Genomic DNA, 144,179 nt, shown 5'->3' on the forward strand with positions numbered 1-144,179 from the left:
CTTGACTTTCTGGTCATCGGACAGTGTGCAAAGACCTGGAGATAAAAACAAAACAAAAAAAAACTTGAATTAGACTATTTTACTGCTGCATCTCTCCTCATTTCTTTCATCACTGCATTTTATTATGGATCTGTAACTCCGTCTACCTCTAATTTTTGAAATGTTCATGATTAGAGAGATTTGCGCATCTAAAAACATTACTTTCCATGTCATGTGGAGTTGAAGGAAAGCAGGGTTTTTGGGGCAGGAGTGAAGCAAAGTCAGGTTTATACACTATCAGGAATAATGTCTTTGCCCAATGAGGCTCACCACTTATTCCATGCACTCCCTCCCTCCAGACTCCAGAGCATTTGTTCAAATCCCACACTCTTACATGCAGCTGCAACCTACTGCGTGTCACCCCGCCTCAATATACAAATCAATAATGCATTTGTCAATGTGTAACAGTTATTGATGACCTCTCAGGTCACCCTGTACAGTGGTTCTAAACCTGGGGGTCAGGGGTGGTTGTGGAGAAATGAAATAAAATAATACAAAAATAATACAACATAGACTGGGGTAATGTTTTTTTTTACATTAATGTGTGATTTTGGTACATTTCATCTGTTATATTCAATGCTTAATTGGGGGTGTCACAGATCGCATAAAAAAATCAACAGAGCCTGGAGCACACTGGACAATGGCTAGGCGCTAGCTGTCAAAACAAATAAACAAATCTGTCATCACAAACAAAGCATTATTTATTTACATTTATTAATGAGAGCATTCACAATAATCACTCAAAATCAGCAGGGGGAAGCGCTTTGAAACAGCTGTTTACACCGGTTTGCATCTCTCTCTCTCTCTCTCTCTCTCTCTCTCTCTCTCTCTCTCTCTCTCTCTCGTCATTGTCGAGGGTGTGTGTGTGTGTGTGTGTGTGTGTGTGGGGGGGGGGTTGCGAACACCAACCTGATCATTCTTGGGGGTTGCGACTTGAAAAGTTTGAGAACCACTGACCTAGTAAACCTGCTGTACCTAAGGATCAATTCATGAACATTCATGAACCTTCCCTGATGACTTCAGACATGCTTACTTCTCACTTCCTCTGTGCTTGTTGCGAATGGCTATTATTGTATTATTATTTTCTCTTTCTTTCCTTTCAGATGTTCATATAAAGCACATTGAGTATTCCCCTTGTGAATGAAATCTGCTATATAAATAAAGCTTGCAGTCAGTTGTGTCTGATAGATTTCGTGTCCTATGCTGTCAGGACCCCACAAAGGGATCCGAAGACAAATCTGCGAGGTAACAAGATGATAAGGTAGGAATACAAAAAGCTTTTCTATACTTTATAGAACTTTGACATATTTTCCTGTGAAATATTAAATACTTTCACTACTGTAGGCATTTAAAAATCCTTCAATTAAAAAACCTCTTTGGTTGGTCTCCTCACAAGTCATGTTCAGGAGTAGACATTGCTTAGTTTTAATGGATCACAAGATACAAAGGCTATGTGCCGTTTGCACAAGTGTGGTAACAGGTTGCAGTCAGTTATATATTTTCCTGCACCTTCATCAGACCTGTTAGTAGCTTAATGCGATAAGTCATTTTGAGTCTGTATATAGCTATATGTAAGAGGTTGTAGAAACATAGGACTAATTGTGCAAACAGATTAGAGCTTGTGCAAGTATAACTGCAATGCAAAGTTACAAAATGAAGACAAAATGTCTTTGTCCATGTTGTTTTCATATTTAATCTCATAGCTCCCTCTGGTGTTAATATGCTGTAACTACACCATGAAATTGAGAAAAGTTTTGTAATCTCACTGAAGCATCAGCTAGCAGTTTATACATAGATGTCGCACAGTGATGACACAATACATCTTCATGAAGCTTCCCAAGAGCATAAAGCATTCATTAAAATGTTAAATACCAGCCTAAATGATTCAACTTCTCTAAGAGCTGTGACAAAATTAATCACAGTGTGGCAAATCAAGCAGATGAGGCACTTATTAAAATGTATAGCATGATTTCTCACGAGGAATAGCTATAAAAAAAAACCTGCAGCTAAAACTGTAATAGCCAATAACGTTTGCAAATTGCCTGGCTTCAGATTGAATAAATAGAGTTCTTATTTTAATTATCCCAAATGAATGAGGGGTATTAACTATCTGAGCTCCTCAAAAACTACAGGGGGAGGCATTGAAATGCAAAGACAAACCTCCTCATTATTAAAAGTTTCACAATTCCTTTTTTCATCAAAGAGTTTGAAAAACTACTTATTTTTTCCCAAAGAATATAACTCCTCTTTCAAATTCATTTACCAGGCAACACATTGTAGTGTGGGCAGAGTTGCACATCTCCAGTGGCCAATTTCTGGATTTGAGACATAACTCTGGGGATTAGTCTGAACAGCAGTTAATTGCTTTAAACCAATGGCGCTGAATTATTCCTTTGATTTTTGGACTTCTTTTATGATAAGAGCCAAAACGCAGGGAGGGAGGGAATGAGGGAGGAGAGAAAAAAGTGTGAAAAAGAGAGAGTAATAGAGACGAAAAAGAAAAACAACAACATGACAATGACTGAGGCAGTGACAGCTAGCTGAACAGTCTTTCATCAGGAGGTAATGATATGAAACCTGTAATCTACATGAGGCGGGGGTGGTGGGGGAGATCAGATGACTAATTATACTCTGCTGTGAAGCCTGAAGCAGTGCACTATGGGAATCAACGCAGGGCATAGGAGGGCTGAACCCCGTCACAAAGGCTCTGATCATTGAACAGACGCAGCTCTTATTTTGGTTTTCATTTCAGACTCAGCAGGTGGTGGGTAAGTGTAAGTGTGTAAGTGTGTAAGTGTGTAAGTGTGTGTGTGTGTGTGTGTGTGTGTAGGTGTGTGTGTAGGTGTGTGTGTGTGTGTGTAGGTGTGTGTGTGTGTGTGTGTGTGTGTTCGTGTGTAGTTGTGTGTGTAGGTGTGTTCTTGTTTAACTATATTCGTGGGGTCCAAAAACCAGGAATACAGTATACTTGTGGGGTCCGGACAGCTTTGTGGGGCCAAAATGCTGGACCCCACAAGGGCTGTTTGAGGGTTAAGACTTGGTTTTAGGATTAGGGTTAGAACTAGGTTAAGGTTAGGCATTTAGTTGTGTTGGTTAAGGTTAGGTTAAGGGGCTAGGGAATGCATTATGTCAATGACAGGTCCCCACAAAGATAGTGCCACGCACTGGTGTGTGTGTGTGTGTGTGTGTGTGTGTGTGTAGTTGTGTGTGTAGGTGTATATTCATGAGGTTGGACAGGGAATTTGTGTGCCATAATTCAAGTTTTCCCGTAAAGCTGTCTCCATATCGATCCGCAGGAGTAAAGTGACTTTTTAAGGCTTTGTGATTATAACTCTGTGTCAAACTGCTGTTTCTATGGCAACAGAGTTGAGTTTTCCATTAGTATGTGTGTTCATGAAACGTCTTTCTTTCTGTGAACAAATTTTGAATCACCTATCTTCACAGTGAGGGTGTTTTTGTGAAGAGAGATTGTTTTGGCTGGTTCTTCTAGGTCCAGATTAGGATTTATATTGGGTTTAGGGTTGATTTAAGGTTAAAGATTTAAATTTTTATAAATGTTTTGTAAGTCACATTTTTCCACCGAATAGCATTGTGAGTAAATGGTTACTATGGCCGAACAAAAAGAGCGACTAACTGACCACAGTGAAAAGTAAAAAACAAGTGAAAGTGAGATCCAAAAACACCCCTGCAAAGACCGCTTATCGCCATAGGGGCCGCCAAAGAGAACGAAAGGAGATTTTCAAGATGGTAACTTGTGGTCTTGACATTGTATTTTTCACATGCGAAGATGTTTGTCATGTTTTCACAAAAAAAAAGTTAATTATTTGGTGTTTGTTGCATTTCAAAGCCATGCTAGGAACAAGAAAAGGGTACAAATTTATAGATTAAAAAAACATAATCATAACATTAAATTGGAGCATGGAGCATTCAGAAACTTTCCACTTACAGAGTGACTAACACCACAACAGGGGTTGATGAAGCACAGAAAGACAAACATGATCATGTGCCTTCCGCTCAAGTCTCAGCAAAGTGACGCTGTTGGTGGGAAATGGACAGGGTCTATTCTGTGCTGTGCGTTCCTAAAACAATAAGGAGATGAGTGAATGCGACTGCATGCGGACCTCACCCTTGCACGAAGTGACTCAAACACCTCCATTTCGCTTGGCATGGAAATGTGTCTGAATGTGGACATTAACATTTGTTGCCAGCATGCAAACTAAATTGTGATTCCTGTTGCCCTTGTCTTACATATCCTCTGACCATACATGTGCTTAGAGACTAATTTTCATAATCACGTTACTTTTTGAGATGGCGGTTTGATTTCATGAGTTTGCCTGTACTGTTTGTATAGCTAAAACTTATGAATGAATGAATGAATGAATGAATGAAGAAATGTATTTCAGACATCAACATAACATAAACTAAACAAATACAAAAAAAAATGATAAATTAGTTCGCAAAATGAAATAAAAAGTGTACATAACATATAATACAGTATCCAACCTAGACATGTCTGAAAAGGAGTAGGAAGAAGTATAAACTTATCTTATCCTAGCCCTTCTCCAGATATGAAAGAGTACAAAAATATTCTACTTGAGTAAAAGTACTATTACTTTGATGAACTTATACTTAAGTACAAGGGGGGAATTGTTGGGTCTTTGTAAATTATAGAGTGTGGTCTAGACCTACTCTATCTGTAAAGTGTCTTGAGATAACTCTTATGTTATGTTATGATTTGATACTATAAATAAAATTGAATTGAATTGAAGTAAAATTACTTGCATAACCACAGAGCGCCACAGGAGGTTGTTCCTGCCTCTGGCCATCAAACTATATAACTCCTCCCTCTGAGTGTTACACGCATAGTGTCAAAACTGGTATCACATCACGTATCTCCACATCACATCTCAATATTATTATTGTTATTTTATTATGTTCAATAATTACTTGGTGCAATCATTTATCAGCTACATGTACAAAGGTGTTATTTATTCACTGCTGCTACTTATATCCACGCTGTACTTATTTATGTTCAAACTGTATTTATGTTGACACTGCACTACAATACAATCTGTACAATTCATTTGAAACAATCTTTTTTTAACCTAATCTTACTTGTAACCTAATCTCACTTACTTCTACTTATCGTTTTTATTTATTTCTTATTGTAGCTATGCTACTTTATTTACTTTATACGCTTGCTCTTTTGTTACTCTTATTTTACCTTGAATTTGAATGTGAGCAACTGCAACTAAATAATTTCCCTGAGGGGATCCGAATCTGATCATGATAAAAGCAAAAAGTAGCTCATTTAAAATGTACTAAGAGTAAAAGTTACTTAGTTACTTTTTAAAGGTCCCATGGCATGAAAATTTCACTTTATGAGGTTTTTTAACATTAATATGAGTTCCCCCAGCCTGCCTATGGTCCCACAGTGGCTAGAAATGGTGATAGATGTAAACCGAGCCCTGGGTATCCTGCTCTGTCTTTGAGAAAATGAAAGCTCAGATGGGCCAATCTGGAATCTCCTCCTTATGAGGTCATAAGGAGCAAGGTTACCTCCCCTTTCTCTGCTTTGCCCACCCAGAGAATTTGGCCCACCCATGAGAGAGAGACATCATGGCTTGCAAACAAGCAAAGTGGCAGTTGGTCAAGGCCACACCCCCACCCTCCACCTTGACCCCCCCCTCTCTCCTCCTCAATAGCATTTAAAGCTACAGACACAGAAATGGCACGTCCTAAGTAAAGCTCATTGTGGGACTGGCTCTAGTGGCTGTAATTCTGCACCAAGGCTGAATTTCGGGAAAGAGACTTCAGATACAGTATTAGGGGACCACTAAGGCCTATATAAAAGCGTCCAAAAAGCAGCATGTCATAGGACCTTTAACAGTGCGGGGGGAGATATACTTTTTTTTATATTTATACTTATTTCATATCTTACTTATACTTATTTTATTAAATCACAGTCTTTGTGATTTGATAAGGGCACAAAGCTGCTTTCCATTTGAGTTTGTTGACAGATACAAAACAACGTTAGAAACCTTTTTTATTTACTTTTTTCTTACTCAGTAACAGATGTGATTTAAAACGTAGCAAAGCACAATACTTCAAACTAAACATACTTAAGTAAAAGTCAAATTACAGATTTAAAAAGTACATCAAAAAACTACTCAATTACAGTAACATGAGTAATTGCAATTTGTTACTTTCCACCTCCGCCCTTCTCCACAGCTTACTTACACTCTGAGGGAGGCCGGTCTGTCTCCCTAGGTGCTCCTGGAGACTCTGTGTCCTCCTCAGCACCGGGGACCAGAGAGGACACACTGCTGCCCACAGGGGTGGGGGTGAGGGCAGAGAGGGAGGCCCCAGTCATGAAGGAGGACTCCCTGTGGGTGTGGAGGCGAGCAGAGGAGCTGCGAGGGCGCCTGGGATGAGCTCTCAGAGGCTTTCGGAGGGGAAAAGAGAAGGAGACAAAAGGCAGTGCACATTCATAAAGGTGAGCATGTGTTTAGTTTGTTACCTAAAAAACAGAATGCAAGGACACAGGGACGACAAACCAATGTTTCTTGCGATCACAACAGACTTCAGACTTTCAACCCATAGAGGTCAGTACAACAAAGCTTTTCTGCCGTACACGATTACACGATTGTGCAGTAGCTCTTGTCTAGTTACCTCTTCAACCCTAAAATTACCATCTAATTATAATCTCTTGTCATCTATTGTGGCTGTTGTAATATGTTTTCTTTATTCTTTATTTTGTGCAAAGTAGAGTATGTTGTGTGTGGACATAGGACTGGAAGCTGTGGATGAAATTACTTTTGTATTGGTGTCATGTAATGCCGTGTGGGATGGGCCACTGCATGACACTTAAATAAAATATATAATCTTTAAAATGGGTTCTAATTGTAACTTAAAAGAGAAATCCACCCTTGAATAATATCGTGACGTCAGATAATTGTATGTTGTCATATATAATTTGTTGTGCACAAGCAGGATCGTAGCACAAAATTCTGGGCCCCGTAGAAAGTCATTTTCTATGGGTCCCTCCCTGCATCCACAGCTATTCATTCTAGCATCTTTTTGGGCCCTCCTCACATGAGGGCCCTGGGTACTTAGTCCCCTTTTTCCCCCCAGTCCGACGCCCCTGTGCACAAGCCTTTTGAAGCCACCTTTGAGAATGTTCATGAACATGCTGCTTTCAGCCATCAGACATTTGTCAACAAAACACATTATAGCTAGCTGCTACCATATCCCTTACTCAAAACATAACACCTCTAATGGCTGTCTGTCATTGTCATCTATTGAAGCTACTGTCAACAGAGAGTCTATAATTTCCTCTTTTCTCCATGTATAATTGTTGAATGTCAGCACAAAATGGAGTCTAGGTTTAGATATTTCACTGTTTTTGCACCAAGCTCCATTTTCCCCATGCTAGAAATATCTCGGTATGATGTCTAGCCAGCTGTGTTTGGGCAGTTATTAAGGAGAAAAAGTAAAACGGCCAACAAACAAACCACAAAAGCCCATAAATGGTGTAACATTCCTCTAATGATAGAAGCTTTTAAATCCATTTTCCTTAAAGCCTGAAGCAAAGTTGTCAATATATATTAGCTCCTTGTGGAAACATACACACACACACACAAGCTGACAGGCGGCAGCTTGGCACACACCCATAGGTAGACCCATCTCTCAACTGAGGACGACATATGAGCAACAGAAAGGAGCCAACACACGTCTCTCCCCACTCTCCCCCCTCTCTCCCCTATGCCCTTCCCTCTCTCCCGCCTGTCTGTCAGAGTGTGTGTGATGCTCCCATCAGCCTAATTATCAGGGTGGAAGGAAGCACAACACTTCAGCAACAGCTCTCCAAATGTCCTCTACTGCCACACTGTCATCCTACAGAGTAAATATGTGTGTGTTTTGTGTGTGTGTGTGTGTGTGTGTGTGTGTGTGTGAAGATGTTTTGTGCTTATTATTGAGCCAGTCTGTGGGTTTAAGCATGCATGTTTGACTGTTTAAGTCTGCCTGTGCATCAATATTTAAGGTTCAGAGCATTTCAGAGTCTTTTAGATGTAATGCTCCAGCATGAGTGAATAAATGCACCTGACTTTCCCTTTTTTCCGCTTGTGTGTGTGTGTGTGTGTGTGTGTGTGTGTGTGTGCACCTGTTAATGCAGTTGTCACAGTGCAGGATTTCTCTCTTTCTGCAGAGCATTGCAGGTAGAGGACTTTGAAAGATAAGTTCTGGTCAAACTCCAATCTTCTGATATCAGAGTTTGTTCAGTACTCTTTTTTCCATAGTTCAACAAATTAATAATAATAAATAATACATCTAAAATAGTTAATAAATTATGTTCTAATCTAACAAATTGGATATTATTTAAAATAAACAGAATCTGCGTTTTATTATTATTATTATTATTATTATTATTATTATTTGTGCACAAAGAGTGAACACTTCATACTTCTCTTTATGTGTGTGTGTGTGTGTGTGTATGTGTGTGTGTGTGTGTGTGTGTGTGTGTGTGTGTGTGTGTGTTACTTGCAGCTAATATAATTGATGTCAATTGCATTGTTTTGTTGTTCTTACACATAACTTAGACTATTGAAGTGTAAAAAATAGGTTACTTCAGAATATTCCAAAGGATATTGTATATTCTCTTACATATTGTAAGGGGTCCTTTGGATGAAAAAAGCACTTAAGAACCTCTGCTCTGGTGGGTATCTGGGGCAGCACGACGGTGTATGTGGGTTTGACTCAAAATAACCTACAATGTGTGAGTTCATGGTAATGAAGGAACATGCCTCCCAGTGTAACAGTGTGGCTCATTGATGTTGTTTTAATAGTTTTTGGACAATAATGGAGCTATATTACACAGAGGAATAAGATATATCAGGGTATGGCTAAACAGACAATAGTTGTTAGTAGAAGTTAGTCTAGGATTATGGTTAGGTTTGGTCTTTTCATGGGATTTATTGACAGTAAGAGAGAAGACACACCAGCCCGATAATCGGCCGTCGGACCGTCTGGCGAGGTCGGTGACTCAAGTCTGTTCGGTGTGTCCCGTGCCATCAGCCGTCCGAGGAGCCATCGGCATTCATTTGGGCCGACCCAACATGTTCAGTCGGAGGCAGGGCAGTCGGGACTCGCCCGGAAATGGGGAGCGGATGAGCCGCTCAAAATCTGACGAAAATCTTTAAACTGACCTTTGTCAATCTGAAATGAAGACAGATTCAGCAACTGCATGGCCTATTTCTCGCTTAAAATGTTTTCAGAAACACGTTTCGGTGAACTATTTTAGTAAAATATGAGATCGTATTCTGAACAAGCCGCCATGACAGTCTGGCTGTGAATTTCCGGAGAAAAAAGAACCATGTGACGCGTTCGTCCAATCAGCTGCCGGTTTTCATTTTCTGGTAAATAATCAGACTGTTAATGGAAACAATACAGAGCAGCGCCGCCTGCTGCTATGGAGACGTATTACGTTTCGCGCATGCGCAGAGCGTACGCTGAAGTCGGCGTCGCCTCAGTGTGTTCTGAGGCATTTTTTGGACCTCGGGGACCCGACTGATCAGTCCGACTGGCTTTTCTGCCGACGGTGGGCCCGTCTGGTTGGTGTGTCAGGACCTTAAGGAAAATAGAAAATAACCCAACGCATTCTCATGAACGGGTTCGTATGATATCGTACAAAAAGTTATGCACACTAAAACGTATGATATTATATGAAAACTAGGAGACCTCCGGCTGGTCACTTGACATCGGCTACAGAGCGCCGTGCTACAGAGCGGCAGTTGCTAGCTGTTTAAGCCGTTATAGAGCTTTGTGCCGCCGGCTATGGTGCTCTGCATGGTGGTCCGTCAGGTCAGCAGTAGTTGGTGGTCTAGTTACCCCAGAATAAGTGACTGCGCTGGGTACAGAGCATCGCGAGCTGCCCGTCATTTCGGAGGAGATTACGGTTAAGTTTAGGCAAGAAAAAGTGAGCATTAAGCGGCGACGATAGTTAAGTTTTGGCACCAAAAGGACTAGTTAAGTTTAGGAAAAGATCATGGTTTGTCTTTAAACGCTCCCAAGGAACACACTTTTCCTGGGTTAAAGTCTTTTGTTTTCCCCCGGAAAGCGAACTCCGCTCCCTGGCTTGAAAGTCCTGTATGTTAACGCCCACCCATCCTCCCCGACCAGCCGCATTCTTATACAGCAGCAGTCAATGTGGTGCACACAGCAAAAAAAAACCGTGTAAATCATAGGAATTACAGCGCTTAACTTTTCGTAGCTTTTCACTTTTTTTTTTTCATTTAACTTATGGTTCATGAGAACAGGCTGAATAACCAGACTCATCCTTTAATTGGAAGGGTAAGTATGCCGACGGGCGTGTCCACATACATTTGGCTATATGATTTTTTTTTTTTAAATAAATAATTAATATAATAATATTAATATGTAATAATCAAAATAAAAAGAGTAAATAAGAGTGGGGGGTACCTTGGTTGAAACAAACTGCTCCCATTTGTTCTCAATGGCTCTTTCTTTTTTCAGCGTCTTTATCGTGGTCCTGCCTCGGCCAGGGTCTCTGCGAATGGAAAAGAATTGTCGCTGTTGTGATAAATGCAACACTCCAGTGACCTTCTGCGACTCACCACTAGTCGAAACCGGCCTTTGAGGCAGAGACAGCTTGAAAGTCACTTTGGCCATTATCAAAATCATAATTCATCTTATCCTAAAAACTGTGCAGTGTTTTAGATTGATGTCCGACATCAGAGCTGCCCGCCTGGTGGAAAGCCCAGCAGTGTCGTAACCTTGTGATAATGTTTCATTTCATCCTCTCCTTGTCTTCCTGTACAGTAATACCTCGGCTGTATCATTTGGCCCATAAAGCTTAAGACTTTCTGGGAAATTGGATTTGAAGCTGAGTGAAGGCCCTGGAGGCTGGAACATGATGACGTTTGGGTACAAAAGAAATTCTCTTTGTAGCTCTTTTCCTCCCCTTCCTTCCGTTCTTTCCTTTTATTTTTCATTTTTCTATCAATTATTCAAGGCTTGGAGTGGTGTGCAATAATATTCCTTTACTACATTCAACAAGGAGCCACTGTAACTGAGCACCGTACAGTCTTTTTTAACCTTCATGAAATAATCTATTCTCATAGGTCTCCTCTGATACTTTGACAAAAAGATGATCATAGATCAATAGCAAGGCAAGAAAAAAAAATGTAAAGAGGGAACCTTGGAAACAACTGCCTTTGAGGAAATAAAGCACACTACAGGTTCAATGTAACAGCAATACTGTGGGTTAAACATACAAGTTTAAGCACCACACCGCTGCTGCTTCTGCACCTTCTCTCCATTTCCTCACTCTGGACGCCCTGTGGTGGGTCAATATCACGGTAGCTGAAACCTGGAGGGGGGACGAAGATGGAAGAATGCAATCTTCTCGCTAAGCCTGGGCCCCCTCCGGAGCTTTGGACTTTATATTTCATCCAGCACTGTCAGCTCACGCCTGCAGCTCCTGAGCACCACCACCCTTCAGCTCGCTACAGTACAGATGCAACGTCTCTTCAGGTGGCTCGCTTAAAAACAGTGTGGATTTGACAGGAGTTACTCATCAGTCAGCGTGCAGAGGTCAGCGCCATAATGAGCAGTGTTTTAGCCTCTGGATGGGGAGCTCCAGGCAGTGGAATCACTCTTTAATAGTAAATGACAGTTAATGTATTGAACTTTTTCATAGTATGAAGACAAGTCCCTGACTAACGCTATGTGCTTTTGTTTCTCATTGCTCACATTAAATGCACCATTATCTTTTCAAATGCGAACACTTTCGAGAAGAATTGAGGGATTATTATTATTAATAATATTATTATTCATCATGAATTAATTATTATTATTATTAATTCATGAGCAAGTCAATTATGCAAGTGATGTTTTAACAAATACTTAAAGCACATTCAAACACATATTCAGGAGATTCAGATGCACCATTGTGGCCTTAAGCTTCAGTACTAACAAATCATGAAACATTATGTCGATGAACCGTTTCACAGCAGGTGCATTAAGAATGTTTTCCACCAGAGTTGATGCAAAAAAGTTAAATTTTATTTGGACAATTAGAACAAATCAGTCTATGAGTTTTAAACCGGAGGGCGAGTTAACTAGGTGTATTTCTAGATAGAAATATTGTCGTAGGCAGCTTTAGAATGCAACTTCTTATTCATGTATGTGCTTTAACTGACCACTGGTAGGTTGTGTGTGGGTGGTAAAACCCTTTGACCCCAGAATAACTTACTTGGGGTCCCAGCAGGCGGTGAGCGGGCCGACTCTGCCGGAGCGATCCAGAGTCAAGGCCTCCAGCAGCCAATTCAGACAGCAGAGCTGGCGGTAGATGACCTTCCTGCAACAGCACACAAAGACATGAAATCCACATCTATCGTAAGTTTGTCTAAAAGAGTACATCAATATTATTAAGCAAGTCAAATTGTATTTATATAGCACCTTAAAAAAGCTAGACTACAAAGTGCTCTATTATGAAAATTCCATAAGACACAGCAAGCAAAAACAATGACAAATTATCCAACTGATCATAAAAAATATTTTTTTTAGCTTCAAATATGTATCTATTAAACCCTTTTTAAGAATTAACACAGCTATTTAAAAATAAAGAAACATTTCACTTGAACAGTTGCATTCCAAGACTTGTAATGGATTATAAACATGAAGAATTTAAGTTCAGCTGGAAAAAAATCAATTTGTTTTTGCCATTTTGCCACTATTTGACAGTGGAGAAAAACCGGAAACATGGAGAAAGAGAGAGAGAGAGAGAGAGAGAGAGAGAGAGAGAGAGAGAGAGAGAGAAAGAGAGAGAGAGACGCATATCATAACGATATGCATCAAAGGTCAGCCAGCAGAGCGCCCTCAGAGTAAATTTTACTACATTTTAACTCCACTCACTGAACTGTCTGACTTCAAGAGGTCAAAGGTCAACATGTATTATTAAACATCATAGCCAATAAATAATATAGGCAGGTATTTAGTGAATGTATTACAGCATATTCCTCCACTTTAGGAGAGTGGGACACATGATGCAAACATATTGCTTGGATCGCAATAACACACAGGGAGGAGTTACAACCAGAGATGTACAGTAACGAAGTAGAACTACTTCACTACTGTACTTAAGTACTAAAAGGCTGTATCTGTACTCTACTGGAGTATTATTTTTTTCTCCTACTTCCACTTTTACTTGAGTACATATTTTCAATGAGTTTAATACTTTTACTCCGATACATTTTTTATGTGCTGCATCGTTACTCGTTACTGTTGTGAATTCCTCACGCTACGGAGACTGTGTAGGTTACAGTGTGTGTAGTTACAGCTACGTTAGAACGCTAATTAAGTAAGTTACGTAAGAAATCCCCGAGATCACCTCGTTTTTCTTTTCATTACGGCAGTTACCTGTTCAGAAGTCAGAGACGATGTAAGTTTGTACTCTTTCTATTTAGCTATTGTTGCAGCAGATTAAGCTATTTCTGAGTAGTTTCAGTCTGCAATGAGTACTGAATGTTGTTTTACCCTGTGATGTGAAGCTGCTATATTATCTGTATATTGCTAGCTTGCTAACTTACTACTGTACATCACACATGTTAGCTAGTGTTTGATACGTTTTTGGGGGCTTTAATCGTTACTGTGCTGGAGAAGATGTTCATTTTACTTGCACAGTGTGATAATTGTACATTTTATTTCAGTATTTGTTAATAAGTGATTAATAACCCACTGTTATATCAGATAATATTAGTTATAACAGCTGTGACATTAATATACCTTTTTTGGGTTTATTTCAGAAAGTTCCTTTATATATCCAACAATGTACAGCTTGTGACTGCCTGTAATGCACCATGTTACTACCAAGTAAAAAGTTGAACTCCACCTGGTGACTCGTGTTCTCTGATAGGAGCCCTGGAGCAGCTAATACACATTATCCAGCATTTACAGGGTTAAAATCCCAACAGTTAAAATTATAAAAATGTTACGAATCAATCCAAACCCACATTATCACTGCCAGAGCGGTAGATGGCTCTGTCACCAGGTTTGATGAAGCTGGCTCATCATTGAGCGAATCAAGCGATCAAGCTGTCTTATAAGAAGACCGTGCGTGCTCCCGTTCTGCCTTTCGCTCTGCTGCCTGCCTGCATTGAGAACTTGAGCTTTGTTAGTTTGTTTCGAGAAGAAAGAACCAGAAACACCACCTTCAACACCTTCAACTTTGAGTGATCATGGCGGTGAGGGTGAGGAAGGAGACCACCCCTTGCCCTAGTTAGAGTCCATGTTTTCATTTGTCGGAGTGAAAGACAATTCATATAGAATGAAGTGCCTACTCTGCCTCCCGAAAGACCACGAAACAATGGCCTTCAAAAATTCCCCGTCGAATTTGAAGAAACATACAAATATAATACACAAATGGCACACCAGCTTGAGCTATCAGTAAACACTAGCTAACTAGCTACCCGCGGTTCATGACATGCGGTGTTGTACATTCCTGTCCTTGTACTGCTGCTACAGCCAAAGGAATTGTGAGTGTCCTTTAGGCTAAACATTTGAAATAATATAAACAATATGATATTCAAACTTTTGACTGCTTTCCTTAATAACTACATAACACAATACTTGTACTTTTACTTTCAGTACTTGAGTAGTACATTTTAAAATAAACTACTTGCAATACTTAAGTACAAAAAATGTTGAATACTTTAGTACTTCCATTTAAGTGTGGTGCTTAAAGAGCACTTCAACTTCTACTCAAGTCACTTTTTTGATAGAGCACTTGTACTTTTACTCAAGTATGGGTCTCTAGTGCTTTATACATGTCTGGTTACAACCAAGCATGATGGCTAAATTACTTGTAAGGAACTTCATGTTGTTGCAGTTGAAGCAACAGAAGAGAGAGGTGATAGTCTCTTATCTTTTTTTGTGGTCAAAGCAACTCACAAGCAAAACTATGCAAATGGTTTAAAAACTGTGACACTTTTCTGAATGAGGATTTGTCCCCACACAGTAAAACGAGTGACAGAGTTGTATAGAAACTGAAAAGAGCCTACCTGATTGTATATGCAGCAATGCACATTTACTCTTGGTTGTACTGGGTGTTGGGTAGTGTGCTGTGCAACCACAATCTCTTGGCCTAAGTGCCTTGCTCAAGAGCACCTTAGAAAAAAGCTTTAGGGAAGAGTATTTGATAGCATATTCATTTTATTACTTCTGTACACCCCTCTACCACAGTACTATATTTTATTTTATTCTATTTTATATACATTATATTGTATTCATATATTTTAACTTCTGCACTATTTTACAGTAAGTATGCCTTTTTACTTGCATGGTTTTCTTTCTGTACATATTGTATGAGCACTGTTGGAGGGAGCCTGACAATAAAGAATTTCATTTCCATTGCCAGCTTCAATGAAATTGACTGTAAAGGTTTTTTCTCTGTTTTCTTTGACTCTTGAGAAATAGATAGAACCAAACTACCTAATTAACTAATGTTACACAGACATTTTATATTGTATGATAAGTCATTTTAAGTGCTCTGTATCAATGCTACCAAGACAAAGTTATTGTGTTTGAGTTGTATCCCACATAAAAGGTTAATAGCATTATATTAAGCAATGGTGTAAATGGCAAAACCAATCATATTGAAAACCCTTCATTTCCAGTCAAGTCTTGTAGGTAAAATAAGTGGATGTAAACATTTACACAAGAGGCCCAACTCTTCAATACAAGAGCTGCTGTAGTGGGAACAAATGCAAAGCATGCCATCTCTCTAAAAGCATGGTTACAGTGTCACCTGCAGTCAAGCGGTGCCGTCCGTCTCCCCGACACTTTTACGCTTCGAGGCTTTATGACCACATCCATTCCCATGATCTCTCCAAACACATCAAACACAATGTGAATGCTGCCGCCTTTTCTGCCTCGCTCCCCCCTGCGCACAAATGCTGCTGTCCCGGGTCGCTCTAAGCTCTTTTCATTATCGACCAGGCCATTTGTCTGCCAGGCAGATAGCCTGCTAGATTAGGATCTGTCAGATGTCAGGTAACAGCCTTCGAACAGGGTTGTTATTTTTCCAGATGTCTCGCCAGAAAACAAGGCTGTATTCTGGCAGTGGCAATGATGCAGTGTCAGAGGAAATGCATGTTGACTTGGAGGTGATGCATCATAAACACAGGCTGTAGATTTGTCCCCGTGGAACAAAAAACAAAGGACACAGAGGATTCCTGTGTCAGTGAAGATGGGTAAAATAAGTGTTTGGGTTACAGAAGTGCAAACATATCTTGGCTTTTTAGGAAACTGCTGGTATCTGCAAGTTTGAAAGCTAAAATGTCCCTGCTTTGCCATTTAATCCTTTTCAAACACATTACACTTGTTACGACATAATGTGTTCAAAAGCCAGCCCTAGTGGATTATAGGCAGCATTGCCATCACATCCTCCATACAAGATCAAAGCAGTGTATTAAATGTTGCTTTTGTGAACCATAGTTCTGTGTGTGTTTATTGTCAGCCAGCACCTGAGTTTCTAACAAGGCAGATTTGTCAGAGAAAACTTTTTCTGACGCCTATTTCAGAAAGGTTAGCTCCGGATCACGCAGCATCAAAGGAGTTTGCAGTATGAAAGAAATACAAAATGAAAGCCTCACAAATATCTGTCAATGTCAGATGTTTTGCATTAAATATTCAGCAATCTATCCGTTTGTTTTTCTCTGTTTGATGTTTGCTGAGGTGTAGTAACACATCTGTTTGACATGAATCAAACGGATGAACACTGGCAGACAAAAGAGGGGGAAATGAGTGCAGCGATTCCTTAAAATTAAATGAAATTAAATCTCAGCGTTTTCTTTACTGCTGTACAGGGTGTGGTGATTCATAGAATATGCATCAACACACGTGCCCCTGATTTAAACAAGGAGTTTGATCATGATGATAGGTGCAAATATTCAGATGGTATACCTAACTACTCTAAATCTAAATAAAACGGAGGGAGTCTCTGTCTGTCTGTATGTCTCAACGAATCTGAGGACCCAAGGAAGTGCAGTGTTGAGTGCGAGCTCTTGAGATCTACGGGATTTACCGGTATTAGTAGTGCAGGTACACACTGTGTACAGTAGATGCTCGATATAGTATGTTCAATAACAATGGCTTGGTATCGGTCAACATTGCTACGGGTTCCTAAACGCTATTTTTTCCGATACCAATTTTATTTTAAAAAAGAAATTACAACATTACACGTTACGGCAAAAATCTTTTTATTTATTTTTCAGCTCCTACTGGGTGAGCCCCGTTTCTGTGTGTTAACGTAGATCTTTTCCTGCCTGCCTCTGCAACATGTAACGCTAAACAGCCAATCACAAGCATTATTAGATCTTGGTAGAAGAATGCTGCATGATTATTGGCTCACTGACGCTGATGAGATTTACTCCTTAGGTACTGAAATTGGGTATTCAGAGTTTTTGTGGTTTCCACCAAGTCAAATTTAAGACTTTTTAAGACCATTATGAATGAAATTTAAGACCTTTATTACAACATCAACCAAGCCCTAAATTAAGTTTTTTTCCAAGCCAAGTATCGCTAAACTTGCACTTCCCCATAGCTGAAGAATAAAATCTGTTTTATGTATGTGGTACAATCCCAGACAGACTCACTGGTCTCATTTGTAGTCGTAATACAGCAAAATTATATTTGGACTAGCGAAAGAAAGAACTACAACACCACGGAATTAAATAAGAGAGCATTAGAGGTAGTGTTGCATGGACGTAGGAAAATTAAGACCCATTTAAAAATAATTACTTCAGCAAATTTAAGACTTTTTAGGGCCTAAAATTTTGATTTAGAAATTGTAGACTTTTTAAGACCCCACGGAAACCCAGGGTATTGAATGACGAGGCATTTTTCGATACTCGAAGTTAAATTCGGTACCCAGCCCTATCAAGAACAGATGAACAAAGAGAGACCGGGGATGTTACATTGTGGCAAACCTAAACATTTCAAGCATCAGTGATGTAACTTGCGGAATGAACGCTTGGTCTCAAATAGCTAGCTGTTAGCAAATGCAACCTCTTGTTTAAAGGCAACCATCTTGAATATTGTTAAAGGGAAAGGCTGTACAGTATATAGTAACCTTACCTCGGTGCTTGGCTCAGCAGAGGGGAGGTCAGGGAGTGATGGACAGGGGTGAAAGGCCGTGCTGACTGGCTCTTCTTCCTGCGTGGCCGGGCTTCATTCACACCTGACCAGCTGTTTCCTGCAGGCAGAGGCCACCTGAACGCAGCAGAGATACAGTGCTGTTAGCTTTTAATAACATAGGAGCATAAGGATGATGCGATTGATGTGATGCAGTTATTTTTAGGTATTAACAATGACAAGAGAATTACCTCAATATGACAATTTCTCAATATATGGAAGTTTGGATGGAAGAATGAAGGGGTGCTGTCAATCCAGGAGTGGGCTTGTGAGTGGGGATGTGATCATTTTGCAAGTTGTATGTTGTTAAAAAAAATTGTTAATAACAAAAATATATGGAAGTTTGGAAAGCAGTTAATACTAATTGTTTAAATGTGAACTAGGCTGCAAATATTTTTACACGAGATGTTACAACAATGCATTCCGTGTCTGCAAAACAAATATTTGGGCCATCATGTGACTTTACAAATCTCCAGTCAAAATTCATACATAGGCCACTTTTTATATATCGCAGAACATTTACTACTTTGACTAAATGTTCTGCGATATACAAAAATAATAATAAACAAAAACACTATTGAACAAATAAACGCATTAATATAATGTTCTACTGGGTGTGTTAGATATTGATATTAATATTCAACATTCTAATAAATATTTCTTAACACCCTTGGTAGTGTGTGTGTGTGAAAATGTGGGAATCCTCAGTAAGAGGAAAGGGAATCACGGGGATCATTCTTCCGGGACAGCAACAGGTGCCATACAGAGCATGAAGTAGCAACACACAGAACTACAATACGTACAATTACGTTAAAATACTAATTAATTGATTTTTTTGGGCCACTTGAGGGCAGCAAAACCAGCTGTAAACATAACCCTGACATAGTATCACCTTTTAAATGTTGATATGTCAAACGTGTTTGCAAGCAGTTGCTTATTTACACATCCAGCAGATACAGAGCAACATTAGCATTCATTTGGAGTCATGTTTCTGCTCCTTCGATCTTGGTTTTGGTATCCACCAATTCCTGAGGGAAATATCTGGCTCTGTAGCTGCTCAATGCTCCACTATGTTCACCGCCGTTGGGCAGGTAGCATACATTGGGCTTATGAGAGCCTTTTTTCTACTACTGGAAACGCAGTTGATGGGAGCTGTGAGGGTTAACCAAGACAGTAAAATTTCGGGCCGTAAAACCCAAACGCTCTATAGAGCTGAGTGGAACAGCCCAGTAGGGTGATGATTTTCTGTGTTTGTCATTAGGAGCAGCCCTTTTTAGTCATTTGATACATTGTTAATATAAAAATATTGATTAATGCAGCTTTAAGTAGTCTAAAAAGTAATAAACTGATAAACTACGCCAGAGGGAGACACTGCAAGAAGAAATGAAACTGAGCTGATGTGAGTTGTTACATCACCCTTCTGAATCGCTGTCGGAGTCAGAGGAGAAACTGGGAGGTCGTGGCTCTGTTTTCCGCTGCTCCTCCCTGCTCATCCGCTGCCTCTCCACTTTCTCCTGCTCTTCCTGTTCCTCTTTCTGCAGGAGGTGGAAGTAGCTCTGGCCCCGCTTAATTGCTGATGACAAAAGCCTGCAAAGCAGAGAGACAAAAGCGAAAGTCTTGAATACAGGGAATCACTAGCATGCTTTAATAATGATGTATGTTCGGAATGAAGGGGTTTCGTCAATTCAAGAGTGGGCTTGTGAGATGGCTAGGGTTGCGGCGTTTGAAAAAATGTTATACAAACGGTTCGCCAGATTGAATGTCTACACGGGAACATGGGGAAGGTACCTGAGCTTTCTGGAGGGCTAAGAAGCTTTGTGCTGTGGAGAGACATGAATGATGGGCTTAGGGTGTTGTCATTATATGTACTTATTTGTTATTATTTTTGTTGTATGGTCTTGAAAATTGTAGTTACTGTGTCATCTTTTCTTGATCTTTGTCTTGGTGGGTGGTGTTGACGATGTTCATGTTGCAAATTGTATGTTTTGTGTGTAAAAAAATTGTTGATCACAAACATAATGACACATGTTCACTTTTCAACAACCCAAATGACAGAAAAAGAAAAGAAAAAAATGCAGAGAAACCACAAATGCCAAGCCTCCTGTCTTTGTCAGTCATACAAAAACCATCAAAGCCGATGAGTTACGATCAAAAGGATTATCCCTCACAGCCCTGCACGCACACGCACACGCACACAGTAAATCTTCCAAATCAAAACAACCCGAAGCAGCAGGCAGGCACAAATGACACCTAACTAGAGCATTATGGGAAAAACGTGTTACGTCTGGCCAGATTAATGACTTAATTATTGCGGTTTAGCTTTCAACCATAACCTTTTCTCAAATACAGTTTGCTTGTTTTTCTCATATACTGCACGCGTAATTACCTTTGCAATAAAGCTGTAGTGGAAAATTAAAAGACGCAGCTTAGAAGCAACGGTCAAGGTGACTTTGCCAGTAGACCGGCAGAGGTAACACACCCTAGTGTTTCTTAATAACATGAGCAGTTTGCCTTCTTTTGAGTGAAGGAGGCAGAGAAAAGCTGGTCAAAGTGCATGCTGCTACGAAGCTCTTTATGGTGAGCTGTCATGACGAGTCAAAGTTGTGTATGATCCTTTGATTTTGGAATATTACAGGGCTGTATATGTGCTTTAAAATATAATAAAATAAAGTAAGGCTTTGGTTTAGCTTATATTGGTGTTGCGGATGTTGGAAGAGGCTAGCAGTCAGGAATTCCAATATGACTGTGAATCTAGAGAATAATTTATTTAGGGTTGGTCACTAATTCTATATTATTGTTTATATACTTTAATAGAAATTGTATCAAGAAGATATGATCATAGTGTTTTCTTTTACAATATTCTGAGGTCCAACTGAATGTGCACTAGCACACGCATGAGGATGTGCACACAGGTGATGTAATGCAAATTACAAGTTTAATGCTATTCCACTGATTGACAGTTGGTGGCATTAATGACCCTTACTTAGTAATTATTCAAAAAGAAGATGGCAGAGAAGAAAAAGACAGCTAGCTAGCTAGCAAAAATGGATGTAAGCCATGGATGTACTAAGAGAGCTGGATAGGGTGCCTGGAACATGCTATCCAGTTCTCCTAAGACAACCATGATGTAAATGATGTAATTTTGCAAATGTTTAATAGGGGAGGGAAATGCATTCATTAGGTTTGTTTGACATGTAGCTAACCCAGTTGCCCAGAGCGACTCACGATGAATATAGAGAAGAAGCAAGACGAGCAGCAGCTTTAATTTCCTGACTATAAACATGGCAATAATCCAACAAGAAGAAGAGTGAGGGACAGAGCCACAGTGACCTTACAATATTCTCATGACTTTTCCTTTACAGGCAAACTAGATTTTTTGCAATGGTGAAACCAGACAAACGAAGGCACGAACGCCTGCATATGTTCCAAACCTCTGCTGCTCCAGTTCCTATTTGTTATCTAGCGAGCAGCTGGCTGGTAATATTTTGCCCACAAGTAGAGCCAAGCACTTCAGCCTAGGAGGGGGCCACAGAGCACTTGTGTTCCAGCATGCTAATTTGGCCCTGTTCGGTGATACACTGAGTGCACTAGTTTAGCTCGGAGGCATGTCTGCTTTATTTGCATACCACCACACCCCTGATATAACTTATTAATCTTCAGATGTGACATCTAAGAACAAAATGCAGCAGTCTTAATTAAAGTGTGTTTCTATCAGCATCGCTAATGACTCGTAGCTTTGAATGTGCAAAAAGTTTTTCCCTGCCAAGAGTGTGGGAGGTGGCTCAGTGACCTTGCCTTTAGATGTGACTAATTTTGTGAGCGCTTTGTGCTAAAGTGGCTCCTTCACTTTAGTTCAGCTAGTGTGTGTGTGCTTTTTAATTGATTAATATCTTCTAACTGGCAGGCAAGTGGGTGTTTTATTTTGCTTGTGTTTGATGCACCATATGCACAAGTGTTTGTGACAACAGCAGCAATGTAACATGAAAGCTGAACAATAATATGCTGAAGGGAAAGGAGGGGAAGAGAGAGAAAGAAGCAGACAGGAGAAAGCTGCCGAGTCAATGACAGGCTGCAGAATTAGGTGTGACTAGAAAATAAAAGGCATTGAGAAGAAGCAATGTATCATCAATACGTAAACAGACAATGGAACTTTTGTGTTTGAAAGCCAAGAAGAACCACCGTCTGTCTTTCCAGTCAATAACAAGTTATTCTTCTTTGTGAGAGTGAATCTTAACCACAAATCAGAGCCTGGCTTGAAAAGCTCATTAAAGATGACAATGCTTGGACAGGAGGCTTGATTGGTGGTTAAAAATTGATTGCAATGTAAAAAATGTAGACATTTGTACACTGGGGGAGGGTGGTGGTGACGGGCGATAGTTATTTACCAGATCAGATGATGGGAGCCCTTGGGTGGCAGCTTGTTGCCAGGCAACAAAAGAGATAGGGTTTGTGGTAGGTGAGGAATCTTTACAGTGATTAGACCAACTCAGATGGTGTGGCTCCATTCTCGATCTACTCTCACATTATCATCAATTTCAATACGTGAATTTTTCATGCGCAAGCTATGATTAAAGCCTTTAGCATGGTGAATTTTGTAGGGTATGCTACACAAGCAACTGCAACATTGACATTTACAAGTTCAAACAGATTTCATAATTAAATCCTAATTATAATGTATTATCTGTCAGCTGCAACGTGATGAGAAACAGGACTCGCAGTAGTGTTGACAAGACAGCGTGGGATGTTTCATGTCAACATCGCCAGAGACAAATGGCAGACCACGACAACACAGGCTGGTGCACTCATAAATGACCGAGTGCCACGGGCAAGGGTAAGAGCCAAAACGCTGATTAGGCTTTGCAGTGTCTACTCAGACAAGCAAAAATACAAAACCAAAGTGGACTCACATGGTGTCTGCACACCAGATCACTTCATGGAGCATCCCACTTTACCTCCATATTGTGACAGTAATTAGTGACTGCATGCATGCTATATAAGGATTAGTAAAACCCATTAAGCAGTGCCAAGATGCAAAAAAACATCTTATGTAGATATGATGTAAATAACATGACTGTTGTGATGCAGGAATCCATCAAATTCAAGTGAATATCTTTAAATGTGTGTCCTAATTTCCACCTCATCTTTAAATGGAGACAATTCATTACATCTGTGTCTGTGTTTTTTGGGATTACCTAAATTATGTAACAAGCCAGACCCACATCAAGATGTTGGCTGCAAATTAAATTTGCTGCCGCTAGGGTGCGTCTAGATTTCTAGGCTAACAAATCCCCATTCTATAGAGGAGGACAAAGGCCATTTGAAAAAACATTTGACTTGGTTTTCCTTACCAATATAAGGCTTAGGCCCAAGCCGTTTTGGGTGCCACCTAGGCCAAATGAATGTAACTAACTTTTCTCAGATCTAATTATTGTAGTTGGCCCTCAGTGGGCTCAGTTTTGCCTTTAGGCTTTTTGAGTGTTATTTATTTATTATCTGCTCTAGCTTTTCCAACGTTTTAGACACACATATGGTAATAACCATGGTCCAAAATTATGTGAAATTACATTTTTTTGTATTGAAGAAATGTAATATTTTCTTAAGGGAGGACCCATAAACCCCCCGCCAAATAACATGCACCTAAGTCTCCCACAAACCTAAGGAAAACACTGTTTGACACTATGCAATATTGTCATTCCATTTCTCTGATATTTTTATGCTTTAGACTTGTGATATTTTTTCTGAAGGTATATTTAACTCCTGGAAACTATGATGTTAAACTGATTGCAAACAAAGCTTTGCAAACGGAATGATTTAAACTAAACTTATCCTTTGATCTTGTTTCTCAGAGGTAGTGTACGTACAGTACGTGCAACAACATGTTGGGACATCCAGATAAAGAAAATAATGTATCCTGACAAGTGAAAAGAATTTCACTTGTCAGGATCTTCATTAATTTAATTCATGTCAAGAGGATTATGGAAGAGTAGTTAAACTGTCGACCTTAATATATTTGAGCTGTCCTGAAATCTAACTTTATCAGACACCTGCCAGCCAATAAACAATAAATATTTTCAGTCAAACACCTATGTCAAAAACAAAACGCATATTAGACCTGACAGCACGCCTTTGATTATTTTAATCAAACAAAGTGATGCATTTCAGTTAATCATTTTGATTCTTTGCATATAGTTTATGAACTGTATAGCTGCAAGAGGCCGTTCATCCAAATGGAAGTGAATGGAATTTGATAAATAATTAAGTAGTATGTACATGATAATGCCATTAAGTGTGACTGTGCTGCTCAAAATATGTAACAAAAATAAAATTAAAATAAATAAAATCATATTTGTCATTATAACCATGACAAAGATAATGTCTTCATTAGAAAGCACTTATACTTGTATTTGAGCAATTATTGTAGCTTAGCATAAAAATTGGAAGGGGGAAACAGCTTGTCTTGCTCTCTCTAAAGCAAAAAAACACACCTACCAGCACCTCTAAAGCTCACTAAGTAACATGTTTTATCCTCCACTAGAGGAAAGTGACACAATGTGCTTTTTTGTGATTTGGATGAACAGACCCTTCAGTGTCTAGTGGTGATATTCAGATTGTTCATATTTCCATTAAGACAGCCGTTATGAAATATGGAATAGCTGAAAAACTGATCAATAAGTGTCAAATGTTTCCACCTAACTTCCCGAACTGAAAAACAAAACCAGGCTGATAAAGTTTAAGAGGTCTGCTCTGGCCAGAGAAGCAGCGAAATGTATGAGCTTTCAGCATGTGAGCTGACAGAGAATGGGCTGCCATTTGGCCTAAACGGCATCACAGCCCGAAATCATTACTACTGTGTTCACTTACAGCTACAATTCATCTGGGGGTTAGTATCTCCTGTGAAAATGGCAACCTTTCCCCATAACACCTGTATGAATAATTCAACACTCCGGGCTCTATCAGAGGCTGTCAGAAATGTCAGCCGGTTGGAAGTACCCTTGGCTGCCCCCAGAGGATGTTGTCTCCACACCCTGTGGTGGGGTTAGGGGGTTGCACACACACTCACAACACACACACACCAATCCAAATGCCACAGCTTTGTCAGTGCCAGGACTCCACTGCCTGCAGGACACAGAAGCGCTGAAAGCTGAGCATACCTGCAGTGAGCAAACTGTTGCAGATTTCCCGTTTTTCATGTTATTGTTAAATGTGATGTTTTTTTTCTTTACAAATTGCTGCAGTCTACATCAGTTTCAGGGGGGAAAGCAGCGAGACGCCACATATTTATATCAACAGAAGGGATTCATTGTTCCACACCCACAGATGTAACCCTCACCTGGCGTGGCCCAGATGCTTCCTCAGGGAAACGATATCTGCTCGTTTTCCAGCCTGCGTACGACAAACTGGCCAACTCTGAAAAGAAAGCACATAAAAACAAAGACATAAAAAACAAAAAAGGACAAGCAGCTATTATCTTTTTGTCTTCCGAGTAGCTCTGGAGCTTGGAGCACTTTTTCACAGATGAAAGGCTCTGACGCATCCCCATGTGACCTCTGCTGAGGAAAATTGGGCACTAGGCCAAGAGTAAAGATTGTGTCTCTAATATGACATCGCTTATGGAAACGACAGATAGTCAGGCAATTAATCTCCAATTATTAACTGCAGTAGAAAAATCTCCGTATGCAAGATAAACTGATGTTTTCTACTAAATAAATTAGATAGCAGGGTGTGAGAGGAGAAGAAATGTGGGCTCAATGAGTAACAGTCACACCTTACAACCTCCTGTGGAATCTGGAGGGTTGCGGTTAATGGATTGGTCGACTTTCTTTGGTGGGTCATCTGTAGTCGCCTATGAATAGATCATCAGAGAGGAGGCAAAGTGTCTTAGCTTGGACTTGATATTAATGGATTTTTCTTTTCTTCAGATTTTTCATTTTACTTGTTTAGCCATCTACAAAACACATTAGATCCAAGGGATGACGAACGTTAAAGTGAGAACACTTATTTCCAACATGTTAAAAACATAGATCCCAAAGTTTCCAAAGATAACACATATTGTATATCAGGCTCTATTTTGGGGGAAATGTGTCTAAAATGATGCACAAGCAATTTAGAATATTTCCATATAATGATTGTCAGGCCAAAAAAAAAACATGAAGTCTTAGATTTAAATATTTTACTCACTGTAAATATGATACATCTTCAATTAGGAGTTGAAACAAACTGATACCAAATGTACTGTAATGATACTGTCAGAAAGGATGATTTCCAACCTAACAACTGGCGAAAAAGAGGAAAACTGCAGAGAGTAAATGCTGAATCCTTGGTGGTTAATACACTTAAAAATGCTACCCCTGTAAATGTCACGATATTTTTTAGATTTATGGCAAAGCTACTGATGAATTGGACAAGACCAAGCTGAGCTCAGGTCTTCGAGCTGCAACATCCAAAGGACAAAAGAAGGTGCTGGAGACCACAGAAATGCCACAGCCGTCATATTTTAATGTGAGGCTGCTTTCTGAGCGGTCCTGCCTCTGCTGGGCCCCTGCTCCGCCCCACCGCTTCTCTTCATCTTCCTCCTCACCCTCCTTCTCATCTTCCTCCTCACCCTCCTTCTCCTCATCATCCCCTTGTCTCCACACACTTCTGCTGATGGATGAGCTCATTTGTTGCAAATCTCTTTCGAGTCAAACCAGGACACTGTTGTTGCCTCTCTGCTACTTCAGTGGACACAAAGAATAGAGACGTCAGCATATGAATACTGTATGTGCGCATATGAATGCACACAGGAAATGCATGTTCTAATACTATACATGTAACAGAAAAAAATACTTCTTTTAGAAGTGGTCTGTAAAGTGGCCTTGTCCTGTGTATTTCCATCTCCACCCAGGAGTAACACACATACACCAAACAATTTAGTTAGTATTGCATTTGTCTTAACAGCCCCACAGAGAGCTAAATCAAAAGCATTGTGAATGCAATAACAGAGCAGGAAACTGCAGAAGATGAGATTGCCTTGTTTTCCCTCCTTGGTGATTTACAGTGTATACAGGGTGATTCCTGTTCACTGTAGTCATAGAGACAATGGATTGGCAACAGGCATGGCTAAACCAATTCTGCGAAAACATTTCTTCGACCAATACCATCGTTTTATGTTAGATCGAGGTTCAAGCATCACTCCGAATTATTTCGGACTCATTGCTGGCTGCAATAACTTGTAAAACAGCTTTTCCAAAAATATATTTCCATATATAAGCCACTCCATTTGGATGTGTCAGTTTTGATATGGACCACGTCTCTCTATTTTCCAGCCAGCCTCAGTGACTGAGCCAGCCTCACAATAACTATGATGAATGCAGTGTCCACAGGAACAAACCAGCCATTTGACACTTCATCCCCCTTGATGCATTAGCAGCTAATACCTCCTGGTTCCGTGGCGGGCTGTTTGAAGCCTCATGAGTCGCTGTGACTGGCCTCTGCTGAGCCCTCCCATGAGCATATGTGACTGTTATCATCGTACAATTGGCAATGTCTTACTTCAAATGCATTTGTTAGTGGTAACAGGCTTTGGGGGATCAGACACAACATCTGTGTTACTGATTATGAAAGCTGACTCTGAAGAGCCCACCGAGCCTTCAAAACTACCTCTGAGATCCTCTTCACCTTAAATCGCACACTGAGGACGATTAAAGTAAACTGGGCCATAGGTGTGTTTCCCATACTTTGACTGCATATTTGAAATTTATTTTCATCTGGGCTAGAGCATTTGATTTGCGACACACTTGGTGTGCTTGAGGGCGGTATGTGTCCATTAAAGAGCAAGTGGTCTTTAATGGACTGCTCTGTGTAGCCCGGGGAGGGGAGGGGAGGGGGGGCAGCTTGGGTTACTGATGATGAATGAGAGATATAAGCACTGCCATGAAATGAAAGGGATCACAAACATATACACAGAATGATATGAAAATATAACTTGAGAGGGGCATTAGCAGTTCAAGGAAGGAAAAGCAGAAGGCACCATGTGAAGACTTTCTGATCTTTAGCAGCTGCCAGATAGGATGGGATCAATCAGAAATTGTAAAAAAAGATAGCACAGAGAGAGAGAGAGAGAGAGAGAGAGAGAGAGAGAGAAAGAGAGAGAGAGAGAGAGAGAGAGAGAGAGAGAGAGAGAGAGAGAGAGAGAGAGAGAGAGAGAGAGAGAGAGAGAGTGAGTTTCAAAAGATTTTGGGTGAAATGAATAAACTGCAAGCCATCTTTGAAGTTAATCCTGATTCAAGGCATCAGAATGATTTGGTAATGATGTGTTTACAGGGTGTGGGGATGGAAAGTCATCTGAGAGAAAGTTTTATAAAGCCTCGTTCCATTACACAAAAAGACAAACAAAACAAACTGTATTGAATTTGACTGAAATTATGCCGTTTTTAGGATAATAACTGAAATACCTTTTCCACATGTTGTCCCACATTGTCCAGGATCACTGGTTTAGTTTCCAGATGTGGTGGTGCCTCACTGGATCTCCAGGGCGCGTGCCGCCGACTCAGCTGCAGCTTTCGGCGGTCATGATTCTCCCGGGAGTCCGACTCCTTCCGAACCGGAAGCCCAGTATTCGCCCGCGCACGACGTTTCTGGTCACAAACCAGGACAGGCTTTACTGTACCAAAATGTAACGGATCCAGCGTGGAATTTCGATTACTCATTGTAAGTTTGAAAATGAGGACGTAAACTCAAACTGTACATAAACAGTGATATATTACTGGAGTAAATACACAGAGTTAAAGTGTACAAACGTTTTTGCCCTGCGACCCCTGTTTCCCATGGTAACGGCAAATGAAGCTCAGCCCACAAGGAAGTGGAAGTTATAAACTATGTGGCCAAAAGTATGTGGGCACTCCTATTACCACAGTAAAATGTCCTATATAAATTATCTGGGATTTTGCAGCCCCATGAATTTATTAACACTTAGTGGAGGCCTTCGTTTGGTTGGTTTATAATAAATTAGTTCGTGGTTGGCAGCTAATTATATGCAGAATGTGATTTTAACCACTTTATTATGAAGGATTCTAACAGATGGTTGAAAGTCTGACTAGTTGGTGTGATACAGAGGCGTAGTAGAATCACGACCTATTAACTACATATAAAAAGGTTGTAGGCCTAATGCTTTATTTTAGGCTGGCCCAGAGTAATAGAGAAAAACATTTTTCAATGAAAAACAAATGTTTCTCTCTATTCAATTTAATTCAATTCAATTCAATTTTATTTATAGTATCAAATCATAACAAGAGTTATCTCGAGACACTTTACAGATAGAGTAGGTCTAGACCACACTCTATAATTTATAAAGTCCCAACAATTCTAGTAATTCAAGAGCAAGCATTTAGTGCGACAGTGGCGAGGAAAAACTCCCTTTTAGGAAGAAACCTCAGCCAGACCCAGGCTCTTGGTAGGCGGTGTCTGACGGTGCCGGTTGGGGATGTGATGAACAGTGGCAATAATAGTCACAAAGATAATGGAACAGTGACTTGAAAATGGTAGTCGTAATAGTTCATGTCATAGCAGGGCACTGCAGGACGTTACAGTATGTAGCGTGGCACAGCAGGGCATGGCTGGATGTAGCAGGTTCAGCAGGACGCAGCACGGCACCGTAGAGCATAGCAGGGTGTAGCAGGGTGTAGTGAAGCAGGACCACGGTGACAGCTGCAACCGAGATCTTGGTGCCATCCTAATCCAACAAAATATGCTGGGAAAAAGAAACATGAGGACTCCGGGGAGTAAACTCCCCAGAGCTTAGTTAGTAACAAGCATTTCTGGATCTCCTCACTCCCTAACTATACGCTTTATCAAAGAGGAGGGTTTTCAGTTTATTCTTAAATGTGGTGACAGTGTCTGCCCCCCGGACCCAGACTGGGAGCTGGTTCCACAGGAGAGGAGCCTGGTAGCTGAAGGCTCTGGCTCCCATCCTACTTTTAGAGACTCTAGGAACCACAAGTAGCTCTGAATTTTCCGAGCGTAGTGCTCTCGTGGGGCAATAAGGTACTAAGAGCTCTTCTAGATATGATGGTGCTAGACCATTTAGAGCTTTGTAGGTCAGGAGAAGGATTTTAAATTCAATCTATGGCTCTGGGATGGTCATTTCACAATGAATTAAAAAAAATGCCACACAAAAGCAAAAAAAAATGCAGTCTCAAGAGATATATAGAGAAAAACACAGTAGCAAAATGTGTTCTTTTTGGAATCAAAAGCACAGCGAAAGCAAAAGTTAAACTTAGCTGCTACGGAGATATCACAAGATAGCTAACTTTTAGCTAGCTAGAGTTTAGCTAGATTTTTATTTTGCATCATCATTGTTTAATCTGCTGTTTCATTGGTTAGGCCTATGTGGAATAACTAACTGAATAACCAAGACTTTTCAATTACAGATATCATAACAGCTAGGGAAAAAATCAATAAGTCAATTTTGTTTTAGCTCTAGCTTGGGCTAGCCACAGATATCTCACCCGCTACCTTGCGCTTATAGCGTTTAGCCCTCTTGCTTAGTCTAGATGGTTGTTAAAAGTGCATTTACTGCAGTTTGGCTGGATTTTTAACTGTTTTAAACTACACATTTATATGGCATAATATTGTTTTTATAGTAAAACAGAGGTCACATTTTTGACAGTAGCACTGTCAGTCCACCAGCTGACACCGGTTCCCTCAACATCCTCATCCTCCTCGACCTGAGTGCAGCCTTCGATACCGTGAGCCATAACATCCTGCTCATCAGACTCAAAGACCTCAGTATCGAAGGTACTGCACTCAGCTGGCTCCACTCCTACCTATCCAACAGATCCCACTTCATCTCTCTCCATAACCACACCTCTGCCACAGCCACAGTCACTCAAGGCTCCGTACTCGGCCCCCTCCTCTTCATCATCTACATCCTCCCTCTTGGTCAGATACTCCGCCACTTCAACCTGGACTTCCACTGCTATGCCGATGACACCCAGATCTACCTCAGCACCAAATCCCCCCACAATCCTCCCCACTCCCACATCAACTCCTGTCTGTCAGCTATTAAAACCTGGATGCAACACAACTTCCTCAAACTCAACAGCGACAAAACAGAATTCCTCCTCATAGGCTCCAAATCCACACTCAGCAAAACCAATAACCCCACTCTCACCATCGACGGCACCATTGTCTCCCATCTCCCCAGGCCCGCAACCTTGGCGTGATCTTTGATTCTATCCTCTCCCTTGAGCCCCACATCCGTCATGTCATTAAAACCTCCTTCTTTCACCTCCGCAACATCGCCAAAATCAGACCCTCTCTCACACCCCCCACTGCTGAAAGACTCATTCACGCCTTCATCTCCTCCCGACTGGACTACTGCAACTCACTTCTCCTCGGCATCAGCTCTACCAACATCAACCGAGTCCAACTGGTCCAGAACTCAGCCGCCCGACTCATCACCCGCTCCAAATCCTGGCACCACATCACTCCAGTCCTAAAACAACTCCACTGGCTTCCTATCTCCCACCGGATCACCTACAAAATCCTGGTCCTCACCTACAAAGCCCTCCACCATCTGGCCCCCTCATACCTCACTAACCTCCTCTCCCCATACCAACCCTCACGGTCCCTCAGATCCACCTCAGCTGGTCTCCTCTGTATCCAAAAGTCCAACCTCCGCAGTTTTGGGGATAGAGCCTTCTCCAGAGCAGTTCCCAGGCTCTGGAACTCCCTCCCCCAAGACATCCGCACCTCTGAGTCCCTCTCCATCTTCCAGTCCCGCCTCAAGACCCATCTCTTCACCTCTGTCTATCCGTAGCCCCCCGCCCCCCTCCCCTTTTCATCTGTGCCTGAATCTTGTTTTGTTTTGTTTTGTTTTGTTTTGTTTTGTTTTTGTAATCTACCTCCCCTGTAAAGCAACTTTGAGTCTTTGAAAAGTGCTATATAAATTCAATTTATTATTATTATTATTATTATTATTATTATTATTATTATTATTATTATTATAAGTGGTGTAAGGCAACGGCCCTCCCTATGGACCAGAGAAGGTAAGATAAGATAAGATAAGATAAGATAGACTTTATTAATCCCACACTGGGGAAATTCCTGTGCTACAGTGGCTCAAAAGAAAAAATGTACACACATCAGAATAACACAAATACACATTAATTAGACATAGGAGAAAAAAATATACATAAACTATAGGAAATGGAAAAATAGAATATAATTAGTTACAATAATAATAGTAATAAAACAACAACCGTATTCACACAATAAACAACCTTATATAAACAGACAGTATATAAACACAGATATACAGATGAGTAAGGTGCAAATAAATAGAGATGACATATTGCGCAGTTGGAGGTGACACAGAGTAATAAATAGATAAATGTGGATAGTGCAAAATATTGTCCAGTGATGGCTCATATTGCCGAAACAGCTAGCAGTGCTACATTATGATGTTGCATTAAAGAGTCTGACTGCTGCTGGAATGAAGGACCTGCGGTAGCGCTCCTTTGTGCACTGAGGGTGCAGCAGTATGCTGCTGAAGGAGCTGCTCAGGGAACTCACAGTCTCACGTAGGGGGTGAGAGGTGTTGCCCATGATTGATGCCAGCCTGGCTAACATCCTCCTCTCCCCCACCTCCTCTATGGTGTCCAGAGGGCAGACCAGAACAGAGGTGTTTGATATAGCAGTGTGGCTCCAGCATAGCATTCTTACTGCCTACTGTAAAACATTAATGCCAGATATAAGCCTTAACTCAGTTCTGACCAAATGTAGTTACTGCATTTTGTAAGGCAATATAAGGCAGCCCCAGCTTGTATTAACCATGTCATTATGTTTGAGGCTTTTCCATTGAGAATTGGTAATTCTCAATACTAAAAAACTGAAAATAACATCACGCTAAGCCATGGTAACTCGAAACCGAGATTAAGAGCTAGGTTAATAGTAAAATAAATAACATGGCTCTGCTCCATTAATCGTCCCAGTAAGCCTCACCAATGAGACAGCAGGCAACACCCTAAATGTGACACACCTAAATGGATTGCTATTAATGTTATTAACTGCACCTGCGTAATTTTTTACCATCACAAGTCAAAATAGGGCCATAGTAGGAAAAGCTGTTACCATGGCTCCGTTCTATTCAAGCCATGATAGTGGCCCCTGGCCTTAAAATCCGATCTGAATGATCTGATCACAAGGTTTCAGTACAGGTGTAAATGCACCCAGGACGCATTGAGGATGCATTTACTCAGAACACATTCAGAGGTGGTTTAGGCCTCATGTGGCCATATATGGCTACATTCTAGTACAATGCCACTGTGTATGTGTAGCCTATGTGTTCAATAGTGACAGTGAACCAGCGTGCACAATACCAGGCCCTGAAAGTGCGACAGCTAAATGGAATTCAGCCATCATTACTTTTATTATTTACGTCTGTACTTTCTCTATTTAAAATGTCTGCCATGAAAAATGGAAGTATTGTAATAATGTATTACCGTAAGAGTTACAACCTGCAAGCATACTTTATTCTTAAGGGACATGAACAGTGAATGCTTCTCCTTTGCATTAACTTGTTTTCTGCAGACATTTATCTCTTATGAAACCGTCAATCACATTCAAAATATTGTGACTTTATTGATATTGGCTGAAGTGAGCCGAAGCTTTTGTGATAGTTGGCTTTGTCAAAATCACAGCTGTGTGAGACTGCAGGCAATTAATCCAAATTAATAAATCAAGATAATGTTGCAGAATCAATAATAATTTCCTTACTGTCCATTCATCTACATTCTAATCACCTTGTGACAAATTATCTATTTTAATACACAGACAAAGAAAAAAAGTGTTGAAAAACATGATAGACGGACACAATGACTGTATTAGAAACCGCCTACTACATACCATTGACAAACGCAGTGTGAATTTGTGTTTGTCAGTAGTATGCAGTATGAAACTGTTAAATTAAGTTATTTTGTTAGTATGCTAGGTCAGGCTTAGCCGGTTTCTGGTTTTGGAAAGCGGAAATTCCAGCGCTTTGCCTTGTGGGACACAGTAGGCGAGGTAGACTGGTCCAGTGCATACTGGAGATTTTTTCCGAATCAGTAGGCCTTTGGCATACTGCAGATTTAGCTTTTATTTGCATACTGCATACTACATATGTTACATTTTGGCCAAATCACTACACTAGTACACTAGTATTGTAGGCGCCAAATCAAGCCAGGTGCATAAAGTGGGGGGCCCCTTCCCTACTTCCTACCCACCTAAGTCCGGCGCCCTTGCTCGAACCACACCCATTTTCAAACTTGGCCTTCATTTGACCTTAACTACATACCTGTAAAGTTTTGTGACTGCCTCTTGCACAGCTATTGCAATTTTGCCATGATGACACAGACACACACACACACACACACACACACACACACACACACACACACACACACACACACAAAACCTATACTGCTATTATAATACTATACCAGCCTCGCTGTTGTGGCTGGTAAAAATACAGTTTGGTAGTTTCTTGTCAATTGCCTTTAATTACCTTTGTTTACATTTAATGGAAGCATTTTGTGCTTTTCTTGTATCAAGATGTCCTTGTCTACTGTAAACTGATGAATGGTGGAGCATCTTTTAGCAGCAGGAAAAACTTTAACCTTTAAAAACATTAGTATAACATTTTACATTTCTTTTTTCTTTCTTTTTCATAAATCTTGCCATTATTTAGTGAAAATTGGTTACAAAAAAGTATAAACAATAGCCTCTAAGTGTGGAAATGGGACAAACTGACATATTTTAGAATAATTTGTCAATGATCTCACCAATAAAGTTGAATCTTTTTTACTCAGTTTTTCCAAATTGTATTTCCCCACTATAGTTTTGAAAAGTAGCACGGACATCTTGGTGCACCGTGGGCATATGTGCCTTTAATGTGAACAGGATGGAAGTCGCTATTGATGGTTGAAACAGAGGAACCATTTTTCAGGCGACTCCAGCAGCAGCAGCAGCAGCAGCAGCAGCAGCAGCAGCAGCAGCAGCAGAGAAACCCAATTCAACCTCTCACAGCATATCCTACAGACAGAATCTGTGGGTGAGGCATCACACAAAGTGTCAGAAACATCTGTTCAATCTGTTTTGTGCTCCAGTGGACAGAATGCCAAGCTATCAGGGCACACAGCTCTTAAAATGAAACACTGACAAGTCTGTCACACTTGATAAAAGAGGGAACAATAATAATCCTGTTGAAACTGCAGAGCGAAAGAAAAATGGAGTGGAAGGGAGCTTTGTACACTCAATACACACACATGCCTCAGAAACGTTTCAGATAACACAAAACAGATCATTTTGTGTCCTTCTCAGCCTCTAGCAGAGGTATTTCATGCTCCAGACAAACCACTGTCACTGTGTCCTTTGAGGGGTGAAACACAAGTGGAAGAGACACTTTCACTGGCTCATGACAACACTGAGCAGCCCAGTCACCACTGACAGAATAGAGTTCACTGGGATGTGAGAAGAACTGTCTTCAGGCAACAGATGCAACAGTTCAAACATAAACCAGCCTCAGCCAACTGCTAGCTATTTGCCATTGTGCCCTTAAAAGTTAAAAATACAACTAATTAGTCTGCTGCCTTCTTCAGGCCAGCAAGAGGTAACAGCCTCCACACCCATCACCCCATGCCCACACACTCTTCTCATGGGATCGGCATGAGTGCTTAATAAGTGCTAAAACAGACAAGAGCCGTATATAAGGCTCCTCAGAGATTTCTCAGTCTCATCACTCTTAACTTTCTTTTATCATTCCCTCACTCATTAAGGAGATTCTAATTGCCGAAATTTCAGTGAGTCAACCCCGAGAATCAGAAGAGTTACTTGCTGTTATCAAAAAAAAGGCTGCCATTTTTTTCATCTTCTCCATAGGTTTTTCTGTGTGAAATTTTATTTCTTGAATCATGAGTGAACAGGCCAAAACAGAGCTGTCATGCGGGGAGTACGGCGGGGCTGTCCCCTGGTACCCCCTGAGAAAATGGTGGCAGTCCAGCAGGCTTTTCATTCAAGATGTTGGCCTGCCACCTTTCCTGGAGCCAGGAGACCCTCGGTGGATGGATGTGGAGCGGCTCCAGAGGAGTCTGGCAACCTGCTCCTGGCCAGGGTACATACCCGCTCCACTGTTTGTGCCCTACATCTCTGGGTCGATGCATGAGCCCAGCCAGAAGATTAGCAAGGAGCTGTACAAGTGGAGGGTCAGCCTGGACGTGGCTCACTTCTTTCCCTCAGAGATTTCTCTCAGCGTCAGAGACGGATTCCTGGAGGTTGGAGGTACAGAGTGTTGGCTTACAGTTCTCTTAATTACACAGCTCTAAAAGATCACTTTATTAACATTGTTAATTACTTTTACAAACAGGATAGTTTCTCTTAATAGAGTATTAATAACCTATTTTTTATCTAGTATTATCTCACAGAATACAGTAAATAGACTTCTTTTACAGTTCACAGAATAAACGGCGCAAAGCTAAACACTGAAAAAAAGGAAGCTATATGTAACAAAATTAAAAAGCTGCTTGAATAATGTGCTCAGGGAAATCACAGCTTTGTGGCAGAAATTCATTTCTGCGTTGAGCGGTTTCTCTGTGTTGCTTGAGTCCTCGGTGTCCTTACATTCTTCACCATAAATGGTAATCCATCCCCAGGGAAACACGAGGAGAGGCCAGATGAGCATGGATTTATTGCAAGATGTTTTTCAAGGAAATACAGGTATGTACTATGTACTAGAGATGGCCCGATACCATTTTTTGCTTCCCGATACCGATTTGGATACCTGACCTTGCGTATCGGCCAATACCTAGTACCGATCCGATACCAGTGTGTCATATATTTTATTATGTTTTAACAACTGTATACTACCATCCCTGTATGGATGTGATATGATTTCTATCTTTGTTGTCGGTCTGGCTCAGGTTAAACTCTTTGTGAAACATGAACAATGAACGCCACAGAACTTTCTTTTATTCTCCAGTTTGACAGTCAGTTATAACGGAAAAAGAACATAAATAAACTACTTTAACGTAGATTTTCTTTAGGGCTTTATTAGGTGGTAGCGGTGCATAAACTCCAGTACTTCCCGATACTGATACCAGCGTTTTAGGCAGTATCGTCTTATCGTCGTTAGCTCATCTCTACTATGTACAGGTAAGTAAACACTGATATTAATGGGAGACGATGACACACCCACAGTTTAAGCCACTCTAAACACAGTCAGCAGCCAAGAATGTAGCACTGAGGGTCTTTTTATTTATTTATTTTATTTTTTATTTTTTTCAGTATCCAATCTCTAAAATTCGCACTTATCTGAAAAATTAAAAAAATTAATTTCACTATTTAAAAAATAAATAGGCACTTTGTATGTTGATACATTGTAAACAGGATCCTGTTGTTTTCAGGCTCCCAGCTGAGATTGATGCTACCAAAATCGTATCCACACTTTCTGTTGATGGTATCCTGTCTGTGGAAGCTCCAGTTTCCGAAACCTCCGTTCCTGCTGCCATTATCATTCCCATAAAGGTGATCACAACTGTGAAGCTTATTTACATTTAAAGTAACAGTTTGATATTTTAGTTGATATGCTTATTTGCTTTCTTGGCAAGAGTAAGATTAGAAGATCAATACCACTTACAATATGTGTCTGGAAAGCCAGTTAACATAGCATAAAGACTGGAAACAGGGGAAACAGCTGGTCTGGTTCTGTCCGAAGGCCTCCCAGTACCTGTAAAGCTCACAAATGAACATGTTATATATACTTTGTTTAATCCATACAAAAACAAGTTGCAGGGGTTATGTGCCGGACTATTTCTTGATCGAGAGCAGCTTTCACAACTAAAGGTGCAACTATAGTTTTTACTCACTCACTTTTGTATTTGTTTTGATAACAATACAAGATATAACTTTGGAGGTGCTGGTAGGTGAATTAAGCTCAAGCTCTTTCCCCCTGTTTCCAGTCTTTGTGCTAAGCTAAACTAACCATCTGCTGGCAGTTTACGAGACAGACATGACAGTTGTTTGGATCGTTTTATCCAACTCTCAGAAAAAAACAAATTTCCCCAAATGTCAAGCTATTTCTTTATACTGGAGATTTTCAAAACAAGTTCTGAACAGTATCTGCTGATTGCATCCAATTCAATATCCCTCTTGAGTTTCGAATCATGACAGGACTGGCATGCAAGTTCAGTGTTGAAGTTTTTAAAAGTGTTTAAATAAAGGTTAACTAGCTCAGCTTTCATGCCCCACATGAAAGCTGAGCTAGTTAACCTTTATTTATCATTTCATTTCACTTATGATATTTTCTACATATTTATGCACAAAAACAGGTGGAGCTGGATGTGACTGGAGAAAAACAGGAGAAAGAAGAAGCCCCTGATACAGACCCAGATAGCTGCAGAGCACCAGAGGCCCCATGTTTTCCGTCTGCAGAGGATGATGGGGAAGAGTCTGCACTAAAGGTCCATGGTGATCAGGCCCACCCTGGCAGCACCACAGCTGGGCTTCAGCAGCATGAAGAGAGTAGGGAACAGGAGGAAGAGACCCATGAAAAGCCAGCTGGAGATTACCGCCCTTCAGCACCTGAAGATGGCGAAGGCATAGAGAGTCTTCAAGATTCTTCTAAGCACCATGAAGCCCAGGAAATCCAAGAAAAGCCAGACACAGATACGTCCAAACAGCCAGAGCATGAACCACAAGAACCAGCCGTGGGTGACGAGATCCAGGTAATGGCAGGGTCAGGGGAGGCTACTGAGGAGATCACCCACCCCGAGGAGACGGCGCTGGGCAAGAGTCCACCAAGCGAGGTCCCAAGCCAGGAGCTGGAGGTCCCCGACATAAAACAAGAACACACTGAGTAGAAATACAAATATCGTTGCACACACAACATTTTGAAAAAATACTGAAACAGCCTGCACAGCTTGCCTTGCACCAGTTCTTCAGATGCATTTTAGTCAATAAATATAATAGCCATATAATCATGCTGTCTTTGGAGCTCCAATAAAGCAATAGCATGTGAAAATGTTAAATACTGTGTTGGTGTTACTCATTACTTGTACATGTTTTTACCTCCTCTCAATCTTAAAATTAATGTGGGAATTTGCGACTGTTCATGAATAAGTGATCACATTCATAGCTTCCTCTGAAAATATGTGAGTGAAAGTAAGAGGTTTTGACATTAATCAGATACTTTACATTTGCACAGCTGTGTCACTTCTACATGAGTAACTTGCCAAACTATGCTGTTTCTAGTGCAGCACAAGTCCACACATTATCAAATACCAATAAATATAGTTCATGTGAGCTGGCACATCACACAAAGCGACACATGTGAACAGCCAAAACTGTGAAAGCCTTTTCGTTGTTTCGTGTGACTCCAGTTTGGAAACTTTTTCAAACTGATCATCCCTTTTGATTGATTCCAGTACACAGAGAAGATTACATTATTTTGCATCACACAACATGCAAAGGAACTGCCCCAATTTGTGCATTTGCATACAAAAGCTCTGGCAGTGCTGCCTCCATGTGTTCGGCCCATTCTGCAGCACACAGCAGTGCCAATCTAAACCAGCACTAAACCCTCCGCTAATCTGCTGCCCAATTCCTTCTGTTATCCAACAATAACACTACAGGCTCCCTGGATCCCTGGTACCAGGCCAGTGAGTGGCACTGTTCTCAGTAAAAGACACAGATGTTAAGACACACTGGGAGATTGGCTGGACATTTTTATTGCATCAGCCAATACAAAGACATAGACAGAAAAAGGCAGGAAACAAAACATCTTTGGCAAAAAAGTCAGTCTGTCCGCTCCAAAAATCATGCAGCCATCTTCCTGAATGCTCAGATAGAAAAGAAACAAATGCAAACCATATTGCAAAACCTGGAACACTTCAGATTAATATTTATAATGAATTGGCACATATTGAAGTATATTTACAATACACTTTGGTAGAATACAGTATTAATGCACACAATTCAGCATCTAATGAAATCACAAAAGGTAACTCACTTTCGTTTCTTGTCAGTTTATGTGACATTCATTAACTCAAAAGATAAACAACTGCTGCACTGAAGGAAGTCAAGGCACTCAAGTAAATAAAGGCACATTTGTCTTTTTTTTCTAACCAAGGAAATCACATACAATTGATGATTCACAAAATGAACTGCATGTTCATTTTAAATTTGATTCACATACTGCGTCATATTAACTTACTGATTATGAAAATGCTATGACATATAATGTATCAGTGGCCCAACAGCTGTTGCATAACCTCAGGATACACCCATATATAATATTAAAGCTGCACAAACAAGTTAACACACTGAGGGCTCCGCAAGCTGTAGCTGTTTGAACATTTGTGATCTTTAAAAAAATCCAGGTGGTCATTTAAAAACACTAACTTCAGTTCTGAAGATATACATGAAAATGTATGTTTATCAAACCCGCTGGTATGTAATCATTTTGTAAGAAAAGACACAAAGGAGTTAAAAATAGACTTCTTAAGTTTCTTCTGGACATTTGGATTTTGGGTTCACATCTCACATGAAAGAGAAATGGTACCCGAATTTCATTTGGGCAATGGGGCAAATCTATAGCATCTGTGTCAGTAGGGAGAGGAGGCTTTTCACCATTCTGCTTGTTATACATAACTTTTCTTGCTGCAGCTTTAATAAGGACATCAAACAGGACTTACTGTACCTATTTGCCTTTTACACATTTGAATCCCAGGTGTCTAACAACATGAAGCTGAAGGCCACACATTTCGTATCAAACTTGTAATTCATTGTGCAGGATGATTTGTTATGTTTGTGAGGAGGTGGAGGTTTAGACCATAGGGGACTCTTCGAGCTTAAGGGCCTCCACCTCCTGTGCGTCTCCACCCTGGGAGCCCTCGTTGCTGAAGAGGTAATACGGAGGCGTCTGCCGGGCTTCGATGATGAGGACGCCCTCGGGGGACAAGGAGGCGAAAACGGTCTGAGGGTCGACATCTATCGGGATCCTGATGAAACCGAGGAGAAGAAGGGTGAGAAAAGGAGAGTGATTTATTCAAGCATAGAAGTTTAGATGTTTAGAGTAGCAGAAGTTTACTTGGTGGAAAATCTGTAAGCTGCTGTGTGCGTTCAGCATGTTTAAAAGCACGAGTGGGAGGAACAAAATAAGGAGAGCGGTGAGGAGAAACAGTTCACTTCCTGCTTGGAGGTCATGCAAAACTGACATTTTCCTCCGTGAGAGCTACTGTGCAAACACTGTTAAATGCTGGGATTTTTTATTGTCACTTTCTCAATACCAATAAACAGCCTGCAGTTGGGTGATCACAGCGCTGGAAAAAATAAAATAAAAAAAATGTCTTGGCTCGGGATTTTGACTTTTATTAAAAATGTTCACCCCTTGGCTAGCACTCATTCTAGACTCACAAAAACTATCTCACACCCAGAAGATGAACTGAAAGCCATCGGGAGTTTCATTAAAACTCCTCCAGCTCTACGACAAAGACGTGGGAGAGAAAACACAGTTGAGCAGGTGTGAGGTAAAAGTGAAACCTGATTCCAATTAAGGAGAGCGTCTGTCTGGAGTTTAACACCTGGAAATTTTCATCGATGTATACCCTACGTATCTGCTGCTCTCATCTGTCATATAGACAACAGCTAATTTTGTGTCTGGCGTTTGTTTTTGCATCTTCGCTGAACTTTTTGACACTTCTCATGCTGAAAATGTTGTCAGATTTGCCAGAGAAGAGGGGGGGTCATTGTCTTCCAAAACTTGCAGGTAGGTAAAAAGGTGATGAAAAATCAGCCAAAGCTGAAGTTTCACTTCCATAAAACTGTACATTTGCTTTAGGTACAATGGTATTTAAGGATGTTACATGATCAAACTGATTGGTGTTTAGTAGTCATGTTAATTTTGAGTTTAAAAATAAATAAATAATACACATCACTTTGGAATGAAAGTCCTCCAAAACATGCTGTAAAGGCAAACGCTGAGTTCCAGGCAAACTCAGTTCTTTGTCCAGACAGTGTGGCCAAATATGGGTATTGTAGGTTTTCTGTGTGAGCAGCCAAGTGTCTCTGGGAGATAATATAAACACCAGGCTGCCCTGTTCAGACAAGGAGACTGTGGGTTTACCCTCCATTTGATTAGAGAGGACCTTCCACTGGCTTCCCACTTCACTGAGAAATACAAGCCAGAAGGGACTTAAAACATTCGCCACACTGAAGCAGACAGACAGAGAGCTCAGGCGAGGTCTATTTGTGTTGCTAAATATCACATACAGCGTCTCATTGATCTCTACAGGTCCACTGCAACAACAACAACCTCCAGTACCAGACCCAAGTTCACAAAGATAAGGAAATAAACTGGATTAAACTTGGGTTGGGAAAAGAAAAGAAAAAAAGACACACCCCACCCCTTTTTCAAATGGCTAGGGATGCAATAAGAGCCGTAGGTGCAAAACAGGCATTTAGAAAAAACAAATAGACAGTACATACAGTAGGATTATAGTAAATCCAATTTAGATAGTAAGATAATAAGAACAATACAATACACGTCCAAAGAGATAAGTAGCAGGAAGTAGGTATATGAAAATGTCTTAACATCGTTCCGAGGCCAAGGGCGGTCAGCTAAGTGTGGGGTTGGGTTGAGGGTAAGTGAACAGGGCCCAGAGGTTTGAAGACAGTCATGTAGATCTCATGTAGATTACTGTATATGTTCAAGACACCAGCATCAAACTCACTCGTTTTTATGGCAGGGTTTTCTAAAAACAGTGTATGTTTTGTCATCAACTTTTGAAACAAAAATATATCAATTATTCTCAGAATGACATCTCAGGGCATAGCGGTTACTCTGTGCTGCTTTTGGGGTATTTTTTTTTTTTGAGAGGGACAAATTAAATCGCCTCATTCTACTTTATGAAAAAAATTGCAAATGTACTATGAAAGGTTATTGACGCTCCTGTGCAATATAATATATTTTCAATCAAAATTGAGACAAGAGTAAGAATCTATAGCCGTGCTTGCGACTCTGTCAGGCTTTAATTCTTCATGCTTTGAGTTAAATGCTTAACATGCATGCTAACATGTTGGTGTCTAGCAGGTGTAATCATGCTGTTGGACTCTGTGACTCGTCTCTTATTATTGCAACTTTCTCTTTGCCCTTTCCCCAACTAGCAGCAGCACCTATTTTATCCCATTGCAATCATGTTTACCATCATAGCTAGGAGTGTTGCTAACATACATGCTTACATTTGTAAATTAGCACTAAACACAGAGTACAGTGGGGCTGTATTGCATTGCATTTTGCAGGTATTTGGTTGTAAACTAAACTTCTTCCTTCAAGGAGCCAATTGCTGCGAAGCAAAGTTGCCCCTTCTGGCAAAGTCAAATCACTCAGCCAACTTATTGCGTTGGACTCTGGCAGAAACCTTATCTGTCCAGCTCGGGGAGTTATTTACCTCTGGCAAGCACACATTTTATCCCACACATTGATTTTGTCCAGCTGCCAAAACACTGTCCAATATGCTTTTCCCCTGCAGAGATGCTGAGGCAGAGAGACACAAGACAGTGAGACCGGACAGGCTGAGTGTGTGTTCATGGAGTGTGTAAAACATGTACCTCATAAGTTCCTGACCTGGCGTTTTCTAGCTACCTTTATACTCAGAACTGATTTAACAACAACACATTTGGTTAATAACTTACATATTTTAACAGAAAAATCCACCCTTGGACCCTGTTGTAGTTGTTGTTTCCTGCAGTGTGTTCTATCAATAATTTCTGTAATGAACTGTTGGTATTTTACTTTTTAAAAGCATCTACTTTGCTTTTATTCTGCTGTCTACCCCAACGTTTCATGCAAGCAGAGTTGGGTAGTAACATTTATATGTATATATACATGTATGTATATATACATACATACATGTATATATATATATATATATATATATATATATATATATATATATATATACATACATACATACATACATACATACATACATGTATGTATGTATGTATATATATATATATATATATATATATATATATATATATATATATATATATATATATATGTATTTATATTGTATAAGTAACCTGTAACAACGCATTATGTTACAACAATGCATTATGTAATAAAACAAATGAAGACATCCATTTTGGGTGGTTATTACATAATGCGCCATATTACATCTCGTTAAAAGAAGTGCAACCCTGCATTTTGTAAGAACCGCTGCATTATGTAATCATTTATTACAAAATGCGGAGAAATGTATTACATATTGAGTTCAGGTTTTTATTACAAAATGCGGGTGTTATTACATAATACGGGTGTTATTACATAATTCGTTGTTACATAGCCTATATTTACTGTCTAATTGTGAGGTACTTGTATGTATAGTTGCAAAGAAATTCCCGGACACAGTCTAACTTGCAAAGGTACATTTAATCAGGTCTAGTACTGAAACGCCAGCTATTAAATTTACATTTGCAAGTTAGACAGTGTGCAGGAGTTTCTTTGCAACGTTTGACCCTCTCCCACAAACGCACCTGTCTTTTAATAGATGTGCAAAGTCCTTTTCTGTTCACTTGTACGTATAGTAAAATATTCTTATACTTAATAGCCTTTAGTTCCTTTGCAGATGAGGATTTAAAAAAAACATAGGTTTAGGTCATAAAATATGTTAATACTTACACGTTACTGCATCTGTGATAATAATCCAATGATATAATAATATATAACTCTGAAAGGAACCATTCTGCATTACGAGGACTTTTACTCCTTAAAGTACATTTTGCTCATCATACTTCCATACCTATATAAGTAGTAGTGCATCAATTAAAAGTACTGCAGGCTCCTGTGACTTCTCTGTGCTATATCACGGTTTCATATAAGCAGAGGATTTGGGTATCGAGTCAGTTATTTATATCTGACCCCCTCCCCCTCCACCACCAGAAACCCCCCTCTCTATTCAGTCTGTCATTGTTTTCAGGTTTTGTTTAGCTGATGTGAGGGCTTTCCAATTAAAAGGGCTGTGATATGAACAGTGCGGGGCTAGCACAACTGCTTACTAATTAGCCAACAGGAAATGAGCAGAACTGGAGTGGTGAGCCAACAAGACGGCGATTCCCACCAGCGATTAGCAATGCAGTTTGAGGTCTTCTCGCTGCCCAATTAAAAGGCAGAGAGCTGGGAAGGTTGTGGAAACTTCTGTAGCCCGTTTGGCTTGGTTAAGTTACAATACGAAAAGTTCACAATATGTGAGACATTTGTGCAATCCTACTCTACACAACACAACAATAGTTCTCCATACAGTGCCTCCTTAGTATTCTAGTTAAGTGTTTTTGTCAGTGGCTGCTGTTTGGAGTTGACATGTTTTGATTGGATTGTTGTGTGCCCACTCAAAGCCAATATGAGTTTGGAGCAGCTGTTCAAAACTTTTTAGATGAGAGCTGTGGACTGACTTAGACTTAGCAGTGACTTTTACATTCTTAAGAGATAAACAAACAGCAATCATAAATGCAGGATGTTGTCATGTTGTTCAATAGGGAAATTATTCTCTGTCTATCTGTACATGTTTTTTTATTTTCAAGTTTGGCATAAAAAGTTAAAGTCTTCTGATTAATTAGCATTTATATCTTGGGTTTTCTGTCCATGTACATGTTAGTATTCAGCAAGCAAGCAAAGTTAATATGTACAAAGAACAATTGTTTCATAAATTACTTTTAAAAAACAGCTACAATATTCCTTAGTGAAGGAAGCAAAGAAAAATAGAAAATAAAAGTGACAGAGAAGACAATATATGTATATACAAAATTGCAGAACATACATTTTTAAAATCAAGAAAAAAAAAAAACGTACTTTGGCTCTCTGTTGCAGTGGTTCCTAGTCTTTATTTTGCTTTTGACCCCTTAATACAAAGACATACGAAGTCTACTTGTTGCCCTTGACACTGGTTGCATGTGTATATATTTGTGATTAGCTGAATTGTAAAGTGATTTCCCTCTCACCTTTTTTAAAATACTTAAGAAGTAAAGAAGAAGTAAAACTGTTCAGCATTTCAGTTTTTTTAGGGAAAATAAACATAATTTTGTGTATCAGAGCTGTGTCTTTTTTACATTTCCTACTCCATTATTCATGTCATATCATGATACTTTGTGGGGGTCCCCGACCCCGAGGTTGGAGGTACAAATACTTCAACATTCAGCATATATTACATCTTGAATATGTGGTCATTAATATGGTAACAAATTGAAGCTCTCTGTGTCCACGATGTACAGAAAGATAGTGGGGGGAAAACAATAAGCGAGTGTGCAGCTATCATTCATTGTGATACAGAGTTTACTGAGATTATACTCACTGAATCTTCTTTGTGAAATTCTTTGTCACTATGCCTCCTTCTTCCTGCTTCTCTTCATGTTTTCCTGTTTGAAAAGAAACCCCAACAAATAAGTGGGTGCGTGGAGAGTAACCTTACATAACCTCAGATATGATTAAGTTCAACATTGTGCAACAGTTTAGCGACGTCATGGATCATACAGAGTGTCCTCATCACCAGTTCAACAGGACATTGATCATATATGCCGCACATTTCATGACTTTTTAAACTTTTACGTGTATCAATGAGCTTCATAATGGATGCTAATTAAAAAGCTGGTGACACTGAGATCATAACATTTCATTTGGCACACACAGTTTTCCATTGCTCAACCCCAGCTGTATTTTCCCATCGAGGCCTCTGGGTGGGTTGCAATGATCATGTTGAAATCATGAAAACACCCTTTTCAGTGTCTTCAGTTTCTTCCAAGAATGATTCTCCTGTAGAAAGACACTCAGGACATGTTGGCCTGAAGTTGGGGAGAAAAGCTAAGCTTGGAAAGCCCTCCCCCGCCTCAATCCACCTCCACCTTCTCCTCCTAGCTCTGTTTATGGCCTTTCTATCTCTTGGGCTTGCTAGCAGCTGCTCTGGGGCTGCTGAATATCAGTGCCGCCAGCCAGCAGTGTGGCCTGCTCCACCCCTAGACCCCCATCTGCACTCCGGGCTTGACTATGCGCTACCCTATACCCCCACAGTGACGTGTCTGCCTGCTGCAAGTGCCAGACTGCACCAGGGATCGAGAGGGTGGAATAAAACTCCAGAGAGAACTGTGCTAAGATCACCGGTAAAGTCATAACATTATTGTTTAAACCTTGCCAAGACTTGGGTCCCATGTCATGAATAATGGAGGTTTTGGTCAGAGAGTAGTCCAAGGCGCTGCCTCTCCTTGATTTTAAGTATCTTATGACAGAGATGCCAAATTCCAGATGCTCTATGCAATGAATACTGAATGTCGCGGGAGGACAGATGGCAGATGGGATCTTATCGTCATGCATAACGTTCTAAAAGGTGTTTCTGAGTAAGAAGGACAGGGCTATGGGTTTTTGATCATTTTGTTACTGTGTCATGGTGAAAGGCACACGCTGTTTTCCTTCTGTCTATGCAGCGAGCCATAGTTTGTGAGTTTCTTTAAAGCTATACTAATTAATATGTTTTACTTAACAATAGATCAAATGACTACAGGTATGTGTAATGATGAACACCCCCCAGAGAGTAATCACTCAGTTCAACAGAGCATTTCAGCATCTTTTAGCTCAATGTTTTGGTTTTATGACCCACAACTTTACTGTTTTGATCCGCTCTCATCTACCTCATTTTGAATTGCACCAGTCAGCTGTTTTCAGTGGAAAAAGCTCTGACGTGCAGTCACTCTTGTTGGAGACATGAAGAAGGACTAACAACTATGCTGGTGAACACACGGGAGCATTTAGCAGCAGAAGACCCAGATAAAACTATATATATACTATATGCTCTATATGCTATATGATCTGTGTCTGGTAGTAAATGCCCTATATTTACATTACATATGTTGCATTACTTCTTACTATGTTACTATTTCATTATGTGCTGTCCCTGTTAAATAAACAACCATATAGAATAATTAAAATGCAGCTTGTTCCATTGCCCCTAAGCATCCAAAAATATGAATGAATACTGCTTTAAGCTGAGTGCTGTGGTATTACGGGGATTGGATGGGTTGGATGTTGGATCCTATGTTGACATACACTACAACATGTATGTCCTACTGTACATGTTTAGTCTGTTGCTAGTTCGATTAGCTCAGTCCAGCACAGAACAGGGCCCATAAAAGCCCTATTTATAATGTTAACTACACATTTTGATTGTTTTAGTGAATTTAGCTTCTTAAAATCTAACTTTCAGGAATTCTGTTAGAATCCTTTAGTGAGATTTTAATCAACTTGTTTTCATTTGTTATTGTTTTTTGACCAACTTTCAGTAAGATCTAGTAACAATTGAATCATACTTTCAGTGAATGTTACCAGGCAGAAACATGCTCATGGTGACACTCATGATGAACTCAAAGTCACTGACTCGGTCCGTGACAGCGATGAGGAGTACACTCAGTTCATCTGGAGGATTCTGTGTTAAACATTTGTTTGTTCGTGTACTGAACACCTCAAACATGCTCGTATCACACACACTCCCTGTCACACTTTTAGAACGGGGGTTGAGTCACTTGCGGCAGGCAGACCCAACATGGCGCTGATTGAATGACCCAACTGGCATACCAACAATGTGTTTATAAAAAACTCAGAGTTAGGGGGGCCTGCTGTCCTCTGTGCCCTCCTCAGCTCTGGGTATCCCTGGAATTCAGCTGTCTCTTGAAGCACGGACATGAGGCTGCAATTTCTACAACTTACACCCATAATCAGTGACTGAGCTTGAACATACACCAGGAGAAGACGGAACCTGCACGAGGACGGCTGGGTACAAGTGGGATCCTATTTCCAGAACATTCTCTCCCTTGTTTAATGGCAGCGAGCGGCTTGTCTTATTGTAAACAGAGACTGTTGTCACGGGCCTTGCCTTGCCTTAAATCTAAATCGAGCTCATGGGTGACTGAGGGAGTGATTCTACAGGAATCTGAAACAGGTGTCCAAGCTTGAGGATCTGTCTGCCAACGTGCAGGTCCCAGTCCCCAAAATCTGTTTAGCTTCCATATTAACGCTGAGACCATGTTAGACCACTGAGGCTTTCATTGTGCTGCTTAAAATCTGCTGCCAAAGTTAAAGAGTTGATATTTCTTAGCCAGGTTTGACTGAGGATCCTGAGATAGTCAGTAAGGTGTTGTTTATGCTTTCTTACTGTATGTCTTGGCTGTTTAAGATATATTGTCTAATGTGACTACCCGGTGAAAGGTTCAATAAAAACAAAAAATATATATTAAGGGGATAAGCAGTGCTGAAGTGAGAGGTTTAAGAAAGACTGAGGTAAGGAGTCCAAATTCCCATCCTGCTAAGAAAAAGGTTTGACTAGCCACTGAAAAAGCTTATAAAAAAGTTTCCAATTGATTTCATTATATTGTTAAAATATACTCCAACTGTTCAATTGTATTTTCTTTTAACTTTTATCTTCCCAAATGTAGGCCTAAATGCTTAAAATTTGAATTCAAATTCAACAAAGCTGGATATATAAAATAATATAACTTCATTGGATTTTGGTTTTTCTTGATCTTAATAGTCATATTGATAGATAGCCTATTGAGAAAAAATGCAGAATACATCTTTAAAAAAAACATATGATGTAATGTTTCCCATTAGCAGCTACACCCCTATGTGTTTTTCACAAGCAGATGATACTATTTGCCCAATTTATTTTGTTTATATTCTATTTAAAGTTGTTATATTATTTTCATTCTGATTATGTATTTGACCGATTAAATCCCCATTTCAAAGGCACTTTGGACAGCAATGGTTGTCTTTAAAAGGTGTTCTATAAATAAAACTGAGGTGATGGTTGACACAGTGGGACATTATAGGCCTACCAGGTGGGTTCACTTTGTCCTCCAGTCACTGATACCAAATTTAAGAAGTGTTCCCTTATACCCAATGAACTTGATTATAACGTAATGTAAAAGTGAATTCATGTAAGGCCTCTGCAACAGCATCCCAACTCACCTGACACTTCTACAAATCCGTCTCTCGTTTTGACGTTTAATTCCTCTGGTTTGAAGCTGTGGACGTTCACGCAAACTTTCCACGGTTCCCCACCGGTGGTGGTGGGGGAGCTCCGGGAGGAAGGCTCGCCGTACCTGCTGGTGTACAGCGTTGGGCCTCCCGTGGACTGGCGCGACGGGAAACCTGTGCGTAAACTACTGCTGAAGGGCGAAGAACTGAGGCGCGAGCTGAGCCGACCCGGCCGAGCCCAACCCGGCCAGTCCATTGACAAATCCTCGGGGAAAGGTGGCATCCCAAATTCATCATCCATAAACCGAGACGCGAGCTGATCCCTGAACGGAGACTGATCCCTGAACGGTGATTCTCCAAACGGATCTCTGGGAAACCTCTGCCGGCTTCCCATCGTGTAGAAGTCTCCCTCTGCCATGTCCAGCCGAGTTCTAAACCAGTTTAAGTTCTGCTGTGTGTTTCAAACAATCCCGAACCAAAACTTTTCTTTTGAAAAAACAAACAAAACCCAGAACTACTTCGATCTATGTGTCGTAAAACTTAATCTATGTTGGATTTTGCGCATCACAGTTACGCAAGCAGTCACCAGTTGATCCAACAACAAACTGAAAAGTGTACACTGCTTTTCCTGAAAAAGTGAATGCCTTCTGGCTGTGGGTTTTATACTGGACGGTAATTTCCCAGACGATGAGTCGGCACAGAGCAGTGTCGAAAGTGCTGGGAGGATCTGGAGAGCAGCCGCACTGCAAGAAATATCCATCTAAGAAGACAAACAAAGTCTTCAAATCTTTAAAGTAAAGAGAACAGGATGAAATAACGGCACGCTCTGCTGCAAGTCAACTGTTCCAGCTGTTGATTAGGGTCAAAAAACAGGTTAAGACTTTAATTCACATTAAATGACTTGCTGATGTGGATATTTTTTGCAGTGAAGGCGCAACAGCTGACCAAAGAGCCTCCCTTTTACCAAATGAAGCAACTGTCCACATGTCACTCATACAGAGTTGGAGCTCCCTCCTCTTGGTGACTCACTGGCTTTTTAATAGAAAATAACGCAGAGCTTCAGATCAAACACACTGATGTCACAGTACGGATAAAACAAAACAGCTAAGAAGTCAACTTTGTGAAGGTGGAGTGTGTTTACTGTGGAAAATAAGTGTGTCGTCAGAAACGTTTTTTATTCAGAACATGATTTTATAGAGCTTATTTTAAACAAGCAGTGAAAGGGGAAAGTTGATTTCCTGGGGACAATTCAATATTCAGATGACAGGTTATTACAAAGTGGAGTTCCAGCTGACACAAGATAAAATGTGACAGTATGAAAAGCATATGCTTTTGCAATATGCTCCTTCATATGGGAAACAGGGGGAGTATGCATTATTTATCACTGAAAACAATCAATCACTATTGCTATATGACTTTGGGATTTTTTTTTAAATAACAAAAGACATGATCAGAGGGATCTTTAGCACAAAGACATCTAGAGTCCATTTATTGATGCCTGACGGGCATGTTGTCGTCTTTTCCTTTTCCACTGGTCAGTACATTATCCAAACATTTTAACATCCAACAAGGCCCAAATCACATTCTGTAAATCAAATAATCACATTTTGTATAATCTTTACAATGCAGATGCATATTTACACCACAGTTATTACATATTCAAAATTATCTTGCACAAGAACTGATGTAAACTTTACATTGTGAGATGGGGAGAGGGCCGTTGTGGCCTGGGCACCCTTCTAAAAAGTTTATTAACATGACTGCACACATTTTCTACTGGCACAGAGTCATCGTCACTTTATAGTTTATGGGTGACTTTTGTGCCAAGTCCCTTCCTCTTCCAGCGTCATATTTCCCTCATTCGTCCAATTTAGTTGACATTCAGGGAAATAAGCTGCGAGTATTGAGTGCATAGAGAGCAGTCTGTCAGGCCTGGAGCAGTTACACAGACAGCATGATAGATTTGAAATGATTGAGAAATATAAGTCTTAATTATGTGGAAATGCAGTTTCAAACTTCCTTCGCAGATTCAAACTCAAGTCAAAGCAGCTTTGAAAATGAACTTTAAAGAAAAAAGTTTGACATTTTGTTTCTTCGCTTTCTTGCCATTTCAGCTTCTGCTCCTCCATCTTTAGAACATCTGCTTCTACTTTGAGGTTTATGTGTGAGTGAGGTGGCAAAACCCAAGAATAATTAAAAAAAATTAAATAAATTACAGCAGTTACATAATAACTATAAACTGACAGTGTTGCATAGAAAGATTGACCACTACTGAGAGGGACAACAAACCAATAAATATTAAATTAGTAATAAATATGGATGGCGCTGCACAATTAAAAAAATTTGGCCTTTCCTGTTGTGATATAACTCAAGAACAAAGAACACAGTTGATTCATGTGTTTGGTTCCAGTGTTGTAAAAAAACATTATTCAAGTAAATTCAGTATCAATGCTATTCATAAGTTCAGACTTAATGTCAACATGTTGCCACCAAATGAGGTACAACTTGTTCTTTCTGTGCCATCTTTTGAAATCATAAGTATCAAATAAAAACTGAGACTGAGATATATATACACACACATATCTATATATATATCTATATATCTATATATAGATATATATATATATATATATATATATATATATATAGATATATATATATAGGACAGCCCAAGATGACAATTTAAGCATTATATTAACCTTTAAAGTATCCTTTCCCCCACCCCATAACAAATTCATTACGTTTTATTCGTCATAAGCTGTCAAGGACAATATCTCTTCTGACACGTGAAGATTTTGTCAAAAGAAACCCCCCTCCCTGTCCCTGCGCAATGTTTTGATCACTCTCTGTTGTATTACATGCACTGACATTTCAATTGTTTTCCACTTGATCAGAGGATAAATTAATTTGACCTTTGAGCTGACAGGCAGCTGCTCGTCGTCAGGCCACCCTCGCCGTTTCATTTTTTAGAGGAAAGACATTTGTTCTCTACCTTGTGAAGTGCAGAGATCAGAGCAATAAACATTTTCCCTTTTTCCTGACAACGATCCCTCTGAAGCCATTTGTTAACACTCGGATCAAACGGCTCAAACGTTACCGCAATACATAACTACTTCACAACATACCAACCTGACACTGGACAGTAAATGCCCGATGTCTTATGAAACTTTAAAAGTGTTCCGCTGGTGCATCTGCTCTTGCATTAGCTAACACATACTGTATATTTCACCATCCCCTTAAAAAAAGTATCTTAGTATTTTCAGGCCTCATTATGTACCATTTTAAAGAACAATCAATTTTTAAATAAATATTGAGCATTTATTTAGGATAGTAATTCAATGGGAAGTGCATGGACATAAAATAAGGAACAGCGATGTATGTTGACCAAATACAGGAACACTGTTTATGTCCCATGTGCATTTTTTATAGTAAATATCTAAGAGATAAATAGTCTCAGGCCATTGTGAGTGCTGATGCAAGATAATGCAGTACAAGAACAAAACAAACAAAAAGACATTCGGTCTCCAGTGGTCTCTGTAAGCAGGGAGCGAACAAGACTGCCTCAATGAAAGACATGGTCGGACCCCTTGCGGGGACATTTCCACTCAAGTGTCAAAGTGGAGCACGGAGGCGCACACAGACGATTGCTCCAACATCCACCGTACCCGCTCTCGTACCTTAATGTGCTCTCAGAAACCTAATGCCTTGTTTTGTTGCGTTTGTTCAATGAACCGCGGCTCCGGCTACGACTGCGGGTCCCAAAGATTGAGTTCCAGGATGAACTGCGACTGAAGCTCCTGTAGGAGGAGTAACTGTGGCTCCGGCTCCGGCTAATACTGTGGATGGGGCTGCGACTGCGGCTGCGGGTGAAGAGGCTGCTCCAGGACGACACACTGGTGGACCGACTGCTGCTCGAAGGGCTGGGTCGGAAGTAAGGGATGGGTCGCTTCCTGGCACTGTGAAGAGCCAAAAAAGGGTAAGTGGTGCGAAACTGACATACATTAAGAGAATTAAAGCTGCAAGGTGTACATTTTACTAAACCTTAAAACTGCACTCATCTTTGTTTTCATATGAACAATGTGTCAAATGACAGATCAGCTTGACAGTTTATTGTTTTCGTTTTACAGTAGCAATTGTGCCGTTTTGGTTCACTTTCACCACTCTCATCAGCGTCCTTCTCAAGAAATAGCTGTTTTCAGCAAAACAGCTTTAATAAATTCACTGCTCAGCACCAAACAGGCAGACAGACAAAGTTAGCGACTATAGCTAACCAGCTATTTCCTTAAAAACATAACTTAAAGGAGAACTACATGGACTTACATTAGCCAGGTGGCCAGAAACACAACTCCAAATGGATGCTAACGTTGCTTTGTGTCTGCTGGATGTGTAAATAGGCAAATGTTTGCTAACAAGTTTCAGTCACAATATCATAGGGTGGTACTTTGTAAATCTTGTGTATACAGCTTTGTTGTGCTGCCCCTTAGTGGTCAATTGGGGGGCAATATCACAAAAAAGAAATCCCATTACAATTTTGTTCCAGCTAAAGTGTTACCAAACACATCCAGCTGACACAGAGCAACATTAGCATCTCTGGACACCTGGTCCAATATATACTCCACTTTTAGCTCTGGTTTGGTCTCCACCAACTCCTAAGAAAAATAGTTGACCTTTTTTAGCTGATAAATACTGCACTATGTTCACCAACTAATCACTTTATTTGTGTGCTGTATATATGTAACTTCATTAACCAGGAAAAGGCCTCACTGAAATAAAACATCTTTTACAGGCATGTCCTGTGGGCAAAACCAAAACAGTGAGCTGATAGACACTAAAACGGCTGACAATTCTTTGTGGGTTCACTACTATGAACCTTTCACATAGTCATTTGGCCTATAATTAATATAGTGAACTGTGCAGCTAAAGCAATTTAGATTAGTGGAGTGATAACTACATAAAATCTGTTATCTGTAATCCGTCTGTGGCTGTCGTGTTCTTTTGTGCATATTTCTGGGTGTATATCATTTGCTGCTGTCAAAGAGCAGTATGAAATGAAAGAAAAGTAAAGCTAACTCTGTTTTACATTTCAGATAGCCTGTGTTCCACCATCTGTTTCGTCAGCACCTGTGGTGGCTTTGAGCTGACGGTTATCTCATCGTCTGGCTTAATGCCATTTGAAGGTACACAGCTCATCAACACAATGAGAAAGATTTCAGGGTGGGGACTTGTCCAACTGAGGGAGTGGATGGTGTGACCAACAGTACATATCTTTTTCTTTTCTTTTTTCATTATTTGCTGCATTTAGGTATAACAATGTATACTGTAGCTGTAAATAACCCGGCTGGGAAAGCTGTACCTTGTGATTCGGCGTGCTTCCAGATGGCTTGGCGAGTCTCTCCTCCTTTTCTTCATAGGAGAGTAGGATTTGCGTCTTTGTCTCTTCCCACTAACCTTATGTGCATGCTTCACATCTTTCTCTCGGGAGCTATGCATTCTCTTTCTGTCTCGTAGTCTGGGAAGCAGACATAACAATGTGAAAATTGAATCATCAACAAGGTCAACACAATGTGTATTGGTTTTCCTACACCAATAATTGAGGAGTCATTAGCAGCTGAAACATTTCGCAAAGTTCACCTTTCAGCACTGTGTCTGGAGTAGCTTCCTCTGGAGCTCAGGCTGGCCACGCTGCCTCGTCGCCTCAGGTCAGCTGAATAACTCGGTGAACGCGAGTACGAGCTGGCAACGAGAAAAACAACAATTATCCCCTGGAAATGAGCAAAGCGGCAGTAGTTACGATTGTACAGTATAAAATGTTGCACAAATATTTCTGCAAAATAAAGTATGAATCAGTGCATATTTCCATCAATTTCCTTTTGCAAATGTATCATGACAGTAGGGCTGGGTATCGTTCAAACATTTTCAATAACGGTACCAATACCAATACCAATACAAGTAAAAGGCCAGCATTGAAAATGTTACTTAGATAAAAATATATAAGTATCATCAGGAAAAAAAACATCACATTTTAGAAAAACGATCCAAACAGTTCTGTGTTGAATCAGCTAATCATTTCAGCTGTACTTGTAGGCCTATATATTGTTGGGTAGTTTAATTTTTAATAAAACATTGTATTTTATACACTGCATGTGTTTTGTGTGCAAAAATCTTAATTGGTAAAGTAACTAGTAACTAAAGCTGTCAGATTAATGTAGTGGAGTAAAAAGTGCAATAGTTCTCTCTGAAATGTAGTGGAGTAGAAGTAGAAAGTGGCAAGTACAGTACTTGAGTAAATGTACTTAGTTACATTCCACCACTGGATGTTGGTGATGTACAACATAAAAGTAGTTAACCCACCTGCAAGATGACAGCGACAGGCTACGAGAGTAGCGCCCAGAGTATCTGGAACTCCCCGAGGATCTGCTCCTGCTCCTGCTGCTGGATGACCGGGTTTTCAGACGCCTTCGAGACTCTCTCATCCTCTGTGAACAGCTGGAAGGCTTTGGAGATCTCACAACCTCTACCCGACACCCTAAGGTTATCTGCTCTCTGCAAAGAAAACACGTTTCACTGCTTTGAGTGATAAAGCCCAAACTGGGTTGTTTTTAAAAAAATGTGTTCCCTTTTTTTCTCACTCATGAAGCTGAATATTTCAAAAGAGGAAACAGAGCGTGGAAACAGAAGATAAACAGCTTGCAATTTTCCTGGGAAGCATTCATTCAGATGGATTATTTATTATGAACACAACATTACCTCTTGCCGTTTCCACTGAAAAGGGTCGCAGACAAGCCGTCCTCTATGTAAGGTTTGCACAGGGATGCGTAGCTGGTCACAGAGTTTCCTGAATCAGAGGCATTGTCTTTGTCAGTGAACTTAAGCTTCTCTGGCGAGGCCAGGCGTTTACAGTGGTTCTTCTTGTCGTCAGTGACATTTGCCTGAGAAACGCCAGTTTTGCTTGACGGCGGCGAAGATGTGTCATTCCCAGAATCGTAATCGTGCGGACCTTCGGTCTGGCTCGATAAATGCTGAGACCCTTTTCCGTGTAAAAGCTCGCTTCCAGGTTTTGACGATAAAATCTGCAAACAGACAAAGAGGCTACAGCTTAAAACCAAACGTGTGTTGATAAATGGAACCTGCTATCTGCTTTGATACACTGTGAATACTCTAGTACAACGGCACATATTCCCTTGAAAACACAGAGAAGTATTTATTTTTCTTTTCTTTTCTCGGGACAGAAAACTTTGAAAGATAAAGACATCATGCAAATTTGAAGCATGCGATTAACCCCAAAACAAAGTCTGAACTCAACTAAAGTCAAAGAAATCAACATGAAACAAATTCAGATAAAGTAAGTCTAAACTAAAACAACTATATGAAAGGAACAACAAAAGAGCAGATAAGAAAGAAAAACTATGCGTGGAAAGATCTACCGGCTCTAACTCGAAGAGAAAAAGAGTAAACAATAGCCCCATTGAAAAGCCTCATATAAAGAACATTGAACAAACGTCACAAAATGGGTATTATGTAGAAATGAAAAGGATTGCAGACAAAGAGAGATCCCATCAGTCTAACTAAGAAAGCCCTCAGAATGGGACAGATGACTGTGCTCTTTCTCCTGTAAGAAGTAAATAATTAGCCTGCACCGACCTACAAGTAAATCCCTAAATCTGCGGATAGCATCGACTTACCAATCAAGATTTCCTCCTTAAGTAGGTAAGGTGTAAGAAAAAGGGAAGAGCGGGCAACATAAGTTCATCATTAGTCGTAAATTGCAAGAAAAAGACAATAACCCTCTCTTCAAACCCAGAGCCAGTTAGACTTATATTGGCATGTTCCTTTTTCTTTCCTTAATGGTGCATTGTTTTGGAATTTTTCGGGAGCAAAAAGTCCCAGAATACTTTAATAGTGTGCTTGTATGCGAGTACAACTACTGCACACTGAACTAGAACGTTTATTTTTTCATTTTTATTTTTTACTGCAGACAGAAAGAGATACTGACTCTCCGAGGATCATACCTGACTAATCTTATTAAATTATGATCTCTCTTTATTTGTTTATTGATTACGAGATACTCAGAGGTAAATCTGGTGAAGGTTTCCCATCATCTAGTGTAAAGTCAGCACAACAGACCAACCCAGAGGGAAATTTAAACAAATCTTTGTTCTTCTACCATCCTCTTTACCGCTCGCATCGTTCTCAAGAGTAACAGATTTCACTTACAGAAGGACAAATTCTAATCAGAGACATTCTTCACTGTCACCTGGAGATAGTTTGACATTTCAAAAGGTTCTTTTGAGCTTTCTTTTCCTTTTGTTGCCACAACTTTTCTTATGCTTACACCACAAAAGAAATGTATCAATTCACCACTTATGTTTACAGGAAAGGTTGACATATTTTATAATCAACCACATTTATGTCGATTATTCATATTTCTGAGGGGTTTTCTGTCCGGTCATACCTACCTTTCCCTTTATGGATTGCTTTTTATTTGGGAAAGAAATATTAAACAAAGATCATTCTGCATTACTTTGCAAATGATATGTTTTTTTTACCAAATCAAAACCCATAAATAAATGCAAACACCACTGAAAAGGTTTGAGGCTACCCCTCAGCAACCAACTGTGAAGTCCTCCTCAAAGACTTTGGGTTATTGAATACCACGCATGATACAATATATGGATTAATTTATTGAATTTCAATTAAAACCCTGTGGTGTGTAATTAAAAACATTTGTCTGTGCAATTACCATAATTTAATGATTGCTGGAGAGAAATTAAATGTATTTCATGCTCCAATAAGCATGAGACAATGAGTTTAAGGACATAGCTGTATTTATGAGGCTCTTTAAGAGAACATCACTTACAAAAAAAAAAAAAAATATGAACCTGCCATAAACCGCACAGTTTTAAAATTCAAAGTCTGTTGTGTAAAAGCTGTCAATTACAGTTTAAAGATGTTTTCTCCTGGTTTAATTTCAGCTGCAGGTCAGATCTGCAATCTGAACAATTGAAACTGTCTGCTGGAAGACAAGTCCTAACAGATGGCCAGATGGGACTGAGAAGGGCCAAAGTGAAACGGCCATATTTTTTATTTAACCCCCGCTTCTGAAAAACATATTCTCATGACAGCAGGACAAGAGTCTCTAAGTCTTTTTTTATTCTTTTAACCACAAGGGTTTCATTAGATCAGCACAAGAAAGTCAATTGCATTACCAAAAAAATTCTGACGTGCGTTTCCGTTGTTTTTATTGGTCCAAAGAGGCAAGAAAATGCTAATAATTCCAAAATCCATAATCATTCTTTATCTTGGGCTGCGGTCGAAGAGTCAAAAATATATATGTCTTATGTCTTTCCTAAACACTTTTCCTTGACCTCGCTGGAAAAGTCATGAGGTTAAGGAAAGATGTGAAGGGTCACAAGGACAGTGTTTCCCCTAGGATTTTTTCCAGCGGGGGTGGTGACTCAGAAACAACTATTTATGAGGGTGTCCAAACACTGTGTGTCCACTAGCACAATTATGGTTTAGTGCACATCATTTTTGAAAATAAATACAAACATTGATTTACACATCACACAACTATTTAGCAACAGTTAGTAACAGTTGAAAATAGGGGCAAGGTTGCGCGACTTTGGCTACATTGAACGCGTAACGTATACGGACCGTTAGCGGAGCGTATGTGCAGCGGAATGTATGTTTTAACTGGCTACACCAGCTGCGCACACTCGGCGTAGGATTGTGTGAGTCACAGGAGAGACTGAGAGCTTTTACTTTGGGATTGTTGTTGTTTCTTCCGTTTTTTTGGAGCTGGCACAGTGCTGTGAAAACGTCAATTTACTGTCAGCTGTTATCAGAGGACGCAGGTGAGGTAAACGAAATAAAAACAGAAACTCTCAAAATGAAACTGCCGGGCGTTTTTGAATGGGCGGGCCGCCCCCAAAAACAATGGTAGGGGAAACACTGCTCAGGAAAAGACAACCTTGGTACTCAGAGGAATACCGAATGCATTTACACTCGGCTACGTTATTATGCAATGGGCAGATGCTATTGACGTGATTATTTTGGCTGTGGTGAACCTACAATGTTCCGAAGACGCAATCTTAGATACTTCGCCCTGTGTGTTCTTACCATGTTGTTTCATGCAGACTATATAAATGTTGACAACTTGGTGAAAAATATTACTTCATTGCCAAGATTGGAATTGAAATAAATAAAAGAAATATAGGCTATCAGTTACAAAAATGATTTGTTAAATGTATGCAAGATATTCATATCGTTTGTTTTTTGTTTAACGGCCAAATGGTGCGTCACTTTAAATGTTACTGCTGCAAGGAATTGTGGGATGGCATTATCTGTTTTCCTTTGGTAAAGGATAGTCCAGTGTATCCTATGCTAAAGAAGATAAGAGAGGAAGCATTGAAGCACCTTTCCTAAGCATTTAGAGAATACGACCAGCTCTATCATAGCTGCCACTTAGATACTTCCAGGTCATTTCCTTCAGAATGGAACCTTCCTAAGCAAAAAAAAGACTATTTGACCGCAGCTTTTGTCTTAATGATTATGCTGACATTGAATGAGCACATGATTTGCATCCAACGTCCCTAACCTTAAACTTTATGTACTGACTAGGCACAGTGTGTTGCACTTTTGATGACCTAAGACAACAAAACCCTTCCTTCCTGCTGCTTGCAGCAACAGTGCACTATGCAGTATGCCACAGACAGGTCTTAAACTAAACCACAGGCTTTTTATACATCCTGTAGGAGTCGACTACAGGTCTCCATGATCAGTTTTAAGGTCAACACATAAAGCTGTAACCAAGTGTTATATTATCTTAATCTTGACCATGGTTGCGATGCACAGAGTTTGTTAAAGTAATTAATTAAAAAATATTGGCACGGAATATTCATCATCACCGGACAAACTTTGCAATAACACCTTTAATAAAGGAATAAAAATGTGTAGTGAGAAATAGCTCTTGAAAATAAAATGTGTTGTTGGTGTTCTTTTTCATGTAAATTTGAAATTTCCCGACAGGAAGGAAAATAAGCTTTCAAAACACTATATGCATATTGCCATAATATAGAGAATGTATTTTTCCAGCGGTATCATTATAGTTATGTGGGGGGGGGGATCTTCTACACCAATGGCGTTAGTTTTAAAAACAGAAAATAAAGAACTGTCAAAATTACTGCAAAATAAAGAATTCATAAAATGAGCTCAGTCAGGCCATGTATAGTTTTTGGATTTTGTAAATATTGATCCTTTAGAGGACAGCTGAATGGGTTCAGACATATAATCTTCAAACAAATTAAATTCAATCCAAATCCAAATAGTGAGCTAAAGTTTTTCCAAACCCAACCGCCACACTGTAGGCATTTTATTTTGACTAACAATAAGCTGTTTCACATGGCCATCACTGAGAAATCAAACTGAACCAGCCGCAGCATCGTTAGAGTCCTAAAGTGTACTTACGGTGGCAGTTGAGAGGATGGAGCGATATTTTGGAGCCGTTTTACACACTGATTTGGTTGCAGATCTCCACTTCATGTCTGTGTGGTCAAGCACTCCATTGGTTTCCTCTACTACGACTGCCAGGTCTCCTAATGCCTGATGTACCACAGATTTCTGCAGATGGTGTCTGTGGGAAAATGCTGGATTTAGTTTTCATGACACAGCATCGAGACATAAATGCTTCTTTTCCCTTACAGCCAATTCTGCACCCCAGAGAACATGACAATAAGTATCACTCATGCACATTTGATGTTAGTGAAATATCTGGATTTACTTCAGCAACATTTCGGTTGTTGTTGTCTTGTTTTGGCCATCTCGAAAAAGGAATTGTAAACTGTTGTGTAATCATTGAAAAACCAAAGAAGAAATGGCTTCTTGAGCGTTATTCTACCTGTGTAAATTAGCTGATAAGGGATTGATTTTCATCTGTGTAAAAAAAGGAGTTTAAAGCTTCATATATATCTTGATTTTTGATTGTGATTGCCTCTGCTTAAAATCCCATAAACTCATAGTAATGAGTAAGTAAGACAGATTTAAACGTTAATTTAAGAATATTTAATTTTTTAAAGGTCCTATGACATGCTGCTTTTTGGACGCTTTTATATAGGCCTCAGTGGTCCCCTAATACTGTATCTGAAGTCTCTTTCCCGAAATTCAGCCTTGGTGCAGAATTACAGCCACTAGAGCCAGTCCCACAATGAGCTTTACTTAGGAAGTGCCATTTCTGTGTCTGTAGCTTAAATGCTATTGAGGAGGAGAGAGGGGGGGCAAGGTGGAGGGTGGGGGTGTGGCCTTGACCAACTGCCATGCTTTGCTTCTTTTCAAGCCATGATGTCTCTCTCTTTCTCATGGGCGGGCCAAATTCTCTGGGTGGGCAAAGCAGAGAAAGGGGAGGTAACCTTTCTCCTTATGACCTCATAAAGGGAAGATTCCAGATTGGCCCATCTGAGCTTTCATTTTCTCAAAGGCAGAGCAGGATACCCAGGGCTTGGTTTACACCTATCACCATTTCTAGCCACTGGGGGACCATAGGCAGGCTAGGGGAACTCATATTAATGTTAAAAAACCTCATAAAGTGAAATTTTCTTGCCATGGGACCTTTAAATTGGACCTCAATTTGAGTTCAACTGAAGTGAATCTTACCGATTCACATGTGTCAGAATTGAGCTGTTCCTAAGGATGCCATTCTGACTCTAAATGCAATATTCTGCATTCAACAGCAATCAATGATTATTTAAAGATTAACCATCACCAGTGGAAGAGTCCAGTTATTCTACTGGCTACTAGAGATCATCATGCTGTCAACTCTGTTCAGTATAATCCCTAAAACCTGTGAAAAACATCCTTCATCTTTCAAGATTTTGCAATATGTCATTATAATTAAGTGCATCGATCTGTGGGGTGAATATGGGGCCACTTCCTGTGAAGCTGTGATAAGGGCTGGTCGTGCCTGAGATCAGGAAGTCACCTCTGCCTTATCAGTCATCGCTGTGTGTGACCAGGAACTCGGCAGACATCTCGAGCTGATAAGAGAAACTGAGGGAGTAAGGGGAGGTAAGAAGGGGGAGGGATGGGTTCCTACCTGTCGTCTGTGGAAGATTGGTAAGAAGAACTGTCCGACTCTGACCTCCGATAGCGTCGCTTCCGCCGCGAGTGAGTCCGTGAACTGAAGGAGGTGATGAGGAGAGAAGACACAAGTGGATAAGGGGCTAAGCGTACTATGATTAATCAATCAACAGGAAGTACTTAACAGCAATTTTCAGTTAATCGAGAATGTTATTTAAGTACCAATTCCAGCTTCTCATACGTTAGAATTTTTCTAGCTGTTCTATACCATTGCATATATTACTGATTACGTTTGTAGTTTGTACATACTGTTTGTCCCATAAACTCTTTTTGTTTTGTGTAACGGATAGGCGTATTAAGCTCCACCTTCAGCCTACATCTTTGGTCATTGCTTTAATCGGTTTCTGACATTTATTCACTATTTTATCTTTGTTTAAAGTGGCTATATGTAACTTCCAATTTGTGTTGATTTCAGCGGCCTTTTTGGATAAAAGCGGTAGTGTTTTTACCACACCTGCTGTCGTAAAGGTCTAGGAGAAGCTTTAAGGGGAGGTCAAATAGTCGTGATGAATGCTTTGCTCAGATATTTGACAGATATTCATTCATTTACAACAAGAGAATATGTTACAGATGCATCGTTGCATTTCAAGTGTTGCATGCAGTAACTTAGCCAACTTTGGATGTATCGTGAGCTATACTGGATATCACTGTCACTGTGTCATGAGCCAAAGCATTAAGAGATTGTTGTAGCAACCAACGTAATAATAACTTTTATTTTATTTTATATAGCACATTTCATGAAACCCAAGGACGCTTTACACAAGTACAGAGGGGCAAGAGAAAAGGAAATAGTAGGCCAACACAAACACGGACTAAAGGGAATAAAACGTCTGTCCTAAATGGAAGGGAGAATTAATTTAATGTCGGCTACTGACGTACAACCACATTGCGCAATCTAAAGTTATTTTATGAATGAAATAGACATATTAATATTGCATATTATTGCCTGAAGGGCAATTCGGGGAAAATTTTAAATCATTTACAATGCTGTAATTGTCTCCATCTGTTGAAAGCCCGACAGATTGTGACTCGGATTTCGCCCGTTGTCTTTCACTTTCCCTTTTAGCTTTTACTAGTTCTTCAGGCATTAATAAAAACTACATAAAAATTGCGTTCTTTTCACTGTTAGTCTTGTTTACTGTTACAGGTCATTTATGATCATCAAATGGAACATTACACAGTTTCAGAAACATACAGTTACATATAGTCACTTTAAGATGTTTAGATTTGCTAACATTTTTTACCAACATAAAACTATCCATAATTCACTAAATTATTTGCTGAGATTAGGAAACATAGCGAAATGTGTAAGTGCAAGAAACATGAGCAGTCAGAGTAACAGACAGGTTGTAAACAGGCTAACAGTTTAGCTAGATTATCTAAACCCTTTATTTTATTTAAAACTCAATGAGTGTACCCAAATGTCTGTAATAATCCCTAAGTGCATGGGATAATTGTGTTAATTTGCACTTTATGTTAATTTGTTGGCATTGCCAAATGTTTGGATCTTGTTTTCTCTGATGTCTATGAACCGTGTTTGAAAAATAGGACAGTGTAGACATGAAGAGCACAAAAGAGAGAGCTGAAGTAAGCTGGAAAGCAGTGGTTTCTGTGGAAGTAAGCAGCAACTGAACTTGGCTCTGTGCTTACAAACAACAGCCCGCTCATCCAAAGTCAAATTATAAAATGTTGCAAGATCACAGCATGAAATTGGTTTCTCTTACCCTCTTTCACCCGTTTTTGCCTCTCTTTGTGGCTCAAGCTTTCAAACGGTTTTCCTTTTTTAACGATGGTTTTTCACGCTTTGCTCAGAAAAATAAAAGCCTGCATGTTTCTGTATTCACCCAATCGTGCCCCCCCCCCCACATGAGATGAGAGCACTTTGAAGGATGCTCTGTCTTCCTCAGCAATTGGTGTTTTGAAATGGGTGGATGGGCTTACCGTGGGGAAGAAAGAGGAGGTGGGGGTGGGGTGGGGGTGTCAAAAAAGTTGTGTAGGATTTGGAGAGTACATGATTCCGATGCAGCAATCAGACTGACCTTTTCTTGTGCTTGCGTTCAACCTTCCTCTTATGTTTTAAACTTGAAGAGCTGGTGGGATGAAAGAGAATAGAATCATGAGCGAGGAGCATGAAGACAGACAAAGCCTGCACATACAGCCTGCTTTCTTACTGATACGTAAAGAGAAATGGCTTTTAAGTCGGAAATCTTACGGAAAGCAGACGCTAAATGGTTACCACATTTATGACAGAATTATATCCAGGTGAGAACTGTTTGCCTTTAAAGTTAGCTCTTTTAATGACATGTTTTAACCTTTAGAAATGACACACCCACAGCCACAAGACACGCTAAAATGATGCACAAAATCTTGCAATAATCCCACATATACCTGTGTTTTGACTTTTTGGATGTATACCTGTTACAGGAAGAAAAGAAAAAAAGATTTTAGTCACCTAAAAATAAATGTCATGCCATTTTGCAAATATTGTCGTAGTAAGCAAGAATTACCTATGCCGCTTGCTTTTCTTGGAGCTCTTCTTCTTCTTCTTTTTCTTCTTCCTCAGTGGCGACAGGCTGTAGGAAGGAGACCTAAAGCCGGAAGACAAATAAACATGAGATCTAAAGTACCAAGCATTGTCCTGTACTCCTCCCTGAGTTTATTTATTTCAGGAAACAGGACAAAAAACACCTAACAATACACCTCACTGCAGAGTCATCTCATTTTGGGAACTGACCTTTTCCTTTTCCTCTTCCGTTCAGACTTTCTCTTCTTCTTCTTCCCCTTGGGCCGGGGGGATAGTTCCTCATCAAAGGAGGGGCTGCAAGCAGAAACAGAGCAGAGGGGACACATCTGTGTTCATTCAGTGACGGGATATGAAATGTGAAATCTCAGCAGCAAGAGTTACCGTACAGCTTCTGAATCCCAATATCTGGACTTTTGGAATTTGATTTACAGCATATAATTAATCTGCTGAGTGTTAATAGGTTAGTTCACCGAAATTACAAAAAAACTAACCCTGAGTTTCATTAGTGGTGCTCAAAGTATCGGAAAATGAGAGTTGAAAGATGTCTTAAGCCACCAACACGGCCTGTTGGCTGTTCCATTTATTTCCTATGGGGAGAGCGGTGCCGCCCAACTATGCGCTGCGCTACCCCTGGCGTCGCACACCGCTTGGATTTGCCGCTTTGCGCTGCGCTCAAAGGTCAAATTATTTGAACTTTGACCTAGTTACCGCTGACCTTTCTAAAGCACAACCAATGAGATAACAGCTGTCGTTACCTAGCAACGGGAAATAGCTTCATTGCCACCATCAATGACGACCTGCGCTCTGCTCTCTGCGTTTTGCTCTGCGCCCTACCTAGCGGTGCGCAGAGAGCAAATCGCTTATCACGTGTAGGCGGCTTTAATTGGAACTACTGAAGACATAGTCCCTATGACAACAGATGGCAGTGTGTTTTGTTGATTTTAATGTATTTTTTTTCAATCCTGTGATCACCACAAACTTTAATTCTATTCACCTCCACACGTTTGGAGACAACAAAATTCAGTTTACCATCTAACCACAGGTGTAAAAAGCAGTCAAGTGCAAAGTAATATATAGAATAAATACAGGATGTAGAATAAACAATAAGGGGTAGATACAAATGTGCTATGATATAAAGTATGTATGACATGAATATGCTAAGGAAATGTATCTGTCAGAAGTGGGATTCAAACCTGCTTTGTATAAATTATGTTCACAGTTTCAAATGACTAACTAGAGAGTGACCACGTAAAGCAAACAGAACCTACAGGCTGCATTCACAGCAACATTAGAACATGATTCTACTGTGTGAGAATTGTGTGTGAAGTCCTTCACCTACTTGTATTATGGGATATGACAGTGTTAATGTTGCTTACATTTTTCTATGTGTGTGTGTAATAATGCTAAGAGTGAAACTCAGTCTTTTTTTCCCCTAAATTATTTCAAGACAAATAACCTAAACAGGAAGGGTGGGGTAAAATAATCACATGACTTATCATTGGCATAACTGCATCCTGATTTCCTCTGACAACACAAAAGCAAGATTATCTGTGAGCCAAATGTCCCAAACGAGATGATCCCATCACAACAGGATGATAAAATCCTATCGAGACCGGTCCAAGTACAAAGTACAAAACAGATCGCATGCCAGTGAGCTCCACTGAAGTCGAGGCTGCTGACAACATGGCCTCACTCAGAGGCGGAGATAGATCTGTGATACATCCCATCCACTGCCAGCGCCCATAGCTAACTTCAGTAGCTACGTCAGGCATTCCTAGGGCTGAACGATTTGGGGGAAAAAAATCAAATTGCGATTTTTCTGACAGATATTGCGATTACGATTTGCGATTATGTTTTTTAGCTACATATTGCATCTTCTACGATCATGTTATATAAAGTAATACAAAATAAATGAAAAATCCAGTGAAAATAGGACATTTCTTTAAACAATCGGTGATTCGTAACATTATTACAGCATGTATCTTATGAAAAAAAACAGTAAATATAATAATGAAAAGAGGAATAAAAAATGTAAATGATACACCAAACAGTCAACTAAATAGTTCACATTCGCTTAATCACGGTCTTCACGATTAGCTAATCGCATTCTTTCAAATCACCATTTTGATTTGAAAACGATTCATCGTTCAGCTCTAGGCATTCCTATTGGCTGTTGACTCTGAGACATGTACGATTGTCTCATCCTTTTTTCCTTTCTTTCTGTTTTTCCGAACAAACACACCATACAGTACAGCACATATACTTCAACCATTCACTACCAATGAACCTTAGAACCTCACTTCAGCAGCAATGCATGTGAACAACTAATTGCCTTCATGACTGTGTGATTTGACAGTTTCAACAAAACTAAATACACATATTTAATTCATTTTTAATTCATACTGAACCTTCTTGTTAGACTAACTAGGTATGTTTTGAAGTGTTGGAGATGAAAGTTTTAAATCTTAAAAGAGTCCTCTGGCAGTTTAGTGTCACGATTTAATACAGTAACAAAAACCTGTTTCATTTAGTTGTTAAATGGACCTCTATGATGGTGCCACTTTTGGACACTGCACACACCAGCACACACTTCCATGTGCACAGACACACGTGCTCATGCTAGCCTGAGATATTCTTCTTCTTGTGTCCATTCTCCTCTTGACGTGTAAATTCACCATTACAAAGAAAAGAAACGTTTCCACTCCATCTGTTGAATAGCTTGTTTGCGGTCCAGAGGTCCACTTCATTTGCTCTCTGAAAAATGACGATGACAATGATGATGGAAAAAAAGGAGACGAGGGCCTTTGAAGAACCACAGGCTCCTTGAATGACACTTTGAAATGCAGACCGACTGAATCTCATAAGAAAGAAAAAGACAGGCGGGTGTGAGTGAGCATGTAAGGTGAGTAAAGGAGAGATGTGCAAGAATATGCTTTTGACTGCAACTCACCTTGCCTTTGATAATGAGGTTAAAAAATAAGCTTCATTGGGGCAACTGGAAAAGCTGTCTGGTGTAGGTTAAACCAGAATTTATGTGAATTTCATGTAGGAGTGAAGGAGTGTTTACATCATTAATTGTAGGGTAGTAAATAAGGCAGAGGAGGGAGCTGGCATGGAGACATGAGGTACTACAGTTATTGCACCGACATGCCCATTTACTCAGACAGAGAAATAAATGGGTACACGCACACTGAACTGTTTTATGAATTAATAATTAATGCTGATGGCGAGAATGATGTATCCATACACTCAGTCATTTCCAGTCTACACAGAAGCCTTTATGGCGACTAAAGGCAGCTATCTTAGCATTTATCACACCAATCAAAAAAAACATGTCATTTGTAAAACGCCAAGTTCCTTTAACTATTTCTATTTCAATGTTGCTGTGCACTCCAACCTGCTGTCAGGCCAGTCCTAAAAACAACTAACCTTTGAATCTTTCCAACCCATTTCATCAAGTACCAGACATATTAAATCTTTCCAAACTCCCATTGGGAAGAAGGGCAAAAACATCTGTTTTTCTGTGGCAGCTTTCTTTTGAAGAAGTGACTTCAATGCTTAGCATAGCGCAGTAAGTCGCTTAATCAAACGACAGCAAGTTAATCTGCAACTGTTTTGGTCTTTTTTCTCAAGCAAAACACCAAATATTCATGGGCTTCAGATTCTCCAATGTAAAAAATAAAACCGCAGATTAACCGATACTGAAAATAATTGGTATATGTAGACCTAATTCAGCCAGCTGTGGTGATTTCATCCACAGTTGACTCCATATTATGGCTCTGGTACAGTTAGATGATCTTCCCAACTTACGAAGGCTCTCATTGGCTCAGTCGTTCCTCCAACAGAGAAAATATCCAATTACAAGAGTCGTTTACGAGGAGACTTGTGAATCAACAAAATAGATATTAATATATTATTATAATTGAGATAGAGGTCTGACGCCTTCAACACTTATAAATTCCTCCTCAAAAAACATCTGGCGCCGCCCACCATGACTCAAAGACGTGGGGAAGGTGAGGAAGCTTCAGCTTTATTAAAGGACATGCAGGAATGACAACCAATCATGTTTGTTTGGATTCACTCATGAAACAGAAGCGCACAGCTGCTTCTCCACTGAACAACATAAAAGAACTTCAAACTAAATAAAGGAAAACCTGATTGTTGAGATCAGTGGCTTCCCAATAACTTAAATTAGCTACGGGGACTTGAATAAGGAAAATGATGCATGGAATCTAAATATCGCCTAAAAAGCAATCAAACACGCAAGTCACACGATCACCACCTGCTTTGAATGAAGAGTGAGGCTACAGATATACAATTTCTTCAGTTAAAAATGAATTTTTTCCTCATTAATGACACAAATGGGTACATCCTTTTTGAGGTTTGTATTTTCATAGCACACAATTAGACTCTGGACAAAATACATTCAAATATCTGCAAATAGTAGCCGTATCAGACACATTTTTAAGCACGTTGATGCTTACTGGAGGGTAATCGTTTGCCATTTATGTCAAAATTGAAGGAAATGTACCTTTATGTTGCACAAAACAGCAGGTGAGTGTGATCAGAAAAGACCCAGACAGTGATAAACTGCAGTCCTGCTTGATATATGCGACCACAGAGCTCTGGAGACGTTGTGCCTGTTTCATTGGATGCAGAAGACTGTCTCGCAATAATAAATGGCCCTGCTTGGTGTAGTCGGCAGTTTGGGAGCATTAAGAACTGAAATGCATTAGGGCTGATTAGACCGGCCAAGCCCAAGTACCCTCTTCTGCTAATGAGAACGCTTTGTCACTCATTAACACCTCTACCATTCTGGCCTTGTAGAAAGAGAGGACAAGGCAAGCATTTGCATTTTTCCTTGCCAGCAGAAACGGTTTCTTTTGATGAGGTCGAGAGAATGAAAGGAAGAATAAAAAAAACTGTCGATACACTGGGAATGGTGATTGTGCGAAACAATGGTGTATGAAAAAGGGATTTGGGGACAGCTGATGATTCTTGATGCTGAATGCAGCCTATTTTTCTGAAGAGCATGTTGCTTTCTTCCCCGGCCGCAATCATGCACGAATACATGGAATGTGTATAAATGCATACGTGTAACTACATCCTAGACCTAGATATGCATCACTCGGTTGACATCAAGCACTGGGTTGTGTGGTGACTGAGTGGTTAGCACTTCTGCCTCACAGTAAGTTGGCAGTGCAGAGTTCGATCCCCAGTCCGGGCAGGGCCTTTCTGTGTAGTGTTTGCATGTTCTCCCTGTGTTTGTGTTGGTTTTCTCCAGGTGCTCCGGTTTCCTCCCACCATAAAGACATGCATGCTAGGTAATTAGGACTACAGTTGAAAATAAGCCATCTGGCTAAAAATGGTGCATTTACAGAAATGCTGATTGATGTGCATTGTCCTAATTTTATTTTATTTTTATTTCACCTTTATTTTTACAGGCAATCATTAAGAATAGGTTCTTATTTACAATGGCGGCCTGACAAGTGGCATAGCCACTTAGGGAAAGGGAAGGAGGGCTAGAAAATAAATAAATTAGAAATATATACAACATTAGAAATACATACAAATTAAATACATACATCTTATTATTATTATTGTGTTTAGTGCAGTTGTGATTAGGTGGATTTCTGATGTTTCTAGTGTTTTTTAGGTAATTACATGTTTTTACTAATTCAACAGAATTAAATGAAAATGGTTCATTTCAGGGGCTCCTTTTCTAGTGAACCAGGTTTGGTAACAAACACTTTCTAAAACACTGTAGCTAACATACCGCTACTAAAAGCAAATCGCTGTCAGTGGCTTGTGGTTTCATGTTATAATTAACATTGGTTGCTCTGCTAAATTGGGTTGCTGCCAGCCAATTAACAAGATAAAAATCGAAAGAACAAATGTCTTTCTCAACAGAGGAGAGTTTTCTCAGGCAGCAACTCACAGTGATTTGTAACTGAGACAAAGACTTTGGAAATGAATCCACCTCATTAGCCACTTTTTACGAAGTGAAAATGGATAAACTCAAACAATATTTTTCATGCATTTCTTCAATTCTTGGCCACTTTTGATGCCATTAAATATTTGCTTGAAATATTTGTAGATGTAGCTGCTGTTCCATCTATTACTCTTGACTATCAGATCCTCAGATACATGATTACAATCTCATAGACAAAGGTAACATTTTAGAGACATTTTCTTTGTGGTTAGTAATTATCAGAAAGTATTGGTACTGTTGGTGGATTTGTAAAATCAATCTCTTTAAGATTTCATTTTAATGTGCTATTAATCACAAACAAGGCTTTGCATGGTCTGGCGCCGGAGCATAAACTTTTAACTCCTTGTCGTCCCCTGAGCTCCACCAGTTTGGGTATTTTAACCGAAGTTAGGTTAAAAACTTGTGTGATCAAGCTTTTGCTGCGTTGACTCATTGTCTGTGGAACAGCCTTCCAATTAGCATCAGGTCTGCTAACACTGTCACTGCTTTTAAATTTCATCTTAAAACCCATTTATTGAACGGCCTTTCAAAACAACTATGACACATTCTTTGTTTAATTCTGATGTGGGTGTATGTTTATTATTTATTTTTTCTTTCTTACTTTCTTATACAATTGATTACCATTTTCTACCTTGTGCAGCTGTTACTTGTGTCAACATGTTTTATTTTTCCAACTCTGAATAGCACTTTGTGCTTTTTGCCTGAAAAGTGCTCTTTATATTGACTATTATTATTGTCATTATTATGATATTCAAAGAGTATTCAACTGGCGGGTGGCTTGAGTTTATCGTATTTTTAGGCTGCGTTCAAACTCACAATCATGCATCAAAAAAGCATTGTGTCAAGGACACATTTCCTGTTAGATTACCTTGTAGCATGAATGACGAGATATGACTGTGGTATGCTCTTAAAATATTCCTTCCTTTCCTGTGCTGTGTCCACTTTACTGAAGACATCTCTTGTGATTCCTCAGTAAGTTTCAACTGACTTTGTACATCTCGCTGCCATTTGGAGTTACTGAAGTCCTCTAGTGTAACTTCAACTCAGAAAAAGCTCTTAGTTTCATGGATAACACCACCACCTTTTCTATCAGATGTATTGCATGCACAAACCAGAAAAATGATTATCAGAACAGAAGCCTTCATGCCTGTGTGTTCTCTGCGCTTGCTGTTAAATTCAAAAACAAAGAGAAGCAGCCACCGGGTAAAGTTCATCCACAGAGAAGTGATTCATGTTTATGATCCTCTCCATCACCTTCCGATGCGGTTTCAGTTGTGTTTTACATATCACTGGCTGCTTCCCTGCTGTGTAACTGCACAAGGATTTCAAAATATTGTATGATATGTGTTTTTATTCTTGGTTTCGATGTTAAGCACTTTGGATACCTGCTGGTTGCTGTAAAGTGCTATATAAATAAAGTTTGATTGATTGATTGATTGATTGAAAATGTCAGATTGAGAGGTTTCTTAAAAAAAAAATCTGCCTGAATCAATATCTCCAACCTTAGAATAAGAAGCCTGAAAACTATTCTCACTGTGTGAAGGAGACTTTTGGTTCAAAGTGCCGGTGAAAAGAGAGGATCTGAAAGACACAGCGTGGAATTCCTCACAACATGTTTGTATTTCTCCACTGGGCCCAAATTGATAAGACTATTTACATTCCCCACACTAGAAAATAGAGATTAGCTCTTGTTTTCTCACTGAGAGTCAAGCCCTGAAGGTGTTTTTGGTGTACTGTTAAAATGTTTCATCATCAGCACCGGGAAACAAATAACGTAAACCATTCATGATCTGAAATGTTTCATGATGATCAACAATCCGACAACTTTTTCTCCCAAGCACTCGCTCTTTGAGATCAGAAAACTCTCCTTGGGGGCGCCTGGGTGGCTCATCTGGTAGAGTGTGCGCCCCATGTACGGAAGCTCAGTCCTCGCCGCAGTCGCCGCTGCATGTCATTGCCCCTCTCTCTCCTCTTTTTAATGTCTAAGCTGTCCTATCACTTAAAGGCCCTTAAATGCCAAATAATCTTAAAAAAGAAAAACTCTCCTTGATGGTTTCCAAGTGCTCCTGCTCAACATTTGTGAAAGCGCAAAGACTAACTCACCTCCTGGCCCTGCGATGACTGTGGTGTTTGCGTCTTTTTCCTTTGATGCAGCCATGTCTGTTCGCCGTGTCCACCCTGGTGTCCGCTGATTTCCTCTCATCAGTCTTGAGCGGCTGGCAGGCGGTTGTCTCTAAGCTGTGAGGAGAGCAAAAAAGTTTAGTTCTTTTGCTCTTGTATCTTCTCATAACAACTTTTTAAAGTGATTTCTCTAGTTGTCCACACACTTAACGCTTCAGTCATACAATAGTGAGGAGGATGTAGCATGCTTGGTTAACCTGATTCCCTCTGGTCTACTGGATATGTGTTTTATTCTCCTCCATTTCTCCCTGCCAGCCATTCTCTGGGAAAATTGGAGGTCAGCCATTTACCATTCAAATCACTGCGTCAATTGAAATGTAACTATTTACATGCTTCAGTCGCCTTGATATTTTGGGAAATGGTGTATTCTATCTCTTGCTGGGCAGATGCAGCCATGTGTGATGCATGGTTATAAGAATAGTTGAAGTTTTCTTTGAACTTTTTCTGATAAACCAGAACGCATACATTTTTTGTTATCAACATATATTAACCCAGGAATAAAAGCAAAATCAAGAAAAACCAAAAGTCACATACTCAGCCTCATGTTTAAACACATTTTTTTTGCAGTTTTAAAATGAAAGCAAAATATTTCTGCTATAAGTCAGGTGTTTACTTATTTAACAGCTACCACCTGAGCCTCCCAAAAAATCTTCATAGTCAAATGCGGCTGCAGAACGAATGACTAAATAAACTGTATGATTAGATGTAAGCACACAGTTCTAGCCCTGCTTATTATCTTCTGTTTTAGTCATGGGAGATTTGAGCGTAATTACACATTCTCCTCTTCTTCGAGTGGCTCCCATCTGATTGTAATGAGAAGATAATCAGAGCCAGAGATGAGGCTGTCAACGCCGCCTCCTCCTCCTCTTCCTCTTCCTCTTCCTCTTCCTCTTCCCCCCCAGTGACGAGCAGGCAGGAGCCGTCGGTTTCTATCTTCCTCACCTTCGCTTTCCTATGCTTTTCTGCATTAAAGGGCGTGCCCCCGGCAGGGAACTAATCATGTCAAACAGCGGACTGAGTGCTCCAACATGACCGAGTGTTTGAAAGGGTTAATAGGGGAGATAAAGACAGCCACCGGAAGGATGATTAGTCTGATCAAGGAGGCTGATGGGAAAGGACCCTTTGAATATCCTGGTGATTTGGCTAATGTTCTTCGATTGTTCTTGGAGACTCAGATAAAGATCAGCTTACTGTATATTCCTGTCTGTATAGCTGTATGTAATTTATTCTGTTTGAGGTGACAAATTGAGGAATGATTCACAATTATTTTTTAACAGTGGTTGATTATTTAAGGTGAAGTCTGAAACTCACAGAGCATCTTGATAGATCACAAATCTTACTTTGTCATTGTTGGATTTTAGATTTGTGTAGCAGAGTGACATGTCAGTGACATTTCGGCCATGTTATGAAATAATCTGATTGCCGGTGTTTTGTGGTTTGTATTAGGGCTGCAAGATATGAGGAAAATGTTAGGGGTGTGCAAAAAAAATCGATTCACATTCGTATCGCGAATCAAGCTCTACCGATTTAAAATGTCTACTGCAATCACATGGGAAAAGTAACTACATTTACATACTGTGAATCATTTTTTTTAATCGAGAATCGTTTTTGAATTGAAAATCGATTTTGAATCGAATCTGGAGCCTAAAAATCGATATTGAATCGAATCGTGATATTTTCTGAATCGTGCACCCCTAGAAAATATCTATTTTGACTGATGTTGTGATTGTGATAGGATTCATCATATCGGAGAGAATGATCATTTTTGTACTATCCTGATTTTCACTGAAAAATACGAAAATGAAAAAAAATTTAAATGATTATAATGTGATTTTTGCGAGGATCTGTACCAAACAAAGAGTTTTTCTTTACTTTGTAGGATAGGATTTGTAGGCCGGGAATGGTTTAACACATATTTTGCCTTTAACAAATATTGTACCCCCCCTGCCCCCACCCACCAATGGTTTGACCTCTGTGAGTTGATTCTGAAAGCAGTTAAGAGCTCGGAGAACAAAGCTACACAGAGCATGGTTCCGTTCGCCATGTTCTAAAGGTTTAATGAGACACACAAGAATATATAGGCTACATTTTCTAACAACTGCTCCATTCACTTTGATGACATGAGAGATATAGAAAAGGGGCACCAAAAATATTTTCTAGACTGATCCCAGCAAACACTAGGAAGTCCATATAGTGATTTAGTCACACCTTCTATCTGTACACACCAACAATAAGCAGCACTGCATCTTGCTGCTACACTGCTGCCTGCTTTCAGCAATTTATGTTCTCCTCCGCCTACGCCTCCCCTCTGCTCTTGTATTTGCATTTAGATATATGTGAATTTCAATGTTTCTTTCCATATGTGGTGGTGTTCATTGAATATCTATCTGACAACCTAATAAACCAATGCAGAATATGGAAACCCTCTGAAACCTTGCAAATGTGTCATTCCTTCAGACCAATATAAAACCAAACCAAAATGCGGCATTCCTGCCTTTATTTGACAGGAAAGCTGATATATGAAAGGGGAGAGAGAGGGTGGAAGACACGCAGGAAAATCGTCACAGGTCAGACTCGAACCCTGGACCTTCTGTATTGAGGATTACATCTTTGCATATGGGCGCCCACTCTACCAACTGAGCTAACCAGCCACCGAAACAATGTTTTTGACTAATCCGGTTCATGGTTAAAAAAGAAAAAATCCAATTTAAAACAAGGATCAAGCGAGATCACATTCAATTCACAGCAATAAACAGACCTTATATGTATACATAAAGGTCTTTGACTACTTAACACGTTTAGTGTGACAAAAGATATTGATGTTCCAGTTAGTGGTAATACTTCCTGTGAAAATCTGAACAATATAAGCTATTTACTTGACACAGGAGAACAAAAAAGGTTAAAACTTTGCTGTCGAACGCTCCACGTCCCTGAACAAAGCCGGAGTGGAAAGTGGCCTAAAGCTCCCTGAACTGGCCACCCTCTCTGCTTTTTATTATTTGCTGTCACTCTAAGAGCTGTGGTTAATGATATCTAAATGAAATCGATTTTTGCCATCATGGATGCACATTCCCTTGATCCGGCCCTGCAATTTAGGGCCGAGACTCGTTAAGCTGTAAGCACCTGGATTTATCGCAGGCTGTTTCTATTTGTCAAACAACACCCCTCGCTCTTTCTCTCTCACACACACACACATACACACACACACACACACACACACACACACACACACACACACACACACACACACACACACAATGCTTTTTTTGTAGTCATAATTCATATCCGGGGAGCAGTTAAAGGTATTTAAAGGGACAATTCAAAGCACCAAACTGCCAAAAAGCTTTACATGAATGCAAATACTGAGTGGATTAAGTGAGAGTACTTGATGACGAAGAATTACGTGGACACTAATCCTCCAAAATCCTGACTGGATTTGTTTACCACAAAACAGGTAAAATGGAGTCATAGGCCGGGATCAGCTGCATTACACTCCCTGTTGAAATATGGGATGATGGGAATGAAGCTATCGTCTGTGTACTGCAACGCTGCAGATTATGGTAGCATCCCACTTCTTGACTTTTTGACCTCTTCCTCTCATCATATTTGTCATATTGCACATGTATGCTTCAGCACAGCTCCCTCGGCGATGAGTAATTCTGGAGGCTGAGAGGAGTGACCATGCTGTGACTACCTCTTGTTTCGGTCTTTGTCACAGAGGGAGCGCCTCGCTCCTCTCAACGTGGGGCTCCTCAGCGCCGTCAAATGCTGTCACGTGGACAGGTAACAAACACTGACAGATGGTGCCCAAAACACACTGCATACAGAGAGACAGTGCTTTTTTAAAGAGGGTGAGGATGAGATTTTCACCTCTGTTTCCAAATTTAGATGGATAAATGGGTGCAGTGCAGGGTGTGTGTGGGTGCCAATGCTGTCTCCTACAAAATATGTTTATATACTTTTTTATTTTATTTTACCTTTATTTTACCAGGAATATTCCCATTGAGATTCAGAATCTCTTTTTACAAGGGAGTCACAGCCAAGACAGCAGCCTAAAAAGTTTCAACATAAAAAAACAGACTTAAAACTAACAACAAATTACATCAAACAATCAATGTTTTATTTTTAGTCCATCCCAGGTGCCCTAATCCACAGTTAAAATTACAAATTACTAGAGCCCGATCGATATATCGGCGGGCTGATATTATCGGCCGATATTAGACATTTTCCAAACTATCGGTATAGGCATTTATAATGGCCGATAAATTAATATTTAAAAAATAAAATAAAAATGGACAAAACACCTTTCAACCATGTTATGAGTGTTGGCGTTGCATAGTTTGTGCACCAGAGGGCACTCTACCCTGTTGGCAACACTCGTGTTTAACCCTTTAAGTTTCATATCTTACGTTTGTATTTTTATTAGTGCTGTCAGTTAAACGCGTTATTAACGGCGTTAACGCAAACCCATTTTAACGGCGTACATTTTTTTATCGCGAGATTAACGTTCTTTTTGGCATAGCAAACTTTGTAGTCTTTTTCACATGCTGTTGCAACAACTTGTAACGTTAGAAAAAATATAACACCACACCGGATCTAGCTAGACCGGAAACAAAACAACAGGCACGCCTGCACTTGTTTGGGCTTGCGAGCCGGCCAAAAAGTAGTAGGCTAACGTTACGTTTTGAGTGGGTGGCGAGCGTGAGACGCAGAAATGGATGCCAATAAGATTCTGAACGGAAAGTTTACTTTTAAAAAGTTGTCGAGGGGGACAGTAGTTTCATGCATACACAGCCTGTATGACACGGAGAAAGCAGCCCAACTGGAACTGCTGCAGAGTGCTGCAAACGCTGTCTCATTAACCGGTGATCACTGGATGTCAGTGAGTAATCAAAATTATTTAGAAGTTACTGCACACTATACTGACTATGTATACCAGCGTACGGTTTTAGGACTGTGTTGTTTGTATCGTTTTTTTTGACTGTTTTTGTCATTTGGGACATTGTCCATCCCCTTTTCTGTCCAGGAGAATTGTTACATTCCTTATTAGAAAAATGTAAAGGTTACAAATATCCTGCTGTGGCATCTGGTTTTTGGACCATTTTGTTTGTACTGTATAAGCAAAGTGTTAGTGTTACATCTCAGTTAGGTTAGGTACTTGGAGGAATTGTGCAATAATGACAGATTCACACGTTTCTTTTGTTTACAGTAAATAAAAAATAAACAAATACAAATCTTAAAGTCAAGTTCAAAAAGTAACTTTCTTTGCATTAATTTGATTCCAAATTAAGATACACTGGTAAGAATTGCTTTCCATTGTTTATATGTACTTAAAAACAGTTCTGAAATGCAAAATAATACAATTTTATTCATGTGATAAAACATGTGATTAATCGTGATTAACTATAGAAATTTGGCGATTAATCGCGATTAAAAAAATTAATCGTTTGACAGCCCTAATTTTTATACATTTTATTTATTAGAATTTTAATTTATTTTGATGTTCCTCTGTTCTGTTGTGACACAAACGTTTTTAAACTGCATGATCACATTATTTTAGTGAGGACTCATAAATAACTACAAATAACTAATGTTAGGGAAATCTGTTTATGTTTTGTTACGCGTTTCTGGATTTCTTTTTTTTAAATATATATTGGCCGATATATCGGAATATCGGATTTTTAAATCACCAAATATTTTTATCGATATCGGCCTTAAAATCCTTTATCGGTCAGGCTCTACAAATTACTTACTTCTTTTTGAATAATTGATATCTAAAAACGAAAATGTATTTGTGGCCTGTTTTTAATGATTTACATATTCAGTAGGAAAGAAATGGGAAAGTATCGAGAGATGGACTAAGACGTCGGTTTTAGTTTCTTCATATGTTTTGTTGACAAAAACTAAAATATAGAATATCGCAAGACTTAACCTTAACCTTAGGAAAAGATTTCAGTTAAGGGTTAAATATTTAAACAGATGGTGTGTCCCATGTTGTGCTTCAAGTCACTGTTAATTTTTTTCAGAGTTTAACCACAACACATCTTTCTCTAACCTTAAACAAGTGCTTTAAAGTGCTTTAGTCTAAACATAACCATAAAAATGTATTACTGCTTTAGATTCCACAAGGAAATTACATTTCTTAGTGACACATGTGTGATTGCAAATGAGTTTGATCAATTGATCGACTTATTATACTACTTATATTAGTTTCAGCTCTAGTCAATCTCCAGAAGATTTATAATTAATGAATTCTTTTAGTTAAATGAAGATTTTTGGATGTTGGTCTATTGGTCAGACAAAACAAGCAATTTGAAAATGTCACTTTTGACATTTCGGAAATGCTGGTGAATGCTAATGTTTTACAAATTTTGACCAATTGATTAAATATTATATATTGCCAGATTAATAGATAACTTTTTAAATGAGTTGTGAGTAAATGAGTTATATGAGTTGTATACGTAAGTAGTGTTTTGGAGACAGGGTTGGTTTATTTAGTGCAGGATTGCACGTATCACATTATTAACGGGTCTATTTGCTCCAAAAAAATGAGATGAAAGAGAAGAAAAGACTAAGCCTTTACATTTTGTTTTTCTTATCTAATCATCTGCTTGTCTGTTGAACTTCCAGCTTTGCACAGATGTATTCATAAAACATCATCGACTGCCAGAGTCACAGGAGGATCATCATAGTTTGTGTACAGTTTCATTGTCCACACCCCATTTACTATATTAAATTGAGATAAACTGCCTCAATATCTGCCAGGAGCTGCTCTGTAATCTGCCAGCTGCTTTACACAACACTGGCTCGCTGTCGGGGGGGGGCTCAAACTCACAACATTAGCTGACATCGTACAGGTGTGCAGGAAGCATGCAGGCAGCCATTAACTAACCAGCAAAACAGTGCTAGTGGTGTTTGCATTAAAAACGTGTCAATCACTCCAGTGATTAACACAGATTGCATTCTCAGCTGCATTAATTACATTCTGCAAGACATGTTTTCATCTGCATTCTGCTTTTTCACATCAAGTGTTTACTCCAAGCATGTGAAGAAAACTGCCTGAAAACAGCCTTCTGGGGCGTTTGAGTGTGTGCAGGAGTCGAGAGGATCAATAGGGACACAACAAAACACACAGCATTCGAATGCAACCTTTTCCTTTCTAACCCTTGTGTCTATAGATACCCCCGACATGACAGAACGAGATCTTACAAGATAGAGTTAAGAGACACTCGAGGGCCATTCGTACATTTTCTGTGATTTCATCTGTTCCTGAAAGCACAAACAGACAAATGCACTCGGTTGCGTTTTGCTGTCTCAGCGTAAATCAGTGTAGCTTAACCAGAGATCTTAGCCCTACACGTTAGTGTAGGGCCAGTTTATTATGCAACTCAATTTTATACAATATATGTACTAGGGGGGTCCCTTGTCGTCTCGCTTTCAGGTTAAGGCTCCTTGGCCTAAAAAAAACGTTGAAGATCCCTGCTCTTAACTATTGAATGGGTCAGTGGTTTTCACTCTTTGGCTTATGGCGCCTGAAAGGAATAGTTTTGGGGAAATATGCTTATTTGCAGGGAGTTAGATAAGAGATTGATACCACTCTAGCTATGTCCAGCAGCCTGTTAGCCTTGCTTAGCAGCCAGCAGAGACTCCAGGAAATTACTGCACCTGGCCTGGAATTAGCCTGGTATGTAACCCCTAGTAACACGTGTCGTTTTTTTACACTTCAGTTTTTGCACAGAAATGAAGAAACAAGATATAACGTTTTAATCAGTGAGCTTTAGATGTGTTTTCAAATTGTTGTTACCTTTGGACAGAGCCAGGTTAGCTGATTCTCCCCAGTCTTTGTGCTAAGCTAACTAGCTGCTGGCAGTAGCTTCATATTTACCGTACAGACGTGTAGTATTGATCTCTTCATCTAAAGCTTGTTTAGTTTATTTCCTGAAGTGTTCTTTAATATTAAGCAATATGTGCTTGTGACTCGACATCACAGTATATGGCCTGTAGTGTGTACATAAGTAATTAACAGTTCAACCAAATAGTGATCTTTTCTTTTCAGATAGTTTCTTCTGAGGTAATGCCAGAGGTCTGAGAGGTAAAAGTATTTAGAAAAAAATAAAATAAAGACATAAAAACATTATTTTTTTTAACTTTTTTTTCTTTTTAATTCCTTTAATCATCTTGTGACCCAATGATTTAAATAGGTGATCTGCTAGTTATAAGGACTTTCACTAGTACTGGTTTCAGTAAGTGGAAAGATTTTGAGTCTAATCATGAGCTTTATGGTGTTTCAGATGCTTTTCCATTGTGCTAAGAATAAAAAATTCTGATGTTTTGTATAAAACTTGAAGATAAGTGACTTTTTTTTATTTCTGGTGACTTCATTTAAAAAAAATACAGATATAAGTTCCAGCCTCCAAAAATCCACATTGGTCAACTCTGCGTCATTTTGGTTGCCATGCCATCCTCACAGGTGCTCTGTCCTGCTGATTGCTGAGAAGACTCACGCCTAATACAGCAAGTGAATAACAAACTGTGGCAAACGAGTTAGGGGATGGAAGGATCAATACAGCTATCCCTAAAGCAACAGGAAAACAACATCAGGGGATCGATGGACAATACGTCACTTTGAGAAGTCCTAACAAGATAAGTTGAGAATTTCGAAACAAAGAAAATTAAATATTTTCTTTCTGGATTTGTAAAGCACATATTATGTAAAACTCAATTAAAAAAATTATATTGAAAATACAAATCAAATGTTTATGGTTTGTTTAATAATGCTTGACATTAACGGCCGAACTCTTGAAAGAAACTTCTACCTAAAGTATAGTGGAAAAAAGATTTCCTCAGTGTAGCTCCTCTTTACAGTGGAGTGGCCCTCAATATAACAACCCAAACATCCTGATTATACAAAGTGGTTTGCCAAATTGTGCAAATTAGCGCTTAAGGAGCTCTGCTCTAAGTTACAAGCTTGTAAACACGTCAAGGCTATCGCAGCTGATAATGGAGATGGAGGAAGGACTCGCATGACCTTCATCCTCTCAAGAGAAATTTGTGTGACAGTAAAGTGTGCAGAAAAGGATGCTTTTATATTTTCTCCCAATTTCCACAGATGATTTAAGAGTTTCCCCGCCACTCGTGAGGTTCAGGGAGACTAATAAACTTTTCATTATCCCTGGCAGAGCCACCAGGAGCAATTAATTATAGTTATTATAGGAGTGATGATAGTTGAGATAATTACCAGGGAAAGAGATGATCTACTACCACAATTAAAACCCAAACAGGGTGGTCCCAAGGCACTTTAATTTACACCAAGAGTGTTTATCCAAGTTTCAGACTTGAGTCAAAAACAACTTTATCATAAACCAAAGGACACAAACGAGCCATTAAATGCACACAAAGTGAATCAAACACATCCCTCACAAGGGTAACTTGTATGGTACTTAAAACTCATTCCAACTTTTTAAATGCAAGGTGGATACTTTTAAGTGTTATTGATTAGATGTTAAGAGATTGTGAGGCAATCATTCCCACACAAACATGGCAATGCAATCAAGCAGTCCCAATCAACTAGGCACATCAAGATTCAAACACTTTATCACTGAAGCTGCCATCAAAACTGTCCTAAATTTGAATTCTGAATGAGCTGGTATGTTTTGGAAAGTATAATCTAAGATATCTGACTACTCAACACTTGTTTGCCATGAAATTAATCTAGTTTGCATAGCTGAAAAACATTCTGGGTGTTGTCATGTCCCCTGGAACAAGTCTTTTTTTTATGTAAAAGTGCTGTTTCCTTTCTTATGTGTAAGAAAAGCACCCCATCAATGCCCCCAGTGGAGGGGATTTTTCTCCCAAATTTACGCAGATGGGTAATAGATTTTTTTTTTTTGATTCCTCCTGCTAGAATAAATCGCAAGGATGAATGCAAATCCTTTTGGGCGGCTGAGCTCTGCCCCAAATTGGCTGCCTCTTCTTCCTTACAATGCATGATGGGAGGAAGGAATGATGGAAGTGAACATTAAAGATTTAATGGCTGTTCAGCTGCAGTTAGGAGGTGTCAGTGGCTCCAGGCAATATCCTGTCTTCGCTATTTTGCTACAAATGTAACATTCAACTTCAGCATTAAGCTTTGACAGTACATTAGGCTGTAATTATGTAACGATGGGAATGAGTTTTCTGTTCTCTATTTTAATTTCAAGGTTCATGATTTATCTATAAATTCCTTCTCTGTAAGTGAATTTTCTCAACAATTTGTACTTAAGAGCATCAAAGAGCAATGGTGGGAAGTAACTAACCACATTTACTACCGTACAATTTTAAGATGCTGGTACTCTACTTGAGTATTTCCATTTCATACTACTTTATACTTCTACTCTACTTCATTTCAAAAGAAAATGTACTTTTTTACTCCACTACAGCTTTATTTTACAGCTATAATTATTAAGATTTTATGTAAAAACTTAAAAAAAAAAAAAAAAAAGCTTAAAAAATATGTTGTTCAAGGTAAGCAGTGGTTTCCAACATCCTGAGTTTGTGACTCCTTAAGAAAAGCAGTTGGAGCCTCTTGTCACATTTCAGATGTCTATAGGTTATTCGCAGTTCCACCAACGAGAGAGTTTACCTCTAAACTTCTCTGATGCTCTCCTTTTAATAACTGTTTCAGACCAAAAGAGGTTAAATTATCAAATATTTCCCAAAAAAAAAAACTAAGATTAGATACAGTTATTCTTCCTCTTTCGTACCCCATTATCATCATCATCTCGAGAAAATACTTGAATGCTTCTTACACATTTGTCAATGAACTTAATGCTGTTTGTTGAAAACAAAGTGCATTACTTGGTTGTCCATCCTATGCATAGTTGATAATGTGGCTTTGTAATTCGATTTGGAGAACTGGCATTGCTTATTTCAATCACTACCTAAGTCTTTGAATATGAAATAGGCTGAACATCTTCGCCTCACTATCAGCCAATCAGCAATAGTGAGCCCTTTACCCTTCCAGCGAGCAAGTACGTTGCGAGCCAGAGTGACATTGACGACAAGTGAAGTTGGTTTATTCAATTATTGTGTCCTGATGATAAAATGGGAACAACATAATGGCTTGATTAATTTCCTTATCACGGTGAGCACAAAGAGTAATTACAACCAAATCCACCGCTTGGTGAACCACACATCCATCAAATTAAAGCAGCCTCCACTCGGCAGCAATCACTTCCACACAGAACAAATGAGTTGATTGGCTCAGACCTCCGCCTCCGGCCAGGGAAGTGTTTACCTAAGAACTGTAACTCCAGGCAAAGGTCACTCAGGGTGATTAGAAAGCTATGAACATGTCAGAAATATTAAAAGAAATTGTGTATGCATACTTATAATGCCAGTGTGAGTGAGGCTGTACAGGACCTCAGTGAATTTATTCGCCTGAAGCAGTCATTAAAACTTGCGACAATCTTGACGACTGGCTGGCAGGAAAATTGTGTGAATGTGAGGTTGTCAAATGTCAAGGCATGATAATGCATGAGCAACTCCATGACCTCTAATCACATCCACGACCACTTACCACACACGGAGATGTATTCACAATGCTACATTGCTACATCTTACACTGTAAGTCGCACAGTTAATCCTGGCAGTCCTTACCCACAGGACAAAAACATTTATAAATCAGTATTTAATATCATAAACAAAAATATTGTTAATAATTCCATCAAGTTGTTTGGTAGGATGCTTCCAAAGTTAGGCATACAATTTTATTTTGAGGAAACAACTATACTGTGTTAACATTAATAGAAGCTCCTTACTGAACTTCTTTAGAATTTTGTTTTGCTTCTTTAAATTGATAGCCTGGAGGTCTCTTTCCAGCTAATCAACTATTATGTCCTAAAATGCTGTGCGTTAAAGAATTAGTATATGATTTGAGAAAAAAAAAAAAAAAGGAAAAACATGCAGATTTTACAAAGTAATAACTTACATATGTTGGCAAAGTAAATGTCACCACAAAAATATCAAAGCATCAGCAAAATCAGACCCCATCCATCCCCAATGCTGTTTCAGAGCTTTATTGGACTCCTTAAAGACATTAGGCTCGTTCGAGATGAGCAGCGCCTCGCCTGTAAAGTGGACGAGAGCAGGCTGCAGCTCTCCTGGGGCGGTGACAAAAAGCAGCGGTAAAGTCGCTGACAGTTTCCAGCTGTTTCCAGCAGCCTTCAGGCTGAACAGGAAGTCACAGAAACACTCACATCCTGTTAGGTCTGATTCTGATTTAATAAAATGTTATCAGACCCATATATCAGTTTGTACACAGTCTCTTTAAATCACAAACATAGCAATTAAAATCCCTCCAATTCAAAAACAATAAAAAGTTTATATAAAACGTCATCATGTTGAGTCGATTCTGAACAAATCAGCTGTTAGATCAGCTGAAAGCCAGGCGTTTCCCAGCATGCCCTGGATCCGCCTGGGTCTTGCAGTCGGTGAAAAGCAACTGCGCTGCCCTCAAACCTGCGGCCGCCTTCATCTTGTGAGGTTATTGTTGCCCACGTGTGCATGACGTCGGCAGCAGGTCGGACACAAATCTAACCGGCATGCATCGGGCGGCAAATGCTGGAGATCGATTCTGCGCAGACCTGGCTCATCTTGAACAGGCCTAGTGTCAGAGAGGAGGATGCTGTCCAAAATACAATCCATCCTGGACAACTCCTCCCACCCACTCCACAATACACACTTGTTAGTCTGAGGAGCACCTTCAGTGACAGACTCAGACACCCACGATGCACCACAGGGCACCACAGGAGGTTGTTCCTGCCTGTGGCCATCAAACTATATAACTCCTCCGTCTGAGTGTTACACCCTTAGTGCCAAAACTGGTATCACATTACGTATCTCCACATTAGAGTGCGGATCGGACCGCATTTTTCTGTCCGAGCCCGGCCCGCGTCCGACAGAGCAGTAACCGAACCCGACCCGAGCCCGACAGGCATTGAGATATTTATGTCCGAGCCTGACCCAAGCCTGACAGAGTTAAAAATCTATTTTTTTTCTCATAATAATGACACATGTACGTTTGTTTGTGTGGAAAGCCCGCTTTTATTAAGCAACTGTAGGAAGGCATTCGGAAATATCACACAGGGCAACAAGCGCAGGGTAATAAGCTGTTTTAAATTTAAAATGTTCAATGCCTTATCGTGCTTATGTGACCGAGCCCGATCCAAACCCGAACATCATTTCTAAATATCCATCCTCTACTCCACATCACATCTCAATATTATTATTGTTATTTTATTATGTACAATAATTACTTGGTGCAATCATTTATCAGCTACATGTACAAAGGTGTTATTTATTCACTGCTGCTACTTATATCCACGCTGTACTTATTTATGTTCGAACTGTATTTATGTTGACACTGCACTACAATACAATCTGTACAATCCATTTAAAACAATCTTTTTAACCTAATCTTACTTGTAACCTAATCTCACTTACTTTGTATTTAACATCTTTATTTATTACTGTAGCTATGTTACTTTATACACTTGTTGACTTGCTCTTTTCTCACTCTTATTTTACCTTGAATTTGACTGTGAGCAACTGCAACTAAATAATTTCCCTGAGGGGATCAATAAAGTATTCTGATCCGAACATCTCATTAAAATTAAAATAGAGGAAATAGATGCTCTTCTCCAGAGTTATTTGAATGACAACTGCAATATAAACTAAAGGATGAATCCCTTTTGGAAATAAATTAATTTTTTAACCAGTGAATCATAGCCTAAAGGCTTCATTTGACTTGGGCAAACCTGCTGGATTCTATTGGCAGCTCTTTCTATTTGCCTACTCTCTGTAGAGCTAAAATCAAATCACAGTGCTAGTACTCAGATTCACAAGAGCTGTTAGCTCTGTGGTTAATCATAGGAGCCGCTACGGGCTGAGAGGAGGGGAGATCACGTAGGAGGGGATGTTGAGGAATGTCAACATTTCAATAACGTCTTCATACGACATGCTGTGGCTGCACAGTGTGTGTGATTTGAGTAGAAATTGTCTTATTGGATGGTGACATGTCAGATATCGTTACATGTATGTGTCAGTGCTGTCTGCGTGGTAATCATATTTGCTAGATTGAGCTCATGTCAGAGTTAGGACAGCAGCACTTCCCTGTGAATTGGAGGCTGAAGCCCTGAGGCTCTGACAAAGATGGCACCATTCCCTGTGGCTGCTGCTTTACATTTCATTCCTGTTACAAGCCGCTTTGGCTTGAGAAGCAAAATGTTAGGCAAAGTGTATTCCAGTGTGGAGTGAGGAGCAAAAGAAAAGGGATTTTCACATGAGAATAAAAGACTGCACCCCCAGCAGACAGCAACATTCACAACAAAGCTCGTCTGACTCTTGATTAGCCGGAAACCTCATATGAATGGCAACACTGTGGTGCTGCCGCCATCATCATCATCATCATCATCATCATCATCATCATCATCATCATCACTGTTATCATCATCGCCGTTATGCCCTTTGTGGTCATAATCAATGATGCCATTTCAGGCGCATTTAGAAGAGAAATAACTCTGGCGTCACATGGTCCTGCTTACCCAGATTGTTAACATCTAAACTGTGTTTCTCCTCTTTCACGCATCATAAACCTTACGTGTGCATCAATTACTTGCTTCCAAATCGAGTTAGAAGTGATTAGAGGGTTCTTTGTGTGAAGGCGGAGGGAGGGAAGCAGGCATAGTTGGGTTTAATTAGCAGCTTGTGAGGCGCACTTCCTCATTGCACTTCTTCCTGTGTGAAGGAGATTACTGAAGGGCCTTCTGCATATGCTAATGTAGCTAATGTATGTGGAGTGCAGCGAACAATAATCACTGCACACACCCCGTGTTTAATTATCACTATCACACCAGCGATGAACACGCCAGGAGGAAGCTGCTGAGGAAAAAGCCTGTGGATGTTTGGCAGAAGGCGTTTCTGCAGAGTTTGACCAAAGAAGAAGACAAAGAGTGAAGCCTTTCAAAAAAAGTTGGATCAGGGAAAAGGACCTGCAAGTCTATGCTGTGAAAGGGGTCTTATTTTTCCCAATGAAGTATAATTTGCTCACTCAAACAGCAGCTGACAGATGGTTTCAGGATTTGGCAAATCAGTTGCTTCATATTGAGTGCGACTTTTGGGCCTGTGTGAAGTTTACTTTTTTTATTTTTTTTGAGAGAACCTAAACAAACATCATCAACTTTTGCAGCACACCTATCCCAATTAATAGTGAAAACTGACATTTAAACAAGTAATATTTACAAGCAACTGCAAAGAAGACGGTAAAAAACTTTTTCCATGACACTGAAGCTAATTTAGAATCTGCTTTGACAGACCAGCAGCAATAGCTCTGTGCATCAAGGACCCTCTGAGCTGCCTTTTCCCATTTCTGCCTCCAATTATCCACCATCACGTTTCCCTGAAGTTGCTCTATGGGAATAATTCATAGCATTAATTTAAGAGTTTTACAGACCTCGATGTGGGAACAGATTGTGACCCTACAGTATACTTTGCCATTTCAATCTCTCCTTCCTGCCTTAATGAGCTGCTGGAGTTCCACACTAATTTGTGTCAGTAAACATAACAGGTTTGCAGCCGGCTAGGACAGGCGGAATGAAACTCAATGGGCCAATCGACACCCTGGTGTGGAGAGAGAGTGAGGGAATTCACGCTGGCAATTAGAGAACCAGTTCAGGATGGACCATCATGTTTCCTTACTTTCGACTTTCCGTCTCTCTTTTTCTTCAACCACATCCTCAGCTGTGACGCCCTCTCCGATGCATAACAGCTATGTGAATTATTCACAGAGGCTCACTTATGAGCATGTTTCACAGTATCTGTTCCCTCATTAGATTATCAACGTCAGTAGAAGAGAATGTGGTTCAGAATTTAGAAAACAAAAGATATTTTTCTCTTCTTTCTGTTGACTGAGATGCCTTCATAGAGCAGTGTGCAATCTGTCAGGGAGGGGACGAGGCTTAAAGTCATGTCACAAGGTACAACTGGATTCTTGGATAACAATGTGTTTTCTCACTTTTCTTTCATGTCTTGTCTACACTATCCCATATAAATTACAAATAGGCATGTTTATATTAAATTATGTCTTGGCCAGAAAATGGCTAACGGTGAGGTTCATGATTGGATTCATGGAATTCAATTTGTTCTAAATTATACCTAAAATTGAGCTGCCGGCCTATGGTAGAGAAATAGAGCAAGTTTTAAATGAAGAAACTTGCTCAGGACACTTTTTTTTTTAGAGTAGAAAAGCACCAAAAATAGAAGTTAAATATCCATCATTAAAATGAACACTGAAGCTGCACAACATAAGACATAAATAGCACCATAAACTCTATTTTTTCAGGTTCTACAACAGCTTGAATTACCTGACACCTGTTCTTTTTCTCTTCACCTGTGCTAATTAGTTTTCACACTATGCTGCCCTACAAAAAAAATTTCAAGATTTGTGACAAACTAAGATAAACAGTTAGACTACAAACCGACAGCTTTTGCTTTAGCTTGTTTGTCAAAATTCGCTGTTTAGAGTAGAGTAGAGCTGTGTTTGTGTAAACAGCGCGGTGGACGAGAGTGGACTGCGCCCAGACAGAGATTGAAATATATCGCTTCCTACATGTGTATGCCTGTAGACAGGTGAGTGGGTATTAATACGTATTTACTTTTCGGTTTTATTGTAGCCTACTTACAGTAACGAGCGTAGCGGTATCCTTCCCAGTCAGGTACATGTGCTGCATGTCAGCGTCATCCTCTGCTGTGTGTGTGTGTGTGTGTGTGTGTGTGTGTGTGTGTGTGTGTGTGCAGCGCGGGCATCGCATTTACAGAGTACCTTAACTCAATTTGAGCATTCTGAAGCACCATGAAACAAAAACAAAGAACCGTAACTGATGTTACGGTATTCTGCCTTGGCTTCTCTACGGCTTTTGAAGTTACGGCAAAGACAACACACAATTTTCTCCCCAAAACAATAAAATTGACTCAAGATATTTGTCCACATGATAAAGCAGATCTTTAATGTTCCAAAAATGACAATAACTAATTTTCGACCAAAACTGAGTTACGGTCTTTTCGCTTTGCACGGCAGTATGCATGTCTTATCACCCTGCTTTTGGCTTGGAGACATGAACAGGTAAACTATCCCCATGATCCTCCCTCACGTTCTCATTACAGCTCCATCTTTGCCACCTACCAGGTGTGCCACACGGGCAGATGGAGGCGCAGCATCCAAACGATCCAGCAGATCGACCACCATTCTGATGCTATAAATGTACCTTAGTGGATGGCATCATATCCAATCTACAGCCAACTCACTCCCCACTGCCTTCGTATGCTTGTATCAAACCTCCAGGCTTGTTTCGTCTTCGTTTCTGTGCTGCTATAACCTCCTGTCTCTGTCTATTTGAGTCTTGTCCAAGAAGCAGAGTCTTGGTTTTGCGAGTAGAGCTTCACGTTCCCGTGACACCCGCTGTCTGTAGTGTATCAAGTCAAGTCATGACCTCCTCCCACGTCTGCTGCTACACCCTGTGGGCTGTTACACGGGCCACGGGTGTCATATCCTTAATCTAATCTCTCCTTCTCTCCATCTCTCTGTTTTCCCTCTGTTTACTTCACTGCATTCTTCATCCCTCACATTGTCTCTATCTCATATGTCATACATATATATATACTCTTATCTCACTCCAGTGTCCTTAGAGAAGTCATTTTAAATGTTGTCTGTTGCAGTAATCTCACAGCACCTTTTGCATCATCTCTCTATTACCTTCTAATGCCCAACCTACGGTGGCCGACAGGGGCAAACACCCTGCAACTTAAGAAAACACATGCAAATAGACAAAACACAAGCAAATTAAGAAAACAACTTCATTAATTTGACAACACATGCGCAACATTCAGCAAACGCGCTGCAAATGCATACAACACAACCAAATACATAAACGCACTGCAAATAAAAAACGATGCAAAAAGAAAAACACGCAAACCCCGAAAAAAGAAGCGATGCAAAAAGAAAAACAACTTCATTAATTTGACAACACATGCGCAGCATTCAGCAAACGCGCTGCAAATACACACAACACAACCAAATAGATAAACGCGCTGCAAATACACACAACACAACCAAATAGATAAACGCGCTGCAAATACACACAACACAACCAAATAGATAAACGCACTGCAAATACGAAACGATGCAAAAAGAAAAGCACAGAACAAAATGCATGCAACAAAAAAACGCAGCATCCAGATTACACAACGGAAGTTCTCCAGACCTCTAGAGGGAGCAGCTAAGTGGAACAGCTGGATTTTCGACCCCACGGGGAGAGAGCGCTCTGCCTTTTTATTAGAGTCGGGTATGGCTGCAGACTGGAGAACTCCATAGACTGTATATTCAATTCATATTATTATTATTATTAATAACATAATATATTAATAATATACAGTCTATGCTCCCGTCTCATGCCCTCCCGGCTGGTGCCGTCCCAGAGCTTCGGCTTTTCAAAATAAAAGCTTGCGTCTGGTCCGCTATGTGTTGGTACTTTGGTGTGTTGGATGTTTGTGAACTAAACAGTACGACAATCATGCTAATGAATACAATAACTTTTTCAGCAGATGTCTTACTTACAACATGTTGGAGTTAGCAAAGCAGTTTTGTGTTTATGTGCGAGCGGGATTTATTCAGTTTGATAAATCCCGCGGTAAATTGGCTGGTTTACTAAACAGGGAGGGACTCTGTTTTTTGTATTTCAAGAGCGAATTGCTCCACAATATGAATACAGATTGATCACTTATTTTGTTGATAACCGTTGTTGTAGAATCACAATATTACACTTGAGGAGGCCTATACTTCAGTAATGAGCCTTTCGGACCTCGAAATTAAACCCTCTCATGTAATATGGCTTAAACAAATGTCAACGTTAAACGCTGATGCAGTTTGAAATGTTTTATCACCACGAGTTTACAGACGTCTCTGCTGATTGAGTATCACCTGTGACCTGAGCCGAGACACACCCACCAAACGAGAGAAAACATATCTCAAACATAGACTTAATATTTACAGTCTATGCAGTTTCTCTTTCTCTCTCTCTCTCTCTCTCTCTCTCTCTCTCTCTCTCTCTCTCTCTCTCCCTTCCGGTGGGGTCGAAAATCAAGCTGTTCCACTAGCTGCTCCCTCTAGAGGCCTGGAGAACTTCCGTTGTGTAATCTGGATGCTGCGTTTTTTTGTTGCATTTGTTTTCTGGGTTTGTGTGCTTTTCTTTTTGCATCGTTTCATATTTGCAGCGCGTTTATCTATTTGATTGTGTTGTGTGTATTTGCAGTGCGTTTATGTATTTGGTTGTGTTGTGTGTATTTGCAGTGCATTTGCTGAATGCTGCGCATGTGTTGTCAAATTAATGAAGTTGTTTTTCTTTTTGCATCGCTTCTTTTTTCGGGGTTTGCATGCTTTTCTTTTTGCATCGTTTTTTATTTGCAGTGCGTTTATGTATTTGGTTGTGTTGTGTGCATTTGCAGCGCGTTTGCTGAATGCTGCACATGTGTTGTCAAATTAATGAAGTTGTTTTCTTAATTTGCTTGTGTTTTGTCTATTTGCATGTGTTTTCTTAAGTTGCAGGGTGTTTGCCCCTGTCGGCCACCATGTCCACCACTCAATAACAACACCATTCAACGATCCACTGCTGCATAATATCACCACGCTGCCGACTACACATGACTATGCATGTATGTACGTACATATATGTATATGTAGGAGTGTGTGCAGGCGTTGGTTACAAACGTGACATATCATTGTTGGCTCTTGAGGAGACTTTACATTAGCTATGCAACCTGACATTCACATCTAAATCACATCAATCATCTTAAAAATGGAGCAGGACGTGCAGAATGTGAAGACTACAGAGAGCAATCAAGACACTCGCTGACTTCCTCCACCCACTTCTCCCCCTTGATGCTAATCAGTGTGGGTGCTGTTGGCTGTCTGCTAGACTTGATCTACTTTTGAGACAGAAATGCCGTTAGCCTGTAAAAGATGAGCAAAGCAGTCAACACAATATACTATAACTAGAGGTAGCATGGTGGTCCAGTGATCTTTTTAATGCAACATACTGTAGACCATATGTTGCATAAAAAGTACCTTCAAGACAAATCCATCCCTAACTGCTACAAGCCTTTGACTTCTCTTTGAGAGAGGTACTCCTTTAATTACATGCCTAAAAGACTAAAGGTTATGATAAAGTTCAGCTGGACCTTAACTCTGACCGGAGATCAGGCATGCACGTTTTATTTATGGAAGTAAACAGAAATCCTTGCTTGAAATGTTTAAATTGGAGTTGAAATGATTAAATTAATTTAAATAAACAAATAATCTGCAATTCTTTTCAATTAATTGATTAGTTATTTGTTCAACAAACATTTGCAGTTTTCAGCTTCTCAATTGTCAAGACGTGTTTTTCTTCAGCTTCTATAATACTAAGCTGAATACCTTAGGTTTGGACTATTGGTCGGACAAAACAGGACATTTGTTGATATCACCTGAGCTTTAGGAGAATGCAATGGACGCTTTTGACTATTCTGTGGCAACTTATAGGCCAAATGATTAATTGATTAATAAAGAAATTAATTACAGATTAATTGATAAAGATAATAATCATTACTTGCAGCTCTACATTTTCAATTACGAGTTTAGGTGTTTTTTTCTCTCCTTAAAGCTGTACCAGCAGAGGCAGATGCCAGATGGAAATTTTAACTACCTATCTGGCCTCTCAATTAATTCAGATTTGTGTTGCAGCCCAACATCATGATTTAGGTTGGTGAGACTGGGTTTGCATAACAAGCATGTTTACTGCAGGTCTTCCATGACATATTGTAAGACAGTATGCATTTTGTTGGCTCTTAGAACTGTAGGCCACAATGCACAAAAAGAAACTTGCTTATTTCATTGTAACCTTATCAAATGTATAGCCATTTTCACTTAAAAATTAAGATTTCTTTATTTAAAATTAAGCTTCTAGTTTAAATTATCTAATGTCCTGTCCTTTTTGCACAACATGGAAAAGATATGGCACAAGTATCAGTTTAAAAGAGCATAATTAAAGGTGCCGTAGGTAGGATTGCGAAGATCCAGGACTTAACCAAAAAATAGATAGGCAGTTTCAGCAAATATGACAGAAAGTTAGTCTTACCTACTGCACCTTTAACATGGTATACATATGTGGTGTATTTTCTTATTTTGTTAATTAAATATCTTTTTAGTGTCAGTTTTCAATGTTTATCAATGTATCTGTTTGAGTAGAATATGTTGGCACATACTCCAACCATGCTATCACATCATTTTAAATTGTTTAAATGTGCAATAAATCCTGTAAGCTAAAACAATAATGTTCCACAACAGAGCCCTACTGTACTTCCTCCCTTAAGGATTTCTAACCCTTCCTGGTGATGGCTGGAGGTGACCCCGGTCCATGTTGGTACACATAATTATCATTTCTCTACAGGGAAACCAGTAATCAATGACAGCGTGACCTTGTCCTCCGTTCACACCTTCTTCTAAGTTAGATGATAAATTGGTTCATCTTACCTCCCCTACCATCCATGTTATTTAGAGGGCTATCTGAGGGAGTCCATTACCTTTTTATGGAAAGGAGGTTCATTCAATTTGCTGGCGACCCAATAAGGAGTTCTGTATGGATGCATGGCGGGCGGCTCAAGGGCAAGTGAATTATTCCATTATCTTTAATGTGTGGGAAGGCAAATGCCATCAAGGTCCTGAGGGGATTAATTTAGCTATGTAACCTCTGTTACTCAAGAGGAAACAATGAGAGTAAATAAAAAGTCATCAAGCTCCATCGTGCTTACTCATGGCTATTTTTATTGATTTTAAGAATGCATTCCTCTTTAAAAAATTTTTTACTTGTATTTTTGTAATGCAGTTTCTGTGGATTTGTGCTCCAGATTAGATTTCAGAGACATCATTCAGATTTAGAGACATCATTATTATCAAGCTGTTATAGATGCAACTTTGGTTTTATAATTTACTTTTAGTTTGGTGTTGCCTTTTTTCCACCATCCACCCCCCCACCCCACAAAACAAAAAAACAACCTCTTTCTTTCTTATTGTCTTTGTTGTACTGAAAATAAAAATATTTAAGTCAGTCATGTAAATGTACAGTAATCTGCACCAGAACGCTGTCCTCAATTTTCTCTTTATTTCAGGTTGGAGGCTGATGTGACAAACATAGAACAATGACATTTATTTGATAGCATCACAGCCACATGGCTTAAAATGATTTGCTTAATTAAAGAGTCTTCTAATATTTAGGCTTAAACCTTATTAAAGGATAATCCCCCTCAAAGTTGAAGGTGGTGTTTAAAGGATTCACCATGCAGTGTAGTCAGGCTGCATACTGTACTGTATTAATGTAGATATACAGTAATGAGTGGTATAAATTGTAAAGTGACATGCATATATGGTCTTGGACTGTCGCTTATTTCTTGTAGTTTGTATAGAACCAAATGAATGTAGTTTGTAGGGTTCACAGCTGTCTGCTCATTACAACTGATGAATATAGAACTATATACTAAACTATAGTACTATTACAGTAATTCACAAGGTGAAAACATATTTCATTAATGCAACAGGACATGCAGTGTGTAGGCATACTGAGCATATTGAATCCTGGTCTATTTTGAGAGCTCTCTGAAAAGCATCACTTCTTCATAACATAGGTAAACAGGCATAATATTATACATTGCATATTTTATATCGTTTTCCACTGTGCAGGACATATTGGGAAATAAAATATGTTGAAAAATAATCCCTTAATCTGGTGCAAACGCAAGCCTGTCGTCAGCGTCTTGACAGCATGTTTTTTGTCATTTTGCTGGCAAACGCATCCATTCTCTGAGTGAACATGAAAAGCAGCGTTGCCTGAGAAGTGTGAAAATAGATGTAAACTTGAATCTCTCCCGTTTGTCACTGAAATCCTATAAGCACATTTTCCATAGAGGAAATAACAGCGAGGGAAGGGCGAAGTAAAAGTGACTCAGGAGTGGGGAGTCCACTCTCTGTTCTCAGGGGAACTGGAGGAGACAGAGTTTAAAGGAAGGTGAGTCTGACCCTGCAGCGTTTTAAGCAGAAGCAGATTATGAAAAACAGAAGAGGCCTGATGAAAAGTGACTTAAGCCTTATTCACATGGGGCTACTACAGTTCAGTTTGTTAGGAACAATGAATGAATAACCCTGTCAACCAAACATCTAGATATGTAAGTTGTGACTTTGTGATTTAGTATGGTGAAACTACTACTGTAGTAAACAATGTTTGCATACAACTGTTTAAGAATGAAATTTATACCTAACCAGATTTTGCACCAAGGCATGCTGCTTTTTTTTTGTTCCATTTCATTTTTTTGAAGGTCTATGGGCTGCACAGTGAGTGGACAGTCTATAATAATGATTCATTGAATGTTATTTTAACAAATAGTCCGTTGTTTGGCTGTGGAAACTGACTTATTTAGACTTCTGTAAGACACTGATTTTCATTTTAGTGTCAGTTTCAATTTTAGATTTAATTATTCAGAAATAGGAATGTACTGATCTAATGAGGTTGCCCATAATCTTACCGTACTACTGCCACATCGTTTCCCTTTCTGTGTTATGCTCATGTGCTTTTGTAAAAACCCCATTACAAACCCAGTTCCATGTATACATAGCTAAGAAATCGTGTTTTTCCAGAAGATATCATGCTGTGTTAACAAGGCTTCTCAAATCCTTTATTCAAATTAGAGAAACTGGTTTCTCATTTACTTGACATTTAAGAAATCAGGTTGTTGCAGAACATTGACAGCAACCTTGCCATTCAAGTGCATGCACAGTTAATAACTTGTTCTACCTCTGTCTGCATTTTTAATAACAGTAAGAACAGATATCCCTGTCTCATAGGGATACATTTTGAGGGAAGGCAGGATTATGTTAATTGGCAACATTTCTTTTTTTCAGTTAAGAAAGAAGTGTTATGTTCTTCAGATGTTGTAGGAAGGCGGTGGGTGTGGAAAGTGCTGGTTAGGTTTAGGCAACACCGGTTAGGGAAAAGTTGTAATTTCATTTAAATGTTAATTAAGTAAAGAAGTCCTGTCTCATGCTTCATGCCACTGTTGACTAAATGTTTAACCAATCTTTCCCTAAACTAAAAGTTCCTAGTGTCCCTAAACTATCAGAAATTCTTAATCATGCATTAGCTGCTCTGAGACATTTTTGTAGGAAAACAATTAAAACATGTTTGTTTTGCAGACATGATCAGTACGAACATTTTGCGACTTGGCAGAAATACATCTAAAAACATTTCCTCATTATGTTGATAAAAAATGTTATTTGGTCTCCCAACACATATTTACTGTTGCAAATTAGGAGTATAATAAATCAAATTTCTAGGAGACAGGGTTGGAACAGAGCAATCGTTCGTTTCAAAAGGAGAAAAAAATACTGCAGAATTTGATTTGCAATGGATTAATACTATTCTGAGACCTCTGTCCTTCTTCTAAACACAGACTGGAATTTGCCCTCAAACCTTTACTTTACATATTATAGACGTGGTAGATTTGCAAAGAATTAAAATCACCATATGTCTAAGAAATGATTGCAAAACCATATCACGTCCCAGAGTAATATTGGTCCTGTGGGAATGGGGAACGAGGCTTTAGGCCAGGATTAGAGCTGATAGCACAGGCGGTCATCCACAATGATGACCTGAGGCTAAGACGGTACGCTGCTAACTGGCTTTTAAACTTGACTTCAATCTGACGTACCCTAACCTTGGCGGCTGTCAGTCAATGAGTGCAGCAGTCTGTCAGTCAGGCTGGAGGACTGTCCTCTCGCCTCTGAGTTTATGAGAAAAGATAGGGTGAGATTATACCTCCTTTCCAATACCATATTAGCCCCTAATCTCCTGCCTCTGTCGGCCCATTCTCAACAGGATGAGGTGTGGTTAAGGGCAGCGACAGATGGAGAAAGGGATGGTGGGGGACTTTAGGAGTAAATATGTCAATCACTCGAAGCGCCAAGAGGTTTTCTTGAAGAGGAGGAGAGGAGAGTCAACAAGCCAACTCTCTTCCTTATCCAACGTCTCTACATCCAAAGCATTCAGACTTGTTACTACACCAGAATACATGTCTGCTGCTGGACACTTATCATTCAGAATGAGTTTAAATAAAATATTTCCTATCACCACACATACATACACCCAGTGGTTTTGATTCATGTGCACCACCTTATTTCAAAAGCACTGCATTTCAAAAGGATTTTTCATCAGGTTGAATAAGAAAGCAAATGTGCAGAAAATCAAGGACTCAGATAAGTGGATTAAAAATAGACTATTCCGTTCTTTGACTTCAACGTGGATATCTCAGTGCATTAAATTTGCCCTTTGGCCATCATGGGAAGGATTATGCCACCAGTCAGGATCTATTTGTTTACGCAAATCATCACTTGATAGGCCAACCCTCCCCTTCACCTCGGCTGAATATATAAAACAAGATGAGGGTGTCCTGCAGTCAAATTGTAGCTGGCAGTTCAATGTCCATTACGATACATTGTAGTGTGCTGTATTCTGCTGCAGAAAGTTCTGAAATACTATCCAAATATAGACAATGTAGGTTAATGAGGAAGTTGATTAGATTAGGCAGACATTCTCCAATTTCAGTCTATGAGGCATTGTGATTTTTGCAAACCTAGATCAGATACTTTCTATTTTAAATCTTTGGATTCTTTGCCAAAGGTTCCCTTGGTGCAATGCAAGAAAAGAAAAATCAAACTTCTAGCACAGCCTTAATAATTTAGCAGTCTTCCACAGAACTAGGAACTCATTTAGATGAGGCCAAAAGGCCCTTTTGCATCGCCCTGGTCGGATCAAAGGCAAATCATTAATTCTGAGCCTAGTGTTGTAGTCAGATCTGGTGCTTTATTGCGACTAGATTTCCTTAAACTGTCTTCAGAGTCAAAGAGAGTGCTGAGACAAAGCGATTCTATTCCTCCTACAAGGGCACTGCTGAGCCCAAGTTTAAATTGAATGCCCCAAAATAACCGTTTAATTATGTGGCTATCGGAGAGGCTTTCATGTTTTCCAAATGAATCAGGGCGAGTGCGATAACTAATTCTTTCATCGATGCAAAACTGGAGAAAAAAAAAAAAAGCCTTCCTCGCTTTTATCAAAAGTGATATGAAGTAGTGGAAATTAGCTCATATGAGAGACATTAATTATATTTCTTATAATTAGGCAGTATATCCCCAGATCACCCCGATCCCTGCTGGATAAATTTAATTAGTGGACAAATTAAACTTCACATGCAGTGTCCATATCTTTTATAAAGCAATCCTTCTCAGGCTGGTACATGTCTCAGGTTGTAATGTTTCACTGTCAAGGTATGGTCAAAGACAAATTTTCATCATAGCAGGCGATAAACTTGTATTGTATAGTAGATTTAATCTCAATGTTGTAATGACAAATTATTTTTGAAGGGCCATTTTTTAAACTGAGGAGTTTTTGAATCAAAACATGGAGCAATAGTAGCATTTCACAGGCATGCATATGACTTCATCTGATCATGAAGGCTGCCTTTAGCTAAAACATTACTGGCACTGAATGTAATAATAACAAACCCACATCTCCATGATGAGGAAAAAGCTGTCTTTAAAGTTAATTAAACTTGGATTGTGAAGGACTAGCCTCGGCATTCAACTTAATTAATTCCTTTATTTATGGATTTACAAGACAAACATGACAACATGTTACAGAATAAAATGAGGCAACTCCTTTACCAACGTGGTCTCAAGACATTGAAATCCAAGAACAGTAACACAAAGACAAAGGTCATTACCAAACTTCATGGCAATCCTTTAAATAAGACCTTTCACTAAAAACTACAAATGTGAACCTCATGGAAATGCTAGAGGAAAGGTCAGGCGATCACCAAAATCATTAGGATTCATAGTCTGGGAACCACTAATGTCTGTATAAAACTTAAAAACAATGAACTAAAATTAAAGATCCTCTTCATTCAAAAATATGTTTTTGCTATGTTTATGTCGCCTTAAATGTGTCCTTGACTATGCGGTCTTGTATCTGTGCAAAGTTTGTTAATAGAGAGGTGTTTTCACATTGCTCTGTTGAAGTGGGAGATGTGCACTTCCCTAATATCTGAGATTCAAACATACTGCATCCGTAGCTACCGCATCGCTTACACTGACCACATTTAACACGTCTAATAACTAAGCAACCCACAAGGCTGTTGCTAAACCTAATTAAGGAAAGAAATGAGCCATTTCCAGAAACCAAAGCAACAGAAACTCCAATCTTGTGGTGTTTGGGCAGTGTGCTGATGTCATGTAAAAATGAAAACTTTTTTTAATGATTTTCTGTAGTCTGCAAATATTAAATTGCATGGTAGACCTATACTTTGCTGAAGTAATTATAATTTGAGAAATCACCAACTTATGAATGACAAAGAGAAGCAAATAGGTTTTGTTGTTTGTCATCTGGGGCTGTTATAAGGTGGTGATGGCTAAGAAATTCTCAGTTTGTATGACAAAATAATAAAAGCTAGTACAATCAAATAGTCTAAAAGAGGTGATCCAAGATTGCCAAAAGGATCATATCTCTTATCTCGTCTCTGTGTGATTTGGCCTGACAGAACAGGGAGACTTCTACTCTACTTCCTTGCTTGTCTCTCTAACTCCGGGAACAGCGACAAACCTGTCAGCTCCATTTGTCCTAATCAGTTCTCAGTGGGTTGTGCCGGCTACTGGAATGTCATTGGGAATAACACTTACACTTGCAAGTAGCAAACTGGGAAGATGAGCCTTTGAACAGTCTGTGCCCTCTGTGCACAACTCCCGACCTGCTACACTGTCACTTGATGACCAGGATGTTGACCTTCACATGACAGCGTCTTCAGCTGCTCAGAATCAGCTTGTTGCTTGGCGTACCTGATCTATGTTCATCTGATGTGGCATTAGGGAGTGTGTGCCTCTGAAATTTGACTGTAAGCTCTGTAAGGCAGCTGTACACATAGGTGAAAAATGGCAACAAGGGCTAAATTGAAATTGAAAGTTAACTACAAGGGCACTTGGAGAGCGCAGACCTCCAGCATGGCATGCCCCGTCTCACAATGGTAATGCAAACGTAAACGCCTTTGTCTTTTCTCTGTACTGTGGCATTTAGTCCCCTCTGACAGTTTGTTCTCAGAAATGTAAATCATTTCATTTCAGAAAGTTATTGAAGAAGAGGGGGGAAGGCTATCCAAGCTAGCTAGCTTGCTAACATCCAGCTAGCTTGCTGTCAGTTAGCAAGTTCATTAGCTCAACTCCAGTTTGCACTGCGAGAGAGGAGGTTAAGAGTGAATACTGTGAGGTCATGTTCATTTCTCCTCAGCTCATCACAGCCCCGTTATTTTTTCTCTTTGCCAATCCTGTCTCATGTTGATGCCGTTTACCTTTTTTCCTATTCCATTTCAATACCAAGTCATTATTTTTCATGCTGAGGATTACAGAGCTTCTATCCAAAGAATAATAGCCAACATTGTAAATGTTTAACTTCAAGGCTCCTGCATTTATTTTAACTAATCCAGCTCCACTTTGTAAAAACAAGCCAATGTATAACTGAACAGATTGAACCAGGATCATTTACGTGGGCTACCACTTCTCTTTGATAATGCTAAACTGTGAAGGGTGCTTATCTGTCTGTGACACTATGTGTCCTTATTACATTAAAATATTCCCTGGAGCGGCTATAACTGCACTAATGACTAGTTGTTATATGCTGAGAGTGTCTTAAAATCAGGAGACACTGGTATTGATCAACAACCCCTCATATTTAATATAGTAATTTTACTGCTAAAAGGCAGTAAAAGTTAAATTATAGCTTTAAAACAGCATGAATCCTGGCCGCTGGATACATGTTTATGCTAATATAAGAATGGTAAAGTGCAAAATGGGTTCATTATTTATACTGAATATTGAAAACAGGAATAATAACATAATGAGCAGTCCCTCCAGGATTTCGCTTTTTTTTTAGATTGTTGCGGCCCAAAATGCCTGATTTCGCAGGAGCTTTTGTAAAAAATTGTTTGTTGCAATGAAGTTGCGGGAGACAGTGAAAGTTGCAAAAAAAGTTGTGATTTTTTTTTTTTGTATAGTTCTTTAAAAATAAAAAGGTAACTTGTTTTGGGGAGAATAAAACTACTCTGGGCTGAGATTTCCTAGTAACCTTACCAAAAAGGCTCAGGATGCTGCAAATGTTGGTATAATATGAAAATGGCTGGTGGATTTAAGACAAAAAATAATAATTTATTAAATGAATCAAATTTGAACATTTCTGTCACTGTCAGTGGTTTGTTGATTTTTACATTGTTAGTTCATTTCCTATCCTGGCCTGGGACACACATTCATACGGTTTGATAAAGTACTTATTGGACTTTACCTTATCATTGCACTTACAATAACGAGCACAGCTGTCCTCAATTTAGGTCATTGTGTCGTCTCATCTCCGGTTTTTCCCGCATCCACTGTGTGTGTTGTTTGTGTGTGTCTGTGTGTGTGTGTTTGTGTGTGTTTGCACACGTCAGTCACGGGGGGAACAGAGCAGCAGCCCCACCCGCTGCAGAGAGCCGACAGCCAGGATTGAAACAGCAGCAACTTTTAAATCGTTACAGCGTACATTGATGTTAAAATGTATACAGGTTGGCAGGATGGTCTGAAATGTCTTTCGCTGTACATTTTGTTGGTAAATGTGAGATGTTCTAGTCACACACGTCTCGTCTTCATATCACAAACAAGGAAATGATCAACCCGTTCTCACTCCCGCTTGGTCATTGGCTCTCAGAGTGCACGTGGGACTGCTGGGATTGGTTGAAGTCGAAGGAAACTTCAGGTTATTGGTCAAATCTGCGGAAAAGTTGCAGTGATTGGTCAAAATTGCGAGTCGCACCAAATTTGCAGTGATTGGTTGAATTTGCGTGAATTGGCGCGATCGCGACATTGCGAAATCCTGGAGGGACTGAATGAGGCTAAAGTGTTAGGACTACTTAACTGGAATCATAAGAGGTTTAGTGGCATCAACTCCTAATGCAGTTATTTTGTGGCTGTTTGTCCCTTCTCAATGACTGAAAAGGGCCAAAACAGCTAAAAACAAACATTTCAGACTCAATGAAGCAGCTGTTCTTTGACACATCTTCACCGCAAAGTTTATGCAGAGTACCAAATACAAAGCAAACCTGACTTTCACCTGGTGAGAATCTTGAAGGTGTCTTTTGGAATTGCTTGTCATTGCATGACATTTCGTGTCAGGAAGAGACATCAGAGGTGAAAGCGGCAGCGGAGGGAAGGGAGTAATGCTGCGGGCCAATTAATTCCTCCACTCCCATCTCCAATTGCATTTGTGACATCAACACTGCCACAGTTCGTACCCTTACCCCTGCATCAGTTATGCAAATAGTGGCAATTTCACATGAATGGCAGATTGTCTTCCTGAAATGAGGATGGGCAAGAAGCGAAAATGAAAAATGGAGGAGGAGGCTGAGACGTGGGAGTAAGTCAGCCTTGAAATTATTTAATTTAAGCAATGAGGAGTTGACTTTGATAAGTTTGCATTTTAATAATGAATACTATGACCGCTTCAGGGGTCCAGTTACAAAGAAGTAGCATACTTGGCAAAAAAGGAAAAACAAATGTAGACCAAGGTTGACAGTTAGTCACTGTAAGACAAAACTGAGGCTCATTGTCTGAATGTCCTCTGTGTGTTAGTGTGTGTGTTGATCTATCGTAAATAAGAAGCTCCTGGGAGTTTTTTTTGGAGTTAAATTTGCTGCCAGGGGGAAATGGCTTCACCCTATTATGTAGGATTTTTCAGATTTTCCAATATGCCAAATCTGGGGTGTGTATGCATATTTAATCAGGGTTTTTGCCTCTGTGCGATTTTTGACAGAGTGAATTTCAGCCTCCTGTCATTATGAGTGATTGTGCTTCCTCGTGGCATATTCCAGTTGGATGTGGCAATAACTATCTGTCTCTCCCCCAAAGCACCACTGATCTTATTATGATTATGACTTTTTCAGCTGCTGTATAATCAAAACCTGTCGCATTATATAATTTATGCTGGGGCTCTTACAAACTATGAAGGCCATCAAACAGGAGCGTATGTTGATTGTATGTTGTATGTATGTTGTATGTAAGAAGGTGTAAATAACTTACTGTAACAGTTACACTACATACTGTATGTTAGACCCGCTTGTTTGGTCCACTTTTAATGTGCATACAAGTGCAAAATCTAGTGAGATTCAGCCAAACTAAATGAGGCAGGTGTGGGAGCTTCTACAGAGGGTAAATGCAGGACAAGCTACAATAAAATTGTTAAAAGTTGTAATTGTAATTGCAATAAAAAAATCAATAAAAACATTGTTAAAAAAAATTAGGCATAAAATACCCCTAAGAAGCAAAATATACCTTCTTTGGCTTGCTTAGAATACACATTTTTGTTTCTACTTCAGTGGTCTCTTTGCTGCAGGCCAGATGACTAGCAGTTAAAGTTGCTAGTTGGCTCATATCTTTTTCATTTCCAGGGACATCCCTGGTTTGTGAAGCTCTAATAGGTGGTAATGAGCGAGCCGTCCCTCTCTCAGCCACCACGCTCGCTGGTAATGAATCGCTCAAAGGAATAGGTCATCTCTTACTGTCAGTAAGATTAATACTGTCCATTTCATGTAAAGCCAGTAAGAGGACAAAGGAGTGTTTCACCTTCTCTCTCATCATCTATTATGAGTTTATTCAATGTTGTACATTATGTGCCTCCATATATTTCAATTCTCTTTAGCCAAGACTCAAGAAATGATTTCTATTCATGGGCTGGTCTATGATATTCAGTAAAATGCAATAACCTTGGCTGCTCCAGTGTCTTGTAATGGACATTTTCAAAATGTCAGTCACAGAGTCAGCCCTCTCATTTCTTTATTTCCTTTCTTTTTTCTTACCTTTCATCATTCTTTCTTTCGGACAGTTATTACAGTCATGCTTTGCACTGCTGTTACACTGATTTCCATCCCACCTCTGTATTGGAAATGATAACTATTTCTCCTTTTCCTTTCTAATTTTCCTTTCCCCCTCTGTCTTTCCTTCACCCTGTTTCTTTCACAAAATACAGAAAATAAATTACATGAAGATGCTTGTTGCAGGACACTTTCTTAACAATCCACAGTGAGGTTTTCACCCAACCGTGTACACATTTCTGTATGAGACAAAATGTAAGAAACTAAAGCAAAGTTTGTGTTCTGTGTTTTTTTTTAGCCTATAGTTGAGTCAGCTTTAACCTCGTTGTGTACTTGTTCTTCAATGTCAAACAGTACACAATATCTTTTTTTGAAGCATTTGAACAAGGTTAAGCTATGCAGCAGCCACAGAAAACAAAGCTGAAAGTCCAGTGAGGTATCTGAGGCATCATTGTCCTTATGTGTTACTCCCATCCCCAAATAAAGTAGAATAGCCAGAACATCACAGGGACAATGCTCACAGAGATAAGAAACCCCTAATAAAGTTTGAAAGAATAAAGGTAGTCATCCTGAACAGTTTCTGCAAAAAAAAACACAGACCCTCAGAGTCTGTGTACACCAAACTACTGAGAAAATATTTCAGAATTGTTTTATGCATTGAAAAGGATTCCCCGCCTTTGTTTCTCATTTCGTTACATTTATTCTTGCAGTCTGCACTTGGCAAACTGACAAAATGACAAGCACGCACGCACGCACGCACACACACACACACACACACACACACACACACACACAAACTTGTGACCAAGCAAACACAATTTACTATGTTAATGGACTTAAATGTCATGAGTCTTTAAATGTCAGTGCACTCAATTTTGACATAAAGTAAGTGCAACCAGGTGCAGAACAGATCCATACTGCTGTAGTTTAGTCTAGATTTGTATACATAAACAGTTCAAATGTCAATGAACAAGAGTACAAGAAAGTAACTTTCATACATGGCTAATGTTTCTTTCCCCCTTGTTATGATTATGGAATTAAACTAATTCAGGCGTAAAAAGTTAAGCTCAAACTACATCTTTTTCACCCTTCTCTGCCATTGGAGCAGAACCTTTCTCTTTACATGACATATTACATGCTTGTCCTATGTTTTAAGGCCTTTACACACTGGGAACGCAACAAATAAACAACATGAAAATATAAAATGTGAATATTTCGCGTCAAAACTATGCATACCGACAGCGATGTGACCGTAGCATATGTTTAGGGCTTTATTGTGAAAGATAAGAACGGAAAGAGTGCCCCTGAAAAGAAAGAGACTGTCTTTGTCAGGGTTGAAAGGAGTAATAAAGTTTGCCGTCTATAAAGTTTGGACGACAGACTCCGTGTTAATGAATTATAATCCTCATAAGTAAACAATACAAGGTGATTGGTTGATGCCTTAATTTGTGGTGCTAAAGTTCAAAAAAATAAAAAAACGAGTAAAATAAATGCAATTACTTTATCGCCGGGTAATATTCATGTTTTGTGTTTAAGTACTCAGGACAAAAACATTCAAAAATATATTGACGTGCAACTTAACGCATGAAACAATTGTGTGCCAGTTGATGTCCAAAATGGCCAGAAACGGCCCTCTCCTGTCAGATTGCCATTACACTTGACCTTCAGATTTGTGATCAAAGTTTGTTTTCCCCTAACTAGAAAAGGAATTCTGAACTGCATGAAAATGTTGCACATGAAGATTTGCTACTCAGAATATGAGAGCTCACAGTAGCCAGCAGCTGCAGGAGGAAGGCAGTGTGTGGCATTTTCCTCACAGAGGTGGACCACAGGCTGGGAGCGTTGATCCCTGAGGGAACATTTCACAGCAGCTTTGAGCTGACGTTTGAAGGAAAGGGTTAACTCTCGGCTCTTTGCTTTCATCTTCAAAAAATGCTGCTGCTGCTGCTGTTCAGCTCTGGAGGAATTATCATGTTGAACACCCTTATGGCGCAATGTGTGTCAGTCTCCATATGTACTGTACGTGCATGCCCATATATGTTCATATAGAAAGGTACCTGCACATGCAAGCCATTTGTTCACATGCATTCTGTTGTATTTGATCCTATAGGGACCGAATATCCTAACAAAAATAGACATAAGAGGAAAATCCTCCAAAGTGACTGGCTTAATGCAACATGCATGTTTGAAGAGTAAAACTGTGCCATAATCTTTGCAGAATCATATCTAATGTTCTTAATTGTGACAAAGTGTCTCTATTCATTTTTTAGCCAATTGCTTTTGTTTCAGAGGCAATGTTTAATAATCAATTCTAAAATAAAATGTCTTCCTGAACAAATCAAAGGTTGTCTATGTCTTTATAAGACTCAAACTGCTTCTAAAGTCTCACATTTTCCCAAGCCGTCTTTGTCGCTCTTTCACCACTGCTATTGTTGTTATTCTGAATTTATGTCATTCCTATTTATGTTTTTTCGATGTTACAGCCACCTATTTATATTGTCTTAATGTTGCCTGCCTGTCGTGAAGAGTAAAACAATGAACATCATGAAAAAATGACTGCACACAGATTTGTATGAGTTAATGTGTTGATTCTATTAAGGCATGTTCCTCTTCATTGCTAGCATGTTGATGCCTTTAGGGGATATGATGCACTCAATCACAGGATACAGTAATAATATTGCATATACAGTATATGTGTGTTTACACAGAGCAGCTCCATCCTCTGATGCATAACCCCCAAAACACAACCTTACATCTGTTCATGAAGTGTGTGTATGGATTAAAATACCAAAGAGTATTTTGAGCTCCCATTCACATAGACTTGCTACTTTTTGTTACCCATCATGCTTCGGCTATATCAAGCACTATATCAGTCAGCACTCAAGTGCAGCATATTGTTTCCCAGAATCAATTCAAGTCATTAAAGCTCAAGTAATTTTTCACAGTGCCAGGTTGAGCCATTGTGACACAGAGATGAGTGAAATTTGGAAATGTCAATGTGAACTTTAAAAGACAGAAATATCACCTTTTACAATAAGACAAACAACATAGGGAACTTTACATTTTTAGCTCTCCAGTCTATTTTGCAGCAGTACGTGGGTGAGATTAGACTTGGTACAAGAGTACCCTGCAGGTAAAGAGAAATATGGATGGTCGCAGTGTTGCTAATTGGAAAGGTAGAAGCAATCAGACTGGCTGGCCTCTGCAGGTTGAATTCGCCGGAGACTACATGACAGCATCACTTCATTTCCACTAAAAAACACCAAAGTATTTATGATAGCCTGTCGGGTGAGTTAAAGTGATAGATAGAAAAGGATTTTCTTCTTTGACTCATTAAGTCTATGTGATAAATAAAACACATTACTGCTCCATTAAAGCAAGAATATGTAGGTTTTGAAAGAAAAAATAGCACATACTTCTTACAAATAAAAAGGTAAATCTTTTAGCAATAAAACCCATCCTTGCTCAGTACACTCAGTTTTTGCTACTATAGCTTTACTTTGGCCTGGTATGACCTGTAGCTTAAGGCGGTTAACTTTATTTGATGATAAAACATTAGGTAACCATTGCTGTATAATGGACATTACTGAATCAGTTCACTGACGTTATGACTCTTCTCTATGGCAATTAGAAGAATGTTTTTTTTTCTTTTTCTCCAACTACATTTTGCTAAACTTCCCTAAATAATGCATCATTAGCCATGTTTTCATTTAACTGTCAAATTTTAAGCAAACTTTTGAATGTTGCAAAAAAAACATCAACTGGTTTGGAGCGAATAAACTATGCTACACCGTAGTTTCGTAAGAAATTGGCACTATATGCTATGCATGGCTGAAATCGGACAGTAAACAGAGTAAAAGAAGTAGAGGTTGCAAACCGGAAACAAAACAAGTCGCCTTGGCCATTTAACCCATCTACAAGATAAAAATGAAGAGAGCTGCCACAAAGCTGCCCGGGGGACAAAGCGATATGACTTTGTATGTGTATTTCATTTTCTTTTTTCCTTGTACAGCACTTTGTAAACTCTGGCTTTAAAACGTGCTTCATAAATAAACTTAAATATTATTAACTTTTTATTATTTTTTATTATTAACTTATTTTGGTTTCCTTAAATACTTCCTAATCTGCACGCCGTTACGATGTATCAGGTGTTACTCATGAGACACTGGCTTGATTCCAATTGATTAACTGTGCAGAAATCAATGCCAAATATAAATCATCTCCACCAATTAGCATCTCTGTTATAGCTCGTATTCCTGTGACAGACAAAATGCATCATGCTGTAAAACACACTGGAACACTGTATAAAGTGTTAAGCCACAGATGCTGGTTTGATTCAAATTGATTGGCTATGCGGGAATCAATATTGAATGTGAATCCATTGTGGTGATAAGTCTGATTCCTGCCAGGGGAGTCGGCATCATCTCCTACTGTCTTGTCAGCATGCCTCAGCAGCCGCATCCTGTGTGCTCTGAGTAATATGACACAGACACAGCGAGGGCGAGTTAACGCACACTGAAAAGATACTGAGAGAAGGAAGGAGAGAGATACTGGTGTAAGGGAGAGGGACAGAAGTCGAGTAAAGATAGTCAGCGATGAAGCGAGCAGAAGCGCAGACAGAGATACATAACGGCAGACAAACCCCTCGTCCGTCACTAAATCATGTTTGCCATTCTCGCAGAGAGAAAGAGAACGAAAGAGAGAAATGCTTTGTCCGTGGGGGAGATCTGGCTTCTTTCTTTCTTCCTTGATGTTTTTGAGACTCTGTATTCTCTATTAATTTATTCCCACTCTCAGAACATTTTATGTCCGTATTTGTGTTTATGTGTGGACAATTTCAAGCATTCTTTAAAAGAGGTGGCCACCGTAAAAAATCCAAACCCAAGACTAATCGCATCCACTACAACCACACAGGGGTTGGACACAAAAACATTCTTGTTTATCGCGACATGGAAACATTTGGCGACATGGCAAAAAAATAATGGCGATGAGACAAATAATTTGCGGGTCAGCTCATCCAAAAATGGCTTTTAAAAACTCTAGGAAATTAGATCACATCACTCCCACTTGTATCTTTGCAGTGGCTTCTTGTGGGTTTTAGAATTGATTTTAAGATTTTGCTTGTATATTTTAAGGCTGTGCATGGTCAGGCCCCTAGGTATTGTTGATATGTTAATCCCCACTGAGATCCTCAGGCAGGGGTCTCCTAGTTGTTCCAACCACTTGCTTTGTTACCCGAGGTGACAGGGCCTTTTCAGTCTGTGCCCCTTAGCTTTGTCACTCCCAGTCCAAGTACTCGGGCTCATTCAAATTCACACACAGCCTTTTCTTAAAAAAGTCTATATCTATTTTTCTGTACTCTTCATTGTTTTACTTTTATATTATGTGTTGTACTTGTAAATCCTTCATGTAATCTAATTAATTCAGCATTTCTACAGTCCTGTGTACTCTGTTGGTTTTACTGTAAAAGCATGTTGAAACTGTACAGCTCTGCAGTAAGTATTCCTGTGATCCATGTTTGAGAAGACCATTTCAGATGGATTGCACTGCATTCTGTTCTAAGGTGTTCCTGTTATTTTGTCCACCCCACTGTATATTCCCACTGGTGCTGTCAGTGTACAAGCCCCTTGAAACCCTTTTCCTCTCTTCCTCGTTAAACCAGCATCTGCTGAGGTACACACACACACACACACACACACACACACACACACACACACACACACACACACACACACACACACACACAATTTCCCCCCTCCCTTGCATTGCATTCTCTCAAGCCTGCCATCTGCCACAGTTGGACAAGACCCCACTAACATTGCAGCCACAAGCACACGCACGCTCACACACACACGCACGCACGCACACACACACACACACACACACACACACACACACACACACCAAAGTTGCACCAAAGCCATGCTGCATATTTAATGAGGACCCCCCCATGAACAAAACAGCTTGCAGGGTCATAATGGTTTGGAGAAAAGCCGCTGCACAGAGCCAGTGAACTCCTCCCCTCCGCTGTGTAACTGGCCTGAAGAGGAGGAGACAGGGAGGACAGAGGGAGAACAACAAACTCTACTCCTCTGTGGCTCACGGGCCCCTCAAACATTTTTTATTTCAGGAGTAAAGAGAGAGAGGAGGAGGATAACTGAAAGCAAGGGTGAGGACAGTACAGACAGAAAAAAGCCCTATGCTGATTGAACATGAAACATCTCCCGGTGGCTCCCCCTCTGTCTCCGCTCTTCTCTCCCTCTCTGCTTGTTGTACATGATGCCCCCTCACTTTCACTGCAATTGTTCATCACCCTTCAGTTAGCCACAGTGAATAATTATGTTTCCTCTTGGAGAGAAAGATGTAGAGGAGCAAGCCTAAGGCCACGCATTCTGATGGTCTAAGCAGTCCCCAGTCGCATTTTGCTCGGTCAAAATCAACAGTGCAGCGAGGAGGGAGGGAGGAAGGACGCCTGGGCCTCCTCATGCATTCATATTCTCTGGGTGTTGTGTTTGTTTTGTTGTGTTTTACTCATTATTTACAATCTGTATCACCCAAAAGTCCCTCTGCATTTCACCCTCCTGCAAATATACACAGAGATGGTGGACGACTGAGATCCTGCTGTCTTCCTTGACTAACAGACCCGGGCGAATTAGCAACATTATGTCTGCTCTCTGTGGACGTTCATTCTCGACTGCCCCTGCCATGCTGCCATCATCGTCACTGTCACCCGGAGCCCGTGGAGGGGCAAAGCCACTTGAGGAGAGCTTCCTGCCTAGAGAAGCTAAAGCTGAAGAGACAGCTGGGCCCCGCTCCAGAGTCTACGGCTATTTCAAAAAAGGTTGCTCAATTCATGGCAGCCAGCCACATTAAAGTTCGTTTTTTGTGGGTTAATTTGCTCCGTTTCTTAAAAGATTTCCCCAAATAGTTTGGAATCTATCGTCTGTTACAGGTTATGGTCCATTGACGGAAAAATTAGGGCTGCAGTTATTTGGTTAGATCGCTGAGCTGGGACACAATGAAAAAAGGCATATTTGGTCCTATTCTTGCAATAAAGTGTTATTTTTGTCATATCCTACAAGCTAATAAAATCTTTTATAACCAGGCCATGTGCAGCATTACGGTCCTGCTCTAATAGAATCCATTAAAGACACATTATCTGGTTCAGTGTGTTGCGCTGCTTGTGCCGATGTAGGATGAAATGGGCCATTCTAATCCTCATTAACATAGCTAATTTCACATAAGAGAAAGTTGATAGTGGGTGTCAAAACCATTCAAAGGTCATCCAAGCATGCAACATCATTTGATAGGCAAGTATGCATGCGCAAATGTGTATTTCTGCAAGTGTGGTTGTGTAAATGTTCTACATTTTTGAACATTCATTACGTGTTCTGTTTCATATACTGTAAGCGTTTCTCAAAGGCAAAGCAGTGTCATTGCCTCTGTTGTGGTTGTGCAGTGTTTGACGAATAGACACAGCAGGCAGTGCAGTGCATGATACAATGGATGAAGTTCAAGATCGCACACACGGGAGCAAAGATGGGATAAAAAGAACGGATAAGGAAGAGAAAGGGCAACAGATATTCATCCTTGCCTCTCCTCCCCTCTTAAGCTGTAAGTGCTACAGCTAACCTTGGTCGGAGGATTGAAAGTGGAGGAACAAACACGTGACATGTTGCTTATTCAACAGAGTCTGGCCCAAAGCCATGTCACAAGGGAAAAGAGAGGACACAACAGTGACATTAGAGGCATGAAGATGCTGCAATGTGACCTTTAAAAGGGACAATTAACTGAACGCCACACTCTTCATGCCAGCTGTGTTTTGCCGTAAAAGCGAAGAGAGAATATATACAAATGAAATGACGACAAATGTTTGGTGATAAATCAACACCAAAGACATATTTTGAGTTATTTGAGTTATAAAGCACAGATTTGCGGATCAAAATATGTCAAGGTGTCTATATCAAAGCTAACATGTTAAAGAATAGTCACAGAAAAGCTGTTGAAACAAGTTTTATGCCACCTAGACATCTAATATGACTTTTTCAACTGGAGAACTAGCTTTTCTGTAAATTACCAAAATGGCTAGACGGAGTTTGCGAGATAGATGCTAGAAGCTTTGGGAATGTGCACACAACAAGGATACATACTGTATTTGACACAAAAAGGTGTAGTGGTTCTGGCATCAGTAAATATATTGTCCCTCTTGGCAATCACTACATAACCACTTGCTGATGTTCTGTACAAGCATGTTTTGTCATCCTCAAAAAACAGAAGCAAAGAGCAATTTTTGACAACTCTCACTGAAGCAGCTGGACAGCAAACACAAAATTCAAATGGGGGGGCTGTTGTTCTTTGCCTGCAATAAGGAAGTAGAGAACTCACTTGGTCACCCTCCTGTGGGCGGTGATGCTGGCCACGATGACGCTCTCTGGTCTCGGGGTGGCTACGGCCTTGAAAGTACCCTTCCAAAACTTCTCAAAAAGCTGCTTCTCTTCCAGCTGATGGAAGCCGACGGTGCTGCTCTGCGATCCCAGGGATGGAGAGGGGCCACAGGGACCGAGCTGGAACGTACACGGGGGCTGCATCTGTGGTTCTTGGTCTCCGAACCAAAACAGTAGAGTAGAGTCTACTCACTCATGGAAACACACACTTGCGCTGGTCGTCTCTCAGGAGCTGTCCAAGTACTGAATTAAAACTGTGCCGAGCGTAGCAACTGTTCTGCACCGTGTTCTCTTCTCACAGCAGCAGGTCAATGTGTCAGCGTGTCTGCACGCTCTCTTCAGCGGGATCGTGGGGAGAGGGACAAAAGCTGACCCTCTCCAACTGGAGGCTGGGTATTGTTCTCCCAGATGAGGGAAGGAGGGGTGGTGGGAGATTGTGTTTCTCTTTCTCCGCCTCTCCTCTTTTGTCACATCTGCTGCTTTTTGGGACGGGGGTCTGAGTTCGGGGTTGGGAGTCGGAGCGCTCCTTTTTCTTCCGTTTGCTCCCGTCGGAAGCCTCACACAGAATTAGGCATCACTCACAAGAGACAGAGCCTGTTTCAAGTCCAGAGGAGTGAGCGACCAAGTGGTTTTCTTGTTGCTGGAGTGCAATGTTTTGGTGTAGAGATGATTGCACGCCTACGCAACTCAGGGCTAAGCGGGTGTGAAGGCAAGTGTCGCGACGCGTCTGAGGACAGGCGTGATTTTGCGTTGGAGAGTGTGCAAGTGGAAATCAAGTGAGGAGCTCAGCTGAGAGCCGCTTGTTTTGTGTGTCTCGGCCTGTGACGTCAAAGTTGGGGGCTGGACAATGGGGAGAGGGACACCTTCTGTCATCCTCTCTCTCTCTACCTCTCTCTCTCTCTGTTACACTCTCACTCTACAATACTCTTGATTAGGTTCACTTCTCATCCTGACAGCACCCTGTGGCAGCATCAGTTTCTCTCTTTCTTTCTTTATCTGTTTCTTTCATTCTTTATCTTTGTTTCTTGTTTCCACCCTTCCTTCCTCACTCTTCTGTCCTTCTTTCCCTTTGTCCCTTCTATAATTCTTTCCTTTCATCATTTCTATATTTTGAGTAAATACTAGAGCTACAACAGTTAATTGATTATTTGATCAACAGAAAATTAATCAGCAACTACTTTGTTAATCGATTGTCTTGAGTCGTTTTTTAAGCTCCAAACAATATCTGGTTCCAGCTTCTCCAATGTGAGGATTTGCAGCTTTCCTCTGTTTTTTAATCATTTGTAAATTTGGGTTTTAGATATTTATAGATATTACCGTCCGTTCTGGGAAACTGCAATGTGTATTGTTGTACTATTTTCTGACATTTAAAGGCCAAACAATTAAACGATTAATCAATAATAAAATTATTTTTATTTTATTGCAGCCCTATATATAATTAATAATGTTTACCTGAATGAAATTTAAAGGGGTTTTTAGGTGTTCTCAATACATTTTATATATACAAAATTGAAACCTGTTGCTTTATTTATTTTTTAGCATTTTCTTTACATGTGCACTATGAGTATACAGAGGGTAGACAAAATAACCATTCAAAAATTCCCCCTTTTTTGGGTATAAATTAGCATGTTTTAAGCCTCCTTATTTTCTTTGCGAGTGACAAAAGTCAGACCTTTCAGCTACCTGTAGCATTTCCCAAACATTGCATCTTCCAGTGAACCTTTTTGTAATGTGTTATGTTGCTGCCTTTTGAGTCTATTATATTGAACCTACTGTCATTGACCACCACCACCAGGACTAATGTTGATTTGAACAAGTCTTTCAGCTGGAACAATAAATATAATCATCATCAAACAGCTGTTTGTGATGACAACACATTTCTATACACCTGCATCTGCAAAGTTAACGTATATTGAATAATAATCCAACGTAACCAAACATCCTAAAAAAAAAATGACCAGACTTGGATCAACAACATTCTTACCCTGTTTCATCAATAATTTCAGTTTTGTGAATGGGTTGTATTTATTGAGTAAGTATTGTATAGGATGGTAAGATATTGCAAGGTGCTGCTATCCCCTGAATGTGAATTTTGATTTGTCTACTCTACACATATGTTGTAAAGTCTCTCTTTCTTGTCCTGTTCTCTCTCTCTCTCTCTCTCTCTCTCTCTCTCTCTCTCTCACACACACACACACACACACTCCATCAGTGTCTTGGACAAAAGGCTGAGTAAATCAGCATAACAAAAGGCCTAGCTCAGTGAGGACCGGCCGGAGCATGTGGCTGACACAAACCTGCACCCGGGGGTTTCAGCTTTTCTCTGCTGTCGGATACCTCCTCCTCTTCCCTCCAGTCTGCTTCTACACGACACATAACACGAAGCACCAGCTCAACAATCTCCACCCCAACCCTCGCTCCCTCCCTTCCTCCCTTTTTTCTTCTTCACTCTGTCTCTAATGCAGCGAATCATCTGCTGCTTGCCATTGCTGTAATATGCGGGACTCTGCCTCGAAATCTTGGGAGGGATTATTGACTACTACAAGGATGCCACCCTGTTTAAGGCTACAACAGACAGCCTGTGTAATACTTTAAAGGATAAATACTATTTATAGACTTTTGGAATTGCTTGCAGCCTTTCACGCAACACAACCTTGTACTCCTTTTACATTTACGTGACAACATTAGTTACTTGTTACTTTTCAGATTCATATTAATAATACAAAATATAATCACCAAATAAATCATGGTCTATTCATTTGGATAAAGATGAGACTTGATTGATCCCTTGGTGAAATTCACAAGCAAACAAGAAAGAAACAAGTAATGTACATATTAATAGATCGATAATTATAACGCGTTAATATGATGTACATTATTCTGATATGGGCCATTCTGCATAATAAGTACTTTGGTACTTTGAGTTTATTTTTATGCTAATACTTTTGTACTTACACTTAAGTAACTTTTTGAATGTAGGAATTTTACTTGTAACAGAGTATTTCTACACTGTGGTATTGCTACTTCTACGTACTTAAGTAAAAGATCTGAATATTTCTTCCACCACTGTGGGTATATAATTACTGTATAGAGCACACATTTGTCAAGTGATGTGATGGTACTACAGCAATCAGTGGGTGAAATCTGGCAAAGAACTATGAATACATTTCTACATCAGAGTCATATGACGTGATGCCAAAAATCTCATCTAAAAACGTTATGATATTCTGTAGACAGCGTAATACAAACAACATACAAAGCCTGTGTTAACCGTTCCGTTAACCGGGTTTGGGTAGTTCATGATCACTTTGCTCACAACTGATCGCCCTCACCTCTCTGCTCTGAGCTGACCCATGTTACTCTAATAACACCATGCTCCCATTCGAACATTTTATGTGAATTATCTAAATAGAAAAAGATGGATGGAAGCACCAGTTCCAGCACAACTTTCTCCAGAGCTGTCAAACACACTGCTGCACCTGTAGGAGAGACTCTCCGATGAATCAAGTGACCTGTATTGGCACCTCTCTGTCATCATATTCCTTAGTTGGAAAGCAACAAATATGGTCTCATATGAGCTGGAACAGAAGAACCCATCCAACAGCAGTAAGATCTAGACAGCTACTCTTTTTCCGTGTTTTTTTTACTGACATTGAAACCTTGCGCTCAGGTAGACATTTTATTTACCCAACGAATGAATAATTCACTTCCTATTTTTCACCACATTTGTAACGTTGCCTTTAAATTCCCTTGATTGTGGAATCAAACGATTTTGCAAAATGATCGCTGTCAGCTCAAATAATCGTGATCAGGCGATTATGTAATAATTGCTACAGGCCCAGGCGTGGGAAGGAATTAATATCTCCCCCCTCTAATCGGTATGCATAAAGACATAGCGCAGTACCTCGTGTGGATTAATAATGCATATATTAGCTGATAACATGAAACCTTGATGTATAACAATGGCAGCAACCTAATGATAAGTGGCTGCTTCATCAGTGTGCCTTGCATAAAGATGGAGCAGAGGCTCTCGAATCAAACCAGAGGGCAGAGACGAGCCGGTTTTGCAAAAACACAGAGTATGTTTCATTTATGGTGGGGAATATCAAACAGCTGTTTTATGCGGTGAGATGAAGTCCAGGTTATATTGGTGCTGTGCTGAGGGCAATGGGGTGGACTTTCACCTGCTGAGTGTTTTTATGAAGTGCTTTCGCTAGCAGTGGTTTTATATGGGAAGTTGAGCTAAAGGACACAGAAGCTGTTGTGGGAAAAGTCTTCAAACTGTGGAGGGACAATCATTTCATGTTTTAGCCTTGGTGTTTTCACGGAGATAATTGCAACTAGTGACAGTAACTGGTTTTTAAGTGTTACATAGTATCACATACAGTATAAGAGACTTACTACTTCATCATAATTGGTGCTACAAATGTTTCTAAGGTAAAGACATCACATCAATATGACATCAAAAGCTAAAATTATTTCTAATTGAGCAATCTAGCTATAGAGTTCATCAGCAACTTCAAGCCTATTAACAAGGCAACTGAACCAATTGTTTGGGTTAGCTGATACACAGCCACAGCAAGTGCATCCATTCAAAGAACATCACTAATCTGTTGAATGTTTTAAAAAGAGGCAAAGGAAATATAAAATGTTATTGGAAAGGCTCAAATGGCTTTGCACTGTCGGATCTCAAGCTGACAGTAATTGCAGTTGTTAGCGCAGATGGATTCATCCATATAGATTTTTTTTTTTTTAAAGTCTGAATATATTTAACAAGAAAAGGAAGAGGCAAATTGTTCAGCAGTGCAATGTTTCTATCTCTTCACCAATCAGAGTTCAAGTCAATATGTTTCTTTCTGCGCAACTTCTGCCACTGATGAAAAATTTGAAAGTTAGCCTACTTTTGTTCTGGTTAAACATGAATAAAAAAACAAACGGTAAAGCTATTCTCTGGGCAGTATTTTCTTTTCATAGCATTGTTCATTTCTTTTTTTCATTTTCACTTTCAGTGTGCACACCTCCACATAACTTCAAGAGACATCAACCGCTGGAATTATCTGGGGATAAGCTGTCACCACAGCTTTCAGGAGAGCCAAGCTTACTTTTTTTTAAGTTTTGAAGAGGTATGACAGTAATAACAGTTCTTGGCTCTACCTTTTGTCTGTAGTGTTACTGTATGTTTAGTTATAAGTTTAGGATGTAGTTGTAAACTTTATATAGTATATAATAAATAGTTTAGCTAATGAGCCCTGAAAACCAAAAGAAATGTGGAACTAATGGCGTTTTTCCATTACATGGTACCTGCTCGACTCGCCTCGACTCTACTCGCCTTTTTTGTTTTTCCATTATGAAAAAAAGTCCCTGGTACCTGCTAACAGGTACTTTTTTTAGTATCACCTCCGTCGAGGTTCCAAGCGAGCTGAGGCGATACCAAAAGGTGACGTGAAAACCTGCAGACCATGGATTGGTCAGAGAGAATCGTCACTAATCACTACGTCATCATTGCTAGCGACAGACGGGAGTGTCCTGAACAAACCCGCCATTTTTAAATAGTTTAGCCAGCTGTGTTTTTTTTTGCAGGCTCCAGCTTCTTTTGACAAAATTTGTCTCCTGGCAACAGCCACATGCCGAGAATCAAAAACAACACACATTCGACGTTATGTGTGTGTGTCGTGTTCACGGGGTCACGGCAGTTTCCTGCGGCGTCGCTATGACGACCAGCCACGCTCGCCTCACGCATGAGGCTGTACTAAATCAGCAATGGAAAATGGAGGACGGGGCAGCCGAGTCGAGTCAAGCCGAGCCGAGCCGAGCTGGTACTAGCAGTGGGTAAGCGCCATAAGAGACGTGCAGTTTTCCATTTCTGACAATTTCTGGTTTCTAAACAAATATGTGTTTTTCATGTTGTTGTCAGAATGATTAATCGAATGCTTCGGAGCATTTTTAACTTATTTTTTACTGGTTTGATCACAGCAGCTGTACATCTATCCAAATTGGGGTGCCACCTTACGGAGTCCAATACAAAAACATCTCAAGTTCAGCTGAACTTTGCATTACTTTTTGTCTTATCATTCTCTGAAGCGAGAAGGTAAAACAGACTTTTAGATGACATTGAAGTACGTTGCACTAATTTGAAAAGGCCTTTGCTTGCACAAAATAAATAGATGATCTTCAGATCAGGAGGTGAGAAAGAGAAAAGTAGAAATACATACATATACATTTAGTGTATTCAGTCAGTTTTGACTAGTATTGTGTGTTTTTTCCTCGGATGGTCAATATAAGCAGCATAACTGCAGATGCAAGATTATAGACTGAACGCAGTTTGGGCATTTAGTATGTGGCTCAAAAGTAGCTAATATGCAGTTAATATGCATTCATACGCTAAACTGACTCACATGATCTCTGACTCAAAATCATGTGATAACATGCTCATAGATGTTTATTCATTCTACAATGTCACAAACTTTTGACTCAAGGAAACTTTCAGTCCAACAACATGCCAATGCATCCTCAAAAGTGTGTGTTGGCATGTTGGATTAAAAAAAATACTCCACAGCCCACAACTTATCAACAATGGAACTTCTTTTTGTATTCCTGAAGTCTTTCAAAAAATGTTTTAGACAGCTGAAAAGCTATGAACAGCTTTAATCAATTTCTTGTCCACTTGTTCACATACCAAACAGAACTGTTGTTCATAAAGTAGTTTAAATCAATGGATGATATGTCTGTGACCTATTTTTTTCTCAGTGTGAGCAAACTTCCTCTAGTTGCTCAGTTTCATACAAAATAAGAAAACTTGTGCTCAGTGTTGCAAGACGTTCTCAGATATTCTACTCAAGTAAAATTAGCAATACCATACAAAGTCAAAGTCACGCACAAAACTTGACTTAACCCATTGCGGTCAGGAGGATTAGAATAAATTTACCATGTAGGCCTATTTAGATTAATAGCTTCACAAGTTTTTATCATACAAGCATGGCAAAAATATTGACATAAACCTTAATAATTTACACTTACTAATGCGTCCACTGCCAAATAATTTACATGAGTTAGATAAAACATACAACCTTTTACATTTTCAACACATTCACAGTCACAGCAGGTAACATTCTACAGGGACAGCGCAAACCCAGCCCCAAGTATTAGCATCTCTTTTCACATGTTGAATAGTTTCGGTATTGCAGGAGGACCTAAGTTAAACCGAACTACGCCCCCGGTAAACCAGATAAAATGCCATGCAGGTTCAAGCTAAATGTATTAATATAAATTAATTTATAAAATTATAAATTTATTTATTTGCAAGTTTTGCATTTTGGAAGATGGACGGCATTCTGAACGGCGATGCCCGCTTCACACACAGCAGAGCAGAGAGGTAGGCCTGTACAGTAGTGTGTTAGCCTACAACATGGCATTATTGGCATTTCTTTAAACCAATCATAATCGTCTTGGGCAGTGCCAAGCACCGAGAGGAGCCATGATGCTGCTGCAAAATAGCCTCGGGAAGGAACTTGTTTTGGTGGAACATGTGTACGTTCAATAGTTGTTTTAGTCGTGCAACAGAAAACTCAGATTGGACAGGTGGTCTAGCTAGCTGTCTGGATTTACCCAGCAGAGATCTGAGGAGCAGTTACCCATACTCCTCATAAATCGACCAGAGTTTAAAATGCCAACACAAAGAAAGCGGAAGGTAACGGTACATCCGAAAACGGACATCCGAAAAGAGTGACATCCGGCGGAATTTCCGGCAAAACGAGAGCAATCCCGAAAGTGGAATGTCGTGGATACTGTAGACTACCTCCATGATAATGTAACTGTCCACTCAGGTAATAAATGCATACACATTCAAAAAGGTGGTTCATCACCTCCAGGTGACACCGACAGAGTTCTGAAATATTTGACAGGACTAAAATGAATCTTCTCCTAGTAAAACTTTGAGGCTCCTCTTTTAATTATAAACTAGAAATTACGTTTTAAAGTAGGACAAACACAATACAGATTAAACCCAGACATGCACTGTTACTGTGTTTTAGGGCGGCTTCCAACAAAGACACAGGCGCTTCGATAGGTTTAACTGTTTGCTCAGAATCCCCTCATTAACATGTAAACCCTAAATTCTAGGTGCTTCGGCTCAGGCTGCTCAGACATGATAAGATATTTCATTTTCAGGCGACTGCAATTTTGGGAAGTAAATAGACCTGGTCTGACTCTATTGTGTGACATGGCACTGGGGGGCCAAGGTGTGAGGAGGATGTCCGATAAAAGTAGAAATAACAAATGAGGGGAGTTACAAACTCCGACACTGCCGCACAATGAATACAGCATCTCGGGGAGATAATACTGTTGGTATGTTTGTTAAACTGAACAGGGTACTGCAGCATCCAAACAGATAAATAACAGCACTGCTATAACAATGATCAGTGCAGACTGACTGGAAATGTAATAGGATACGTTGAATTATACTGAATATTTGTATTAGAATTGAATATAAATGAATTCTCATCCCAGTGCTATCCTCCTATCAGCACTGTCACAGACAGAGGGTTGGATACATGTACAAAAGTGTCTCAGCTTTAGGGAGATTTAATAAAACCAGCAAAGCAGTCAATCTAGCAGTGTAATTACTCATCATGCCAAAGCTCCTCTTTTTCCCTCTAGGTGCATGACGAGATAAAATAAAGATAATCCCTCACACCCAGCTTAACTCTTCATCGCACTGCTGGTTGTCACCATAGAAACTTGGAGCTTAATACATGTTAAAGTTATTAAGAATGTGAAATTGCCCAATTTAATCGGTACTTTACGCTAAGTTAAACGTTAAAAAGTTGAACATCAAAATGTAACATTACCTGAAAACAGCATGTAGTTTCTTTGAAGCATTTCACATCACACTTTCAGTCACTATGACCACTGCTACGGTCAGAAACATTGTGCCAAAATATGAACAATAACGTCGCTGTCAACGGGCTTAGCCTATCTGCTAATGTGCCGACCGTTACCTTGAAATCATCCAGCAAATAGACGGTACCTGAAACTGGTGATTTAACGTCACTGCTCATTTTACACACAGTTTCACAACAAAACAAAACAACATTGAACTGAAAATGAATATTACTAGCTACATTTCTCATCTTGGTTTTGAGCGGTATGCACCCCCACTAACCTGGAAAACGGTTTTAAAACAGTAACGTTAATACAGCGTGTCGGAGGAATACAGCGTCTCCTGCAGCGGGGAGTCAAAGGGATCGCAGCGTTCGCTAACGTTAGCTTCTTGTCTCAGCTGGGGTCTGATAAACAGTAAATTCATCAACTTCAGTGTCCACAATGCTATTTTCCAATAAACTGTAGCTGTCATATTTCACGGGAACCGCGTGAGTGTGGATTTCATGTCGCGGCTTTTGTCGCTGTTTGTCACTGTGGTGCCTTTAATAGTAATGCTGTGATGCTGTATGAAGAGGAATCCACCGACACTGTTCTTGATTATAAAAAGGTTTATTACAAGCAAAGATTCAGCATCAATTTTACAAACTCCTGCAGAGAGCTTGGAGAACGACCAACCCGAATTCCAGACACCACATCACTTTGCCTAAGATTGAGTGACAAGTAGTACTCACCCTGTTGTTTATTTGGTTGCCATGACTTCGCGAGCCTCTCCTGGAACCATCACCTTATCGTGGTGGAGAGGTTTGTGTGTCCCTATGAACCTGAGGGCTGTGTTGTCTGGAGCTTTGTGCTCCTGGTAGGGTCTCCCAAGGCAAAGTGGTCTCAGGGGAGGGGCCAGACAAAGAATGGTTCAAAAACCCTATGAAAAAACGAGGTAGAGATGGAGTGACCCTGCCCGGGGGAAGCCCGGGGCCCCCGTCTGGAGCCAGGCCCAGATGGAGGGCCCGTCAGCGAGCGCCTGGTGGCCGGGTTTGCCACGGAGCCCGGCCGGGCACAGCCCGAAAAAGCTACGTGGCACCTCTCTCTCCAACCCATGGGCCCACCACCTGTGGGAGGAACCGCTGGGGTCGGGTGCGCTGCCACATGGGTGGCAGTGAAGGTCAGGGGCCTCAACGGACCAGACCCGGGCAGCAGACGCTGGCTCTGGGGACGTGGAACGTCACCTCTCTGTGGGGGAAGGAGCCGGAACTTGTGCGGGAGGTGGAGCGCTACCAGTTGGATCTGGTGGGGCTTACCTCTACGCACAGTCTCGGTTCTGGAACCATACTCCTGGATAGGGGTTGGACTCTTTTCTTCTCCGGAGTTGCCCAGGGTGTGAGGCGCCGGGCGGGTGTGGGGATACTCACAAGCCCCCGGCTGAGCGCCGCTACGTTGGAGTTTACCCCGGTGGACGAGAGGGTCGCCTCCCTACGCCTGCGGGTTGTGGGGGGAAAAACTCTGACTGTTGTTTGTGCGTATGCACCAAACAAGAGCTCGGAGTATTCGGCCTTCTTGGAGACCTTGAATGGAGTCCTGTATGGGGCTCCAGTGGGGGACTCCATAGTTCTGCTGGGGGACTTCAACGCGCACGTGGGAAATGATGGAGACACATGGAGAGGCGTGATTGGGAGGAACGGCCTCCCTGATCTAAACCAGAGTGGTTGTTTGTTGTTGGACTTCTGTGCTAGTCATGGATTGTCTATAACGAACACCATGTTCGAACATAGGGATGCTCATAAGTGTACTTGGTACCAGAGCACCCTAGGCCAAAGGTCAATGATCGATTTTATAATCGTTTCATCTGATCTGAGGCCGTATGTTTTGGACACTCGGGTGAAGAGAGGGGCAGAGCTGTCAACTGATCACCATCTGGTGGTGAGTTGGGTCAGAGGGTGTGGGAAGACTCTGGACAGACCTGTTAAGCCCAAACGGGTAGTGCGGGTAAATTGGGAACGTCTGGAGGAGGCCCCTGTCCGACAGACTTTCAACTCACACCTCCGGCGTAGCTTTTCGTGCATCCCTGTGGAGGCTGGGGGCATTGAACCCGAGTGGACAATGTTCAAAGTTTCCATTGCTGAAGCTGCGGCAGGGAGCTGTGATCTTAGGGTCTTAGGTGCCTCAAGGGGCGGTAACCCACGAACACCGTGGTGGACACCGGTGGTCAGGGAAGCCGTCTGACTGAAGAAGGAGTCTTTCCGGGATATGTTATCCCAGAGGACTCCGGAGGCAGTTGCAAGGTACCTAAGGGCCCGAAGGGCTGCAGCCTCTGCCGTGAAAGAGGCAAAGCAGCGGGTGTGGGAGAAGTTCGGAGAAGACATGGAGAAGGACTTTCGGTCGGCACCAAGGTGCTTCTGGAAAACCGTTCGCCACCTCAGGAGGGGGAAGCGGGGAACCATCCAAGCTGTGTACAGTAAGGATGGGACGCTGTTGACCTCAACTGAGGAGGTAATAGGGCGATGGAAGGAGCACTTTGAGGAACTCCTAAATCCGACTAATACACCCTCTATGGTAGAGGCAGAGCTGGAGGATGATGGGGGATTGTCAATTTCCCTGGTGGAAGTTGCTGAGGTAGTTAAACAACTCCACAGTGGCAAAGCCCCAGGGATTGATGAGATCCGTCCAGAAATGCTTAAAGCTCTGGGTGTGGAGGGGTTGTCTTGGTTGACACGCCTCTTCAACATTGCGTGGAAGTCGGGGACGGTGCCTAAGGAGTGGCAGACCGGGGTGGTGGTTCCCCTTTTCAAAAAGGGGGACCAGAGGGTGTGTGCCAATTACAGGGGTATCACACTTCTCAGCCTCCCCGGTAAAGTCTACTCCAAGGTGCTGGAAAGGAGGGTTCGGTCGATAGTCGAACCTCAGGTTGAAGAGGAACAATGCGGATTCCGTCCTGGTCGTGGAACAACGGACCAGATCTTTACTCTCGCAAGGATCCTGGAGGGAGCCTGGGAGTATGCCCAACCGGTCTACATGTGCTTTGTGGATCTGGAGAAGGCGTATGACCGGGTCCCCCGGGAGATACTGTGGGAGGTGCTGCGGGAGTATGGGGTGAGGGGGTCCCTTCTCAGGGCCATCCAATCTCTGTACGACCAAAGCGAGAGCTGTGTCCGGGTTCTCGGCAGTAAGTGGGACTCGTTTCAGGTGAGAGTTGGCCTCCGCCAGGGCTGCGCTTTGTCACCAATCCTGTTTGTAGTATTTATGGACAGGATGTCGAGGCGTAGTCAGGGTGGAGAGGGGTTGCAGTTTGGTGAGCTGGGGATCTCATCGCTGCTTTTTGCGGATTATGTGGTCCTGATGGCATCGTCGGCCTGTGACCTTCAGCACTCACTGGATCGGTTCGCAGCCGAGTGTGAAGCGGCTGGGATGAGGATCAGCACCTCTAAATCTGAGGCCATGGTTCTCAGCAGGAAACCGATGGAGTGCCTTCTCCAGGTAGGGAATGAGTCTTTACCCCAAGTGAAGGAGTTCAAGTACCGTGGGGTATTGTTCGCGAGTGAGGGGACAATGGAGCGGGAGATTGGTCGGAGAATCGGCGCAGCGGGTGCGGTATTACACTCAATTTATCGCACCGTTGTGACGAAAAGAGAGCTGAGCCAGAAGGCAAAGCTCTCAATCTACCGGTCAGTTTTCGTTCCTACCCTCACCTATGGTCATGAAGGCTGGGTCATGACCGAAAGAACGAGATCCAGGGTACAAGTGGCCAAAATGGGTTTCCCCAGGAGGGTGACTGGCGTCTCCCTTAGAGATAGGGTGAGAAGCTCAGTCATCCGTGAGGAGCTCGGAGTAGAGCCGCTGCTCCTTCGCGTCGAAAGGAGCCAGTTGAGGTGGTTCGGGCATCTGGTAAGGATGCCCCCTGGGCGCCTCCCTAGGGAGGTGTTCCAGGCACATCCAGCTGGGAGGAGGCCTCGGGGAAGACCCAGGACTAGGTGGAGGGATTATATCTCCAACCTGGCCTGGGAACGCCTCGGGATCCCCCAGTCGGAGCTGGTTAATGTGGCTCGGGAAAGGGAAGTTTGGGGTCCCCTGCTGGAGCTGCTACCCCCGCGACCCGTTACCGGATAAGCGGAAGAAGATGGATGGAGAAGATGGATGGATGGACTTCGCGAGTGATGACGTCCTGTCACTGTTGCAGTTGCTCACCCTAAAGGGGAGAGAGAGCGGATGACAGTTCGCTTGAGTTCAGTAGACAGCATAAACAGCTGAAGGAGCGGCGGTGCGCGGTGTGCATAGCGGAAACCCTGTTGTGCGTCTGCCCTATTTCTGATACCGTGGCGGCAGAAATTTTACCGTAAAATCAACATAGAGGAAACACTAGAGGATCACGTGAAAATTGGCCAATTCCAGTCACCAGCCGGTCAATCGGTGCATCTTTAATCACTACATGTTTTTTCCCTGATAAGCAAAGATTGCTGTCCAGGTAAACACACTGAAAGGCTCACTGCAGCCATTCAAATTACATGACCGTTAGTAATCTTTAAAAACACATTTCCTCAGTACCAATGACAGCAAGCACATGACTTTGGAATGACTTTTACATACTGTGTATCTAATAATCACCAGCTGTAAGACATCTCTATGTCCTGACCAAGCACGTTTGCAGCAGTAATAATTTAGAAAGGCTACTTGTTTAGTTCATTTTGTTGAAGCTGGCATTTCAACTCTGATGAGAGCAAATAACTGACTTTTCTCAGATGTAAAGGTAGTGTGACGTTTTTACAGTATAGCGCCCCAAAACCTTTTAGGGAGGAGAACGGAGTGGATGGATGGCTGTGCAGAGTGACCCGAGGTTGGCGTCGGACCTTTCACATCCCATCTCAACTACTATCAAAAAAAAGACCTTTCATGGTCTTGGTTACTTAAATTACAACCATCACATCAAACTGTATTACAAGTTTTGAGGAAAAGCAAAAAAGTCTGTTTAATTTACACAACGATGATTGCGCATTAAGTGCAGTCAGTCTTAAAAAGATGTTTTTAAAAAAAACTATCTAGATGTTTTCCCACAGCATTCTGTAAAAAAAAAGCAATATTTGGTCCTGTGCTTGCCAAGATACAGTAATGACATTGCACTTATTCTTTACATAAACATATGCACTGCACTAGTGCTGAAATGATTGTGCCACCTGCCAAAATTAAAAACATGAGTGTACATTTTCATATATTTTTTTTTCATATTTCATATATCACAAGACTTCTGGGCTGAATTTCAAAAAATTTAGCCAGTCTCCTCTCCCAGGAGTTTGTAGTTACCTTTAGTTTGCAACAATTACATTATTAATAGTAACCACTCATTTCATTTTACTCCTTTACATTAGGCTTTTAAAAAAGTGATAGTGTTGTACACAGAAAATGCATATCCCAACATTACTTATACTAAGAAATACATCATAATCAAAAAAATGTATATCTGTCAGATTTAGGTCTTAGTCAAATGTGACGGTGAAAGGAGAGAGAACGAAACAGGGGTAACAAACATCTGCAAGTCCCTCTCTGGCTCCTACCATTACATAACAGACTGATGCAGAATATTTTATTTTGTGACTCGGCACAGTGTAAGCAAGCCAGGCAGGTGAAGAGGCAGCCAGGGAGGGCCATGTGAAGGAGAGTCCCAGCTGCACAGGGCAAGGGTAAGAGGACACTCCCATCTTGCCAAATTAAATCACGAGTCTCCATCAGGGTAAATAAACCGTAGGGTTGGGGGTGACGACTCTGTGTAGCAGATCTGCTTTTCCCGGGGCCCGAGGATACAGAATAACGCTCATCCGTGGTGATTGCGTGCCAGGCCGCGGAACATTACGCAGAGCCCCTAAAGATAAGCTGAGGGTCACCTCGTCAGCTGTCATCTGAGAGGACAGCGGTCATGTTGTGAGGTTCACCCACAATTTACAAACCTCTGGTACAAAGGGAGAAAACTATTTGTTTCTCTGCATGGTAAAACAATCATTTTGGAAGTTTCAACAGCTGCTTTTCAATGGCCCAGTAATGATTTGCAGTAGTTGAATCCCTACTTTATGACGATTAGTGACTAACCCAAAACTGCTGCAGTCTTGTTTTATTGTTCCTGTTGATGCATGCATTTATACTTAATTAATACATAAAAAATAAATGCTTGCCGGTTGTGAAAGAGAATCTTTAAGAGCCAAATTAATAAGGTTTTGGATATGTTTTGTTTGTGGTTTCTTTACTTTTATTTACACATCCTACTCAGCATGGCCCAAAAAGTTCTCTGAAAAATAGCCCCCTTGACAGATGGCAAAAATCTGCAGCTCTGCCCCCCAGCACCTCATGGCTGAGTCCTTTGTCTTTAAATACAGTTGGCAATTACGAAAAGGTGGAAGGTGATGCCACATGTCTGATGTTCATTCGCAGAGCAAGACTTTCTGCTGCCCCAAGAGGACCCGTTGTAACACAGGCCAAGGCTCTGTCACTCTCAGTGTCAGTATTTCTATTATGTATTGGAGGCAAGTGGAAGGCTGATTATAGACATTTTTTTTTTTGCAAACAAGAAACAAAACCAGATTTACAGACAATTAGCCTTCTTATTAGTTCATATTCTATTACATTTTCTAAAGCTTAGAATTAGAATACTTAAAGTGCTCATATTATGCTTTTTGGCTTTTCCCCTTTCCTTTATTGTGTTATTGTGTTATATATCTTTTTGTGCACGTTATAGGTATACAAAGTGAAAAAGCCCAAAGTCCACTCCAAAGGGACTTACCATCTTCCAGAGAATTACTCTGACGACAAACCCCCACCCTAGCACCTTAACTAACACATTTTCTGCAGGAAACCCTGTGTGGGGACTGCCGTGTCCACCGCTGCCTGACATTTACAGCACAGTGCGTAAGCAGTCTTCATAATGTGCAGTGGTATAATAAAATATGCCGGTGGCACCACAAACCTCAAACTACTCATATAACAAGGTGACATGTGCACTGACAGTACGGTAGTGTACAGAAGGTTTTTACTAGCCTCGTGAGACCGTCCTGATATCGCGAGCTCCAGTTTTCCACTCGCAGATCAGTCTGGCATCTTGAGACAGAGAAAATCTGGAGCCGTTCGCCAAACGACCGACCAATCAGCGGTGGTTTTGAGGCAGGTTTAGGTGTGACGCAACGAGAAGCGACTGTTCAGTCTAAACAACATGGTGGCTTCCACGGATGAGATGAGCGTAGCTATCGCGCAAGTTTTATCCGAATTAGAAAGTATTCCTTCATTGAAAGAAGAGCAAAAAATGGCACTGAGGCTTTTCTCGGAGGAAAAGATGTTTTTGCTCTTCTCCCGACTGGTTTCGGCAAGAGTTTGATATATCGTTGATCTGATTGGTTGATTTGGCCCGTCTATCACCAACATAGGTGGTGATAGACAGATTGTTTATCCAATCAGCTAACCAGTATTTTCGCCCCTTCCCAAAAGTTCTCCAACGGAAAGTTCCCAGATGGATATGCTGAGCAAATCAATCTGGCGGAGTCAGGTTAGGTTTTTACAGCTTTTTCACTAAAAAACAGCTACCTGCTGTTGCCGAAAATGAGGGGGTAGCTGCAGATTCAGGTCATAATGCGTGTCCTGTATCATTACTTATATCTCGGTATTGTTTTTGTATCAGATTGTGGACTGTGTATCTGTCACACGTACGTTTCAAGTAGACAGGTAGATACATGCACAGCTTGAGTGAATAGCTTGCCTATGTTTCTTTTGTGTGTTTTTGGACGCAAGTTTTGTTGCATCTATTCTGTGCTAATCTAACCTCCTTTCAAATCAGAGCCTGAAACATATAATACACGATAGTCAGCATGCAATAATTTACACACTGTCAATATTCCTCAGGAATTCACATAAATGAGATAAAATGCAACACACATGCCATAAAAAGACCCAGAGGAAGCTTTTGTAACAAAAACTTAATTAGCTTTAGCCGTGAATAAATAATCCCTATTCTGCGGCATGCAGTCCATTTAATTGCATTACTTATCAACTTGTCAGAGAAATCCATAGCTGGACGACAGAGAATTTCTCCACAACAAACACGGTCTCTTATGGACCTCAGTTTCATAACAGCTGTGTTTGTCAGATCATCATGATTCTTATTTATCTTATTCATAAATGATTCATCCATGCAGAATAGAATATGTGGAAGTGAGATAAAGAGCGAGAGAGAGACACAGACAGACAGAAGAGTGTCAGTGATGGTGAGAACACAGAGAGCGTAAAATGCATTCAAGGTAAACAGAGAGTAAGGCAGAAACGGGAAAAACTGAAATACCTCCGGGCTATACCTTTTTCAAGTCACTCCTGTTGGCATTCAGTCTGCCCTGTTTGCTTCTGTCTTTTTAAACAGCAAAATCAATATGGCCGCTGCCCTGACCCTGGGCCAGAGGAGTCCATCAGTGTATTCACTTACAAAACAAGTTGTAAACATACATTACTGGGAGTAAAGAAAGGGAAACTAGATGTTGAATGTGCACTCTACATTATTATTTAGGCTGCTAAGGCAAAAACATTTTTATATTTAAACAAGAATAGGAGTCTACAGCCACGCTAGCGGCTCTGTGAGGCTATACAGCATAGCTTTGAGCTAAATGCTAACATCAGCACTTATTGACAATGTCAAAGGTGCCCTGTTGAGTTTTCTTGTAAACAGAAGTGATATTTACATCCATTGTTATTCACAAAACACATTGTGTGTATCCTTGACATCAAACAAATGCGTTGAATGCATTTCTTTCATCATAAAACATTTGCCGATTTTTTCGGAACATTTGGAACAAAGTGGTTGACTGACAGACATTGCCGCAGAGCCCCACCACTAGCTTAGTGCAGCTATAATTTCTTTTTTTAAATGAGTTTAAAGCCATTTAATTACAACATCAGGGTACACAACAACAATATCTCTTGGTAATCTCCTCTAGTTGCACATCACAGTGGTACAGCTTGTATAGTGAAGAGGACTTGAAATCAAAGACAGTTCTGTGTGTGTGTGTGTGTGTGTGTGTGTGTGTGTGTGTGTGTGTGTGTGTGTGTGTGTGTGTGTGTGTGTGTGTGTGTGTGTGTGTTGTGCCCAACATCATCCTGAGATGACATCTGACAGCACAAGGTAAATGTAGCTCCTTGACGAGCACGACAGCCTTCGTCTAGAGGACAGCGAACAGCAGAGGTACAAAGCAAAACACAAAGCAGCAGACAAACACGATCTGATGGCCTCAGCTTCATTCTGCCAATCTCTGCTACCCAAAATACCCTTCTGACTTTCACACCTTCCCTCCTTGATATAAAAAATCTGGGATTTATTTTCGCTTACGTGCCTATAAAATAGACTCTTATGCAAGTGCTCCAGATTTGAAGCGCTCAGAGGGGAGAGTCCATATTGTGCCACTTCTGTGCACTGAGGGAGAAAAAAGAAAAGAAAAGAAAAGAGGAAGATGATGATGACTGGACTGAACCCACTCTAATTGATGGGTCCCTTGGCCTGAGGCATGAGTGCGTACAGTATGTGTGTCTGTGCACACAGTCTCAATCAAGTGCACGCGGAGATTTTTATTATAGAAGCGACGCTGCATGGCTTTTGAAACACTGACAGCGGTACATAGCTTAAAAGCAAAAAACTTGAAACTTGCATGAGACCCAATGTTCAAATATTCCAAAGAGTTACAGAAGGTATTGTACTGTATGTGTGAAGAGAAGAAACTTAATTGTACTTGCTTGTTGTGCCATGAAGGGATTTACTTGAGTTCAACTGTTGTGTAGTGATTGGTCAGAGGCGCAAATGGGGACCTGCTGAGCCTCACATTGAAGCTGCTTCAGTAGCTGTGGGATTAATGATATGCTGTAGCTCCCTGAAAAAAAAACAAAAAAAAACGCTGCTATTGTTGCACGCTGTTCATTATAATTAGCTTTAGATTGCCTCTCTGTTCTCTGAGGGCGTGAAGGAATTGGAGTGTTTTCGAGCAGCTTTGGAGTTTTTTCTCATTGATGGATAGCTTTGGTGTTAACTGCTTTTCATGAGACTTGAATGCAAAGAAACAATATAAATATAATGTATAGCAGGTGTTGCAACAAATGCACAATAAACAGTAGGTTTAATGTCACAAATATATGCCAACAGTGACTCAGGACGACAGTGAAGCCACTTTCTTTCAAGCAAAGTAATACAAATTATTATAAACACAGCCTCTTCCTCACAGACTTCAGACTGTGGTACACAATATGCTAGACTGTCAGAGTAGATGAGCTTGCAGTGCTGTAAAAACGTATTACAGTCAAGAATCTACAGTGTGTACGGAAGGCTATTGCTTGTCAAAGCATATATCCATGAAAGTCTCTTTTACCTCACACTTATAATCTGTAATACAGTGATACATAGCTGTCATTTGGTTCAATTTTAAGAAGCATGCATAGGTTTTAAAGATGTGGAAAGGCAGCATGAAAAGAAAAATAGCTACAAGTATCAAGTTAATATATTCATAATTAGACTCCATAAAGAACAAAAGGTTAAAAAATTGAATTAAATATGTTATATCTACTATTTTTCAGTCCGTATTAGTAGTGTGATTGATTATTGATTATATCAAAAATAAATAAATTAAATAAAACCAATTGATATGGTAACTGAGTTAGGAGTATTTGATTGCTAGCACCAATAAGCAACATTTGTTTACAGCTGGTAGGCTGAGAAGGACAGTAAAAACTTTAGTGTGAAGTGGATTTGACATTTATGAGACTTTGAAAAAGAAAACTGATTGTTTGACTTGATAGTACTAACCCTAACCCTTTAATGGAAAGGTTTCTAAAAGGTTAAAGAGGTGAGCTTGTGGACCGGAAGGTTGTTGGTTCAATCCCCTGGACCGGCACGATAAATCTGGGTGGGGAAAGTGAAAAGCAGCGTAGTGACTGCAGTAGGGTTGCACAATTTTGACAAAATGCGATATCGATTATGAATATTGTGAAATGAATATTAATTTCGATATAAAAAAATAGGTTTGTTGTATTGCCATCTGACACATTTTGCATAGTGCATTAGCCTGTGAAACATCTGTTGGTTTAAAGCCAAAGTATTTCCAAGCTACCGAGGAGGCATTACTTTTGGCCACTAAAGTTTCCTCTTCAATCTCTGTTATTTCGTCTTTTCCATGAGCAACACTCATTTTCTTACTTTTGTGTTCTTTCTTTTGCTCCACTGACTCCCTTCACTCTTCTTTAGCTCCTTCTTTTCTTTTGCTTCTCTGATTTGTTCCATTTTGTTGTCTCTATTTCTTCACTTACACTGTCACTCTGTCGAAATATGCACACACACATCACGTGGTGGTTCGCTCCATAGGGTTTGTCACGTAGTGGACCCGTGCGTTGACGTGCACTAACATGTGCAAGTGGCACGGTAGCTGGCCAATGAAACATGATCATTATAGCGTTTCAAGCGGGCTCTAAATTGAACACAACTAAGCCAACGGACGGGACGCATCGCTCCACAAAATAAACATTACATTACATTTCATGTCATTTACATTACATGTCATTTAGCTGACGCTAAACAAAATATTGCATACTTATCGCGACACTTTCGATATAGTATTGCGCAACGTGATATCGCAATAATGATATTGAGTCAATATATCATACACCCCTAGACAACAGGCACCTGATTGGATTAGGTGATAAACAGGATGCAATGGCAGCTAATGGACAGGTGAGGAACAGCAGATGTGCAATAACAGAGGTAGATGAAACCACCTCCAGATGCTGACCATCAGATTTGATCAAAATTAAGATTAAGAATGGGGACTTCATCCTCCTAGATAAAAACTTGTTAGATACAGTACCTCGCTACATCTATATAGGGACAGAAGAATGGCTGTGTGTATGAGATTATCACAGCTGTACAGATTGTTTTAAACAATCCCACAGTGACGACTCCTAACAATAGCTGACTGCCATAATCCAGCTCAGTATGTTGTAGCTATAGCAGTCGAGTACTGACCGACAGCTGACACTAGCAGATCGGAATCCCTTAGTTATACTTAGAAATATACATAAATATACAAATCATAATCGGGATACTTGGACAGCAGCAGCTTGTTTGTCCATCTGTGCATTTATGTTGCTTGCTAACATTAGCTCAGCAGCTAATGAGGAGCCTGAGAGCTATCAGGATCAATTTAGATTTCTGATATTTTCAGCTTTGTTAGACAAAACTTTCCACATGTTGGTCATTATTACCTCAAGACAACTTCATTCACCACTAAATATAATTCCACTTTTAAATGTAATGATAAGAATAATGATGAAGTAAGTGTATGTATCACATCAATGTAGCGATGTCAGCAACAGGGGTCTGGGTTTCTAGATGTAGATGAATAATGAAGTTCTCATAAGTTGACCTTAAGCAAAATACTGATTTAAATGTTTCAGTGTCACAGTTAAACCCTGATTAAACAAAGGGCTATACTTGATTACCCTCTTTTTTATCCATATTATTTGAAATAAATCCTATTATTTATTGTGTGGAGTATTCATATATATATTTATCATATTACTTTGTATTAACTGGTTGTATAGTTTCCCCAGTATTGTTTATTGCACCCCTTGGGTGGAACAGTGACCCCATAACAAAAAAATGCTACTGGGCCCATATGACCCCCCTCCTTCACATGTGCCAAGGTTAATAGGTTTTATTAAGCTACATGCATTTCACTGTTCACAGAAATACCTCTACCAAGGTACATGAAGTATTGTCTCATTCCTCATACAACACTTGACACCTTTGCCACTAGGGGTGTGCAAAAAAATCGATTTACATTTGTATTGCGATTCAAGCTTTACCGATTCAAAATTGATTCATAGAAAAAAGATTTTTTTTTAATAAATATGTCTACTGCAATCACATGGGAAAAGTAACTACATGTATACATACTGTGAATAATTTTTTTTTAAGGTTATGTTTTTGGTCATTTTCGGCCTTTATTTGGATAGGACAGCAGAAGATGTGAAAGGGGAGAGAGATGGAGGAATGACATGCAGCAAAGGGCAGCAGGTCGGAGTCGAACCCGGGCCCGCTGTGGTGAGGAGTAAACCTCTATATATGGGCGCCTGCTCTACCAACTGAGCTATCCGGGCGCCCATGAATCTTTTTTTTAAATTGAGAATCGTTTTTGAATCGAAAATCGATTTTGAATCGAATCTTGAGCCTAAAAATCGATATTGAATCGAATCGTTACATTTCCTGAATCGTGCACCCCTATTTGCCACCATCTTGTACTTACTAGATCATGCAGGTTACAGCAATTGAAGTCTGAAGGGGTAGCTATAGACAATTATGACACTGATTGGCCAGTACTGGCAGACGGTAGATGTTTATCAATCAATCATCCAAAACATTTAAAATAATTCCAATGTGCACATATAATTTCCACCTCCCTCAGTGCCTTAGAAGCTTTTAAAAAGAAAGAAAGACAGATCTCCTGCCTGCTCGGCTCATTCCAATCTGCATGAATAATTGCACGACTTGAGGTCTAAATACAGATACAGAAGGCTAGCAGGGTGCCTATTCTTCTCATAGATAATAACGGTGTGCATTAAAATATTCTTGTCCCAGGCACTCAGCACATTTACAGAGAATGGGCTGAGGGGGAAGTACAAGCACACACAACAAAAGCTATGATGTTTGTTGTTGCAAATTGTTGGAAATTGTTGGTACTACTCTGCAGAACCAAGAACAAAATCCATTGTATAATTTATTGTGTGATTAAAGGGGCATTACATGATCTGTAACTCCTATCCTATTAATTTGCGATTTTAATAAACTACAACAATAGTGTAACATCTCCGGCATCTTCTTCACCTCTTCTGCCCCCTTCTTGATTTACAATGGGTTAAAATTAGTACCAACAATGGCCATTTTCATTAGATGCAATTAAATCAGCTAAACACAGCAAATATTCAACAGAAAGTACTAGTAGTAATGCAGCTCAATGCAAATACTGTGACAAAAATGCAATATATTGCTCTGTTTTTATTTCGACAAAAATGTAAGCCCACCCCTTCATGGTAGAAAAAGGATACTTACTGCCCATTTAAAGAATGAGCAAATGAAATTGTCATGCATATTGCATGTACTGTTCATCCTTAGACAGATCTAGCAGCTTTCTATGTGAGCATGAAGAACTCTATCTCAAAGCTATTCCCCGTCTCTGCTGGCTTAGCTGTGGTTCGTCTGGCTGACGACCAGAAACTCTGCACTGTCATTACACCAGGCTGCCAAATCTGGCAGGGCCAGGGCAAAACCAGCCGTGACTCAAGACTTGGCTATTTAGGCTTGGACAACACCGGCCATAGGATCACACTGGCATGTTGATCACCAGTAAATGACTGTAAAGAATGTTTTATGAAAAAAATACTGTGCAATAATCATCTGTAACATTTACAACTCAAATTTACAACTAAACCTAACTTCATGTTTAAAATAATGGAATGCCCCTTTAAAAAGGTAAACGGTTAAATGTAAAGATGGTTGTTGGTTGTTTCTAGACTCTGCTAGAACTGCTGTCTAATGCACAACTGGTCTGAAAGATGCATATGAAAATTAAATAATGCAAAGAAAGCGTTAAATCCTCGCACACTGTCAGCATTAAATTTGCAACACACTTCGGTCAGAGACCATCAGGCATCAAAGTCAAAATTTTATGATTATATACTGCCAAACTAGAAACATAGCTAAAATGACACAATTATTTTTACGACCCATAGAATACAATAGACAAATGGCAAAAGACAAAAACTAGACAGGCAATGCAAAATAAGTGATTTTTATCATCAAGAGAAGTTCAAACGGGAGAGGGGGAGGAAGAGCTGAGAAGATTGGTCTCTAGACTGAAACTAAATTATATAGCAGGTTTTGAATACTATATAGCCTTTAGTTTTTAAAACTGTTGCAGTTAAGAAAGGAACTGTCTTTAACTAGAATGACGACAGTGCCTTTGGGTTGAGCCAGCTGGACGCAGGTGTAGTAGAAAAAGCAAATGTTGCTACCTGCCTGCAATATTTTCCATTACAATGTCTTAGAAACCTGCTATTATCTCATGGAGTGAGAGCAAGAGAGGGCTTCTTTTTGGAAACATTGCAATGTTGAAGATCTCTCCCCCCCACCCCCCCATTTGGCCACAGACCTGAACCAATGATGTGAAATAATGCATAGCTTCTTTATTGGAAACCTTAATGGTCTCTGTTTTTCATGTAGCCCAGGTAGAGGTATATAGTGCCTCCCTGAAGCGAGCCCCTCCAACTGTGGTCCCCAAAATGACTTTGAAGTGTTTCCAGTAATTGTTCCCGCTTCACACAGAGATAAAAACTGAACATTTGGAAGAAAAAAGCATTGTTGGGGTTGAAAGCCATCTTTATGATGTCTTCTTTTCACATCCTGAGTTTCTTAAGATTCTGAATATAAAAATTAGCCTGGATCCTAACCCTTGTCTTGCCAACAATACACACATTTACCCTGAAAGGTGTTTAGTCTTACAGGAACTCATGCTAGGTATCAAATACCTTGTTTATGATACTGTTTTCTGGGCCCATATGTCCTCACACAGCAAGGCAGAAAATAATGAGTCAGTCCTTTTACTTTCTGGCACTTATCGTCCCAGAGATGTGCTGCCATAAAAGACAACTCTGCAAGAATACCACTGAGCCCACATGAACAATATGGGAGAAAAATGGATTCAAATTACTATAAACTAACTAAACATACCTCTGCCTGCTGTTCATATGAATTCCAATGCAGAACACAATGAGTAGGTCCAGTGCATGCAGTACTTATTTATTAGTGGGAATGCTGTTCAGCAGCATTCCAACTATTGTTATTCTGTTCTTTTTATTAGTGGGAATGCTGTTCAGCAGCATTCCAACTATTGTTATTCTTATTAGGGAATGCTGTTCAGCAGCATCAACTATTGTTGTTTTCGGCCATTTTGTATTTATTTTTTTATTCCTCTTCCGTACTTTTTGGCTCTGTAACTTCTTCAGCTATTAAAACCATTCAACTTTTAAAATGTTCAGCTCTTTCAGTAATGATGGGACTTCTTCAACTTTTTTTCTGCTATTATACTTTTTAAAATTAAGCTTTTATGACTTTTTTTTAACATTGAAGTGAATGAGAGCATGCTTCAAATCCTTCAAATCTTCTTCCGCTCCCAAAATTTTCAGCTCCTTCATACTTTCACCTACAGAAGCCAAACAAACTTTAAAATGTTCACAAAATATTCAGGTATTAGGCTATGGCTTTTCAGTTTGATATCTTTTACAGTTTTTGTGAAAAAGCTGTTTGTTTAGTGATCATTTCAGGATTTTTCTGCGTTTCTATGAGTGTGTATTGTGTGTCCTAGAGTGGATGATGTCATCGTTAGAGTGCAGCAGCTTAGGAATAAAATCTTCCCCCTCTCTATAAATTGCTCTCACGCCCACAATATCTACTTGTCATACACAATTTATACTTCAAAACGTAGGTATTTTTGTCTAGTTTCAGGAAATGTGCTCAGTTTTGCGATATATGCCTTATACTTTTCACGCACGCATACACATTATGTGGACATGGAACAACTTTCTAGATATGGCACATTAGGAGAACCGTTACCTGGAGCAGTAGACAGTTTTCTGGACCTAGAGGCCGGACTCAGCTGCTTGCTTTCTGATGTCCAGTATGGATTGCTCCTGATGAGAGTATTATGTATTGCCGTATTCAGAACAAAGTCTGGCAGATACGGTTTCTTTGATCCACACTCCAGAACAGCCAAAGGTTTGCCCCTCCACCCTGGTTCTCACACTCCTGGTACTGCTGTCATGCTGACATTCACACATCTTAGTGATATGATTGATCGGCTCCTTAAGTATCACAGAATGTTGGGTACACAGCCCTCCTGTAACTATGAGTTGAAGCCTGTGGGGTTTTACAATGTGAATACGGCCATTCTGAATACTGCCATCTCAGACAGAGACAGTCAGCCTACAACTCACACTGCTGCTGTATCAACTGCTCTTCAAAAGGAGACGAGCCTGAGTGCTCACATCGGTGACAAATCTGTACATGAAGTATTCACTCCTATGGAAACTGAACGTAATAAGTAGTAAGATCAGCTCAAATTGTGTCGCATCACATGATGCTGCGCTGAATAATTCAAGCTCAACTATTTCAAAGGTAAACACTGATGCAACAGATGTCTCTGATAACATAAAGGGAGTGTCCACTACCATCACGTCTGTACCGTCTGTGAAACATAAAGAGGTTCATTTCATATTGCCTGATGAATGTCAAACTGAAGCAGAACCATCAACTGAATTCAGTGTGAATTCTGTTACATCACACAATGCTACTGAGAGTAAGTCAAACTTGACTGTTCCATTAATAAATACTGTGGCCAGTGATGATGCCTCACGTAAACTGAAAAAACTTAATAAACAGCAAAGGAGAAAGATTAAGAGGAGGCTATTGCTCTCTGAAAAACTATCACAAAGAAAGGAGAATCAGAAAAGGAAAGAAAGGACAAACTATGCTTCAAATGAAACATATAAAGCAAAGAAAAAATGTTATTTAACGGCCCAATACCAACAAAACCCTGAGTTTAGAATGAAACAAAGAGAAAGAATGAACAGCTCATACAGAGATAACCCTGAGTTAAGAATGAAAAAAAGACAAAGAATGTCAAGCTCATACAGAGATAATCCTGAGTTTAGAATGAAACAAAGAGAAAGAATGAACAGCTCATACAGAGATAACTCTGAGTTAAGAATGAAAAAAAGACAAAGAATGACAACGTTTTACAGAAACTTTGTTGACTTCAGAGTGAGGCGGCGCTCTTATATGACTCAGCGTTATGCAAATGACAAAGCTTTCAGAGATAGACACAGACAACTAATGAGACAAAGAATGCGAGACCGATTTAAGAACAACCTTCCATTTAGAAGTATGTTTAAAATGAGATGTGCAAATAAAATAAAAAAGAAATACAGATGGATAAATCGACAAACATGTGAGAGTGACAGAGAAAATGACAACTCTTTAATCAAAGAGGCCATTTCTGTTTTCAGATCGCATATAAAGGAAGGTCCCACCTATGTCTGCACTGTCTGCCATAAAGCCTCGTTTCCAAACCAAGTCCGCCCCTGCACAAGGTCAAATTATGTCAAAAATCCACATATAGTTGCAGCCTGCTTGACAGGGAAGTATGTGCATGTTTGCGATGAAGGCTGTGAACACTGCAAGGTGCCTGATGAGAGAAGAAGTGAGTGGATTTGTTACACCTGTCATGATCATCTTAAAGATGGAGCTATGCCAGCTCTCGCTGTAGCCAACAACTTAATGCTTGCTGACATCCCACCTGAGCTGTCAGATCTCAACATATTGGAAAGGCATCTCGCATCCAGATGTATAGCATTTGCCAAGATTATTCCTCTTCCTAAAGGCCGCCAGAGACTAATAAGAGGAAATGTTGTGTGTGTCCCGTCTGAGGTACAGGAAACCGTAGAAGCATTACCCAGACTGAGAAGTGAGTCTCAGGTGATGAGAGTAAAACTGAAGAGACGATTGTGTTATAAGGGTCACCAACTTTTTCAGACAGTAACATGGTCTAAACTCATGCGTGCACTGCATAAACTCAAACAGATACACCCACAGTATGAGGACATAACTATCAGAGATGAGGCTGAGTTATGTGATCCAACACTTCCTGATGAGGATGATGAAGATGATGATGTAGATGCTACAATGAAGGAAGATGATTATGATGAAACTGATTTAATGGAAATTGACAGGTGTGAGAGTAATGCTTTGTGTGAGGCAGAAAATGAGCCTGAAAATGAACAGGATATAGACATGTTGTCATGTGATGGTGAACAACCAAATGAGCAGAGAGATGATGACGAACATGGTGACATGCCAAACGGTGGTTTCGCTCTGGAATCATGCCTTCAGCCGTGTGACGTGGCAGAGGAGATTTTATGTTTCAGCGAAGGAATCTATTCTGTTGCGCCTGCCGAAAGAAATAATCCTGTCAGCTTTTTCAAAACACCTAAACTGGAGGCCATGGCTTTCCCTGTACAGTTTCCGACTGGTCAGAACACACTCGATGAAGAGAGACCTCTTAAATTAACACCCAGCAAGTATTTCAAAATAAGGCTTTTTGGTGTTGATGACCGTTTCGCCAGAGACACAAACTTCTTGTTCTTTGCACAGTTTGTGACAGAAATGCATTTGGCAACATCGAGCATGACAATACAGTTAAGGAAAGGTAAACCGTTTACGAGGGATGGAAGAAATATTACCTCGGGAATGTTGCAAGATAAACGTGAGGTGGAGAGACTGGTGCGAAACAAGGACGCCGTGAGATTTATGCAGCCTTTAAGGGGAACTCCAGCCTATTGGGAGAAAACTACAAGAGATCTTTTTGCCATGATCAGACAGTTGGGAACTCCTACATTCTTCTGTACGTTTTCAGCAGCTGAAATGCGATGGCCTGAGGTTATCGAGGCAATAAAAAGGCAGCAAGGTGAAGATGTTGATTTTGAAGGGCTTGACTGGTCAGCTAAGTGTGACATACTGCGAAGCAATCCTGTGACAGCAATGCGCATGTTTGATAAGCGTGTTGAGGCATTATTCAGGGATTTGCTCTTATCTCCTGCAGAGCCCCTAGGCAGAGTCGTTGACTTCTTTTACCGAGTTGAGTTTCAGCATCGCGGAAGTCCGCACATACACTGTCTCATATGGGTTGATGGTGCTCCTGTTTTTGACGAAGACGACGATCAGACTGTGTTAGATTTTGTGTCCAAATACATCACAGCTCAGCTGCCAGACCCACATACACAACCTGATCTGTACAAGAAAGTCACAGAAGTGCAGACACACAGCAAAAATCATTCAAGGACATGTTTCAGAAGTGTCAACTCGGGATGCAGATTCGGTTTTCCTAAACCACCTGTCAGAAACACAGTGATAACGAGACCTGGTGAGTGCATCGATCCAGTGGAAGTGGAAAAAGCAAAGCAAAAACTCCAACCACTTAACTTGCTTTTGAATGAACCTGAAACGGCCTCTCTGAGTTTGCAGCAGCTCCTAGCTCAATGCAATCTGACATACAGTGAGTACGAACAATGCCTTAACATGGTGAATAAATCCAGTGCAGTCATTCTGAAGCGTGACCCCAAGGACTGCTGGGTAAATGGATATAATCCACATCTACTTGAAGCCTGGAATGCCAATATTGATGTCAGTTATATTCTCAACGCATATTCGTGCATCATATATCTGACCAGCTACATTACCAAAAAAGAATCTGGACTCTCTGAGTACCTCAAAACAGTCATCGAAAACTCCAACAGAGACAACGTCAATGAATGTGATGAAATGAGGGAAATAATGCAGGCGTATTCCAAAAAAAGAGAGGTCAGCGCTCAGGAATGTGTGAGTCGTGCATGTGGAATTAACATGAAGAAGTGTTCATGTGGTGTCGTATTCATACCGACAGATGACAACGCAGTGAAAATGAGTCGCCCCCTCTCGTCCCTGGAAAACACAACACCTGAATGTTCAGATGTGTGGATGACGTCTTTGACTGACAAGTACAAAGCCAGACCTGAAACACTGGAGTTTGAGGAGATGTGTTTGGCTGATTTTGCAGCTACTTGCAGAATTGT

At 40.2% G+C, this 144,179-nt stretch overlaps 4 protein-coding genes and 1 long non-coding RNA gene across 7 annotated transcripts in view; 2 read left to right on the forward strand and 3 right to left on the reverse strand.

Moving 5' to 3' along the window:
• LOC116054304 (coiled-coil domain-containing protein 60) overlaps nt 1-29,035 on the reverse strand; it is a 59,687-nt gene extending 30,652 nt beyond the window's left edge. For 2 of the 3 annotated variants that reach the window (XM_035996345.1, XM_031305786.2), the window contains exons 1-9: nt 28,683-29,035; nt 26,015-26,092; nt 25,580-25,656; nt 19,666-19,836; nt 18,193-18,327; nt 12,311-12,415; nt 10,516-10,603; nt 6,277-6,481; nt 1-35 (exon numbers count right to left, since the gene is read on the reverse strand). The exon at nt 1-35 is cut by the window's left edge and continues 29 nt beyond it. In XM_035996345.1, coding sequence (XP_035852238.1) covers nt 1-35; nt 6,277-6,481; nt 10,516-10,603; nt 12,311-12,415; nt 18,193-18,327; nt 19,666-19,836; nt 25,580-25,656; nt 26,015-26,092; nt 28,683-28,937 — 1,149 coding nt within the window. In that variant the 5' untranslated portion in view covers nt 28,938-29,035. The remainder of the gene's footprint in view (nt 36-6,276; nt 6,482-10,515; nt 10,604-12,310; nt 12,416-18,192; nt 18,328-19,665; nt 19,837-25,579; nt 25,657-26,014; nt 26,093-28,682) is intronic. The other variant, XM_031305787.2, reaches the window with a different exon arrangement.
• On the forward strand, nt 2,662-11,863 carry LOC116054305. The gene is made up of 4 exons (XR_004106040.2): nt 2,662-2,813; nt 6,268-6,641; nt 10,876-10,980; nt 11,178-11,863. It is a non-coding gene; the product is annotated as an uncharacterized LOC116054305 (long non-coding RNA).
• A 6,955-nt stretch (nt 29,036-35,990) lies between the features above and the next one.
• On the forward strand, nt 35,991-39,122 carry si:dkey-1k23.3 (heat shock protein 67B1). The gene is made up of 4 exons (XM_031305465.2): nt 35,991-36,546; nt 36,918-36,981; nt 37,668-37,788; nt 38,592-39,122. The coding sequence occupies exons 1-4, from the start codon at nt 36,180-36,182 to the stop codon at nt 39,120-39,122; spliced, it is 1,083 nt and encodes a 360-aa protein (XP_031161325.1). The 5' UTR covers nt 35,991-36,179.
• An 847-nt stretch (nt 39,123-39,969) lies between these two features.
• Nucleotides 39,970-50,959, reverse strand: hspb8 (heat shock protein b8). The gene is made up of 3 exons (XM_031305200.2): nt 50,267-50,959; nt 46,611-46,674; nt 39,970-41,261 (listed from the first exon to the last, which is right to left on the reverse strand). Exons 1-3 carry the CDS (start codon nt 50,691-50,693, stop codon nt 41,087-41,089), a joined length of 666 nt encoding a protein of 221 aa, XP_031161060.1. The 5' UTR covers nt 50,694-50,959; the 3' UTR covers nt 39,970-41,086.
• A 477-nt stretch (nt 50,960-51,436) lies between these two features.
• Nucleotides 51,437-115,396, reverse strand: srrm4 (serine/arginine repetitive matrix 4). Its single transcript, XM_031305199.2, has 13 exons — nt 114,538-115,396; nt 74,026-74,160; nt 66,141-66,224; nt 65,914-65,994; nt 65,795-65,821; nt 65,446-65,496; nt 63,363-63,446; nt 61,742-61,907; nt 57,023-57,345; nt 56,627-56,818; nt 55,907-56,008; nt 55,629-55,784; nt 51,437-54,231 (listed from the first exon to the last, which is right to left on the reverse strand). The coding sequence occupies exons 1-13, from the start codon at nt 114,738-114,740 to the stop codon at nt 53,973-53,975; spliced, it is 1,863 nt and encodes a 620-aa protein (XP_031161059.1). The 5' UTR covers nt 114,741-115,396; the 3' UTR covers nt 51,437-53,972.
• Nucleotides 115,397-144,179: the final 28,783 nt, after the last annotated feature.

This window comes from Sander lucioperca, chromosome 2 (assembly GCF_008315115.2).
Source record: "Sander lucioperca isolate FBNREF2018 chromosome 2, SLUC_FBN_1.2, whole genome shotgun sequence".
NCBI classification, from domain to species: Eukaryota; Metazoa; Chordata; class Actinopteri; order Perciformes; family Percidae; genus Sander; species Sander lucioperca.

Coding starts and splice junctions, on each gene's coding strand:
- si:dkey-1k23.3 (XM_031305465.2), top strand. CDS start 36,180: ATGAGTGAACAGGCCAAAACAGAGCTGTCATGCGGGGAGTACGGCGGG. Junction 36,982..37,667: donor TGTTTTTCAAGGAAATACAG/GTATGTACTATG, acceptor TGTTGTTTTCAG/GCTCCCAGCTGAGATTGATG. Junction 37,789..38,591: donor CCATTATCATTCCCATAAAG/GTGATCACAACT, acceptor GCACAAAAACAG/GTGGAGCTGGATGTGACTGG.
- hspb8 (XM_031305200.2), bottom strand. CDS start 50,693: ATGGCAGAGGGAGACTTCTACACGATGGGAAGCCGGCAGAGGTTTCCC. Junction 46,675..50,266: donor CGGATTTGTAGAAGTGTCAG/GTGAGTTGGGAT, acceptor CTTTTCAAACAG/GAAAACATGAAGAGAAGCAG. Junction 41,262..46,610: donor AATTTCACAAAGAAGATTCA/GTGAGTATAATC, acceptor CGGTTTCATCAG/GATCCCGATAGATGTCGACC.
- srrm4 (XM_031305199.2), bottom strand. CDS start 114,740: ATGCAGCCCCCGTGTACGTTCCAGCTCGGTCCCTGTGGCCCCTCTCCA. Junction 66,225..74,025: donor AGTCATCGCAGGGCCAGGAG/GTGAGTTAGTCT, acceptor TTCTGCTTGCAG/CCCCTCCTTTGATGAGGAAC. Junction 61,908..63,362: donor CAATCTTCCACAGACGACAG/GTAGGAACCCAT, acceptor ATTTTCCCACAG/ACACCATCTGCAGAAATCTG.